The 144179-nt window shown below is 40.7% G+C and overlaps 2 protein-coding genes across 5 annotated transcripts; both read left to right on the top strand.

The window, feature by feature from the left end:
• Positions 1 to 23907: 23907 nt before the first annotated feature.
• On the top strand, positions 23908 to 37351 carry FUNDC1 (FUN14 domain containing 1). Its single transcript, XM_084506928.1, has 5 exons — positions 23908 to 24033; positions 25727 to 25883; positions 27743 to 27818; positions 33954 to 34082; positions 35452 to 37351. Exons 1-5 carry the CDS (start codon positions 24003 to 24005, stop codon positions 35527 to 35529), a joined length of 471 nt encoding a protein of 156 aa, XP_084363054.1. The 5' UTR covers positions 23908 to 24002; the 3' UTR covers positions 35530 to 37351.
• A 25276-nt stretch (positions 37352 to 62627) lies between these two features.
• EFHC2 (EF-hand domain containing 2) lies at positions 62628 to 119769 on the top strand. 4 transcript variants are annotated; one of them, XM_084537002.1, is made up of 15 exons: positions 62628 to 62700; positions 68614 to 68802; positions 72998 to 73142; positions 81289 to 81512; positions 83398 to 83649; positions 84798 to 84908; positions 85212 to 85350; positions 93564 to 93729; positions 94793 to 94935; positions 99929 to 100125; positions 104006 to 104139; positions 109021 to 109218; positions 109787 to 109879; positions 116740 to 116845; positions 119391 to 119769. In XM_084537002.1, exons 1-15 carry the CDS (start codon positions 62644 to 62646, stop codon positions 119484 to 119486), a joined length of 2250 nt encoding a protein of 749 aa, XP_084393128.1. In that variant the 5' UTR covers positions 62628 to 62643; the 3' UTR covers positions 119487 to 119769. The 4 variants fall into 4 exon arrangements, with proteins under 4 accessions (XP_084393128.1, XP_084393129.1, XP_084393130.1 ...); XM_084537003.1 differs by having other exon boundaries at positions 62660 to 63015; XM_084537004.1 differs by lacking the exon at positions 62628 to 62700 and adding an exon at positions 63073 to 63276.
• Positions 119770 to 144179: the final 24410 nt, after the last annotated feature.

Here is a 144179-nt window from a genome sequence, read left to right as displayed (position 1 = left end):
GTTTTTTTAGATACAGTCAGGGAATAATAACAGGCTGAATGAATAGCTCTTGAGGTAGTAATCTGTTCTGATCATTGTCTCTCCTCATTTTCCTCGTCTTGCTACACAACAGAGGTTCAAAAGTTTAAGCCTGTCAAACATGTTGCATTTGTGCAGGCCAACTTCTGCAAACATCGATGAAGCAAGTTATTACACCACAGAGCTGAGCCATGGGCTTTGCTCTAGCAGAAAGTTTGGGTACCACTGCTGTAGCACATCCTTAAATTCCCGAGGAAAAGATAGAAATTAGCAGTTAATGTAGGGGGTGAAAGGGCTGGCACTATACAAGAAGTTTCTGAAAGTCTTGGTATCGGCACCGTCTTTTGCTTTCATACAAAACATTTTTGTTTTTCTCTTGTGATAGCAGCCTGATAGTCCGGGGCACAATTCATACACAAAATAACAACTCTTTTTGTGGTTAAAGCCCGAATAGAATAGTTCTCCAATGGCTTACTGGGTGAGTCTTTCTTTCCCTTATGTGTGAGAAATGGGAGGAATAGAGATAATTTGCTAGCCTGTATCCCAGACTGATGCCTAAAGGTATTGTTGTTTATTTTACATATAGATACCTGCATTGAAAACCCCTTTCAGTTGAACCTATTCTCCTGCTCACAATTGGCACTCGTTCTTTTGTCCTTCCTCAGCCTTCTTCCACAGCCTTCTAATGGGAATGACTGCACAGCTCTAGTTGTCCACTCAGCCCTGGGATCTCTACATGAAATTTATCATTTATTTGGGATGGAAATGTGTGTGCTACACAAGTATGCACTAGTATGAAGTTTTTCAGGGCTTCGCACTGCAAAAGTGATGCAAAGCGTATCCTGCCATTCTTCTAAGCAGAGGGAGAAATTGCATCATCTTTCCAGAACAGATGCTTCGCTGATACTTGACCTGTCTATGGTCCACTGTTCTTCAGTCCTATCCATGGGAAGTCTTACTTTTTAGTGAAAAGGGGCTTGGTCTAGAAAAGGGCAGCTAAAATCTATGTGTTTTTCCTGGTTTTGTTGTTGTTTTTGTTTTTGCTTTATTTCAATTTAATCTTCAATGATGAAGCAAGTGAATATAATAAAAAAAATGTTCATTTTCTGAAATCAAGCAAACTTCATCCAAGCTCAAAATCCTGACAGTCAGTTCTAACATTTGCAAGTACACACTTGCAAAGAAGAAAAATATTTTGACATCTAGGCTGTCAGATAATCTGTCAGTAACAGTTATATCTTTCAGGGAGAGAAATGATAACTTCCAGAGTAATTTATTGGGAAAATAATACACTTACTGCAGTGAAATACCCTACTGGATACTAGAAAAGTTATTTGGCATTTTTGCAGAGGAAGTAGTTGGCTTCAGAACGTGGGTCATTCTTTTCTGAGAGAAACGCAGAAAAAGAAATGCCAGAAATCATCAAAGAAGAAGAAGGATTTGTACGTGCAAACAACAGCATGTTCAAATGCACTTCGGAAGCATAAGGAGCTTCACACTGAAGGATGCAATGGAAAGAGAAAAGGAAAGGAGTGCTCAGAACCAGGCTCCATACAGAAGAGCCTCCTGGGACATAAAGGGTCATACACCAGGTGCTTTTTGTTCTGTTTTGTGTTTTTGGAAGAATTGTTCAAAGCTAGACCGGCTCTGAGTACTGTTTTGCTATGCCTGGAAAAACTGCAGTGTTTTTGGGCAGAGGTGTTTCCTGGCACGGTGCAATGACTGCTCTGGAGAGCTTTCACAGCTGTTGGTTTTACATCTCCCAGTTTTGCTTCGCTGACGTTTTTTCATTTTTCTTTGTGTTAAAAAGTAGCCTGTTCCTGTAAAGAAGTGCCTGAGCATTATGTGTGATGACAATAGTAACGATTTCCAAAGTGCTCAGAGGACTAATGCCCAGGTTGTGTCAGCTTGCATATTGCTGTTAGATGGTATCAGTCTGAGGCAACATGGTGTGCCTACTTTTAATCTGACATAATTTGTGTCCCACGGTGATTTATAGGTAAAAATTAAGTAATAATTATGGCTTCCCGTAAATAATTTTTTTTGTATGCTTCTTATCATGTCATTAACAATTAGCAAATTTGTTGCTGTAATTGTTGCTACTGCTGGCAATGATGATGATAAAAGCTTTGATTTTGCAAGAATAAGCAAGACTGGGCCACACAGGAAGGCTTGCAACTTTAAAGATTATTCAGCATTTAAAGAGAGGTGCTTGTAACGTTGGCAGGCTCAGCTTTCAGGCGCTTCTTAGCTCTGCCCCTGTCCCATGAGTCAACCAAGTCTCACTGGAACTCAGCTTTCCCTTGGTGGTTAATGCCAGCAGCAATGATCCATTAATCTGCTTCTACCAAAATCTTTATTTTTTCAGTGCTCTTCCTGGTGCGTGAGATGCTTTCCCTTTTCAGATAAGCCGAGCCATTAGATTCAGTTGATGAAATTTACTCTGAGCTTCGTGTGTCCTGAGTCACTTGTTAGAAATTACAAAGCAAAATGTGTAAGGCATGAGCTTAGAGTGTTACACCTTACCACACCTACATCGACCTGTTACTCTTTTGTCATTTTTAGTGGAAAGGTAACCTGACAAATTATTATGGAACTTCCTTGTCTTATTGTTCTCATTTATCTTCAGTGGGACTAAAAAAATGAAAAACGTACCAAATTCATCCTCTTTATACATTCTTCTCTATTTCTTCTTTTTCTAAGGCAAAACAGAGGGGGGAAATCAAAGACTGATGGTCAAAGGAAGAAAGGAAAGGGTAGGAGAAATTAGGAGAAAAGGAGTAAAGAAAAAAAAAAAAGTTTTGGTATTTTTTCATGGAAACTTTTAACTTGGAAAAATACTTAAAGGGGTTTACAGTTACTCCATAAGGAATAAAAATGGTTTTGTATTTTTTAAAAAGCAAATCTACCATTTCTAATACAAATCAGCATAGCTACACCAGGGTCAGCTGAGGACAACTTATGGTCTCTAGCCCATACTAAAATGTTTTAAAATACTTCATCTGAGTTGACAAGATGTGCATATGGTATCTGAGTTACCAGACTGAAGAGCCATAGCCCTTAGCCTTCCTCTCTCTATCTCCTCATTAGTGTTTTTCACTCACAATCTTACAGCGTCAGACTTACATTATCAATCCTTTTTTGTCAATATAGCATCCAGCATATTAAAATGTTCAGTACAAATTATAATCCTAAGTAATTTGAGCCCATCTCAACTAAAAAAAATGTCATTTTTTCACAAAATCATAACCAATTTAAAAAATGCGTAGTTTAAGCTTTTTGAAATGTATTGTGGATGTACTCACGATTTATTTGCAGTCAGTTATTTTTGTATGTACTGAAGAAAACCTGACAAGTTGCAGTCTCGCATTTCATAAATCAGATTTTTGTGTCTGACGAAGCACATGCCAGAAATTAGTATCTAAACAACATGACAGTTGGCTTATCCATGTGGCAACTTGTAAACAAAAATATTTGGGGAGTGCACATTTGTGACATGATAAAATGTAATGCGATGTACAGAAACCAGTTATTTGGAAGTACTCTGTATCCATACAATGAAAATAAAATGATTAAACAAGGTTGAATTGCTATATCCCAGCTCAGCTAGATGTAGTGTCTGCACACACATGGAACTTCCCAAATTCAGATGTTACCGTTGCTTTTTTCTAAATAGGTATACTGAGAGGTTAAGTATTTTACTTGTCTTTGCACCAAAGTGATACGTTGAAGCTTATGCGGTGTTTTGTGCATTTATCTTTCATCTGTTTGCAATATTTCTCCCATATTAATTGTGTTTGGACCAGAGACGGATTGTGGTTGTATTTAAATCAGTGAAACATTTTCCATTAACTTCAGCGGATCAGGGATCAGCTGCCAGAGCACAGGGGAGCTGCTGCCTGCTGAAGCTGATCTAAAACTCTGCTGTTGCCAAAAGAGGAAGGCATGTTCTTGCTTCCACCGGTGGCACTATTTCTCGTTGCATCTTTCATGCTGGCCTAGCAATCGTGACCACGTAAGAAGGAGGATCAGCTTGCTGATCTGCCTGAAGAGGTCTGCAGAAAAAGGAAAAAAAAAAAAAAAAAAAAAAAAGGATTAATCTTGTGATAGCCACTAGGATAAACAGTGTCAGTTATTGTTCGCTTAGCATAGATTCCAAGCTGTGAGTCAACAACCACAAGATATTTAAATTCAATATGAGAAGAACTGAAAACTCAAAATGCAGTGCTGCTAAGGTGTTTTATTTCATGAAAACCAAACAAACGAGCTGAGTCTTGTGGAGAAGATGTAAAGGCACATCATCACAGTTTTCTGATATAAATGCAACTGGAAGACACTAAAAATTCTGTTTAAATTATAAAAGGCTGAGCAGGATATAGGAAGAAAACTAGAAATGAGCTAGATGTAGTTTATATCCAGATGAATGACTATTTAAGTAAGCATTGCAGTGCACAGGCTTTCAAGTAGAGTTGAAGATCATCAACAGGCCAAGCGTTCATCATAAGATACAGCGCATGGAAATAATTTAAGACCCTCAAGCATTTTTATTATTACTTTGTCAAAGATGTAGATTCTTTTTTGTTCTGTTTTTGTTTGTTTGTTTGTTTGTTTGTTTTGCTGTTGTTGTCAGGCCTGCTAATATATTAAATGCTTTTGGTATATAAAATTATTTTTTGTTCTTTTGCTACTACATCTAGTAAAATAGTCTCAGATCTCTGTTCATGCATCTTGTAATTTTTTACACCTTGTCTACTTTTGTGAAATCAATAAATACCAAATCAGAAAAAGAAAAAGGAAAAAAAAAAAAAAAAAAAAAAAAAAAGACCAAACAAAAACAAACAACAACAACAAAAAGCTCTGTAAAAGGTGAGTAGCTTCCTGGTGTGGCGACTGGGGAAAAAAAAAAAAACTGCTTTTATTTCCCTGATGTTCCTGTGAGTCAAAGTAGTCATGCAAATATCTGAACTTTACATCCTGAATTTTCTTTCTTCAGTTCCAATCTGTCTTGTTACTTTCAGCGAAACATAAACTAATAATGGCTCCAAATGTGTACAGCTTATTTAATTAAAAAAGTTCTTTCTGCTATCTCAACTAAGTGATAAAACACAGATGCTGTAGGGTGAAGGCCAGACTCCAGATTCTGATGCTCCTGGAAATTCTTTATTTCAAGAATTTTAATAACTTCTTTATTGTTCTTCCTATTGCATCGACACGCTCCTTGGTGTTTCTCCTTACAATAGATGTCCAGAACCCTCAATTACTTTTCTAAGTTCTTTTTGTAGCTGAGATTGTTTTTGCTGCTGTTTTTAAGTCTGATTGTCTTCCTAGTTTCTTCTTGTGGACTTTTTTTAGGTCATGCATATTAAGCTTAATTGATAAATAGTTTTGCATGCAGTTTTGAATCCCCAGCTCTGCATGCTTTCATTGCTAATTTAGCAATTATTTCAAAAGGAGAAAAAATGATCGAACAAACTCAGTAAACCTGTAAGCCTATCCTCAGTAAATCTCAGTACTGAACAGAGAATCACGGGATTAGTCAATGAAGCAAACATGGCAAATAAAATATAACCGGGTGGAACATTTGGCAACGCCTCAGTCAGTTCTGCATTGATCAGCTCCGGTTGCCAGCAGTGACGGCGTTGCCTGAAGCACAAGGTGATGGTGGATGCCTCAGGCTGGGAGGAGCACTGGGGGATGTGGAGCACGGGTTTGTCCTATCTGTTGTCTTGGGAAGTCGTGAAGTCATGTAGAAAAGAAGGAAGGAAGCTGATTATTATCAATGAGCATGTATTGTAATATGCAGACACCAGAGAGGAATGCAATAAAGTAAACGCAGGACTGAAAACAACAAATGACAGTAGTGTTGGCCAGGTGCGACCTCGTGCTGCTAAGGCAATGTGATGGAGAACAAAGCTGTTCCAGCGGAGAGACAAAACGCTGAATGAAACCTAGGAGCAGTGTCAAGCAAGTGTACAGAGCGAAAGACCAACACAGTTTTGAAAAGCAGAGATGCTGCCTAAGAGACCAGGTATGCATTATCTCCTTTTCACAAGACTTTTGCAAGCACATTTGAAACCCTAATTTTAGTTCCATCTCAATAGCAGAAGAAATATTAAGAGGATTTATGAAAGAGCAGAAAATTGGCATGGAGATTAAAAGTTATAATTTAAAGAGCAAGAAGTAAAACAAAACAAAACAGAATAAAAACAACAACAACAAAAAAAACCTGTTTGATTAACAGTGTCTTCAGTAGAGTACAGTTTTAAAGCTTCCTAAGGCTGGGATTCCAAGCTTTATGTGTTTACAGCTTCAGAGATGATAATTGTCACCAAAAAAAAAAAGGGGGGAATATTGGCCATGTTTATTGTTCTTCCTGGTTATGCCAGCCCCTAAATTTAACAGATGCTTGTGTGTTCTTCTAAAACAGATTTGAATATTCAGGATTGTTATGCAATCTGAACTACAGTTCAATTTATTAAATAAAACTAAAGAAAGTTGGTCAAATTTAAAAGTATAAAAACTTCTTGTTTTTATTGACACTAAAATTGAAGCTAAATATTAGCAAACACTTGGGTTCTGATACCTATCCAGCAGCGTAAGTCATTGCTTTGAATATTTAAAACAAGATAGGAAAAGGCATGGAAAAATTGGTGATTAATTCTGTATTGGTTAGATGTGGTAGGATAACTAACAAAATAGGTTTTCAACATGTAAATTCTACTGCATCCAGGAAGTTGAAACTGCATATACATGCATGCAAGGGACTCCAAAATTTAACCCTATAATAGGTAAAATCCTCTGACTTTCATTTGACAAAGCAATACCAAAGTATTCTATGCTACATGAAAATGAAGATTATAAATAAGTCATGCATTTATTTTGGAATAAATCAGAAAGAGCAAATTTTCCAAGATACTTAAATTGCCATACATTATTTTGATTTACTGTGTCAGTCTTGATTTTCAGTTCTGCCATCCATTTGAGTTGAGCTTCAAGTTTGCACATATGGAAAGGCTGCCTACAAGATTTTGAATCTCTCGAATTCCGAATCTACAGGAAAGAGTTCTCTGGAGGCTGATTTTACTCCTCTACCTACAGGAAGAAGCAGTAGCCCGCTGACTAAGGCATTGTCCCAAACAAAACTACATTCTGTTTATTAATTTGGTGTCTTTAGGATATTGATATTCCTTTGTTTAAAGATACATGTCGAGGATTCACTAGAAGGAAAGCGAATGTCAAGGGTCAAGAACAGCATTGTACATAGTTTTGATGATGTGGAAGCAGGTAGCTTAGTCTGAGTTTACCCTGTTGTAAGAAGGGACCAAGAAGCACACAAACCTTGTCATCAGTTAATATTTCTGCTGGGAGTGAACAGGGTGACTGGAGCAGAATTTCAGCTTTATAGTGTGTTTTCTATAAAAAGCTCCCTTTTGATGTCCCAGTTTCATTCTGCTCATTTTTTCATATCAAAGCTGAAACTTCCTTTCCCTGCAATTCCTTCATTTCACGTCAGTTGGCAGCACAGTGAATTAACTCTTCCAAATCAGGAGTCGATAATGTATTGCTTCTGGAGGTGCCTAATCCCTGTGATGAATTGTCCTAAAAAAAAATCACAGACCTTTCCAGATCATATTTTCATTGGCAGCAAGTTGAAGCTGGGTTTAGCAAACATCTGCTTTGTACAAAAGTCAGGATTAGTCGTCTTATTCTTACATCAAGCATAAAGTAGTTACTTTACATGGGGAGTTACGATAAAGCCGAATATCTCTGGATTATTGATCTATTTGTCTGAGGGGAGGTTGTGAGTGAAAAATGTTTTGCCTTGATGCTCTTAATTCAGTTACCATTAGCGGAGAAGTGACTCCAGGATCACTGTGAAATAAATTGTTATAATGTCCACAGTGCTGGGGTTAAAAAAAAAAAAAGTTTCTTCCCCAAATAAAAATATATGGAAGTTAACATCTTAACATCTTCAAAAACAGTGTTTGGTAACTTAGAAACCATCACGTTTTACAGTACCAAGATCAATCAAAAGCTGCTATAAAGCATGGCTTAAGACCTTGTGGAACTGTACTTTAGACATAAACAGCCTAACTATCGTGTAATCAGGAATTATTACCCCATCTTCTAAACAATTTTACACTTATTTATACTTTTATTTGGCTGCCATCATAAAAGGCAGACTAGCTCAATTTTATGTGTGGTATAAATACACTTTTTTGATTCCACAATATTTGCTTATGGTGGTTTAATTTGTCACAATGGATGAGACCTTCCCTCATTTGTGCTTCCAAAATCCTACTTACTTGATATAACAGCAAAGTAATTACAAAATTTAGCACAAGGTACGATGCATTTGCAATAAAACATAGACCATAATTTTCCTTTATTTATACTCAAGTAATTGAGAGTGCTTTGTAGTAATTCCAGTGTATGTTTTCCTGTTTTTAGGAAAACAACCACATATCTTTTATAATAATGAATAAGAAACTGCAAAAATCTTCCAGCTCAGTGCAGTTGGTTATGGCTTTTTGCCTTTCTCGTGATTTATTTTGTGCCAGTACACGTAAAGGACCAGTCATCTTTCCACGTGCACCTTTATGGTGGCCCAGCAGAAGCCCTTGAGCGATCTTGCCTTCTGGATTGCATCATGTTCCCTGTCACATTCCCTTTCTTGCTCTTCTGCTCTACGTTGCTGCCCATTTGATTTTTTTTTTTTTTTTTTTTTTCACCTGAAGAGCAGAAGCAATTCGTCTTTCTAATTTGACTGTTTTTAAAGATTGTGTGTTTCTGGGCAAATTCAGAAGTGACCCAGGGAGCAGAACTGAACCTGAAGAGGGGAAAGGTGCACCTTTATAGGCTGTGAGATGGAGAAGGGAGAGCAACCTAAGCGATAATCATGCTGGCTCCTCAAAAAGTGGTAAAGGAGAGGGTGGGTAAGAGGAGTCTGAGCAGATGCGGTAATCAGTGTTTAAGGAAAGGACCTCACAGAAATGTGCATGTGTCTGTTTGGGGTGCCTTACCCTAACTGCTTGGGATATCTGCTACAGCCAAAGGAAAAGCAGAGGATTTGGGGGCCGTGGAAGGACCTTCTGAGATGGGATGTTCACACTCTCCCATTTCCACACAGCAGACCTCTGTTGACATGACCGCAATGGACAATCTGCAGTCTGTTCAAACTGTGATTAAATCTGCCAGCTGTTTTGAGCAGACCCTTGCTTGGGAACCATTTGTGTGTTTTACCTACATCTACATAATCCCTTGCATGAAATGATGACCCTTTGCTTCTTTGTGAAGTTCACCGGTGTGCTTTCATTCCTTATTTCAATATTGTTTTTGCCTAAGCGTTTTTCACCGGTCAAGTGCTAGGTGCAGACCTCAGCACTGCACAGGAATCTCAGTATGAGTTAAGAATTAAAAGAGATTTTAAAAATACTATTCAACTTCTTGGGAAGTCATCATAATAAATTAACATACAGAAGTGAAAAAGCATGATACTGTACGTTAAGACAATGTTTGCGCAAGGCTGCCCTACAGCAAACGCAGTTAGTGGTGTGTGTGTATGGAAGGCACCAAAGGACTATTTTTCATGGACTATGTTGGAAAGAAATAAAAATTCTTATCTCATTTTTTTTTTTATACTGTGAAAGACTCCATTTATTTTGTAAACAGAAAGCAGCTGTTTGCAGCACTAGACATTAAAGTAGGAATTCTTAAAAGATTTATGTTAACTGAGAGCATTTAATAAGTTCACAATGCGAGCACTAATGAATGAGTTGATTTTAATATGTATCATATTTCACTGTAGAAACATCATTATGTTTTGTCTACCCACAGTTTAATTTTATCCTTATTTGACATTCCCGGTAGGCAAGGCCAAAACAAACTGGGATATCCAGTACTACAGATACAGATTAGAAAAAAAAAAAAAAAAAAGAAAAAAAAAAGAGAGAGAGAGAACCCTGAGATAAACCTGAGATGAAGCCCGGTATCACCCATCCCAACACAAAAGAAGGACCTTGGTGGGCGCTCAATGGGAATGAGTGAGGCACCTGAGAGAGACCTGGGAGCAAAAAGCAAGGAGGGAGAACAAGGCTCAGCTGCATATCCCGTCTTATGGCTCTTTGTGTTTGCCAGCTGGGAGCGTGTCCTTGTCCTCCTGCTCTGCTTTGTTTGCCGTCCCAGCCCACCTCTGTGCTGGGGACGTGCTCACAGGTGGGCCAAGCTGGATTCTTAGGTCGTAGCACCCTAACTTTGCATTCACCGGATAATTAAAAGCAGGCAAACATGCACACACCCGTTAAAATACAGCAGTCTACTTAAAAATGTAATTGAGTGGTGATTAATTCCTCACATTTCATTATAAGCTAATAAAAATGCATTACGGGGCAGTGACTGGATCCTGCTGATAGCAGGCCCCTGTCTCCTGCTCTGAACAATCCGCAGCCACACGCGACTTTGCAAAGCATGGGCCAGTGCTAAGATGGTGAGGTGGTGGTGCCTTGAGCCTCCCCTGCACATACTGGTGTGACACTGCAAGATGTAGGAACATTTCACATCAGAATATTAGCAGGTCTTGTAAGCCTTGTGTGCGTACTTCTGGATACGTAATGGCATTTCTGCTGTTCTTGAGCTAAAGAGAAACTTGCTTTCCTCTCCTTTCCTTAGGAGCAGATCCTACAGGGACAGATGGATATTATCTTATTGCTGGTGACACGGAGGCAAAATCTCAGATACAGATTACCCCCGAGTTATCCTTCCTGACAAGCAGCTTGTGAAGCCATCGCTTAGTCTCTCGACAGCTTCCCTAGCAAAGAATCCCTAGCGAAATCCATGTAACACGGACCATGGGCATGTATTTTCTTCAGGGTTTTTCAATCTGCTTGGTGCAAGATAAGGAACTGCACAGACTAAGCACAGTTAGAGGGCTCTATCTGTTCCCTGTTCGGTTAGCTCGGTTAAATACAGAGGCACCTGCCAACTTTTTCACCAGAGCCACATCCCATCTGCGTGCAGCCCTAGCTAGGAAGTTCTTCTGAAATACCCTGCCTATGCCAAATGTACTGACTCCCTGATGGCGTCTTGCACCATTTGCTTCTCCCCCCAAAATTCTTGCAACAGTAGCATCCTGTTTTGCTCCTCAGACATCTGGGGAGGCAGGGAAAGGCACAAAAAGGAAAAATATTAAAATGTATTTTTAGTTCCTCTTACTGCATTTCAGTACGATCGCTTTCTGGTTTCAGAGGAAATGCAACTTGAAACTCAATGTGGTTTTGGAATAAGGAAAATGTTAGATAAAAATTAACATTTTAAATCAGGGAAATGATCTGTGAATTAAAATACTTTCTTCTTGTGGCTTTGCAGAATCACCTTCCTGTTGCCTTTAGGGTAGTCAGAACAATTTTCAGGCCAAACCAACGTTTGAATTCTTGTTCTTTCCAAAGAAAACTAGTGGGTGGGTTTCTGTCTAGGAGCCAGAACGGAGATTTTCCCTAGGGTTTAGCTGCAGTTCAGCTCTGGGGAGGCCACCATCTTGTCCATCATGCTGGTTTCCATCAATTATGGCACACAGTGTCACGTAGCAGACACATGGAGAGCTTTACACCAAAAGTGTCACGATGCCTCCTTTCCTGCTGATCCTGCTAGAAACATAGTCTGGAGCAAATACAAGATCATTTTTTTACAGGAGTGATCCTGTGCTTCAAACTAACAACACTAGGCCATGTCTCCAATTGGCTGCTCTTACTAGTTCAACCCAAAAGGAAAACATTGGGAATATTCAACAAGAGAATATCTTGTAACAAGCTTAGCATCACTTTATTTTTATTTATTTATTTAGTTTTAAGTTGCTAGCATTTTTTCTATGACACAGCCAACTGAGGAAGAGCTTTCTGTCCTTTGGTCCAATTAACAAGGACAGACAACAACATTAAAGACACTTTCAGCATTTTGGGCAGCAGGAGCTGGCCATGTAAGCGTGGCATACTAAGCCAAGCAAGGAAGGGGCAGAAATAGGGAGCTTGCATAGAAAGAAGCAAGAAACAAATAAAAACCTGGTCTCTTTTTGGTCCACAGCAAAACTCCCTGGTCCTCCCCAAAACTCCCAAACCTAATCTGTGTTGGTTTTGAGTTGTTAACCAGGCAAAGTATGTGGAAGAGCCTCAGCGGTGAAGGCGTTGATTTGCTGCAGGCCCTGAGCAGGGGCAGCGTGGGTCTGGCCTTACTGGGGGTCTGCTCACACCACAGCCTGAGAGGCCTCGCCAGACACTTCCCAGGGACTGCAAATGCAATGCACACAAATGCATTTGTCTCTTCTTGATGTATCTTCTTTTCTGCTCCAATCCCTTCAGTGAGCTGCTGATGATGTGGCAACGCAAACTGCAGCACTTGTGGGGGACCAAGATGGTGGGGACCAAGCTGCTGCTCCCAAGGGCAGGCACCACGCAGGCTGGCCCCTGCCAAAAGCACAGTGGTGGGAAGTGGTATCCTGGGCTCCCTGCCTCCTCTCCCTGGTGGCACAAGGAATCCAGCCTTTGGAAACTACTGAGCCCTGGCACAGGCTGCCCAGAGAGCTGTGGGGGCTCCTCCTTGGGGATCTCCTGAAGCCGCCTGGGCACGGCCCTGGGCAGCCTGCTCTGGGTGGCCCTGCTTGGGCAGGGCTTGGAGCAGGTGGCCTCCAGAGCTCCCTGCCAGCCCCAGCTATTCTGTGATTCTGCAAATCTGTTCCTCGTTAGATGTCTGCAGTGCCCTGTGGTGCTGCTGTCAGAACATGCCAACAAGGCCCAACATATTTTTTAAGTCTATTGCATTTCACAGTTACAAACCTGGATGAAAACCAATGCAAAACCATGAATACAACTTCCTATTTCCTCAGTCAGCATCCATGACAGACCTATTGTTTCACACGGACTTCCAAACCCCATGCTAAGATCATGCAATATCCAAAATGTCAATAATCAGCAAAAGACACTTCCGAAGACCAGGAAGCATAGAGCAAGAAATCCTACAAAGGAATCCTTGAGAAAAAAAATGCCCATTATTTTTTTGCTCACCTGAGATACTTGGCTGGCCTTGCCCACTACGGATTTGAGCTTTTCATTCTTTAAATTATTTATCCTCCCAAATTCTTTGTGAGATGTGTTGCAGATGGGGCATAGAGACCCTCACCTACAAAGATGTAGGAGGCCTAAGACAAAACAAGACCTGAACCCAAATACCAGGCTGAGTCTTTCGTTGTCTTATCAACTTCCTCTATCAACTTGCTGAAGCATGTAGAAATCACCAAGAATCTAATAATATAGATTTGGTATTACACATGCACACAGACACACGAAATAGAAATTGATATGAACTTATTTTAGGTAATATTTATAACCTAATGACATTTATATAATATATGCACTGTTTATGTAAAATATATTTATATATATATATATATACACATGCTTTCAAACTGCATTTGTATGACACGTGTACAACATGTTGTCTCTCACTGAAGAATTAATATTTTCTACTTTTTTTTTTTTTAACCCCTGTTCACTTCTCATTTCAATGCACAAGAAAGAAGCTTCATTAGTAACTTATTTTGGCTGACACATACTTATGAATGTGTAGCATTTATCTGCAATATTGATCTCACAAAATGTTGCCATGATATTGCTCTCCTTTGTTTAAAGGTCTCCTCTGAGCGGTTGTTTGCAAAGGCTGTGTAGGAGGCTTTGCAACAGGGAGTTTGGAAATGTTTTCTGAAAATTATTCCGAAAAGTCTGTCCTTTTCAAGGTCTTGGCCAGGTGCAGAGCTATTTTCCTCTTTTCATTTTCTTTACCTCTGTAGCACAGAATAATAGTCCTTATCTAATATTTTTTATACAAAATACATGGCAGAATCTCTACCACATGCTACTCTTCTTTTGCAAGCTTACATTCAGTCCCTTAGGGACCAGCCATTTTAGGGACTGGTACTACCACCACTACGCTCACAGTGCTTTCCTTACATCACATCCAGACCCCAGACGTCACCGGGTCTCTCATGGCATAAATTGATGTCATCCCTGACAAAATCTGCAGCAGCTGTCTCTTGCTCAGCTGCAATGCCAAACGCCCTCACAAGGTCGGTGTTTCCAAAAATACTGACCAGCCAGCACCAGCACAGCTGCCAGTCTACCCAGGCAGAAAGCTCCCCCCAGGTTTGACTGCCATGGGGAGGACAACCAAAGGGCATGGGTTCCGACACTAGGCCCATCACAACACAGAAGATGCACTAGAAGTTGACTTATGACCAACCCTTTTCACCCCAGTATCATCACCTAGATGTGTCACTGGGCTGGCAGCTTGGTCCTAGCCCCTTACACACAAAAGCCAGAGGGCCCACCTGTGAAAACCCCGGTCTGCTTCAAAAGTTGCTGGTTCCTCTCCTGATGGACGCCACAAATATCAGCAATTTGGCCATGCTGGCTGTGGCACTTCTGCCAGGCTGTTCCCCCAGGAAGCTCTCTCTTTCACACAAATAGCAGCCTTAAGGTTTTTGCATACATTGAAAAAATGCCTACATGAAAAAGCAGATACTTTACCTAGTCTCAGGGCACTAGGAATGTAAATCCATAGAGAAGTTGAATAAACATAATTTCTTAGTGCGTTAAGGAGTTCAGACTGTGGAAAGAAGACATTTCTGAGAAACAGATTTTAGTCTTTGAAATAATTAGACTGAGCTGAACAGATTTTTGGCATTATTTGTAAGCCAGTCATTGTTCAGCCTTTGTACTTAGAAGAGCAATTATGACTCCTTTGGAAACATCCTTAGCTGAACTCTTAAAATAATAAAAACACTCCTCCATAAGACCACATTAACATATGGTTTTTGTAATGACAGCACAAACAAATCACCCACTCATCAAACACATTTAGGAAGAAGACAGGAACAAACAGAACAAACAAATTTTCTGAAGATTACTTACTGGTCCTGATCAATCAGGAAGAAAACAAAATAAAATAAAACAAACTCAATTCAGGAATTGCCCATGGGATAAAGGATACACATAAAACATGCAACATACCAATTACCAAACACATGAATACCACTGAACGTTGTAAAGCAAAGTTTGTAAATATTAAGCTGCAAAGCTGTATTTCAAAAATATTGAGCTGCTGATGCCTGGCGTAACGATCCGCTCTCTGGTTTACTTTTTAACTTTGGTGATACATCCTGAGTAAGCAAGAAAGAGACAAAGTGTGCCTGCAGTGATGATTGGTGGCTGCATGGGTGCTACCTGGGTTGAGACGCACGGACCCCTGACACCTTCCCCTGGCTCCGGGCAGCTATGAGTAGTCCCAGGAGTGGAGTGCCTCAGCACATCTGCCCAGGTCTCTGGAGCCTGTCCCCGGCCACACAAGTGCCCATGCTTACCAGCAGACCAGTCCTGAGGCAGTCCTGAAGCAGAAATAGGGCTGCTGAGGTAAGCAGGCACAGAGTGGCTTTGAACGGCATGGCACTGCTGTTCTCACCTCATGTAATGCATAGAAACATGCATGCCATACAGAACAGCTGTGCTTTTCCATAGCTTCCATTTTCTCACATTTCTGAGCACCTTGCAGGTACCAGGCACCTGGGAGCACTCCCCTTCTCCTCTGGCTAACAAAGCCTGTCCCTGTGCATACCACATCTTTTTGCGCAAAAGTTGGAGCCCCTGCCCAAAGCCACCTGCCCATAACCCCTGCCAGGTGACACGCAGACCAGCCCTGCTGCATGACCCAAGTCCTCGCAGCACACACACATCTTCCAGGGGCTGAGCACTGGCAAACACCAGTGCAGCCTCCATGCAGCTCCCCGTGATAGCTTCAGCCAGACCTTGGCATGGAGGAGAATGGGAGCAAACCAGCTCCACGTTCAAAACAGGGTGTGCACACTGACAGGCCCCCGGAGAGAGCCCTCAGTGTGAAACAATTCAAAAAAAAAAAAAAAAAAAAAGCATGAGCAGATTCCTCCAAGGAGTGTTTCTGCCTGCATGTAGGTCCATTGTTTGTGCTCGCTGCCTTCCGAGTGCATCTATGCTTTGTCAATAGAAGAACAGGCGAGAAAACTATGTGCTAATTTTGATTCCAGTTGGGAAAGGGACCGAGCAAATCTCCCACACTTGTTGTCCTCCCCTGAGTACCTCCAGACATGGCCGAAGAAGAGCATTAAAGAGTGAGCTCTTGGCACCATGTCCTCCCTCTTGCTGCGGTCTGCAGGACCGGGCAGATGGTAACAGAGCTGGGAAACGTGCAATAAAACCTGGGTAGACAGAGCCAGAGTGTCTTGAGTTAATGACATGAGGAGGAATGAGGTTTCCTCCTCTAACGACTAGCCATGCCATTTTTGGGTTCAATCAAAATCAGCATTGCTGCTGCTGCTACAAATATTTAACTCAGAATTATGTCCCAGATTGCCGGCAGCACTGCCCCTGTCCTGCCATTTGCTGAAGGCTCTGCACAGCAGCGCTTGGTCTCACTTAGGGGGCATAGCGCTCACCCCATGTGCTGCAAAAGTCACTGCTGAGGCCTTGAAGGCACCGCAAGTGCTGAAGATGATCGTTGCTGGTGAGTCATGGCGGGGGGAATATTTCCACTCAAACAAACGTTAATGAAAATCATGAGGAAAAGATGAGCATTATCTGTCTTTGAACAGTTTTATCAGAGGCAATAGCTGCTTTGAATTTTTGTCCAGCTGTGTTACCACTTTATCAGAAATAAAGATCTGAGTATTCAGAAACTGGAAAAATTAACAGAGCTCCCAGAAACAATGCTGCGATACAGTCTACTCCATTATTATTGAGCTTTGAAAGGTAACTAAGTGGCAGCCTGATCCTGTGGGGATTTTCTCAAGAATTAATCTTTGTTATAAAGAAATTAGTTAAATTTGACTTGACGTTGCCGTTGTGAAGTTAAGGAAAGTCCTGGTGACAAAGTGCCATTGCTCTGCATGAGTGCCACGAGGAATGCATCTCTCATTTGTCAGCCTGTCTCCCCAGTTGCCTGGGGCCTCAATCATTGCAAGAAAATTACCTTTGAAAAACAAATCCCTAATCGCAGGGCCGCTAAAGCAAGTTACTCCTTTGGCCTGAGAAATGGTGTTTTGATGTCTGCTTGTAGGAAGGAGACACAGCCACCAGGAGCAGGGCAGTTGGCAGCAGGCCTGTGCTCCGGGACTCCCACGTTTGGCTGTGCCGGCCGCACGCATTTTTCGGTTATCAGGAAGAAATTCAGTTCATGTTATTTCAGCCGAAAACAGGAGCCACAGAAGAAGCTTCACAAGGACTCTCCAGAAGCTGGAGGCGAGCGGAGAGCAGCCAGGTGTTTCAGTATCACCAAGGACTTGAAGGGCAGTATCTGATCAGCAGCTTTCCTTGCCCGCCGAGATGACTCACATGAATTATCTGTGTATATTGTCTAGTGTTTACTCATTACAGTTCTGCATTGCTTTTCATTTCTTGCAAGAAAATGAAAAACATTGTTACCACTTTTCCCTTCAGTTTAGGATTTTTAACTTTTCCTTGGTGCAGGGTTGCATGGACAGAAAAGCCTGAATTTGTTCAGGCTCTTTGCCACTCAGATGGCATTTCTGGAGGGTCCTCAACTTTTTCATTGTGCATTGTTTCTAAATCTGCCCTGCCCAGTTATTATCCTATTAGTGTTAGCTGTGTAAAAAGCCATTCAAATGAGTTTTATTTGTCTCTGAATTGTTTATGTGCACTTAAGCTACAGAAACTTAATGGGAACATCTGTTAACGGCGTAAGTGGTATGTGTGATTGATTCATCATCAGAGATGCTCTAATGAAGTAACTCCTTACATTTTCTTCACCAGGAAGAAAATGCCAGTAAGGTCCTCTGTCAGCCCACGTTCTTGCTCTCCCCACTGCTTTGTCTGAGCTACGTGAGCAGCAGTGGTAGGTAACTCCTTAATACTTGCCAGACATAGCAAGGGGATCAGACATCTGTCCCTGAAGGACAACTTCAAATTAAAATGTATCGCTGAACTCATGATCAGTGCTGAGAGCTGTTGAAATAATTTCTCTAAAAAAAATACAGCACTACAGTCAGCACCCTTCTCTTCTACTTCATGTTATGGATATGCAGCCAACCAAAGGTTACCTCCAGGAAGTTTAAAACCTTTTATTTTTTACTTATAAGAAAGCTACAGATTAAGAACACAAACTTTGCAGAGACCTTAAAAAAAAATAAAAAATAAAAAATAAAATTAAAAAAAAGATATTTTATATTTATTTTTGAGAAAAGTGTTTTGTTTTGTTTTTATAAACAGCATTATATATATATATATACATATATATATATATATATTTAAATTGGGAACATGACAAGAACTGCATCTCATTGAGACTTATATCACATTAAAGACAACCTTCCAGTGCCTTTTAGGGCTTTCTGGAGATGGCTCTGTTCCCCTGCACGCCCTTTATTTGCCTCGGCAGTCACAGGAAGCCTCAGATTTAGCTCAACTCTCCGATCTTTATGAAGCATTTTGACTGTGCAAGATAAACCCTCATGAGTCACCGTAATCATCTACTTCTGCAGCCTGCTCCCACCGCTTCAGTGTTAGCTGCCCTCCGGAGATATCCTAGAGCAATAACGAGTTCAGCTTCACCAGATGCATGCTCCAGTGCAGAAGCTAGCTCCCCTCTAGCCACATGTGTGTCATATCGATGGCCCAAACACCTGGACGGGATTTTTACAGTAGCATGAAGTCACGGTCAAAGCATTGTGTTTGTGAACAAGTCTGATAAGAGATCAGAGATGAGATCAAAAGCTTAATGGCTAATCAGCTTGCCTTATTAACAATGCAAATAAAATGAAAGTGGAAAGATCAATCTTCTCCCTTAACTCTCTATTTTTATTCCCTTACTTTTCTGGGCTAGGGTCATGGGAACATATCCTGCTGCAGCCCGACCTGCCACCTACCATTGGTTTTGTTTAATAATTAAATTGCAGGTGCTGTGGACTCAGCACACGTTGCTTTGGAGATGCCTTTGGTTCTTACTTGCTTAAAAGCCTCTCACCACACACTCTTTCGAAGGTTTCTGGTTTTGTGCACGTTAATTTGATCTTTCAGCAAGGGACAATTTAAACTACTGCTACCTAATTTGTACAACAGACAACCCTTTCTCCACCCTGCCCTCTTCTCCTTCTACATGGACTGTGGTGGGAATTTCTAACTGGTATTTCATTAATATCAGTATTAGTATCAATATTAGTATCGATAATCAAATTAAAATGAAAGAAACTGCTGTAGAGTTAGGGGATTACAAAATGGAAAAGCAGAACTTATATGATGATCCCAATACAGAAACAAACAAAAAAAAATCACATAAGTAACATTTTACAAAGTTAAGAAAAGTGACAAAGGAAGATTGGAAACAACTGACACAAAGAAGTGCCATCAAGAGTCTCTGATGGAGATGGCACAAGACACAAGGACAAGTATTTCTTAGCATAATACCTGCAGGGAAGAGAATTGATAGTTTAACCTCTCCCTAAGTGCATCACAGTTTGGATCCCAGCACCACTCTGCCAAGGAAGCACTGGGCTAACTCCTGAGGGAAACTTTCACTCCTGCTCCAAAACCCAGCTGGTAGCTGTTACAGAAGAGCCACCATCACCTCCTCCACTGCCTGCCCCCTGCAGCCCCTCGCAGTAACCAAGCCCCTTCCCACACTTGACAAAGCATTTCTCTGCCACGTGCTGGCCATCCAGCTTTGAATAGCAGCACGTCCAGTCATGTTTTTGGCAAGGAGTCATCCCCTCCTTCCAAGTTGTTTACTGTCAGGCAATCCAAAAGTTGTTTACCAGGTTAAATCTACAGAGAACTGAAGTTTCATTCACATCTACAGTGAAGGTAGCTCCTGGCCTGCAGCACGTGTGGCCTTTAGTTTTCGTAATTAACCAAAAAACGTGGTTAAAAATTCAAGCGTATGTGTCCCAACTCGGAAGCCTGGCCAGCACCACAAAGGAGCTGTTAGGATTGGCATCACAGGGGTGTCTGAAGGCTGGGGGGCTCTCCTCTGCTTGTGCTCTTTGGGTTGGCTGTTGTGTTTTGTTTTGATTTAATTGTTTTAATTGTCTGTAAGCCAAGCATCCCATGTATGTTCTTCTGCAAGCTGTGACAGTGAACTTGCCTGTTACAGGCACATGGTCAGATGGTGGATACACAGGCTGAACTTCTAGCCAGGAACTATAAAGCAAAGAGAGCAATTTTACTGTACAGTCCAGATGCTCCAGGATGCTCCTGATGCTCTTTTGAAACTCTTGTTTCTAAAGAGCCCTTAAGGTTGAACTGAAAATGTGGTCAGAGTGTAAATTGTTTACCCTTCCTTGAATTTTTTTTTTCCTGTGGACAGCTTGAAGAAGGCATCTATGTGCATTTAATTTGACGGGATGGGGCGTTTTATATAGCTGCAGAGCTTGAATAATATGTGATCTCCTCAGTAAGGTCCAACATGATTATGCAAACATCATGGCAGGGCTGGTCAAAAGCCCTTCAAAACACGCAGCATTGCTGGAGCCACTAGGTTTGCTGCTGTCTTTGCACAGATTGTGAAGTTTGCAGGTGGAAAGAGTAATCCTGAGGGTGTTTTCTGTGCTGGCATCAAGCTGATCCCACAGATAGTGCCAGAGACCCCGTGCAGCCATGCAGCAGGCTCAGCAGCTGCCCTGCAGCAGCTGAGGACCTGGCTGAACATGGTTGCCAGAGGCCCACCTCTCAAGCCTGCCCAGGTCCCTCTGGGTGGCATCCCTGCCCTCCAGCATGTCCACGACACCACACAGCTTGGTGTCATCAGCAAACTTGCTGAGGGTACACTTGGCTGTATCTCCACACCACAGCTGTCAATGTCTTGTGTATGGATGTGGATGCATCCTGACCCCAGAAGAGAGGATCCAGAGACCCCCAACATGCCAAAAGGTCTTTGTCTGCTTCCCCAAATCCATTTGGATTGGTGTTGTACCTGCAAACACCATGTGAAATGCAGACACAGATAAATAACAAGACAACACTTAAACTTCAGACCAAATTCAGCATGCAGAAGTTTGTCATGGCACACTGAAGTGCTCAAGACAAATTCAATTTAACAAGCAAATCACCATTTTCTAGACTAGTTTCAGTCTCCAAGTTGATGCAAACACAAGTTGCATTTAGAATATAATGCAGTCGCTAAAATTAATCAAAAAAAAAAAAAAAAAAAAGGATTGATCATATAAATCTGTCCATTCTGATGAGAAATTAATATAATTGTATGTACAAAAATGAGGAAAGTCATCTGCATGGTCATTTATAAAGAGTGACACCAAATATTAAAATATTGCACAGACTTAGGATTGTCTCTGTTAGGCACTGGTTAAGAAATGTCAAAGCATTGACTGAGACACAAAACAAGGTATAAAGCTGGCTGTGATGAGCATACTGAAAATCTTTTCTCTCATTTATCCCTTCTACAGCCTCATCTACACAATGAACAAGGGAAGTGAAAGGTTGCAGGAGCTCCACAGGGATGCACTGAGGCAGATGAGTAAATACTCGTAAAGATTTATCTTGTGGGATCTCCCTGAGAGAGAGAAATGGAGCCACGGAAGCCAGTCATACAAACTGCTGTAGGTTTTCCAACTGCACCAACTGCGAAGCTGAAAATAGCCACTGGGTCTAACTGTGTTAGTCGAAGCACCTTCTCTATTCTCATTACCAGATCATCTGCTTCAAGAACCAGCATCGTGCACGCATACACTCAGGTATAAACACAAATTGACAAGAATCAGGAAGACCTGAAATACCTAGATAAAGGAAGCCTTTTACGGAGATACAGTGGAAGAATTAGCTGGGTTGTCTTTTGTCCACTCTTGGCTTTCTGAGAGGATCTGGGAAGGCAGCCTTGTTAGTCTTGTTAATATTGCTAACTATAAGGACTGTGCAACACATTCCAAATTCTTTTCTTTCAACAACCTGCTAGTGTTAGAAAGAAATAAAATAAAATAATTAATTTAGGAACAAAAGTCAGTAAGATTTCATTATTGATTGGGAATTCAATCGAATAACAAGAACAAAAAATGTGTATGCCTAAACATGAAAGGTCCAAAGACGTTATTGTTTTGTCAAAACAAATTGTTGAAGATATCTCTGTTCTGCATGAAAATAGATTTATTGAAAATCTTAAGTGGCATAGTTCCCCCATTTATCAAATGATGTTCTGTGGGGTTTTGTTTTGAGTACCGAGCAGTTGCATCAAAAACTTTTTAATTCGGGGAACTGTGACAGTTCTTTTTTAACTTCTGTTTACCAGTTCTTAAAAAATCAAGAAAAAATATATACTACATAATTCTATCTTGGCATGCTACTGTGTGACCATCATGATGGCAAATGTTTGTAATAAAATCAGTTAATAAGCAAGCCGCTATTTTAGCCACACTAACTTCAATCCCAGAGCTAGTTTAAGAAGTATCTTTATGTAGAACATTTGTTTTTCTATTTTTTGCATGTCTGTTAAGGCTGGTATAATCAAGAGGTTAATTAGAATCTTAAATGCATAGTTCACATGTTGAGAGATTTGTCTCACTCTATGAAAAAAGCTTTATGACATCGGAGAGTGTTTTTTTTTTTTTTTTATTATAATTGCCCATTTTGAAGAAAATGTCTTGTGTATTGGCAGCAGGAGAGCCCAAATGAGAGACTATAAACATTTTAAAATAGTAAATTCCCAATTTTCTTTTATTATTTATAATACTTGAACTCTCTTGCTTTCTTGATATTCACATTGCCACAAAGTTCCTGAAGCTATACTTATTGTGCCATCTATGTTGTGAGTATAAAGACTGTACAGAACTGCACACAATAAAAAACTAATGAAGGCAGTAAAATAAAATTCTGTGGCTTTTCGCTCACCAAAGCAACACCAACAGCACCCAACTTTGCGATGAAGGAGGGAGTAAACTGAGGTCAAGTGATTCTGAATTTCACTTCTGGTAAATGTTTCTTGGCTCACATTTACTTTAATTTTTAAGGGGGTTGCGTTTTGTTTTCTTTTCTGGTTATTAATTTTTACGGGATGCCTAATACCTACGACAATACAATGAGAATTTTTGAAGTGTGAGTTGTGTACAGAAGGCTAAAGCTGCCTGTTGCCAGTTGCAATGACTATTACCACAATTTTATTTCCAAACCACAGTAAGAATTATTCAGAGACTTTCTGATGGCTACTTATATGATGACCTTAGACATATCAATCACCAAGGCAAGTAAGTCTTGTGTATTTTCATTGCATGAGGGAAAAAAAAAAAATGCCATTATCTAACTGGGCCAGAGCCACAGGAATCAACTGGAGATGCCTTAAATCTCCCTGGGCATGCTGCTCGTGGGATGTGATGGCTCGAAACCTCGTAACATGAGGCACAGACGCCAAGCTGGGGTTTTGGTCTGTCACATTAAATAACATGTCTGTTATTTATCAGACAAAGCGGCGCACGCAGGAGGGGCTCTGCCATGCTGCCACACCACGGGGACCTTGCCCAAGCAGCAGGTAACAAGGAGCAGAAGGAGGCACTGCCATGGGGGTGGCACCATTTTGGCCACACGGTGACTGGGCACAGCACCCAGGCCTCCATCTGCGCCGTGCTGCTTGATGTCTCCCGCCTTGGGGGGGGGATCATCGGGCTCTGTACCACGGCTCTGAGCCCTCTCCCGACCTTTAAAATGTGGGATGAGAGGCAGGGTGCGCATTGCCGAGAAACCAAGCCCCACATTACAGCGGGGCTACCCCCCAAAATGGCGGCCCTCCCCAGGAACTACACCCCCCACAATCCTCCGGGAGCCCGAGCCGCCTCGGCGGCCCGTGACGTCACTCCGCGGGGAGGGGGCGGGGCGGGGCGCGGCGGGCGGACCATAGAGAGGGGCGGCCGCCGGCAGCGCAGAGCGGCCCCGGCCCCGTCTCGGTGGTGACCCGCAGCCAAGATGGCGGCGCGGAGGCCCCGCCGCGCCTCAGGTCAGTCCGCGGCCGCGTGGGGCGGGCGGGCGGCAGCAGCGGGGCTCGCGCAAAAAACACCCCAAAAACGCCGCGGTGGAGGTTTGGGTAGGCACGGGTGGGTGTAAAACATAGCGTTGTCGCCCGAGGAAGGGCGTTCGTTCGCTTGTTTTATCAAAAATAAGCGCTAAAACGTTGTTATTGGCCGCGCAACGCATTGTGTGTGCGAGCTGTGATGTGCCTCTGACCCTAAAATAAATTACAATTTAACACAACTGACAGGCTGTGACTGGGAGTACTTTGTTCCCTTTTTAAACAAGATAAACTGTCTTTGATGCCTCAAAGAGAGCATTCACCTGCGACTCTTTATCATGATGGGCCTTGTTATTTACTATCACCTAAGTGATAATAAAGGGAAAGAAATCATCCTACTTAACTATTTTCTCTATTTTCTCTTCATATTCTATCTATTTTTTAGCCTTTCACTCACACTTGTAATAAGAGGTTAAAAAAAACAAACACAACATTGTGAACACGAGCAGAACATTTACATCACAACTCCTTACAATTGTAGGCAATAACGAAACTTTTCTCCTCTGCAGTGACCCCGCAGCCCTGCTGATCTTACACCTCTCCCTAAATATATTAAACAGAAGTGGACTTTAACCCTCCGTGTGTGTATACTGAAATATGGTGTGCTTATAAAATGCTCCTTTTTGAAAGTAGGCCACCTCTTCCTTTGATGTTTGAGGATAAGCGGTATTTAGGATGGTATTTAGGTATTCAGGATGCCTAATTTGGAGTTGTAGGAGAAGGCCCAGTTTGAAAGCGTTGAGAGAATTGTGCTGAAATTATGGAACTTAATTGAAGTCCCAGCTTCATCTATTTTGTCTGTGGTGGAATGGGAACAGACGTGGCTGTTCTTGCCTTATTACCTTAACCTAATGTCCTGCCCTCTGAAGAAAATACAAAGCCAGGGATTCTTAAAAGAGAAGCATCGGCTTTCTCTTAAGTCAGGTGCGTTTCACGTTGCTGAAGATCATAAAAGCAATCGCACGATGTCAGATGAAAACCCAGCATCTCGTGTCTGAAAGCCATCGGCTGCAGGGTGAGCTAGGAAAGAATAACACGGTAAGCAAGCAGCGATGCTTTCTCAGAATGTTTCTGAGGATTTTCTGCTCTGGACCTCCTGATAGCCTTTGGTGGATTTTTGTTGTTGTTCCTTTACTTTTTTTTCCCTGTTGTTATTTGGAGTCCACATCAGCTTTTGGTAGCTTCAGCATCCTGCAGCAAGCTGCTCTACAGGTTAACCAGAGCCCATCTCAGAGAGGGGCAGAGGAGACTTCCTTTTTTCTTTTTTTTCTTTTCTTTTTTATTTTTTTTTATTGTGTTAAACCAGATGCATGCTAGCTCCAAGGCCTTTTAGTTCCTCTACTTGAACAGAGAGGAGATTCCTGTTCAGCTTTTCTGTGCCACGTGTGGATTTCCTGTAGTCTTTTCTTGAAGATTGTGGCATAAAATCACAAAGTCCTTTGTTCTGTGAACCTCTGGACCATAGGTAGCCCATAAATGGCATCATAAACCATTGTATTAGCCAGATAATGCCAAATACAGTTCTGCTAATGCTTGGGGTTTTGATAGTGGATGTTTCTGATAGGTTGTTAGCTTACTGCATAACAGAAAATAACTTTCTTTCTTCTTTGCTCTTTTTAAGAACGTGAAAGCGATGATGATTCCTATGAAGTGCTGGATCTGACAGAATATGCAAGGCGTCACCATTGGTGGAATCGTGTGTTTGGCCGCAATTCGGGACCAATTGTAGAAAAATATTCTGTGGCCACACAGATTGTGATGGGCGGAGTGACTGGCTGGTGAGAGAACGTCGCTTTCATAACTGCGCTAGACCTTCTACTGTTCTTAGATCTTTTTCCAGGCTATATGAAGCAGATACGTTTATTTTCTCTAATAGGGTTTCCTTTATCGTTGATGAAAATTATACATGCGTGAGCAATTTCTTAACTCGTTGCTCTGACTCATCATCCTAAAGTCATTTTGTAATATTGGTAAAATGTACCAGTTACCTAAAGGAACCCATACCAGTTACTGCAAAAAGAAGTTGAAGAAATAAATGTCAGAACTCTGAAAGTCTAAGGAGTAAATGGAAAATTACTGCATGTCATTTTTGTTTCTATGGAAAATCAGATTAACTTACTAGTGGGGATTTGGAGGCCTAGTTATGATATTATAGCTAAGATGCCTTTTATAGGTAAAAGAAATTAAGAAATGAATGTGTGACAGAATGTATCTTTAAGAGCCCCATTTTATAGAGACGTCTTCGTTTCTCTAAATTAAACTGGAGCCATTTTGAACAATTTAACAGTCTCTCTACAGTTAACACGAGAGCAGATACCATAAATTGTTTTAGCCTAACCATGCTGTGGTGATAGGTAGAAATTGGAAAGTGTGGTCACAAACTGGGCAGCTGTGTCAAGGTATTTGACTAGTCCTTGTTTATTCCAGTGTTCTAAAAAAAAATAATAATAATTTCAGTGAAAAGCAATGTTATAGTAGTGTAGGAACTTTTAAAATGAAATTGTATAAGATTTGGAACGTGGAAGAAACTAAAAATGAAATTGTTATTTACAGGCTTAGTACAGCTTTGGGGGGTGTAGCCTTAACTTTCAATCTGATTTTTGATTTGCTTTTTTAGCTTTAAAATAGCTTTTAGACGTTAGGTGTGAATAGACCAACTCAGAAACCTGTAGGGAATAGTGAATGGGGTCTGGCATCCAAGAAGTGGCTTATGAAGGATGTAGGAACTGTATTGCAGTGTCTGTGTCTATGTACATACGTGTGTGTGTGTGTATTCGTGCATATCAATAGGAATTCACCCCCCATATGCAAGGGGAAAAAAAAAACAACACACGTGCATTGGGCTGTGAGGGGGCAGGTTAAGTTCCAGAGGAGGAGTCCAAAGAAAATTTTTGGGACCATCAGCCTGGGAAGCGTCCTGCACCCGCCCCAGCAGGGCCCTGAGCACCCCAATTGCACTCAGGTCTGATGGTGCAGTTCTGGGCATGGTTTGGGCCAGATGACCTCCTGCCACAGTTGTTCTGTGATGCTGATATCCATGTGGTTCTGTGTTTGATGTGGGAGCGTTTGGAGACTGTGACCAAGATCCTAAATCGCTGGTTGCATTGGTCCCCTAAAAACAGGCCAAGGCCGTGTCCCAGAGGAGTGCCCTTCCCTGCCTCGTCCTCCTCTCCCCTCCAGCTTTTAGCACTTGCTGTAGGGATGTAACTTGTTTTTGCCTGAGAGTTAAGTTACAGGTCATGTAGCTAATATCAATGGTAGTGTAATATATTAACCTTCCATCTGGGAATAGTTCTAATGGCACTTTTGTATCGCTCTCCTGTGCTTCGTTAAAAGTGCTGCATTGAATAGCAGTATGCAGCTTTTATGTATAGACAGAGCCCGCAGAGCTGAAGCTTGCTTAAAAGGGGCCATCAGTCATCAACTAGCAGCCGTTGCTCGTGTTGTTTTGTGTTAGACGTTATCCATTAACTGTTGTTTGTGTTAAATATTCTGATCTAAAGATTTAAGAAATGTGAAATGATACGTTTGCTTTTGTTAAATGAACAACGTAATAGTTGTAGTCAGGAATTTTGGAGTGTGGCATTGTTGAGCAGACAACTTCATTGGACTGGGTTTTTTGTTTTGTTCTCCTAAGGTGTGCGGGATTTTTGTTCCAGAAAGTCGGAAAGCTTGCAGCAACTGCAGTAGGTGGTGGCTTTCTTCTGCTTCAAGTATGTAGAATTTCATGCTTTATAAGTTGGCAAATGTTATTTACTTAAACTGTAGGCAAAATTCAGCTGCTGGGTTAAAAATTTAATTAGGAAGGCTTCTTATCTACTTCATCTTTTTAGTGTTCTCAATATAAACTTAATTTCAGGTGGAATATTGCGTGTAAAAGAGACAGCTCTAAAATAACAGTCCTAAATTGGAATCTATTCTTTATCCTGTGAAATAGTTGTGATAAGCCAAAAGAAACCTTTGTGCAGAAACTGAGATGCTGTGTGTGATACATATTGCCAGCTTAGAGGAACTACAAGTAAACTTATTAGAGAGATCAGGGTATTTAAAGCTGTGTTTATTTTAAATAGGTTTGAGAATTTTTATCAGTGCTTTGAAAAAAATGGGCTGCTTTGGCAGTTGCTTGGAAGACATGCTTTGGTCCAATTATGAAGCCACTCATTTCCCGTTTCTCCCCATGCTGTCTTTGCTAGTTACATCTGTTGAACCTCTGAAGCTCTCCTGACTTCTGATGGCTTCATTGCATTCCTCTGTTCAACCAGATTTCAAGTCTAAAAAAAAAAATGTAATGGTGTTATCTAGCATGGCTATTTAAATTTTTCATCAGGTATTGTGTTAGGGGAGGACAGATTTCCAAAACGTCTTCAAATAAATTAAAAGGCTTTAAGCAAAGGAGAATTTCACATATCCTTCTGAGATGTAAACGAATTAAAATTACTTGGCTAGTGTTTCCCATGTCTTAACATCTGTAAGCTTGTCTATTTTATTTTTTTTTCTTCAAATTACTCTAGAGGAAATAGACTGGTGGCCGTTTAGGTTTATTCAAATAATACACTGGCTGTGTTTTTTTTTTTTTTTTTTTTTTTTTCTTTTTTGAGACAGGGACGAAGATAGTTTCTTTTTATTATTGCCGACATGGCCCTGGATGGTTTCTGGGGGAGAAACCATCATCCTCTCCACTGTGTTTTTTTTTTTGTTGTTTTTTTTTTTTTAAGCCTCCAAGGCCGTTGTTAAACATAAGCACTGTAGTTCAGTTACATGTGAGAATGTAGGTTTTCCAACACTATTTGGTTTAACTTGTTTTCAACAAGTATAACACCTACTTTACTCCGAATTATTCAAAGGCAAGCAACAACAATGTAAATAGTCAAAATGAAAAATTTTTCATATGAAGCTTTATAGCATTATTATTTGTTCCACTTCACCATGGTGCATTGCTGACCTCTTCAAATCTTCTGGAAAGCACTGGTTATTGGGTTTGTAGCTAAACTTTGGGATGGATTTTACAAATGTATTGAATCTGAAAAGGTTTAGAATCATCCAGATGTAAATTTTTGGCAAAATGTGCAAAGCCACCAAATGAATCAAATTGAGAACACTGCAGTTCTTTAGCCCACTGTGTGTATTTCTGGATGATGAGGGAACACTGAAATCTTTGCATATATATATATATATATATAAAAGTATAATGTAAAGCGATATATATAGTGGATCTTTAAACTACTTGTCTTTAAGTTAACCAGACCAAAGTTAAGTTAAGCATGACCAAAATCTCTTCTCATTTAGAGTAGTGTTGGTCTTAATTCACTAAATGACAATTTTTATCCAAATTTGGCTGTTGAGCCTGCCAAACGGAGGCCTGGAATCCAGGGGCAGTAGGCAGAACGTTGCCTGCAAGTCCCCATTAGTGCTTCTTACCACAAAGCTAAAAAGTTAAAACTAAAACCTATAAATAGTGAAGAATAGAGCTTGCTTAAAAACATGTTACTTATGCAAGTATTTTTGCTTGTTGAGCTATGAAGTTTGGGGAGCTTTCCTATGTGTAAAATCAGTTTGCCATGTGATAGTGTGTCTGATTTCTTAGTTGATCTCATTTAGAGTGTATTTGAAAAGGAATATTATCTAAGAAGAAAAACAAGTTGCATATTTTGACTGAGTTGTCTATATTGTTAATTAAGAAAGATCAGATTCTCTTGGAAGGGAATAAAGTAGATGCCTTGGTCTTTCATTTTAATTCAAAATGCTTTGCATTTTTAAAGCTGAGTCATAAATTCTATAGTGTAATTACATTTCTGTAGTCTTTAATTTTTTCATTTAAAGATCACACATTATGTTTTTAATTTCCTTATGAATATATGTTCAACGCTTCCCCTGTGTGGGCAGAGGAACGTTTCAGCACGTGACTAAAAAATTCCTTTTTATCTGCAAATTTTTCTGAAATTGCAGATTTAATTCCAGCTCCTGATTGCAATATTGATGTTGTAATTACCTGCTCAAACAAGAAAAAGAACTACAGAAGGCGAGGTTCTTGGATAAAGCCCATTCACTGAAACACTTCAGTCCTGGAATTTAAAAAGTGCATTATTTCTATAGCATATGACGACTTCATCTGAAGAAATCTAGTAGGAAACAGAAAGCAATACATTTTGGAGTGTCAGTTCGTACAAGAAGTAAAAAGATCTTTCAAATTACTGTAAATGATCTATAAATATGTCAGTCTTAATGCAGATTAAATAAAAAGTAGCCTGAGAAGAATAAAAATGACATGAAGGAATCTGCATTGTTCTTCAGAATTAAGACCTGTTCTCACATCTCTGTGCTGGATATTTCAACAGCTTAACTTGATCAATTTTTTATTGAAGGAGTTGTGATTCTTCAAGTATGCTGGTATATGATCAATACCCATGCTCTATACCAAGAAAAATACAATTAATTTCTCCTATCGGGTATCAGCTTAAGGGATTTCCCTTGTCAAACTTACAGGTTACATAGCGCACAGCTTAGTGAGATCCTGAAGAGCAGGGAAGTGTGAACTTGGTGTGGTTCTGCTGTAATAAGTTACTTAAAACAATTGTTCTTAATGAGTGCTTGTTCTCGGTGTTTTTAAATTCCTGTATCCTTAGTAATGGTCTCATTACTTCTTGCTCTGCAGTCAACATATAAATTGTGGCTTTTTCCATTTTGTGTTGACTACTATTTAATCATAAAATGGTGTATTTGTGTAGTTATTTGTGCTTTCAGTAATAAATTTTGCCTCGTTCCATTAACATGCCATTGATAGATTCAATTCAACTACTCATTAAAATACCTTCTGCCTTGAGAAAGAGCTTAGAAAGCAATGTAAGAAGCAAGACAAACCCTAAGACAGCCTCAGCTGTGTGTTGTGCAGGGGTCTGGTAGTGCCACGCTGATGCTGTGGGATCTCAGCGGAGCGGTGGGAGAGCAGCACGCTTCTGGGGCAGGGACTTGTTCAGAGGGAGAGTCGCATTTGGTTTTGCGCTGGGTACCTCACTTGACAGATGATTCGTGCAGATTTAGAGGGACTATTCAGTGGAAGAGCCAAAGCAAACAGTATCTGGAAGTTTGCCTTATAAAGAAATGCCCTGCTTCTGGCAGGTGTTTACATGAAGTGGAGGGGCATCGTTCTTCTGCTTTTGTAAACTGGAGGAGTTTTATGGTCACAGGGGAGCTGTGCCAGTAGATGGTGGCTGAAGATACAGCCTCTAGAGCTCAGCTCTTACAAAAAAAAATACTGTATCATTTCTCAGTCCCTCCTTATCTCTGTATATTGAAGTCAGAGCCTTGTCAGGTCTGTCCTGGTCAGGAGCAGGGAGGGTTGCTGCCTAGGTAAATACCAGGAAACACCAAGAACTTCACATTGCTTCTGTATGCTGAGCATGGGGAGCTTGTGTGCAGTTTCTGGGCTTGGTTAGGCCTTTTTGAGTACGAGAGAAATCCTGGTTTTGAGGAAATTACAACTGCCATCTTGCATGCAGGAAGATGGGACAGCATTTTTTTTTGCTCTTGTGCATCGTTTGCTCATTACCCTTAATGATGCTTCATAATAACAAAGTGCTTGTGTGCCTATCCAACAGCACCCCCAAATGAGGCCTTCCCTTTAGGTTCCCTTCTCATTTTGGTTAGTGTAAAGAAGGAAGGAAGCATTTTTATTAATCATGCATTAATGTATTTTTTAATTGCGTTTTTAGAAAACATTTTTTTAATAGATTTGGAAGATCTTGAACAAATATCTGACATAATATTCATATTATATATAATTATATCAATATATATAATTATATTAATATATATAATATATATAATGGATATAACTGATAATGGAATATTAATGTTTTATCTCCATTATCATAGGGACTGGCTTTAAAAATGCTACTGAACTTTCAGAATTTGTATTTATATAAATTTACTATAGGAACATTGACCATAAACTAATAGTTAAGATATTTTTTTTAAGCTTAATTAGGGTTTAAAAATTGAAGTCTGTCTCACCAGCATAAGACTTCAGTGGGATTTTTTTCTGTGGTTAGACAATATATTTTGTAGGACTGCAGCCAAAGCAGATATGACACAAGCTCTGACTATCACTGCAGTGAAGTACAAGATATCTTTTTCCGCCATTATACATTTCATATTCTAAACATTGTCTATTATTTATTTCATAGCTGTATACTAAAATTTGAAAGCAGAACTTAAGAGCTCTGCTACATAGCTTCTATGGTTAGGAGCTTAATTAAAAACAGAGCTTAATTGAAAACTTCTGCCTCATGCCTGTACTGTCAGGATAACTGAGCTAATTGAACTAGTCTTAATCCTGTTTCTCTTAAAGTCCATTTTATATTTTATTAATGCGTTTGCTTCCCTAAAAGTTGTATTTCTAATCTTGTGTTGGACTTAATATATTAAATCAACACTTAGTTTTTAGGTTTGTGAGTCAGAAGGCACCAGTTCAACACTAAGGCCTCTTTGAAATTCTTGTGGTAATGTTAACTCCGTAAAATGAAAATTAGCCCAACGCCTAATGGGTTTTTCTCTTGGTGTGTCATCCAGAGACTGGATGTGCAACCAGTACAGTTTAAAAGTTGTTTTATGTCTTCACAATGTACAGGCAGTCCTTAATTACTTATCCCTGCCTAACACCAGCACCTGTCTGCATAAATGGTTTACATTAGACAGGCAAGGTCAATGGATTTATTGTATCCCAAACCTAATAAATCCTGTGTTTAAATATCTACTCCACAGAACTTTGTTATCTGTGAGTTTTATTTACAAGTTATACCATTTGTATAGAAAGCACTTACGTAAGTTATGTGAAATTGGCAAACACAACTTTAAGAAGGATCTGAGAAATCTCACTCTTCACAAACATTTTTGTTTTGGTATAAATCATTTAAAGCTAGTTGTCTATATTTGTCATAGCAGTTAAAATGAGCAGGAATCCTTAGTTTTGATTTTCTTCTTTTTATGACTGAGTTTTTTTCCCTTAATTATTATCTGGGGTATACAGTAATTACTTTTTTTTTAGTATGTTATCTTACAAACATTTAAATATGCATTTCTTTTGTGAGTTGGTGGGGCTGTCAATGTTGTTGAGTAAATGAACGTCCTTTTTCCAGGATCAAATCTGAGTTAGAGAAATAAGGGAAAGGATTGGGATGATGGTTAAATGTGCTAACAATCTCATGAATGATAATTAATTTTGTGAGTTTGAGTGGAAATTGGTAGGAACAGTCACCCAAAATATTTTGCATACGTCCCAGTACTTGTGCTGTATGTGAGCCGTGTTATTTTTCTACTTACTGGGTTTTTCTAGAAGCTGTGAGAATTCTGTTTTCATATACTTCTTGTTGGATAGTTTAAATGATATAAAATAGAATGAAAGTTTTTGGTATTTCCAAGGATGATTCTTATTAGCCCCAAATGCCCAGTCACAAATCAGAATTCCACAATTTTGAAAGAAGCTAAAATGGAACAGTTTTTTCATTGTTATTCTGTGAATGTACTTTTCTTCCCTTGCAATTAGTTACAGTCAATTCTGAAGGAAGAAAAATGTTTTAAAACTTTTATAACTAAGCAATAGAAAAGTGGTAAAATTACCAAGAGCCTACTGAACTTTGCAATTCATTGTTCTTTTTCACATCAGTGTTACTGCAGGTAAAATACAGTGTTTGACACAGAGTAAGTGTTGTAATTGGAGCAATGTCTTTTCCTCTGTCTGTAATACATAGAAACAACATTTAAACAAAAGATAATTTGTAGGCACTAGTATATTGCACTTTGACTCATAAAATGTTAACTTCAACTGTACTAAATTTACTTTATTTTCCTAGATTGCTAGTCATAGTGGATACGTACAAGTTGATTGGAAGAGAGTTGAAAAAGATGTAAACAAAGCAAAAAAACAGTTAAAAAAGCGTGCAAATAAGGCAGCACCTGAAATCAATACTCTAATCGAAGAGGTAAGTCTAAGCAGATAAACTTCTCTACCAGCCACCTTTTCTTGCTTTCCACCTTACGTAGTGCTTAGTTGGAAACGTCGTGCAAAGCTGAACCGTGAGTCTGATTAGAATGGGTAGGCATCAGAAATAGCCTGGCTGTATGCTTTATTAAAAGTTATCAGTTATTAAGTTATTTAACTTGGTGTTTTGCTCACTCTTGCAGGATCACACATGGGCTTTTGTTGTTGGAAAACCATCAACTTTGATGTGGCCTAGGGACTGCCATGGGCTTTGCTAGTTGGTCTGTGCACCCTCTTGGCTAGCAAGAGAGCTGATGTGCTGATGGCTTGGTTAAAAAAAAAAAAAAAAAAAAAAAAGAGGGGGGTGTGTGGTTAAAACACGGTAGCTCAAAGACCCAAAAAGGTTAGTCTGCTGATCACAATATTACTTGATTAGGAAAGATAAACCTCTCTTTCTGGAGAAAAGCAATAACCACTTTGTAACTAGATATGTGTATTTTTTAAATCTAATTTTTACACATGAAAAATATGTCTACAGCCGCTGTTACGTGCTGTGTTAAAAAGACTCATACTGATCAGAGTGTCAGAGGCCATTTTGTTCTGACATTTGAAGACCTTGTTTATCATTTTATCTTTTGAAAAAAGGCATGTTTGGCATGTTTTAACACACTTTTAAAATGTTATGTAGGCCCTATAAGTTTCTGTGCAACTGTGAATCCTGACTGGGAATGTACTGCAGACTAACAGTGTTACAGCAGCCACACTGGTGCTTTGTAATAAAGAGTTCTGACATCTTATACTTAACCTGATGGAATTATAGTTAAGTTGCTAAAAATCGCCTTACCTTTTAATGTGAGTTTAAAGTGGAAAGCCAAGAGAGAGGGTTTTCTTCCATTCTGCTGCAGAAATGGATGGGACAGGAAGTTTTTTGTTTTCCTTATTTCCAATTACCTTTTACTAATTGTGTCCCAATAGCTAATTTCAAGTTTTCAAAGTAAAGGATTTATGAAATAGCATGTTAGATACGTATTATACTCAGTGATAATATTTCATGAAATATTATATACAAAAGTTGTACATTGGTTTTAATCCAAGAAAGTGGTATTGGCATGGAATTACTATGACAGTTCCTCTGAATTTTGACTCAAAATGCTGACTGTTTTGCAAACCCATTATTAAAGACAGTAGAGAGATGGGTTTCACTCCGTTGGTGCCAGCAGTTGGCACCCAACTTCGTTGGTTTTCAGATGGATTACTACCACCTCCCCAATTCCAGTGTGCTTGTTTCCAGGCAATTGTGATAAGAGTATTAAATGTTATAGTCAGGCACGATTGACTCAGTTCTTTACACATCTTCTTTTTCTTCTCAGTCAACAGAATTTATCAAACAGAACATCGTGGTCTCCAGTGGATTTGTTGGAGGCTTTTTGTTGGGCCTTGCATCGTAAGGACCTGAATCATCTCTTCCTGATGGCATTCATGTCAAAGAACAGTTGTGGTGACACACTGTCAGAAAGCAGTGTGGGTCACTGTGCCCTCCAGAGCAAGACGAGTGGAATAGATAGAAAATTTGGAAGCTTTCACATTTTAGGCTTTTGCCTCTTGAAGCTTGGCAAAACTAGAATTTGCTGAAAAAACGCAGTGTGCTCATTATAGCATTTCTGGGCAAAACTGGTTCATCTTCATCATGACTCTTTTTATCTATGACCTTTCAAGATCTAGCATTTTTAAAATGTTATTCTTGGAATATAGATATGTAAGCATACTGTAAGAAAGGAAGCTCCATTTCTATGTTTTCAAGTAAATACTGTTAATTTTAAAAGTATTTTTCTTCATGCAGTAGTAGATAGTATTAATGACTATGTACTGTACATGATACTGTAGTTTCAGCCTCGTGGCTGCCTGTGTTCTTTAGAAGTCACTGCAATAATCTATAAATCTGTAATACCTTTTTACAGAGTATTAAATAACAAAGAATCATCAGCTCATTAAAAGTGAAAATTGACTTTGACTCCGGCCTCGTATACATAGAGAAGAAGTCTCACTTTCATGTCCTGCAGGCATCTGGTACAAATATTTGTGCACACAAGTCTGTGCGCTAAGTGAATGTATATGCTACTTTTCCCAGATGTGTAGACATGCATAAATTCATTGATAAAACTGTACTACGCAGATAATTGTGGCAAGGATTACTGTTTTATACTCAATGAGCCATGGAGCCCCTCTCAGGCTTCAGTAGGTGGTGAAATGAAGCACTGAGACTTCTCCCTGAGCACTTTGCAAGGGCTCATGCTTTGCACGGCTTGATGCCATGATAGTATGATGTACCTTGGATCGACCGAAGGCTTCTCTTGTAGTCCATTTTAGCTGGAAATCATGAGGTAATGCTCACTTCCATGCTCTATTGCCACTATGTTCTGCTCGACTTAGACTTCAAAAAAGAAAAAAAGTTGTCACTTAATTTGACTTTCACTGTTAATTTGGCTTTCTGTATCTAGGGCGTCAGCTATGGGAAATCTAGGGTACAGTTTGGCTTCAGTAGGCTCATTGGAAGAGTGCCTATTGCCTCTGATGTCTGGGAAAGCAAATGAGGCTTCATCTGTGGGATGTGGTTGCTGCCTCTGTCTTTGACAAATCAAAGCAGGAGGCAGATCCTAAAGGAGAGTGGAGGTATAATTTTCCAGTCTATCTACAGCTGATTCTGAAGCTGTATTCTGAAGCTGATTCTGAAGGCGGTTTTGGTCATTTCTTACGAAATTATTCTCAAGAAGCTGGGAATCCAAATGCATGTTTTGTACATTTTTCTGTTTTTCAAACTTGTGAACCTTTTACCTAAGAAAATGGGATGTTTGCTCTGTCCTCCTTTCCCTGCTTTAATTCTGTACCCGTAAGTTAATGTGAAACCGAGCCTGCCTCATACAGGTTCTGTTGGGTTCTCGTTCCCACGCCTGAACAGCAGGAATGATGCATCAGCATCCCATGGCTGAATGTGAACTCCTGGTGAGCAGGACACATGATGAACCTCCGTCAGATGGACTGTACGTGAGAGGCCTTTGACATCATAACCCAGTATATAGTTAGATCAGGGCATGTGTGAACTTCAGGGGCCCTAACATGTTGTTGGTGAACTTCATCTGGCTGGGGTAAGTCATGAAGCACATCATGCATGCCTGCCAGGTTTAAGTAAAGGTTTAGTCAAGCTAAAACCCATTTAGAACTTTGGATATCAAAGCTTGAATTAAAAAAAAAAAAAAAAGGCAACAAGGAAAACATACTGCATGTTATCATCCTGAGGTTTTGGGTTTTTCTAAAAAGGTGAATTTGTAAAGCTATGTAAGAACAATTGTTGCAGTTCATTGGAAATGGGAAGCCAAGGAAGAGGTTGGGTCATCTGGAATTAAAAACATTGAATGAAACTTTGTATGAAAGCTTTTTTTTCCTTAGTATTCATCTAAAGGATATTGGGAAGGTGACCACTATGTTCTTTTCTGCTGGGGAAGCTAATGGATTTTTGGCATGTCATAAGATTTACTGAAGCCAGCTGCTACCAGTCACCCATGCACACGGGTGAACTCAGATGTTCTGAAGGTCTCCAGGAGTGAAGTGAGCACCTCGATAACGTGAACCCATAAAGTTGCATCTAAAAAGGAGCCTACTCTCTGAAAGGGCTTCAAGGGAACATCATGTAGTGCCGTTTCTAAAAGGGCTGCTGTGAGCAAGAAATATGCTTCATAGTTAAAAGTAGAATTTAAAATAACTTTTATAGCAGTCTGCAAGCCCAATTTCTGCAGGGGAAAGTTGTTCTGCTGTCCTGTTACTGTTATCTGGGATACTCAGTACGATGATGATGAATAAAGAACTGATCGAACTAAAAATATATTTTACTAGTGTTTTTTTTTTTTTTTTCAAAGGCTTTGGAACAAGAAGCATAATGTGGTGTGAGAGAAAAATAAGGAGCAGTGGTATAACTGAGAAGGTGAGCACAGGTTGGTTGTGTGAAGATTGGCTTTAATTCATGCCTTAATGACTTGAGGAACGGCTGCTGGCATAGGGGTGGGGGTTTGCAGAGTGCTTTGAAGCTGTTCCTTGGATCCTGGTTAGCTCTGGGGGGTGCTGCAGCTGCAGGCAGAACTGGCAGGGTGAGGAGATGATGGAGCAGCAGACTTGGATAAACACAAAGTTTATGCAACTGAATAAAGATGTGTAACTTTTTTTTTCTTGTAAATACCTGAGTATCTATTTGTGTGAGCTCAGAGTGGGGACTTGTGTATCCCTGCACCCAACAAAATGCTCTGTAACATTACAGTCAAAAAAAAAATAAAAAATGACAGCATCAGAAACGGAGTGGAGCATAAGAGGAGCATGATGTTTCTGGTGGTAAGGTGTCTTCTGGAATGACTCCAAAGTTACTGTCATCCCCTCTGCCAAAAAATAATGGAGGCTAAGAAGATCCAGAAGAAGGTGAAATGAAGACTGAAGAAAATTTTATTCTGAAGACCGTTTGGGGGGAAAAACAGTGTCCATTTTAGGAGGCAGATGATTAAGAAGCAGAGCGTTAGAAATGTGTGGAGTACTGAAAGGCTGGACTGGCATTTCTGAGCTTTTCATTGTGTCACGGAAGAACTTCAAGAAAACAAAAGTGGTCATCTTGAACCTAGCAGAGTGCTCAGTTACATTTAAAGATGCAAGAAAAGCAACTTTATCATCCCTGGCCATAGCTAATACTGCTTGGTGAAGCTCATGATAAAACCATCCTAGTGGTAAGTTTGTCTACCTTTGCTTTCTACAGGCTTGTGTATTTATTTTTTTTTCCCCTCAAGCAGTTGTTATCAGTCACTTCAAAATTGAATGCGAAGCAAAATGATTCACTAAGGCATGCCATGTAACCCTCTGTAATGCAGGGAACATCTGTTGAAAGTTTACCGAATAATGAGTTCTGGAAGAGCCTGCTGATAAATCATCTATTCATTTTGCATTATCTCAATGGGATAATCCAATTTTAAAAAATCACTTAGTTAAAGCAGCATCAGGTTTTAATTTAAAGTGAGATGGCTGGTTGGCCAAAATCAGTGTGATTTTATTGCAGAACTTTAAGGGGCCAGAATTTGGTTTAATCCTTGAAGGCTGTTTCTGTTGTAGCAGCCAAAGTGAAAATGAAAATACTGCAGTTAATAATAGAGCTGTGTTCTAGGTTCAAGGCATTTGTCGGGAGGTCTTAAAAGGCAGGATGCATGCAGAACAAAGGGCAGAATTCAAACCTATAATTCACAATTAGTGCCTCAATGATTGTTCAGGCGAATGTTTCATAATAGCATGCAGGAATGCAGAGAAGCACTGATAACACCTCCTCCTAACCTTTTGAAAACTGTTCCAAATCTGAAAGAAGGACTTTAGCATCAAACTTCTGTAGTTTGCAACTGCCTGTGTGAGGTCGTATGGGCTGGTGGAAAAAGATACAGCTTGCCCAAACTCAGCACGATGAGATCCAGATGACATTTTGGAAAGATCATAAGAAAACGTGGGGTTTTGGTCACCCTAAGACTGGGTGGACAGGTGGTAGGGGAGAAGGATTGAAGTCCTAAATCGGTCAGGAGTAGTAGATGCCATCCTGCTTTGTCTTTTGTGTTACAGTTCAAAAATGAGACAGGAACGATCAGCTTTGGTCTTTGTCCTACCAGGAAGCAGGGCTGATGCAGGGTGGGGAGCTCCTGGTACTGAAAGCTGACCTTCACCAGGACCTGGGAGGCCTGAAGCCAATTTTACCAGATTATTGTGGGGAGGGTCTGTGAAGGATTATCAGGTCTGTCAGAGCACCGCCTGAATGCTCTATCAGGTTTTCTTATCCTGGTGTGCTGAGGAACGTGGTGCAGGGATGTGATACAGGCATTTGTGCTCACATACCAGGCTGGGAACAGCAGAGCAAATCCTATAACAAGTGGTGCCATGCTTGAAACCTTGCTGGACCCAAGCTGGCTCCATCTTACAGCTGGCTAAACCAATGCATTTTAACGCTTGTGATTAGTTCACAGGTTCAGGAGCTGGAGCTGCTCTGCCTCCATCACCTCTTGCCTTGTCCCCTCACTGCTGTGACCCCAGGATCTCTGTTCACTGCTTGTTCTGATCTCCCTGCTTTTGTTTTTCCCATCTTCTTTCTTTTTTCACAGCTGTACAGAACAGTGCATAGTGGCATAGTGTTGTTGATCTCTGAGAAAGAGGGAATGCACTGCCTGAAATTGCTGTGAAGTTGGGGAATAAACCCCACAAGCCAATTCTGCTGTTGGACTGCCTGCCAGCTAACAGCTCAGGGTCAGAGAGCTCAAGGAAACCAGAGACCACATTCAGTTACCTCTTCCAGAGAAACTTCGCCAGCTTCCCAGAGTAGTACCCGACCCACCGAACCAGAAGGTATTTTGGCGTGAGCTGTTCCTGGTCTCTCCATTCTCCATTCTGTTCCATGGACATACCTCAGCATTCGTGGGAGTGGGGACGGAAACTGCAGTCTTGTTTCCTCGAAGTTTACCATAAATCATTGTTAAATACACTTCTTGCAGTGGAAATGCTCTAGTAGGAAGGAAGGCAGGAGTTACTCTCAGGGTATTTTGCTGCCTCTTTGGTAGAAGAAGGCTTACCTGCGAGCTGTAACACATCTAATCCTTGACAGAAGGCTTTTGGCTTCACTATCAAAACCCCATAAAATCAATTGCTCATATAACCTAAAAAAACAAAACAAAACAAACAAAACCAATAAAAATCCACCTTTCTGCATATCTGCACTGCATATTTAGAAAATACTTAATAGAATATGTTAGCATCCACTAAGGAAATTAATGAGTATTGAGCCATACAATTCCTATTTAACACTTTGAAATTTCATCTCTCCAAGAGGTTATCTACATACACGTCCAAATGTGCTCTCATGGGACTTAGAGAATGAACAACCCATATATCTAGTATGATTTTTAATTAAACATCTTACTTCTTGAAGTATAAATTGTGAAGTTAAGGTTAGATTGGTTGTTTTTTTGTTTTGTTTTTTTTTTTTTTTTTTTTTTTTTTATGTGTTTAACAGGCAACAAACTCATACTGCAGCCAAATAGACAATTTTTATCTTCAGGTTTCAAATTCTCTCCAGTGAACCAGTTTTGATAGTTAGATGCTGCTCAGATAGAAACAAAAGCCAGAATACATCTGAACAAAGCTGTTGATGTAAGAAAAACCTACAGATGCATGAAAGAGATGTATGAAAATCAAGCGTTGCCAACTATTGTTTCAGAAACCACTTGGGAAAATAAAGAGAAGTGAATCTTAACAGCAGCAAGGAACTCCATATTCTTAATGCTCCTATAACAATGTATGATTAAGGTCAAAAAATACTGAGAAATGTTGTTTCTAAAATATTAATAATATAACTTTTAATATTTCTATAGCATTAAATATGATACTTCTTTTCCAAACTTAAAAGCTTCTTGTGCCAGATGGGCAAATTGTGTGCTGGCTCCTGTAGGAGCTTTGTTTTGAGGCTGCTTGTGCTTGTGCAAGCTACACGTATGCTTGACTGCTTAATTGGTTTGTATATGAATGAAAGCAAAGGCAGAGCAAATGCTGGAACTGATAATACCACAGCTACACGTTTTCTTTTCTTTTCATGATGTTACAGCAATCTCTGGCTAGGCTTTCAGAGCTACAGATACCAGAAAACCAGAAAACCATGCGCTGCACAATATATAGGAGCTAAAAGTAGGGACATGAAGTGGAATTTGTCTGAGTATGATTGTCAGGCTAGATACTCCAGTCTGCCTATGTTAATGAAAGGAAATGGGCATTTCTGCAGCAATTTTACCTTGGTCTAAAAGTGACATCTAGGGTGGCTCAGATGAATCTGACCTAAAAGCGCCCACTTTTTCCCATGGTTTTTCAGGAAGTGCAGAAGATGACCTGCTCACCTGTAGGTACTGAAGGCTGGGTGAGATGAAGCCCAGGAAGTAGTCTGAACTTCCAAGCTCATGAAGGATGAGTAAATAACTTACCAAGGGCACATCTTGCTTGACCAGCCTGCCTGCCTTCTCTGATGAAGTGCCTGGCTATAGGGAGGAGGGGAGAAAGGATGATGCCATGATTTCTGTAAGTCTTATTGCCCCACAGAATGCCCACCAGTGGGTGTGGGACCTGCAGCGTGGTGGAGTGGGCTCACAGGGAGGCTGAAAACTGCCCGAACTGCCAGGCTCTGAGAGTAGTGGTCAATGCCTCCTTGATGTCTGTCTGGCACGGTGGTAACAGGCAGGGCATTTCAGGCACTGCTGCTGCATGGATATTGTTCAATGTCTGCAGCGCAGCCCTGTAACAAATCTGTGGATGACACCTAATTAGGAGAGGTGTTTGGCACACGCTAAATTGTAGAGCTTAAATTCAAAGGCAACCTTGGGGAAGTTGAGCATTGCACCAAGAGAAATCTCACACAGTTTAAGAAGCAAGTTCTGTGTCTGTGGCAGATTAACCCCATACATAGCCAGCAGCTCCGCTGGAAAGGGCGTGGAGGTTATGGTGGACCCCAGACTGAATTTAAGCCCTCCATTTTCACTGCAAATAAAGGAAATCATATGCTGAAGTAGCTGACGAGGAGCATGGGCATCAGTTACGGATAGCTACGAACCATCTTGTCTGTACTCGGCACTGGTGAGACCACACGTGGAATACTGTGTTCATTTTTGGGCCCTCCACTTCAAGGGGGATGTGGAGAGGCCCAAAGCTTACTTCCTGCAAGGGAAGCTGAAGTTGTTTAGACTGAAGAAGAGGAGGCCAAATGGCACTCTGAGGCTGCCTACAACTACTTGAAGGGGAACAACAAAGATGATGAAGCCAAATCACCCCTCAAAAAGAAGCTACAAGTGATGGCTTGGAAGGTTCACACTGGACATTAGGAAAAACACTTTCAACAGGAGGTTGGTGCAGCACTGGATGGGTCACCCAGGGAGGACGTGGGTGCTTTGTCCTCAGGCGTTTTCAGGGTTGGTCTGAGCAGAGTCACAGGTGACCTGATCCAGTGTTGGAGAACATCCTGCTGTGAGCAGAAGGCTCCAGTGGTCCCATCCAAGCAGCACATCAATAGGATTGTGAAATTTAAGTTTCAACCCACTTATCTCCTCTGTCTTTTTCCTGGGTTTAGCCTTGTGTTCCAGTACTTCTGAACACACGTAGTAAATGTTCTTCTTTGTTCTTCTTTGGCTGGTCTTTTCTTGCTATTCGTATCGAGCAGGAAAAATAATTGCAGTACCACATCTCCTTAGCATCTAATTCCAGCTTTCGTCTTTAAAACAAAACAAAAAAGCATATTTCTTTATTGATTGGCTTGGAGTTCATATATGGAACAGTGAGAAAAATGTATCATAATTTTTTTTTTCTTTCTTTAATAGGCACTCCTACACTAATATAAAAATAGTAAAAACTGAAGCAAGGTATCACAGAGCCTGATGTGAAAAAGCACATTGATAGAAAAAAAGGAATGGAATATGTGATGAACATTGACATGACAAATAAAAAAGAAAAGGAAAAAAAATATGGAAATACATGAAATAATGTAGAATGCAAAGCACTGAGGGAGCACTGAGAGCAGGGACTGGGAAGTTGGTGACAGATGAGGCTGATAAGGCAAATGGCCTAGAGAAATTCTTCGCCCCAGTAATCACAGAGGCAGCAGAAGGTAATGTCCCAGGAAGCGGGATTTGTTTTCCTCAGGGAAGGAAGTAAAATGTCAAAAGGTTTTACTCTTGCACCGGAGTGGATAATAAGGCAATTAGTACTCTTAAAAGTTGTCGGATCACCTGGACTGCAATGATAAATCACATCCTACGATAGTAAAGGGAGTGGGAGATGTTGGAAAGCTTGTGTCAAATGGTTGTGATAACTTACCAGGGACAGAATTACCGAGAGCTGGTGGGTACTTCCTGAAATCTACACTGAATACCAAGGAGGAGCACTGGTGACTGGCATTAATAAGTTTCTAAGTTTCACATCACCTCTACAAGAAAAACTAAACACTGGTGGATCCTGACCACGTACACCTGTAAGTGGCAACAGAAACATATTATTAAAAATTTATTGTTCTAACACACATGCTGCAGAAGTATCTATAATACAAATGGTTTGGAGTCTGTTGCATGGAAGATTTATGCAAATAATCTCCATTAATAGGATTTATCAGTGCAAATCCTTTGTTGTCAATGTAAGAAGAGGTCTTGGCAATGTTACAGTCATGGTTTACCTTCCCAGAGGGTTTCAGATGTTTCTGCAGTTTCAAATGCTTTTTTCCCCCTACATTACTGTATATTATAGAGGAGGTAACTGTTAATCTTTCACAAAGCTCTGTAAATATGTGAACTATGCACAATTTATCGTCTGCAGGTTTAATGAATGTTCTATGTCCACACAACTTCCAGGTCTGGCCTCCACACCTCTTCATTATTTGATCTATTTTAGACAGGCATGTAATTCTTTAATGAAATAGTTTAACTGATACTGATCCCCATGTGGTTACAGCTACAGCAGCACAAAGGAATAGTATAGCAGCATGCAGTATTTTTCTTTTCACATAACAAAAATACCTTGCAAGGATATGCTGGAGTAAGTTTCCCTGCACAGTCATGTCCACATCATTCATTAAGGAGACAGATGTGATTTAAAGCAACACAGCATTAGGGAATTTAAGAACTACCTCTAGAGCATTTCTATGCAAATAGAAATGCAAATCTGCATTTTCAGACATGGGGGGCTCTGGGTTTTTCAGATGCACTGCACAAGGTTTCCACAGCACCCCGCACCAGCTCTCACTGGGCTGGCAGAGCAAAACCAGAGAGGTGGGAGCCGTGGGAGCAACACGTGGTGTTAGAGTAGCCCACACCACCAGGAAAATCACAAAATCATAGCATAGCATGGTTTGGGCTGGAAGGGGCGTTAAAGACCATCCAGTTCTGCACCCCCTGCCACAGGCAGGGACACCTCCCACCGGATCAGGTTGCCCAGGGCCCAATCCAGCCTGGCCTTGAGCACCTCCAGGGATGGGGCAATGAGGGGAGAGTTCAGGGATACAATGGCATCCTTCAGGTCTTCCCCATCTACAGCAGCTGCCATGCCCAGCACCCTTTTGTAGTATCCACCATGAGGGCTTCCTGCTCCAGGACTCGCGCAGGCCCAAATCCTAAACTGCACTCAGTTCCCGGGACATGGCCACCACCATGGGGTGGCCGACAGACCCTCATTAGCCACTTGCTGTTCTTGCATGATTCAGGCAGATGCAGGAGGCCAAGCAACTTCACAGGGCCACCACGCAGCCACGCTGCTGAGGCCAAGGAGCTGCGGAGGCCAGCCATGCTGGGACACCTGGGGCATGGCCCATCCTCCATCCACTGAGCAGGGCCAGGACCTCAGGTGGTCCCCATTGCCTGCTCCTCACTGAAGGCCCTCCCCAGGGTTTATGTCAGCCCTGGTCCACCACTAACAATTGCCATTTTCTTGCATTTAGGGTGACCTCCCTGGGTGATGCCACCCTGGGATATTGTGTATGGGATTGTTGTATTTCCAACCTCTCTTTGGGGCAGTCTGTTTGCACATCTTCAGCCGGGTACAAAAAGACTGTAAGAAGGCCATACGCAGCCTAAAAGCTTTAAGAAATTGTTGGTTGCCTATCACATACAAAAGACAGACAGGATTTAACAAGCTTACAGGCATTAGCATCCCCTTGCCCATGACAGGCACCTGAAGGGCCTTTGCTGGGCCCTGGGTTCTCCATGCAGGGGCAGCCGAGCTTCACAGGGGAGGCCACTGCTGGCATTATGGTGTGGGTATCTGGGGAATGATGACCAAGCCTACAAAAGCATGCCTTACTCCTCAGGTCATGTAACGGATGGGCATTGCCCCCAGTCCTATGGACTATGGGGTTACAAGGCAGCCCCTGACACTGCCACCCCTCACTTTCATTCCTCCCTACTGTGTCACACCACCCAGGAACTATGCAACATGGAAAACTGGCATTTCTGAGTGAAACTTGAACACAAGTACTTCTACCAATTGCTAAAGGTGATGCCCTGCCCGTATAACACCAATTATTCTTCATTCTGTGTTTGAGTTTCTTCCAGACCACTGCACCCTGGAGAGCAAGTGAGGGGGCTGCTTCCAACCATGCTTCGGTTTCTGCTGGAAATGCCCCACCAGCCACAGCGATGGAGCTGCAGCTCTTGCTCACCAGCTGTGCTACTGGAGAGGCTCAGCTCTTTTCCCACAGAACTTAGAAAAAGATGAAGGTGGCCCCCTCAGCATCAGAAGACACACAGCCTCGCATGCTGCTTTCTTCTTCCTCAAATAGACCCTCTTCAGGACAACTGGCAGGGATGGCCTTGGTTTCCCCAGCTCAACAACCTCAGTGAGAATGGGGGTGTTGGAAACCCACGGGTTTGGTGTTCCCTTCTCAAGGCTGTCAGTGCTTCTCATGGGTGCATGGTGGCAGTGCCAACATCTTCTAGATTTCAGGTATGTCCTCTGTTCTTTGAAAAAGAGGTTTCATCTTTTCAGAAGAGGCAAATCAAGTTTTGTGCAAGGTTTCTTTCTGAGATGAGGAGGACAGACACCCTTCCTTGCACATGTGTATACATAGCTCAGGCTTCATACCAGGAGCCAAACAGGCAGAGTTGAAGTGGCAGCATCAGCGAGAAAATACTCCTGAGTGACTTCTCAGATCAGCGTATTTTGATTGTGCTGATTATCTGTGCTGCCTTTCCTAATCTTCAGCTTTGTAAGAAGTGGGAAGTCTATTGTGTTAATATCCAGATTACCTAATATAGCTTCCCTTGGCTCAGCAACCAGTCACATAGGCCACCACAAGTTCAATAAGGGATCAGAGGCACCAGTCAGTTAAATTCTCCAAACATTTTTGTTGGAGCAAAATTGCAAACATTTATCTCACTAGAAGGATTTACAGATTACACATGGCACTGATAAATAGAGTATCAGTTTAATGTCTGACAGGTCACCTCTCAGAGGACTAAAACTTGCGTTTGCAGAGGGATAGAGATGGTTATCAAATGATCTTGCCTGTCTCTTTCCTTTATGAAAGCTGCCTATTTTGTGGTGAAGTGGAACAAAAGCAAAATAATTTGTAAGAGTTATTTTGAAGCCAAAAACAAGTTCTCAGAAAATCTGTCTCCTAGCCTTCTAGTACATATGAGGTTGTTATAAAGAGGATTATGATCAACCACTCATCATGTCCACCAAAGGAAGGACAAGAAGGAATCAGCTTAAACTGAAGTAAAGAAGATTTAGGCTAGGCAATAGAGAAAACTTTGTAATGACAGGAGCCACGTGGCACTGGGAGACATAACCAAAGGAAGGTTGTTTTTTTTTTTTTTTTTTTTTTTCTTTCCCAACTTTTCAAAGAGAAGATTAAGCAAACACCTAGCATGGATGGTTCAGCAATGCTCAACCCTGTCTCAGTGCATGAGGCAGTGCAGGTTGAGAGGGTTGGGATTCACCTCCCAGTGAATTCCTCTGACTCTCGTGCTAATCTAACACAGCCAGAGGTTTTGCTGGTAGCCTAGTGCTGCTCTTCGTAGAAGAGTAAATAAGTCCCTCAGACATTTTGCCCTCTTAAGCATCCTAAGTTGCATCTTGTTGGACCTCTTTTGTAACAAGTGCTTCCCTGCATGCATGTAATTATTTGTCCAGGCTATTGTAGATCTGGCTGCCATATAATCTCTGGTGGGTGCCATATAACCTCTGGTGGGGCAACAGAGGGAGCAAACTCAGGTGCCTGAAAGCATGCTACAAATGCCCGAACTATCTCCTTCCCTAAACACAAAACTGCTGATCTGGAAATGATTTTTAAAAAGTGGGTTGGGTTGTTTTTCCAAATATTGTCATAGTTACTCAAACCTCCTGTAAATAATCTGCAGCAAAATAGCACAAATGTTGCACCCCAAAGGATTCTCTCAGCTGGGAGAAGAATCCTGGCCAGAACAACTGTGCTCCAGATGAAATGATGCCACTTCCCCTTCCCAGGACCTTGAGTTGATCTGATCTGATTTGAAGGGCAGGGCTTTCTGTGCCCAGATCTTGCTGGCTGCTTGGCCCTACAGACATCTTCTTGCATTAAATTACCGGTGCCACCATAGCAATCTTTGCCATGGCTGACCAAGTACTGAAAATGTAGAAAACTGCAGTCAGTGACAGCAGAGGACTGAACATGACGTGTTTTTTTGGTAATGGGCTGACACCAGGCTTTGCGTGACTTGTCACTTGATGTGCAGGCTGCAAAGTTGCAATTAATGTTATATAAAAACCACCTCCCCTCACCTTCATGTTCTCACATAAGAGAGAAACTTGACAAAAATTGGAAAATGTGATTGTACAGCTCTATAAATTAGCAGAGGGATCCCAGGATCTGTTAGTTCCTGAATTTATTTAGAATTATTTTTTTAACTGCCTAATTTCAGCTTGATGGGCCCCGTTGAGAACTAAGCAGGTCATGTAGCTAAACTAAGCAAGAGCTTGTCTTCTTTATGAACTGCTTGTGAGTCATGTTTATACTCAAAGGGAATAGTGTCATGCATTAATTGAGTCTCACTGGTTTAATTTTCGATTGACAACTAAATAGGTCTGGTTCTTAAAAAAATATGCAACAGAAAAATCTCTCAGTAATACTCTGATGACAAATCTTCCCAGGTACATTTTTTGTTTTGTTTTCAGATCAGTACAAATTGCAAATGCAGTTGAGGTTACGTCATTCTGTTTCAATAGATGTTATTATAGTTCACTGTATTAATCTGATTATACTGAATTTTGGCTCTTAGTTAGAGTTAAATTATTTTTACTTATTTAATACAGCTGCATGTTTAACACTTAATAAATTACTAATCATTTTAGTGAATCTGATTTTGTCCCAAAGCAAGCTCAGAACAGAATAGAATAGCTTCAGTTGGAAGGGACCTACAAAGATCATGGAGTCCAAAACCATGGAAATCTTCCAAACTGCTGGATCCAGAAAAAGGCAACAGGGACATAGCTTAAGGCTCAGTCTTTCCCAGCTGTTTACAGATGTAAAAGAGACTTTAAGGCTCTTGATCTATAACCAGGGAACAAGAAAGCAGGAGTACACATTATCTATGTATAGATGTCAACCCATTGCCCAAGCCGTCTGATGCCCATGACACTTCTGCCTCAAATACTTACTTGCATTCAATTAGGAGACTTCCCAGCAGAGAAGAAATGTGTGAGATGGCAATAGCCTGAAAACAGAACTTTGTTAGAAGCCTGGTAGGAAGGAAACTTAAGGAACAAGGATATGTGCAGAGGGAAGGGTACCTCTGTTGGGGTGTTAGCTTTGGAGGTCTGCGTGCTGAGGGAGGAAGACTCCTTCCATCTCTACTGCCCCATCCTCTGCCCACCACAGCTGGAAAAAGACCAATGGACAGTGGTGGACATATCCGCAGCTGGAACACTGAAGGCTCTGCACAAATAAACCCCTTGCGAGCAAGCACAGGGTCCTATCTGTGCATATACCCAACTGGCTGTTACTTGATTTCTATATGACATGGCATTGAGGAAAAGGACTGCTTAATTAATTCTGAATTGATATGTGAGCATGGGAGTCTCACTGACCCTTATCAATCCCTTGTTTGAATAAAATGGGAAGTGGCAGTGGTTACAGTGCACAGATTACTGCTTCTTGACATTTGACTGTCCAGCTGCAGACTGCTTATGCAGAGGGAAGCTTTGTAGGGATTTAGCAGTCACTTTTGCACAACTACGGAGAGGTCACTGAGATGAAAGATCCAGGCTCTTCACAGGGGTGCACAGCATGATGGCAAGAGACAGCCGATACGTTGGGACAAGAGAGGTTCAGGGTAGACATAGGGAGGAACTTCTTCCCCACAAGGACAAGCCACAGGCAGAGCAGGTTGCACAGAAATGTTGGGCAGTCTCTGTTACTGGATGTTTTCCAAGTCCTGACTGTCTACAGCCATGAGCAACTTGGGTTGGTCTCAGAGCTGATCCTGCATGGAGCACGAGACTACAGACCTCCCAAGGCCCTTTCCACCTAGAGTTATCCTGTGGTCCTATGGTTACTTTAACACCCTCTGTTAGCAAAGGATCTCCCACAGGTGGGATCAGCTTGGCTCAATCTCTGCCCCTGAGCCCCCCTCTGCTGCCTGTTCTCCTCTGGCTAGGTCACTTCTAAGGGTCCCTGGTGTTGTGTCTTTGTGGGTTGCTGTCGAAAGGTTGCAAGAACAAGATAGGGTTCTCAAACAAGATAAGGGACAAGATATGAAAGGGGAGAAATCCACGACAGGCTAAATGTGAGCCTTTCAAATTCAACACTGTAATTTCCCCCTTCAGTAAAACACACAAATCTGCTTCTTCTTGTGTGCCCCGCATTATGGGGCACATTTTGCAGGCCATCTGTGGAGGTAATTCCCTTGTGTCAGTCACACTACTGAATATATAGTGGAACAGCTTCTGCAGAAATAGGAGAACTGATTATTAACAAAAATAGCCTTTTATTAGGATTAGTAATTTATTTCAGAGTAGCAATGGAAGTCTTGATACCACTTAGGAGTACATAACATTTATCTCCAATTGACTGTGTTTTCACACCTCGTTTTCCTTGAAGAGCAGATGATCGAAAAATAAGAAACCTCTCCTAAGAAACTACACTTTTATAAAATATTTTGCTTTACATAGAGCATACATTTTTACCATTTTAATTTACTAAACTCTATGGATTGTCTTCTTGAAATTATTCAAGACTGTCCAGTATCTGGGATGATGACAGTAGTTTAGCTGTGATGGGTACCAAGAACTCCAAATGTTTACATTTTCCAATTACGGCTATGATGAGGCAGGCACAGAACATAATTAATATGTTCTTTATTAAAGAAGTCAGCTTCAGCCATCTAAACATGTCCTAAATGAAAATGTCTTCAAAAGATGGCCTCTGTCCCCTTTTCTTCAAAACAAATAGACATAAAAGTAAGAGACAATCTTATACTGCATCTCAAGTCTGTTTCATGTAGTCTGTTCAGCTAGCATCAGTCAGAAATGGTGCTGCATTTCCTCTGCCCATGTAGTGACAGTACATTTACCCAGAGACTGCATCCTTGGTCAGAAAAAAAATACTCCATCTTGTCCAGAATCTATATAGCCTCTTGAATAAGAAGGGGCCCTCTAAATAATAGACTGTATACCCATGGCTAAAGCCTGCTTTGCTGAGCGGAGGGAGTTGAGTCACAACTACAGAAGTCTTAATTCTGGCTTTCCATATCTTAACTCTGATATATATATATATATATATTAATCCTTTTTTCACATTAATATGCCAATGAATTGTATAACATGATGAGTGGATTTGTGTCGCTTTTTTGTGACCTAAAAAAGAGGTGGGGGTAGTGAGATCTGAAGGTGACACAAAGTTATTTAGGTTAGGTGGAACCAGTGAAGAGAAAACGCCCAAGTGCTCTCTCCTGCCCAAGTGTGTGGGCAGTGGGGTGATAAAGCTACATTGGTGCTCACAAAAGCAAATTATGTCCAGCAGATGAAAAAGCCTGAAGCACTCGGCACAGTGCTTGGTCCTAAATTGCCACCACCAAAGTCAAGGCAAGACTGGGATGCTCACTTGGAAGCTCAGTGTCAACCAAGTCACATCACCAACAAGGTGCTGGGGTACATAAGGAATGGGGTGGAAAATATACATAAAATGATGATATCACAGTGCCATTGCAATGCAGTGATACATCTGGAATATTGCATTTGTTTCTGGTCAGCATAACACAGCAAAGACGTATTCAGAAAGGATGATTTAGTTTAAGGAGCTTACCCTTCCTAAGATCCCTCTGCAGAAAAGAGAGAGCTTGGGGCTCTCCTCAGAGGCACTTCAAGCATCTAGCAAGTGGCTATCATCCTCCATACTTCAGAATAATCTGGTTTTCTCCATTAAATCTGAGGTCAACGTTAGCTCTTTCTCTATCAAGACACACAGAAATGCAAAGCACAGTTAATGAAAATCATTAGGGAAGTTGAGAAAAAAAAAAAAAGTAAGTTTGAGGAAGTTGTTTGATTTACATAGGGAACAATCAGAAGAGTACAAGTTAAGGAAGTCAAGAGCAGGTAGATCTGGCACTTCTGACTTTTTGATAATATGAGGGCAAAACCCATTGGTGACATTGGGAGGCAAGTTGAGGAATGCTGCTCCACCCAGCGTGGGGATGAAGCTTCATTGCCTGAGAGCTTTTCAAGATTAAAGCAATGTCACACACTCTGCAGGGGATGAGAACACGAGCAATTATGCTAGAAAGGGTTAAAATACAATCCCTCGTGTAGCTGTGCTTCAGATTACAACTTTGTGGAAAGCTGGATTCTCATATTTGCACTTCTTCCAGTGATGAGCAGTTTGTTCACCGTTTGCCTGCTCATAATGGTTTGGCTTTTCTCCGTGAGGTGTCTGGCACAGCTGTCCTGGAGACAAAGCGTCCCACCAGCCAAATTAGCCTTGTGATCCCAAGCCATTTCTAACTACACCGTGGCTGGCTGTGCAGGAGGAAACAGAGCATGGGGACGCGCCTGAGCGTGCACCTTGGAGCAAGCCAACAGCCAGAATGCTGCGAGTGAAAGCTCACCCACCCCCCTCACCTTTCCAGTGGGGCTCCTAGCAGGCAGATTGCAGAGAAGCACCATAATATCCTGAAAAACAGTGGTGAAAAGAGACTGCTCAAATGCATTTACAACATCCCACCAAGCCAGAGGTGGATCAGCGAGACCCAAGCCATACCTAGCAGAAATCTGTCTAACCTGTTGTTACAAGCTCTGGAATAAGAGGATGCTCTGCTCAGCAGGGGTGTGCCACCCTTCTCCCTCACCATCCTAGCCACTAGAACATTTTTCTACTGTAACTGGATTGCTTCTTGCATTGTCTTATCTGCTATGTTTGTTTTATGGCTATAGCCATAAAACAAACAAACAAACAAAAAAACCATAGCTCCAAAGAGGTGCTCTGAGCCTTGGGCTTTTTTATGTGTAGCCCTTTTCCCCACATTTGGTGATCTCCTTCTGGCATTGCCACAAGCATGGACGATGCAATCTTGTGGCTAGGTGGCTGTATAAGCATCAGTAGCAGGAACCAGAGGGGATCTCACATTTTGCTTCCAAGTGCATTTGTGGTAGGTCTTTCCAGCCCCCCGCTCACCCCTAGCACATACACACACACCACTGCCCATGTATGGCCCATATTGTTTCTCTTATATCTACAACACTGATTTCCTTGTCATGAAAGGAAATTTGGTGGATTTGGTAAATGGCAAATCACACCAAGCCACATCTCACTTTATGGAGTTATAAATCACCCGACTATTTGTTTTAGTCTTTTCTCAGGAATTAAGTTGATGGTGATTATTTCTAAATCCCTGTCTCCACAACTGGAGATTTGTCCCTAGTTTTAACAGTGTGTTTGTTCTAGTCTTCTTCAAAAAAGGCACTGGGCTCTCTGAGCTTCTCAGCATCATCTGCAAATTTCCCTATCCATGGGTTAATTCTTCCCTCAGTTTCCCTTTCATTACTATCAGAAATACACTTAAAATGCCATATTAGTATAAACAAAGAATAGGCAAAGTATTTTATTTTGTGCCTTAGACTTCCTGATTCTGTCTCTGTATGCTCATGCTGAGTTTTTTTTTGTTGTTGTTTGTTTGTTTTCACCATTCATTTTCAGATATTTGACCTAGTTTCTGTGTTCTGCACACTCCCCTCTTGCACTTGAGATCATTGAAGAGCTTGTGATTTCACAGAAATTTCTTACTGCGTTTTCTACCCTTTCTATAGGCTGGGATATTTTGTAATTTTGCTCCTAGTGACTTTATTTATTTTATTTTTTTTTTTAACCAAACATCAATTCTTTCTGGAGCTCTTTTCTTCCACAGGATCGATTCCCAGAGAGTTTATCTGCTAGTATCCTTTGTTCATGAAAGCCTGCTGTCTTCAAGTCCTTCGCCTTCAGGTGTATGTTTTCCTTCCTGAGGCTTACAAACCCTGTATCTCTCTCCTCGGCACTGCCCTCCACCTCCACACTCCCCAGCAGTTCCTTTCTCTTGGTTGGAGCTGACAGTGGAAATGCCACCTGGGAAACTGCTTTCTTTACTGCTGCATGAGAAAACACCAGTGCCACACTCACAGAGCACGCTGTGCCCTGGTTAATCACTTTCTTCAAAACTGCTGGAGTAGCTAAAGACCCCCAAAACCAATCGGCCCTGTTTTTTAAAATCATTCTGCTAGCTGCTCACAAAAGAGCATCGTCTGAGTTTCTTAGTTAAGGGAAAGGAGATGAGTGTAATGGATGTAATTTTTTACTGTATTATTTCCTGGTGCTATTTAGAGATCAGGTCTATCTTGTTCTACGTTCTGTGTCTGAAAGAAATGCATGTATCTGTTTTTCCCTTGCTAGTTCATATTTCTCCAGCTCACTGCTTCCCATTTCTTCCTCCTGTGTGTAGTCTCGTGTAGGCAATGCAGGGCATCCTAATGGGAGGGGAGGGAGAGAGAAGCACCTCTTTGCAGGCAAGACCTCTAAGGGACACTCTTTCACCCTTTAAAAAACTCAAGATGCATAAATTAGGCAGTAAGATTTTGCCCAACCCCGCAGCCAAAACCAAGACTGCTTTATTCCTGATGTCTTTAATAGGCAGCTCTTCTTCTTAATCTAGGCAACTTAAAATTTGGTACCGAGACCGTACTGGATCACTAAGTTTAGTCTGATGGTTTGATCTTGTCGTCTTCATCACGAACTGACTCAATAACCTGAAACAGAAACATTATAGCTACATCAAATATCAATAAAATTACACGCAGATACAAAGATTAACTCATTCCAACTTGACTTTTCACTGCATGATCCTGTCCTCGTCATCGAAATAAAAATTATTCAGCCGCAAAAGGCCCTTGAGCATAACATGACATTTACAGCATCTATGAGTATTTCTTGTTTATTTCTCATAAATTTCCTTTGGTAATAACTTAGTCACTCGGCAATGCTCTACAGTATACACATATATTACATGATTACCTCATATTTTATACAACACATGTTAAAGTAATTAATTTTCCCAGGCAAATGTCATACCATTTAGTTCATCGTTACGAGCCAAATATTTGTGCAACCATTTGTTACAAATATATGCATAACCACAGAACACTTCGGCTTCATCATATTTAATAAGCGTAATTTAAGGGGACACTGTCAAGGCTGTTAGCCTCAACTTTCACATTCATTTTTGTTCCACTTGCAATTCCTTCGAGGATCCAACCTCAACCCACTTGTTTACTTGCAAGTATCCTTGTTCAAATATTTAACACACCAAAATAACTACGATCTTGCTGTGGTGTGGAACGTGCTAGTGATCAGATAATTTCATGTCTGAGGATGATGGAAAGGTTTCATCTTTATTTGCACATTCTTCATCCTTTTTATCAACAAGATCTGGAGTTTGACCCATCTTCAAGGTAGAAACACAGCAAATATTTCCTTCATAAAATTTCCTTCATCATAAAATGAACTGAGCTGAATCAGAAATTCAACCAAACTTCAAGTTAGGGCAATACATTTATTTCTCTGCAAACACAGGTTACCTCCAAACAAACAAACAAATGAAGCCCCCTTTGGACAGCAGCTTTAATTTCAGCACACGGAAGACAAGTTAGCTGTGCAACATCAGCACCAGTTGCCTTGAAAACTACATTTGAAGGGCATGAAACCACTTCTGACAGACAGTAAAGTCTGCTTCTCCCATGCCCTAAATTAGGCCTTCCCCATACTCCGCACACACTGATACAGAAGTCCGAACAGCAGCAATGGAGCTGGGCAGTAAGAAATTGTGCTCAGGGACTAGACAGGCTGAACCAGACGGCTCCATTCAAGCTAACAACCCAGTAAATCCAATTCCCTGCAGACTGCTTGTTCTTCAGCACCTTCGATCAACAAGTGCGGAAAGGGGGCCCTGACACTTTTCTCACTTATTTTGGCCTTCAATGAGAAAAGCAGCCGTGAAGAAAAGAAGCAGAACCAAAAGCAGTAAAAGTGGAAATGAGAAGTTGTAGGAGGAAGCGAAAAAACAAGAAAACAGAAAGAGAGAAGAAGGAAATACAGAGAAGATACAGCAGAGATACAGCAGAGTTAAGAGTGAATAGAGCTGTACTGCACCTTGGTGAGACTTCTTTTATATCGCTGTGAATAGTCACCTTTATTCAAGCCAGATGCACTCAGACTGGAACAGGCAGAGAGAAAAGCATACCAGGTTGTGCAGAAGAAAGAGGAACTATCATGCAAACAGCGTGCCAAAAAGTCTGGTTTGCTAAACTTAGCAAAAGGCTGAAAGGAAATGTGATTGCTATCTATAATTGCATAAGGATCAGGCATCAAATGGCAGAAAAAAGAGACACAGTATTTAAAGGACAATGTCAAAACAAGGATGAAAAGGATAAGTTTCCCAGGAATACATTTAGACTCCTAACTTTAGGAGCCTAAATGTATTCCTGGCTGGAATGTACTTAGGCTGTGCTGGAAGTTAGAATAGAGTCTTAATCAGTGAAGGAATTAAATCTGGGGCAAAGCTCAACTCCTAACTCATTCATAATTGACAAATTTCAGTCAGTTTTGAGAAGCTGGTATTGACCAAGACTTTTGATCCATACGGATGACCTCAGGATCATTAAGACAGAGCTTGATTAGTTTAAGAAACAATTTCTGGTATGATTCCAGTAACTGCCAATGTATTGGGCTCTGGGACTGAGGGGATTCCTGTCACTCCTGTTCTGTCGTTATTCTGGCAGACTTCACCAGTTTTGAGACCACTGCTTGGAAACCCAAAATGTCCTTCTGCCTTTGGTATCTTGCGCTGCCTTAATATTTCTATGGACAATGTGCTATTATATTTGAAGCAGAATGGATGAGTCCTCAAAGCAGCTTTGATCTGTACTAGCTCCTCAAAGCAGCCTGAGAGGATAGCTTGAAAGCTTTTTATTTAAAATAAGTGGCATTTCCTCCCTCTCTTTTTAATTGAGATAGATGCTGAATGTAGGGCAAATTGTATCATAAGCTTGATAGCAGAAAGAAAGTATACTTCTGAAACAACCTGGATCAATAGCAGTTCCTTGTAGTTGTCTGTAAAATATCTATTTATTGCCATGAGAATTAAAAAAAATAAATAAATGTTGTTTATTTTTTATTTTATCCATCAGTTGAAAAGATTAAGCTGGAACACGGAGAACGGGAGGAGAGGGAGGAATTGATCAGTCATGCAGCCTCAACTGATGGCGTATCCTCAAGGCAACTTGCAAGACTTGGAGAAATGCCGGCACAATTTTCCTAGGCAGAAGGAAGCAGACTGGCAAGTCTTGCTGAACAGCGCCAGTGCTGCTGCCTGTGAGTGTCTTGCAGTGCCTCCTTGGGTAGATGTGAGAGCTTTTACAATAGATACTGATATTCAGGCCACAGGCAAGTTAGGCCACTGGTACAAGTACGAAAGATGTGTATTGATGCTCCTACTGAGCCAAACCCCTCATTTTTGTCAGCAAGACAGTGTGAACACAAAAAGAGGAAAGCCAGGAAACGTTTGTGCTGCAAACAGCTCCAGTCCCACTCGCATCACAAACTGGTCAGGAATTAAAGGAAGGAAACCCAACAAAAGTCAGGAGGGAAGTAGCTGCATATCTTCCTTATCGTGGCCACAAGTGTGACCCGCTGTTCTGCCGCGTCTGATACCATCGTTAGGTTTCTGGATGCTGCATGTGAGCATTTCCCTGACTCTTGTGGGACCGCCTAGGGATGGCTGCCACTTCAGGCTGCTGGTGTTAGAGCCATGGTGCCTCCCTGCCACGGGGCCTTTGCATTTCCAGAGGATTTGTCCTCGCTCTGAGATAGCTGTTATCTAGACGGAGGAACGTGTGCTTTGCTCTTTGTGCAGGTGACAACGTAACTTGGAGGCCTTGGCTGCATTTTGATGAGGGGCTGTGTGGCTGCCGAGTGCTGCGTTCATACTTTCCTCCCGCCGCTTTGGTCGGTCTCTCACATAACATCGCGCTTGCCTACGCGCCCCAGCGACGGCTGCGTGCCGCACTAAACGTGTGCCCGTGGTTTAATTGCCCAAATCTGCATTCCACCCCTGAATTCAATTAGAGGCTTTTCTGTCGGGTTCGTTTTACTAGCATGGCTGCATCTCAAATCAGCCCACATCATGCGGGTGCAGAGGAACCGAAGAGCTGCTCTCCATGGCAGGTCTCACTGAATATATGCAGCAGGGGCAACTCAAGACTTGTAATGCAAAGGCTCAGAGTGCCTCTTCTGCTGCTGCTTTCCGAAGTGTGGGGTACCCAGAAAGGTCTCCCCGACTTTGATGAGAGGGAAGTCAGGCTGATAGCAAACATCCCAGAAAAGCTCACACCTTATGTAAAGGAGCTGGGTATCAGATGACTAGGAACTTCAAAATGCTTTCAACAGGCATGACAAAGAGAAACACGCCTTACAGGCTTATTCTGTGAGGCGGTAAACTATTTCCATCAAGTTTTCAGAGGTGGAAGAATTTGCAAGATCCTGTGATGGGGAGGAAAGGCAGCCGGATGCACAGCCTCTAGCAGGGGGCCAGACTGCACAGGGAGTACCAAGGGGGTCCTGCAGTTCCCACTCTTCTTCTCTGCCCTATACTTTGCTTCCCCAAAGGGCATTACAGATCTGAACAAAGTCACTCGTGCAGATGTACCTTATTAGAGAATGCTGAATTGGAGCAATTAGGCATGGAAAGGTCATTCCAGATAATGAGACCTTCCACTGGATATAACCATTTCTATTCTTGTATTCCCCACAACATGGCCAGGAGAAGGAGGTTATGGGCCACGAGCTGTGGAAATTCATGCTTAATACCTTGCCTTGTTGGGGCTGTGGGCAGCTGCAGCAATATTGTGCTAAGTGACCAGGTGGTACATGGTCAGCACAGGTACACATGGCCACAGAAATGCCAGATTTTTTCCTCTGTGGGTTGTCTGGAGCACTCCACAGCTGCAGCCAAAGATTACAATCAGAACATTGTTTTCTGGCCACTGAAGAGGTATTGTCAAGTGCTACATGTTCATTGACTGGTGAAAACAAAATGAATGAGGGCATAAAAGACATGAGAAAACATAAGGAATCAATATTTCTAAGGATCTGTCACTGATTGTGATGGTGCTGTTGAAGGAAGGATGATATCATTTGACACATATTGCACTACAATGCACAGCCACTTCAGAATTTGCCCCTTTTTTTCCCCAAAGTTAACCAGCTACAGGTAAGGCTGCAGTTCTCTGTGAGTATGTGTGCTTAATTCCTCTGTTTGTATCCTCTCTGTGATTTCTGTAGTGGCTGTAACAGCGTTTCATATTTTTCTTAGACAGACCTAAGGAAGTAGGTACTAGCAGGCAGTAATTTTCTGCTGTTAATTTCTGTGCATGAGTTTTAGTTATGTTCAGGTCTTAGCGTGCTTGCATGATGATCCACATAGTGCCATAATTCACTTTAAACTAGGCAATCTGGGAACAATCTAATTTTGGACGACCCAATCCTAACATGGCCTGTAAAACCACTCCCAGAAACAGGATGGAGAAATATGTATGACTGAAGCACGGACTTGTATTTACAGTGAAGTGGCATTAAGTTATGCCAATTTCAGTCACATTTTCCTGGTGAATTCTGAACTGACATAACTTCGGCTAAGGCAAGGCTTCCCCCTCACACCGCCGAATGATGTCTGACTGCTTCCTCTTGTGAGTGCAGGCAGCTTTTTGTTCTGATCTGAAGACAGAACAAACCAGGAGTCAGGTTCTGAACTATGATGTGATCCCAGCTGGAAAACAAAGTGCTCAAAACATGACTGGAAGAGAAGTTTCAGTTCTCCAAAGATTTTGCAAAAGAGAGACAGGGAGAGGGATGAAGTGCATAGGTTGGACGTGGTCTTCCACTCAGACAAATGGACCCTGGAGCCAATGCCATTTGGTCAGATTCAAAGCAATATAAAAAAAAAAAAAACAAGGCTGTTTCTGGAAAGTTTGCTGAGATTACAGTTTGAATATCCTTACTGATTTCAAGTTTGCTAGTAAAACTCAATCCCAATAAAAAGAGATTAGCATGTATGTCTTTTTAACTCCAAAATATTTTCTGTGCTTTCCCCAGCTTTAGCTTCCCTCGCTTTCTTCCTCCTTTGAACTGTACAACTAATGCAGTCCTATGTACATTCACCACGATTATCCTTGGAGTACTGTCAGAATATAGTTAATTTACTACTGCCTACCGATTGCCTTTGTTGTCATTAGCAATCTTCATTTAATAAAAAGCTTTTATCAAAAATGGTTTTCCTGTAGTACTTTTATTTTTCCCAGAAAAGGCATTAAAATTAATTTGTTTTCACTTGGTCTGTATTCTTGAGTGAATACAGCAAGGAACAAAAAAAGATAAACATGTGAGAGAAACCCCAAAGAGAAGGTAATGTAGAAAGAAGAAACTCTGCTCTAAGTAGAACATACTCTTTTTATATTTCCACATTTGGAAAAAAAAAAAAAAAAAAAAAAAAAAAGACTGGCAGAACACATCATATTGCAACTGTGCTTCTAGTGTACTGGGCAGATGCTTCCTTTCCTTCTCCACAGCTCCCTGCGGCTTCTTTATGGGATGAGGCAGAAGGTAATAATCCTAAGCAGAAAGACTTGACCCAAAGGTCAGGAAGGATTCACAGGATTTTCTGTTGGAAATGGATTGTAGTCTCCATCCACTTCACTAACCTTCCTAAGTAAGTGTTGCTGCTGTTTCCCTCGCACGTTTTTCACCTGTGTAGCCTCTGCCTGTACTGCCCGAAACTGTGGAGCACCAGCTTATTATCGACACTGAGAGGGTACTAAAACATTTCAACTGCCCCGCTCTGTAATGAGCCACAAAAAACGAAGAGGAGATACCAGAGGATAAACGCAGTGAAAAGAGACCCTAATTTTTCACTGCTGTGCTTTCACGACGGCTGCTATTCCAAATGAGAAGTTGTGCCACCAGCTGCATGGGGCTCGCGGGAATTGGGTACAAAGCACCAGCAGCTACACTGGCTCAGTGATTTTGGAGAGGCATATTGGCATGTAGAAACGCTTTGGAGCCTCTTCCTGAAGATCCTCACTAATGAAAGCTGTGAAAACCTAAAGGTATGTTTTATGAGTACACTGCTGTCTCCTGTGCAATGCTTGTCAGATACACAAAGATGTATTAAAAGGATCACATGGATGTAAAAAAAACAGGTGATGCTGAGGAGCTGAAGAACAGCAAAGTCTTGCATGCCTGGCAATAGCCTTCCAGAATTTGCACAGCTTTCTTTCCCTTCTTCCCTTCCCCATTTCAAATTTCTGGAAACAATTAAAAATGAAGGTTTTTTTTTTGTTGAAATTAAAGAGTTTTTGAAACCAGAACGTTTTGACAAAATAAAACTGACAGCAAGCGCCACAAGAGCGTTCCACGGGAGCTGCGCGGGGAATGCCTCCTGGTCTCATTTAGACCGAAAACATCGCCTGTGCTGCTCCCCGAGCCTGTTTCAGGGAGAAGAGATGATGTGCTGTGGGAATTTCATGGTCTGATGCATCACAGAGTGCGAAATACGGCAGGGGAGATCCACTCCATCCACGAGAAGGAGGACGTCGAGCAGCTGAAGTACAGCTCCTCTGAGACACCACGAGAGCCATGACAGAATTTAAAAATTTGGGTTTCGGCTAACTACTTGATCCATTTATTTATTTTATTAGAAACAGTTCCAATTAAAAAAAAAAAAAAAAACAAAAACAAAAAACAAAAAACAACAACAACCAAAAAAAAAAAAAAAAAACGCTCGTGAAGAGCCCTGTACAAAATGGAGGAGCACCACTTAGGGTGCTGGGCTCTGGAGGCGACCTGGGAGGCGTCCTGCCTTGTTAACCAGGAAAATGTGAGCTTTAATGAAGGGAATAAGCTTTCCTCTCCCAAGCCACCCGTGAGAAACTCTCACTGCGCCTCCTGTTTGCAATTTAAATGGCGGCGTTAACACCACCCACTACATGAAACCAGTGCGAGTGGAACGAGGGCTGCTTTCATTTTGGATTAAAACACCTTTTAAACGTTCACCTCGCCGCAGCGAGGTGCGTAACCCAATGCTAGGTCACTAGTTTCACGATTTCGTTGGGGTAACATGAAAAAAAAAAGACACAAAAAGACGTGAAACCTCCCCAAACACGCTTCCCCCAAGCCCACCAGGGCTCCCAAGTCAGACATGATGTGGAAGAAGTCCCCCCCCACACCCCCGAGGCACTGCTGCACTCGGCTCTTTCCGTCAGCGCTCGGCTCTTTCCGTCACCTCTCGGCCCCTCGCCGGCGCCGCTCGGCTCTTTCCGGAGCCCCTCGCCAGCGCCGCTCGGCTCTTTCCGGAACCTCTCGGCTGTTTTCGGCGCCGCTCGGCCCGTCTCCGGGCAACGGCAGCCGCCGCGGAGAGGCCGGGCCGGGCCGGGCCATGGCGCCGCCGCCGCCGCCGCAGCCGCTGCCGCCGGGGCTGTCCCTCGGCCGCACCGTGAGTGAGGGGGGAGCCCCGCCGTAATTAGCAAATTAACAGCGGGGATGCCTCGCCGGCAAGGCCGGGAGGAGGGACCTGGCAGCCGCCCTCGGGCGGGTTGGGTCTCTGGCAGGGGAGAGGCGAGCGGGTGAGCCGCAACGGTTTTGTAGGGCGAGGGCTGTTAGGTACCCGGGGCAGGCCGGGAATGTACCAAAAAAAGCATTTTTATCGTCAACTACCGTAGCTTACAAAAGCCAAGCCTCTTCAAGCTCGTTCAGCAGTGATAATTTTCTGTCTATGACCCCAATACCGTGTGGTGGCGTGGGGCAGAAGGTAAGGAAGGGTTTGGGAAGCCTTCAGGAGGCAGGGAAAGCTGTGGGATTTCATTAATAACCCCACAGTGCCCGCAAGGGGCTCCTGTATCGTGCTGGGGACAAGTCGTGGCCGTCAGAGCCCTGGTTGCTGCCGCCTGGCTGCTCCCGAGTCTGGTCCAGGAGGTGAGGTGATACCATAGCTCGGGCAGGGTTTCCACATCATTTGTCAAGCTGCCTGCGTTGATGCCAGCGATACCACAAGCATCGGAAGCCCTTCAAGGTGAGGCTGCTCCCCGCTGTCTCCTGGGAGCCCGCTCCGAGCAGTAAGTCAGCCTGCGTGAGGTGCAGTCTGGTGGAAAGCCTCCGGGAAGCTCTCTCCAAAGAACAAGGGCTGGGGGAGGCAGGTGCAGCTGCCCAGGTGGCCCTACAGGGAGCAAAATTGTGCAGAAATACCTGGACTCCCCAGCCTCATTTGGTGTGTGGGCTTGTGCCAACACAGGACCTCTTGCACGAGGAGCCCAGCTTACAGCACTGAGGATATTTCAGGCAATTTCTTCCCTGTGAACAACAGGCTGGGTGCCATTGTTTTAGAAGGGCAGAAAGGAAAGATGGGATGCTGAACACTCAGTCTGTCTTGCTACATTCAAATTTGTCCTATAAAGAGTTGGTTGTGTACATAACACCCCACAGTGAGCACATCAGCAGCATTGAAATAGGGGTGCGCCATTCCTGTCTGCGAGATGGAAATAGAATAGCTCAGCTTGGGGTTATGCAGGACTTTATTGTTCTCCAGATTTCATTTACCTTAATTGATGGAGATTATTGTGTTTGGAGTATGATGGAGCTGTCTCCAGAGCCCCACAGCAGCAGTGAAGAGGCTTTGTGATAGAGACATGATGTCTCCTCTCTCAGAGATAAGGCACAGTGCTTGGCTACACAAGTTTGCACAAGCTACGTGTAGACAGCATTGAACACCCCATGCTGAAGTACATACAGCGTGTAATTAGGTGTAATTTAATTTTCATACAAATGAGAGGCCAAGGAGAATATGTTAAAGGGAGAAAAAAAAAGGGTTTGACGACTGTACACGGAAAAGAAAGCAGGTATTTTCACGCTAGTGCTCTGAGCGTTGCCATCAGGGCATCTTATCGCACAGAAACAACAGGAGCAAAGCGTTCCCTGAAGAGGGACGAGCAGGGGATGGGGGACTGCTGTTCCTGTCAGTCCTTCAGTTATAGTTACGGGTATTGATCCCGCTCCTTCTCTTAGCACTGTTTAAGTTACTGCTGCAATCCTCTCTTCTTAGCCCCTAATGCTACCTGCTGAATATAAAGGCCCACGGAAGGCAATGGCAGAGGTGTGCTTACCCATTTCATCTGGCTTGCATGTGTCTAACAAGGAGGCTGAGCTGACTCCAGCAAATCAGGGCTTTGAGGTGGTCCGGAACACAGCCAAACTCCCTGGATTGATTGCCCTTGGCAAGTGGGAATTAAGACATCCCTTCACAGCGCTTAGAGCCTCCTATCTAAGAGTCAGTGGCCCTTGCATTACGCTCCGTTATGATTATTATTACATATCGACAGCTCTACCAAGACTGTTTGCTTCCTCTCCAGCCTACAAATGGCAAAGCTTCACCTCAAGCTGAGCACGTCTTCCCCTTGCTGCTGAAGACAACGAATTGTGAGGCCAGGCAGCTTGCAGCTGGCGCTGCAAAGGGCAGCAACCCTTGTCTGGTTTCCACTTGTTGTTTTTCCCCATAAACGTAAGTGACTGGCGCCTCTTTCCAATTCAGCAGCTTCCCCAAGACCGCTGCTGCTGCTGCGGCTCTGTTTAGCTGTGACAAAGTCTAACTGCTCGGGCATCAGCTAATTGGAGTCGAGGGTAATACAGCAAGGTGACAGACGCTTTCAGAATAGCTGGAGTGGTTCCTACGGTAACGTAACACCGTGTTTTCCTCGGTGCTGAACGAAGAGCATGGATGAAAGCGACAGGCCTAGCCCAGCAATGCCATGTTTGATGGTTGGCTTGATGGGGGGGGAGAAGGGCGATTGCTAGCAGAAGGCATCAGAAGCATAAAATATTGACAGTCCACAAAAAGAGGAAAAGGAACTCTGTCTCTTCACAGCCCCCATCCCAAACCTTCCTGCAGCTTCCCATCAGGGTTTCGTCTTGGCCTCTCTCCTTTATATCCTCCTGTCATCTCCAGGCTGTACCAGCTCCAGCAGTAAGAGCAAGCTCTTCGTTCTTCTCCAGGCGGCTGATGTTGGTGCATCTTGTCCTGGGGTGTGTTAGAGGGGCACCACGGCTGCTGGGGACAATACTGAAACCTCTGCAGCCAGCTGGGGATGAAACACGCCTGGAAAATCAGTGACTAAATGTGGCTTTCCTCTAGGAACTGAGTGCTAGCTTTGTGAGAGATGCTACTCATAAATATTGTGGGAACTTCTGCTACCTGTCTCGGCTCTGTTTGCTGGTGACCTGTGCTTTCCATGGGGAAGGAGGTCGCATGCATTTCACTGGCAGAGTTTGCAGCATTTGCACACATTTCCATAGTGTAGCTGAAGCAACCAGGACGCTGTCAGCAGTCCTGGGTAGTTCAAGAAGTGTCACAGTTCATCCCGACACAGGATTTGAGCCGGACCTCCACGGTGCAGCTGCTGTTCTCAAGACGGTCGTGAAAAATGGGTATGGGGAAGAGCAGCAGAGTGCTGCCAGTGGCTTCAGCCCTAACTCCTTGTGGGACTCGGTTAACAAGCTGTGGCCCTCGAGACAGCGGCTGTGGTAAGAGATTTCCAGTTGTTTGGTTCAGCAGAGATGTGCAGCTCCCTGGTGAGCTCGCTGTGACTCTGGACCGGAGCAAGATGCAGAGAGCACGAGGCAGTGCTCCCCAGGGACTGCAGTGGCTGAGCTCACAAAGCCAAAAGCTGAAGAGAATCCTGACCTTTGCATTCGTCACTGCTCGGTGTATCCCCAATATTTATTTCAGGCTCACCTCGCAGAAGATGGCCAGCTTTGCTCAGCAGATCTACAGCCTGTGTTCGCACGGCAGACACAGTAAAGCTCCTTCCCTGCGCTGCCACAGATTCCTTTTAGAAGTCATTTGGTATTTCTGTGGATGTAATGTGATGTTCTGTCACTGTTTAGGGCCGAATGAGGTCTGAACTCATTAGCTGAGGTTTCCAAAATGTCATTTTTCTCTTTTGTGATCTTCAAGTATAATTACGTTTTTGCTTAAAAGAAATAACACGTTCAGATTTTTGGAAGAGATTGTTTTGCATATAGATTTAGGTGATGTTCCCAGAGAAGGGGTTTTTATAAGTAGTTCAGAGATTAATGATCTAAAATTATCTTTCTGTCAAACCCTAAAAAGTTACAGGAACTCCACAAAAGAATCTTAATAGACTTGCGGCTGTTGGACCACTTAATTTTCATATGAGATCATGAACTGTGTTGTGATCACTAAGTTCTGGAAAATTTCCAGCAGGATCAAACCTGGGTTTCTTTGACAAACACTTTGCCACGCTGTAACTTGCCAAAACCCAGTAATGGATGAACAGAAAATGCCTCTAGAAGATGCTTCGAGGACATGAAGAGCTTTCCTCAGGATAACTGCCACCCTCGCTCACTGTGCTTTGATAACTGTGCCTTTCTCCCTAACTCATGCTTTGGTAGTAGGGGGAAAATAATTAAATACTTGTGGTGCCAAAAGGTGGATCTGCTGGATAGAGCCTTCAGTGTAAACCAGATGTTTCTGCCTACAAATTTCCCTTTTAAAACCCAGCCTGACATTAGCTGTTCCACATTTGGCCTAATACATGCAGAAAGCTCCCTCCCATTCTGACTTCTCCCCAGCTCTTTATCAAATTACCGAGGAATTAAATTAATAACAATAATAATAAAGGAACAGAACAAGAAAGGGCAGCTCAGTAGTGTCCAAAAGAAAGGGAGAAACCCATCCCAGTTGCAGATGTTTTGCAGAGCTGGTGCCAGACCCAGCCAGTGCCTGTCTGGGCCAGTGGGCACCCGTGGTGGGGTCTTCAAGGATGGGTAGGATGACCACTTCCTAATGCCCAAAGTTCAGTGCTTACGCTGTGCACAGAAGCATGAAATTTTATATCCCAGCTCAAAAAATATGCTGACATTACGTATTTTGTTTTGGGAATTACTCCTGCAAATCTACAGCTCTTCTTTTAATCTTGTTAAATTCTTGGCTTGAGCGGTGCTGCGTGGCAGGGGGGCCCACGAGCTGACTGTTTGCTACACAAACAAGTCTTTCCTTGCATCAATTTTCTCTTTTATTCGGTTACCCTTATTCTTGGCTTATAAAAATGATGTGGTTCAGGGCTTCTTGTTTTGAAGGGTGCTGGGTAGCTCAGCCTTCGTCAGCGTAAGCAAGGTATGGCAATTTATTATTATGGTATTAAAAACAAGCAGTTGTAAAAATACTAAGTCATGTATTCTTTTGCATACCACTCCCCTTGCATTTTAAGCAGAAATTAGACTAAGGTAGGGGCTGAGCTGTCGGTGTAAAGGGCAGCTCTCCTACCCATGGCATTGGATTTAGAGCTCTGCAGGGTGTGCAAACAGCTGCGGTTGTAACCTGCAGCGTGCAGCAGTTTGTATATCCGAGCGGTGAGTGCTACGAGCCATGAGGCTGGGGAGCTGCCTTTCAACTTCCTCACTCTTTTTCGTATCGGCAGAATAAAATAAATACTTTGGGCCCTTTCGGATTTTGCTGCTTCACTGCTTGCACCTTTCCCACAGCGCTGCCGTACCGAGTGTGCGTCGTGTTATCTTGGAGCACTTCGATGTTGCCACGATGACAAGTGGTGATTTGTCCCTTTGCTGTTACTCTTGGCCAATTTTTCATTCACTTTGTATTTTCTAAGTGAAAAGCGGCGCTGAATTTTTGATTTGACTTCATGCTGTCTACGCCTTTTTTGGGAGGACCAGTTTAAATACTTTTGCTCTAATTAGCATTGCTCAGTCTTCCAAATTCAGCAGGAGAGGCAGTTGTGTCCCTCTGCAGCATTACCCACACCCTTGCTGCTCTCAAAGTCCTGCTGTCCAGCCTTTGCACCTCCTCATGGCCTGCTCTGTGCTCACCCGTGGCATCAGTTCTAATATTCACTAGCATTTATTTAGCACTCTGCTTTGTGAATGTAAATAAGATATTTGATGTAGGTAATGAGAGCAAGCTGCTCTCGGGGTACTCCTGAACCTTTCAGGTTGTCCTCTGGAGGTTTTTCCCCTCTGCCTTTTGCAGAAGATCTTGCGGGTGACTTGCTTCCTTCTACCATGCGCCTCAGTCCTTATTACTGGGAACAGGTCGGGTAAAACAGCCAATATCATCCTGTTTCTTAGTGTGGATGCATTACTGGAATCTTTCTGATCTGGTTTTTAAGATGGGCCAGCACATTGACCACTGAAATGTATCACTTCACTTGCTGCATTCCAGTTGCTTCAGGGTTTTAGACTCTATTAAAAGTAATTATAGAGAAACTTTTACGTGATTAACCCCCATTGTGTAGCTAGATAACTCTTTATTTAACTCTTACGGATTTAAAAACAAACACCCAGATGTTGTTTCCTCTCTTTTCTTCCAAACTTTTAACAGTTAGGGAAAGAAAAGTTCCACAAATCACAGCACTGGGGTTTCTGCAATAATGTTGCTATGCTGGTCGGAGAAGATAAACCTGGAATAGGAGGTGAACCGTTACCAGGACAGAAGCTGAAACCTAAATACAGCGTGTTTCCTGCAGGGATGGGGAGTGATGCTCCTGCTTGGGTAGCATTTGACAAACAGGTATGTATGTACAAATCTGTATCTGCACTTAGGAAAGTGAAATTCAGTCAGTCTTGGGAAGGTTACTTGAGAAGATTACTTTATGCATCCAAAAAAGCTCCTGGTTAAAGAGGGATAACTACTATTTTTTGGTAATGTTGATATATTGTGCAATTAATGTAAACATACATCATGCGATATAGCAACAAAACATTTCTGTATTGGGGTACATCTCCTACAGGAGATAATAAAAGTAAGAGGGTGGTTATTTTGTGTGTGGGTGTGTGTGTGTAAATGGTGACAGCAAGTAATTAATTGGCAACCTGTTAAGAACAAATGTGCTCCTTTGCCAGTTTTTTTCATTGCTTTTCAAATGGCCAAACAAGGAAATGTGTAGCTACAAGAATGTAAGGTGGGCCCCAATCCAGGAGAAAATTTGCATGGGCACACGGGAACCACTAACCGCAGTGCAGTGCTCGAGGCTCGGAACGCACTTATCCAGTCATGTTTGCTTGCTCAAAGTCCTGTTGACTTTTATGTGAACTGTTCACGTGTAGGGATATAGGTAGATTGTGCCTGTTACAAGCACAGGAATTTAAAATTAATATTATATATATATTTATTTTGTAGGTGTGTAGTGACACCTTTGAAGTTAGAGAGTTATCAAATAACTGTGATCTAGGATGATATGAATTTTGTAGCATGCTGTCATTACTTTCCATTTTTAAATTTATGTTAAGTGCTACTTGGCGATGGTTTATTTCTAAAGCAAAAAGCCTACAATCAGAGAAGGAAAAAGATACAGAAAAAGAAATCATTCAGCAGACTGCAGAACTATTGCATGACAAAATGATTAAGGTATTTAAATATTGGGAGAAATGACTAATCATAATTTTTGTTTTAAAATGAAAGTCATGCAGGTAATTTCAGTACAGTTATTGCCTCCTTGGCAGACCAGAACTACTACAAGAAAATGTAAGACTTGATACAGATGCACGTGATTTTGGTTAGCATTGTCTCTGAAGGGCCTAGTATTGCTCACCAATTTTTCAGCAATGTGCTGGAATATAAATTTATATAATGTGCCAAAGCGTGAAGGCCTCAGCCAGTCCTGCACATGCTTTATCTGCACCCTTCTTTCAATGGGGAGGTGTGCACTGGCATCCTGGGGACATACACAGTACGAGTCTGTAGGGTTTGGACCCAGGTTTATGACATAAAGGGGTCGCACAGGAGGCAGTGGGGACCTGCCTCTGAACATCAGGCACTGAACTTGGCTGGTGAGATGATCTAGCTGGCCTTCCTACTCTCCTCGTCTAGTCACTGTATTCCTTCCTCCACAGGGCAATCAATATAGGGCAGGAGTTCACAGGTTTGGAATTGGCTCCTGGAGGGCTCATGCCTTTGTATTAATTGCAGACAATTAAAGGATACTGCCCAGCTAATTTAGCCTCCCCTGGTAAGAGCCTTGAATGCAGCTGTGCCTGCCAGTGCTGCAGTTTGTGAGTCAGCAAAGTGGACCCTATGAAACATAGCTTGAAGAGATGTTTATCTTCTTAAATGTAGTCTATTTTCTTACCCATTTTTCTTTGGTTTCTAGCTTTCAGCAATGCCAGTTTGTTGGAGGAAGGACAGGCTTAATACATCTTATTAAGTGGGTTACGAAATAGTTTTTGCAACTTCATATGCCTAATAGGAAGAAGGTGTAAATTTAATTTCTTCCGTGATTAAGTACACACACAAGGCCTCCTGGGCTTGAAAAGATGTTTATAATTTGACTACCACAGGTGCTAGGGAAACCTTGTGCCAACTTTACAATATGCCACTGAGTTTATTCAATATTTGTTACTTTTTATTTTCATGCCTAACTTCAAGTTTTTTTAAAAAGTGGGCACTTTGTACACAGCAATATACTACAGATGACACACGAGTTAGGAAGTGCTGAACTTTGACTATTTCTAAAATTAACTTTGCTTTAACATGAAAAATAAGTTGTCATCTTTTATGTTCCTTCCTTCCACCTCTTCACCCTTCCTGAATTATCTGTTTCGATCTACAACATTGCGGTTGGCTGCTGAATGTAGTGTAGTTATTAGAGAATAAAGTTTAAGTGCAAAATAGTTTGTACAAACTCATCCAATGAAGTAAACCACGACAAAAGTAAACGGTCAGTGAAAGGAATAAATATGGTGTATTTAGGACCTGATTATGCTGGGAGGTGTGTGCAGCAGACCCTTTCACCTGGCTGGTGGCATGAGACAGAAAAGAGCAGTAACAGAACTAAAAAGAATTAATAATCAAATAGTTGAACAATGTTTGTCAACCAATTATAGTGGGACTGTCAGAATGGGGAGAAGAGGGTACGTGCATCCTGTGGTTGCATGGCTTAGCAACAGCTGGGCAAGGGGTGAAACTCAGCTTCCCTGTTAGTCGAGCCCCAGGTTGCTCAGACTAGGTGGGAAACAGTGGTTCCACCAGATATATTTCATACCTTCTAAGTCCCCTGGAGTATTCAAGAGATTTACACAGGCCTCCTGGTCCTTCTAGGGTGCCAGACACCAGGTAAGACAGCTTGGTCACCATCAATGGCATTATACAGCTATGTTTAGACAAGCAGAAGGACAAAGAGATGTTGAAAGATGATGAAGTTGTTTGTGTTGCCTTCGTTGTATGTCAGTTTTTCAATTTGACATACATCGTTTTATCCAGAATTTTCATCTTTGATCCATGAAATGGTGAAATCCACAGTTAAAAATTACATGTGGCTAGAATGCATTTTATTTATTTTAAACTATTTTGTCTGTAGGTTGTTCAGAAACATGCATGTGTTACTACTTAAACAAAAAATAATCAGTAGTGTCTAGATTCTTTTGTATGATCACAGTCAATCAGATGTAAAAGTTAACAGTTATGTAATTTGATTTTAATTTAATTTCCCTAATGGTGGAGAGGGAGACTGCCCCATTGAGAAGTCTGGCTGGAACACAGGGTGGCTGCCGTTCTTGTGTGCTCTTGAGCGACTCACTAGCTCTGTCTCCCTAGATGTAGAAAACGAGGTTGTATTTCTCTAGTAGGGTATTCTGAAATCTCTGCCATCAGTATTTATGGAAGTACTTTGAGATTCTCAAAAACATGTGTTAAAGAAATACAGACTGATCTTTTCTGTGTCATGTAGGGATCGTGGATGGCTCACTAGGTTTCTGATGTTTTCAAGCCCAGGTCTGCCAGATGCTCATTGAAACAGGGAGCAGCTAAGCTGTCTTTTTTTCTAGTGCTTCATTTTGTCTAATGAATCAAGAATAAAGGTCGTTGAATTTATTAATCATTACAAAAATGAAGTATGAATTAGCACTGATTTGACCCAAATGTTCTGCTAGTGGAAACCTAGTTTTCATTAGTACTGTCTTGTGTATCCTTACCACATCAAGCATCCTGGTAGATAATGCACAAGTAAATATATACTTCTTACGCCTTCCCTTAAGCTTGGTCTTGGTGATTGAAGTCCATAAATGACACCAAGAAGTACAAAACTTGCGTAGTGGTTTGTGTGGTTTGATCTAGGCTCTCCAGATATTAAGGCAACTTGAACAAACCTCTGAGCACCTCACCTATGGAGGTTTTTTTCTTGCATTATTGTCATTACAAGAGACCATGAAGGCTGAATTGCAGAACCAGGTAAATTTTGAAATGCCGGTATTGCACAGCTCTAAGTGACTCCTGAAAAAATATCATTTCTTTCTCATAGTCTTCCATAGCATTCATTAGACAGCTTGCATGATCTCCTTAAAAAGAACTCTCATTTCCACTTACCTCAATGTTAAAGCCATTACTGTCAGAATGTGCTTTATTTTCCAGCAATTCATTGAATAGAAGTCTAAAATTCTCTTCATGACCTAGGTAGCTCATTGTACTATCAAAAGTGCTTTGTTCAGAAGATTTTCCAAGCAGCCTGCTGGTAGTTTTATATTTGATTTATTTCTTTACTGTAGGGTTCTATCTCTGCTTAGATGTTGTGATAATAAAAATGCCAAGCAAAGAATTTTAAATTTATGTGATTTAATGTCGATTTCCATTCTTACATTTCTGAGAAATAAATCTACCTCCCGAAATCCATACATTTAGTTAGCTTATAATCTATATAAGTTTATTTTATTGATGCATTTTGCAAAAGCATTGAAGATTTTGCTGCTTTATGTGTATTTATTGTTTTTAATAGGTATTGTCTTTTGATGCCTATGTAGAAGTGCCTGACAAAAATGAAGAGCTATATAGAATAAGACACTGTAAAATATACTTCTACCTTGAAGATGATACAATTCAAGTGATTGAACCCCGAGTGAAAAACAGTGGCATAGTGCAAGGTATGTATTTTTAATATCACCTTTTTTTTTTTCCCCTTTATATATCTTCAGCACGTTCTCGGTCCCTTTTAAGGATACATACCGTGAGTTCTTATACTTAAAATGGGCAGTAACGTGAATGGCTATAATTATCTTTTCTTGTTACGGATCACAATGTGAACTTTTTTATTGCCTTAGATTTTGAAGAAGTAGGTTTTATAAGGCAGAATCCCCTCCTACACACGCATACATTTTTTTTCTCTAATGTAGCAGTTAGAAGTCAAATGATAGTTGGTCTTTTGTTGATATACTGTCACTTCTGCAAAAGCGATTTGTGTTCTAGATTTCCATTCCTGAGCCTGGATCCTCCTGTCCTGGCACTGATAATTTCTCTAGCTGCATCTTTGTAATTGTTCCTTAGATGCTTCAGGTTTCTCTGCAATTATTACAAAAAAGCACCTTTTGTGCCTCTGGCTGTTGGTTATGATTAAATGCCCTTGGTCAGTAATTTTTTCTTGACACCTTTAAGTTAAGATTCTGCCTTGCTTCAGAGTTGTATTACTGTGCTTGAGCCAGCCTGAGGACCTTTTGGAGAAAGGTTTAGTAAACTGCTTTACTGGAGTATTAATGAAGTTGGTTTACATAAAGAAAATGTGAGCTGGCGGTCAACATCCTGTTGCAGAAGAGGAGCACAGCTGCTGCTGCTTGGTGTTTATGGGTCACTGCCAGAATTAAAAAGTTTTGCAAGGGATGTAGTCCAGATAAGCAGGATGTCTTTGGGATGAGTATCTTGGGATGACCACGCCTCCCAATCCCAGAAGATATTCTGTACATTCTGGTGGATCGCTGCAAAGCAATTAAAAAAATATTAACCTTTTAACTGCCCTATTCTTTTCCAAGGTGATCAGGTGTGATCCATAAATATACCTAGCTACAGTGTAGGACAATATTTGAAAGTGTTATGCTCATCATCACAGGTATATCTGGGATAAAATTGCCTGGGAATCTTATCGTCTTAAACTAGTATTTCAAACCTGGCTTTTCCTCTATTGATTAGTTCTTCTTGCCAGAAATCTTGCCGGCTGTTCAGTAGGAACTGATTTTGAATTCAGAGGAACCTCGTCTCCTACTCATACCCCTGCCTGGGCGAGTGTTCTTTCACGACCCGAAGAAAAGCACATTTGGATCTCTTCACCTGGGAATTTACAAGACACTTACCCCCCCTGCAGCCATCTGCGTGAGGCTGGAGGTGCCCTCAGATGTAGGTTTTCCTTGACTTGTGTGTCATGGGAGTGGCAGTTTCTGGATTATGTGGCTTTGAACAGATGATCATCAGCAAAGGAAGCACAGTTAGCCTAAGAGGCAGAGGTGACGCCTCTGAAAGGGAAGGTGGAAGCCAGGTTTATTACAGCAGGAAAGCAAATTCAAAGCTGATTGCTTTGAAACTGGCTACAGGAATGAGTCATTGTCATTGCAGTATGGGTTGTGCAAGCTGCTTCTTTGGCTTGATGTTCCTGGCAGTCTAGTCGTGTTCCTGTGGTGACAGGAAGGCTACAATTTCCCCCCGTTTCCTTGGTTGTATCTTGTGTTAATGGCTGTTGAAGTCATCTTTGGTACTGGATCTAAAATGAACTGGATTGTATTAGAGAGAAACAGGAATTTTCTGTATTCCATGCATGGATGTTTTGAAGGCCTCTACGGCTTTGCATGAGCACTTTTTGTGGGATAAATGAGTGTGTAGAAAACACTAACTAGATGGATTAAAAAGAAGTATTCTGGGATCTTAACAGAGCATTTAATTTATTTGTTGCTGGTAGCTGGGCTGGTAAGGAAGCTTGGTGTATTGAATGTATGTAGGAAGGAAGAGATACTGTAGATTGAAAGGCCCCCAAACTGTTCTTCATGTGTTTAGGCTTCACAGCCAATGAGAAGATCTTGGGCCTATGCTTTGTCATAAGCATCCACATTAATACTCTGCTTATGCTGGAGATAAATGTGTGATGTAGGGGAGAAAAAAAGATGAGATGCCAATTCTCATGCTAATTTGCCAATGCCAATTTCCCAATGTCAGCAAATTCTTTACTCCTAAGCACTTGGGTAGTGACTATATGCTTCATAAATGAAGAACAGCCACAAAATTGGTATCTTAAGGGTGATAAATAATTGTTCTTAAATATATATAGAAGCAGTCTTATAGTGCTTATTTAAATAAGCACATATATATAATGCTTAATCTATAAAGTGCTTGATATGTGTATATATATACATATAGGAAGTGCTTAAACCCTTAACTGCTAGTTTAACTCAGTTTTCAATTAAAAATTGGCCCATTGCCTCTTATATCTCCTATATTATTCAAATTCCGTGTCCTGACTAGGAATACTTTAAGCCTGAAAGGAACAGAAGCCCAACTGTCTGCATTGTGAGGCTGTTAGGCTGAATCACAAAGGAATGAGTCTTGCCCGTGATCATATTAAAAAAAAAAGTTGTAACAGGAAGAGGAACTGAACTGAGCTGAAGTTCAGGGTCTTAACCATAATGCTGTCCTCCGCACCTCTGCTGAAATCAAACATTTCAGTTAATTAAAATGCCCGGGTTTTGTAGAGGAGAGTTCAACTGTAGCAGAACTTGGCTTGTTGAAGGAAGTGCAAACTGTGCTGAAGAAAAGAGCACAGATGTGGGGATGTGGATGATGGAAAACGTGTGGGAATTTGAAGAGCAGGACAGGCTCGGTCTGCGTGGACACTTGGAGCATTGCAGTGGCAGGAAAGGGGTTGCGTAAAGGAGGAAAAGCAAAAAAAAAAAAAAAAACGTGATGGAAAAAGTGCTGAAGTTTTGGAATTAATCTGCAGAAGATGGTGAGGACCCTGACTTGGACATATACCCAGGTGGGAAAGCTGTAAAAGAGACAGCTGTTCTCAGGAGTCATCTTGAAGAGTAGATACAGCAGTGGTGGGGTAGATCAAAGGTAGGTCTTCACTTGGCTGCTTAATGCCTCAAAGCCACTGGTTTACCAGCTCTTGTGCTTTATCCCACACATGAGAGCTTGATGGTCTGTACAGGTCTCCGTGGGCACGGCTGGATTAGGGAAATGTAGTAGTTTCCTACTGTAATCTCCCCCGTGGGTAGTACTTGCTGCTTTGCAGGGAAAAACTTGGAGAGGCTTATGGACTGCGGGAAGATTTGGTGAAGAAACACCTGGCAAAGAAGTTAGAATTTCTAAATTCAATTAGGATTTTACAAAGCTGAAACAAATTGGCTTTAAAAAAAAAAAAAAAAAAAAAAGCCAGAAAATGTACTTTTACCAGGGATCAAAATCTCAGAGTGACAAAGTAAATGATGTGTGGGAAACATATTTCAGTGAGTTGAAAAAAGAAAAATGCTTTATGGAATTGGCTGCTGTACTTGGACACCGTTTTGGACAGTTAAGGTTGCTACTAAATAACCAAAATTTAAAGTACACTTAATTTTGGAAACTGCCTTGCTATAGTTTGACAAATATTGTGGAAATTATGAGAAGCATTAGAAGAAAACTGTAGAAATTTCAAAATGCAAAACACAAAGGAATGCAGAGGCCAACCTGAACTTGAGAAACCAGAATCAAAGCAAAAAATACCAGGACAGTCACAGTGCATGAGAACTAAGTAAAGATAAGGGAGTACAGAGTGGGGGGAGGACAGTAAACTCGACCACATAACAAACTGCACAGTGTTTTTCTGAAGCCAAGATGATAATTATTCTCTCAGTATAAAAAGAAATCCTCCCCATAGAGAGCCAAGCTAGATAGGGTGGTGCAAGTGGTTTGTAGCTCTAACCCCCAGTTAAAAGGACTGTATCTGGCTGATACTGTCTTATCTAAAGGTCATTTTTGTCCCATGAGGTTAACTGAAGCTTCCAGTGCAACCCAGGCCTTGAGAGCTGGAGCAGAGCAGAGCAGCTGGCTGGTTTCCCCAAGGTCAGCCAGCTGAAAAAGAGAGTGGGGCTGCCTGCTGGCGGGGCTCCCAAGGCTGGCTGGCTGAAGAGGAAAGCACAATCAGGAAAGCGAAGCTGCAGTCAGCTTCTCCAATATAACTGATTATCTAAGAGTTTGAGGCCTCCCCCGAGACCTTGAAATAATTGTGATTTTGCCATGTTTGATGGTGGCCAAAGCTTGACCTTGCTACGTTCTGAGGCGGGCGAATAAGTGAATGAAGAAGCCCCCCTTCTTTCTTGGGGTGAACTCTTTGTGTTGCAGGAATGGTGGTGGCTGTTTCTCCTTTCTGTGCAAGCACAGAGTGTACAAAATCCAGGTGTTACCCATTCCTCTCCTCTCTGATGCACTCCTAAGTAGTGCAGAGGGAGTCAGTAAACTGCGCTGAGGAAATTCTTGATACCGCTTTATTTCTTCCGCAGAGCAGCGTAGCAGCAGAAGCCAAAACCATGTGGTGCCCAGCTGCACGAGCTACCCCATAGGCAGAAGTCCTCCACTACAATTAAGGTCTCTTTAAGCTGCTACTGTAGTTGTCAAATAACCAGAAACCCTGAGAAAAGAGAAGATAAAAATTGTGACGTAGAAACTTGCTGGCACCACCATTGTCAGAGAGAAGCAATACACTAACTCCCTTTACAAGAACACAGCGTAGAAAAGCTTTGCCCTTACTTTCCAGATGCAAATATTTAAAATCCTGGTTGGTAGTGCAGTAGGATAGCCTGTTCAAGACACTGACAGAAGACAAATGAAACATCAAGAATATCCATCCCTTCTCAGCAACAGGATTGTTGCAGGTGCACAGATCCTCCTCTAATGATTTCTAGCACAGTTCTATAAGTAGAAAAGTAATTATTTTCCAGAAGAAGGGACAACTTGAAAAATGCTGAGACCTAACCTGAGCTGATCACATTTTATTAAATTTCAAGTTCAACAATATAAAATACCTTCTCCACATGTGTAGATCAGGCACAGTGATACCTAGTAAAAATAAAGGAGTGCTAGGATTGATATTATCTGTACAAGACATTTTACATTAGGAAAGAAATTCTTATCCCCTCTGAACAAAATGGGCACGTGTATTGTACTTTGAAAAGTGATAGGAAATGCTAGCTGAAGGCTTATTTACCACTTCTGAGGTGGATATAACCTCAGAAAGCACCTCCTATCAGAAAATTGTTAACCGTTATATTGTAATTAAAAGGATGATTCAACAACATTTGTATTAATGTGAAGGGCTGTTCCAATTCAGCACATTGTCTGTTGAGTTTTGTGGGAGCAACCCAAGGATTAGACAAAATTAGGTAATATATTTTCAAAATACATGGTTTTGTTAATGGTAGCGTTATGCAGTGTTGCATCATGTGAAAATGTGCCATGTTTTCTAACTAATATTTCCGTGAAGATGTATCTTAAATATATGTATGTTTAGGCAGATACAAGCTCACATTTATTTTACAGTCAAAGGTCAGTAACAAGAACGTTGGATTTGGTATATGTGAAACATCAAGATAATGAACAGCTCTTAAATAAGTATTTTAACAGGATATAAAGTAAATTTTCTTTGTTGCCCTCTCCTCTTCCCCACACTTGCAAAAAAAAAAAAAGTAAAAGAAAAGAAAAGGTAGTTAGACTAATTATAAGAGTTATATTATAGGAGACTACTCATTATAGGAGTTAGAATGTAACAAACAACTCTGATAATACTTCATACAGATTAGTCCCTAGGGAAATAAAATGAACAATAAAGCATTTCCATGGGCTAACTCAGAAACGAAGCCACGCAAACACCAAACAAAAATACACAGCAATATATTTCTCCCTCCTCCTCTGCCTCTCTTCATCCCCCCTCCACTCCCATTTACCCCCAAAACAAAAAAAGCAGCCCTGGAGAATCATCAAAAGGGACTCAGTGGGAAACACTACCAGATGCACAGCTGAAGGGCACTGGAAAGAGATCCAGTTCTGTAATGGGAGCTAATGAGATAGACCTTTCAGATAATTGTGTCTAATAAACTATTGTCGTGGTAGGTTAGTACGGGAACTATTTTTAGTTTTGGAATTTTTGTGTGTTTACTGCACTTGTTTTAAAGTTGCACTTTTTATAATTACTGTAATTTTAAAGTTGTTAGGAACCTATGGTGGCAAGGGATTATTCTAATAGCATGGCTTGGTGGTTTCTGCATGGTTTTAGCCAGAGGGTATCTGTGTTATAAAGCTGTTGGTACAGGGACATCTAAGTTGGTAAGCACAGCAAAGATGCTGAGTTTGAAGACTGGACCATCTTTTTATTCTCTGTGGGATATTTTCACACAACTATACTAATGTATTGATGTGGCAAAGCTTTCACTGTTGTCCTCTTCATTCTCTCATAGTGAAAAAAACAGTGGTCCCAGCTTTGAGAGTCTGCAGTTCTTTGTGAACTCTAACTTTGCTCAGAATAAATCATAGCTTGTTGTATGTGCAGCTGCATAGCTTTCCTTTAATGTGTGTGTTACATATTTGTTTGAGCTACTGAGGCTGTAGCTTACGGGTTATTTTTGGAATAATTGTGGTGTCTCAGAATCACAGAATGGTTGAGGTTGGAAGGGACCTCTTAAGATTATGTGGTCCAACCTCCCTGCTTGAAGCAGGATCAGCTTGGGAAGGTTGTCCAGAGCCATGTTCAGGTGTTTTTCAATATGTCCAAGGATGGAGACTCCACAACCTCTTTGGGAAGCCTATTGCAGTATCTGTCCACCCTCACAATAAAAAAGCATTTCTTTGTGCTTGGATGAAATGTCAGATCTTTTAATTTGTGCATACCGCTTTTTGTCCTGTCTCCAGGCACCACTGAGAAGAACTTGGCACTGTCTTCTTCATTCCCTCCCATCACATATTTCACAGAATCACAGAATCATCTAGGTTGGAAGAGACCTCCAAGATCATTGAGTCCAACCTCTGACCTAACACTAACAAGCCCTCCACTAAACCATACCTCTAAGCTCTACATCTAAATGTTTTTTAAAGACCTCCAGGGATGGTGACTCAACCACTTCCCTGGGCAGCCTATTCCAATGCCTAACAACCCTTTCGGTAAAGAAGTTCTTCCTAATATCCAACCTAAACCTCCCCTGGCTGATACTGCTGAGCTTCTTGCAACCAGAGGTATCTAGCACTTCAATAAAGGATCACAGAATCATCTAGGTTAATTTATAGGTGTTGCCGAGATCCCCCCTGAGCTTTCACTGCTCCAGGGTAAACAGTCCCAGCTCTCTCAGCCTTTCCTCATAGGAAGGATGCTCCAGTCCCTGCATCATCAGCAATGAGTAATTTTGAAGCATTAACCAATTCATCGATGTGAGTTTTCAGCTCATAGACATAGCAGTTTCCTTCTCTTTTAATATGGTGAATATAAACAAATGCAATGTGCACAGAACAACAGCACTTCCTTTCATTTAAATATTCTAAAGAAGAAAACTTAAATGTATGCTGACTTTAATGAAGTTAAAATCTTTCTCTCTCTTTTTTATTCTACTTTTTTTTTTTCTCCACTTTTTAAGGAAGCTTGGTTGAATGCCCCGTCTCCAAGCTTGATAGTTCAGACCTTTTCCCTTAGTCGGGCATGCTTTTTCTCTACCCTTAATTATGTATGACTCTTCTCACCCTGCAGGGTGTACAGACAAACCTTGGCTGTCCCATATGCTCCTGCCACATTTGTTTTGCACAACCTTTTGTGTTCTTTTTTTTTTTTAAAAAAGAAAAATAATTTTACTAATGAGTGCTGGAGACTGCTTTTCAGTAAAAGTGGAAAACATCCCTTTTCTTAACGAAAGCAAAGGTTTTTGCTGTTCTTGTTGGAAAAAGTACTGACCTGTTTCATTTGTTCCAACAAATAGTTTTTTTTGTGTTTTTTTTTTTTTTTTTTCTTCTTTTTTTTTTCCCCTGTAATTTTATGTTGGTTTCAGAAGGTGGTAACTTCCAGTATAAACTTGAGTGCTAGAACTTGATGTTCTAGAAAGTGATCAATGTGATGTAGTGCAGTTATCAAAGCAGGATCATCCTACCTCGTAGTTCCTTTGCTGAATGAAGGATAATTTTGCTTGTTCCATATGGCTTCATCTGCCTTGGTCATACCAGCATAGGAAATTAGCAAGTGTGTGAAACGATCATCAGAGCAAAGGATATTCACTCTATGAATGTATTGTAACTGTTGCACAGGAACTATTGTTCGACGTCACCGGATTCCTCTTCCACCTCCTAACGAAGATGAGTACTACACTATACATCATTTCAACATCAACACAGAAGTAATTTTTTATGCCCAAAGATATAAGATTACCGATTGTGACCAGTTCACAAAAAATTTCCTGAGGAAGATGGGAGTTAGATTGAATCCTCCAGCAAGTCGTCCAGATGACCCATATACCAAAGAGCGGCAAAAGGTCAGATGAGGCTGTAATGGTGAATACGTAGTTTTAATAAGAGTGCTGTTGCTATTAGTAATATAAAATATTTCTCTAATGGCAAACAGAAAGAATGTAGAGGTAGCTATTTCAACGTAATGAATCACAAGAAAATACTTGCTTTTTAAATTCCATTATATGGCTCATTGTACAAACATAGTGAAGGCTCAAATATAACTGATTTTCGCCTGATGTGTTCACACGCCTTTTCAAATAAATAAATAAGGTAAAAATAAAATAATCTTTGCCTTGTGTGTGTGTCTGTACATCAATTTGATAAAACTGATGGAGCTTCTTGTCTCTCATAGCAAAAAGAACACACAAAAAAAACCCACAGAATTAAAATTGTCCCTAAATTTTGTGTCTAGTATAGCTGTACAATATTAAATTTACGATCTATATAGGATGAGATACTTTCAGTCTTAGATACATGAATCAGGTTTGTTATAATCAATGTTGATCTGTGTTTTCTCATGTCACCTCAGACTTTAACCAGCAGTATTGACTGGGCATAGCACTGTCATGGATTTTTATATATTACTTGATGTCTACTATAGACAAATGACTTTCATCTGTAAACATTAGTTGGTGGATCAGTGAAAATAAATGCTACACAATAGAGAAAATGCATCAAATAAATGATCTTTGAGCTAGAATGGCAATCTTTATTCTCACAGGAAATCTACTGAAAACAAAAATTGTATTGCTACAGATTCTGTGACTACAATTATATCATTTCCTTAAGCACATCAGACTCTGTGATCTCTTTTGGACAAAACTCCCCAAGAGTCAACACTCATCACATAATTAAAAAAAAATAAAAATAGGGTGGAAATGGCATTCTCTAGCCACTTGAAAACAGGGAGGTTTAGGGATATTCCTGACCTAGTTTGGTTAAGATGCTAAACTAACTTAAATGAGCACTTGAGCTGCTCTCCTTTATGGCTGAATTTGTCAGTGCCAGCTGCTGGGGATACACACAGTATTAAAAGAAAAAATCAAACTCTTACATGTTCTACTTACAATTTTGCTCGAGCTGAATGAATGACAACAAACAAGCGTTTAAAGGGAGATACAATTGGAGTTGTGGTTCAAACACGTCTCTGGCTTCCTGCAGACTTCTTTACTTGGTTTCTTCATATGTCATCTTGCATCTCTACCCCATGTCATCAACAGTGTTTTGCATGTGTAAAGCAAATTCTTCTGCCACACAGAACCCAATACTCTGCAGCTTTTATTTTATACGTGTGAGTTTTTATTTGAATAAAAACTCCTCCCACTTTTATGAGTATGCATAATACAAAATGCATACCTCCTCCCCAAATCCCCATTGTTCAGCTGCTGGATGCTATAAGGATTCCTCTTTGCAGGGTTTGGGGTTTTTTCTCCATGAGTAGTAGGGAGAGTATAATTTTATTTTATACAGGGGATAATGACAGCGCCTTTTGCTTCTGTTTTTCTTGATTAATCTGAGGGCGGATGGCACTGAATTTTTCTCCTGACTTTTTAGGACTGTTGGTGAATGTATCCAGTTGGGATAGATCTAGCCTGGTACACTGAAAGCAACAAATACTCTATACCAAAAATAATTTAACAATTCCCTGATCCAAGGGACCTTACTGCAAGAAAAATAAGGGTCAAAACCAATCCAAAATTGTTCTCATTTATTTTCTGAGGGCACAACAACCCTGTGAATAGTTCTTTGCTAATGGCATAAATAATTTCGTATATTGTAATTGTGTAGTTTTATTTGAAAATCCAAAAACGCTGTTCTAAGATCAGATAGTACCATGCAGTTTGGTATCTTCTCTTTAAGAGCAAGTCATTAAAAAGGTGATTTTCTTGATTTCTCCTTCATCTACAGATTCTTGATAATATGAACCCTTTGCGCCCTTATGAGCGCGTTGACACTTTGAAACAATTCCTGGAGCATGATGGACATGTTTTACGTTTTTTCTGTGTGTGGGATGACCCAGAATCCATGTTTCATGACCCGCGGGAACTGGTTCTGCACTATTACTTGTCTGATGATACAATTGATATGAAAGAAATTACACCAGTAAATTCAGGTCGGGATGCAGTTCCACTTTTTCTCAGAAGAGATAAACTTCCAAAGGTAAGGAATGAAAAATTCATCTTACTTCCATTTTTTTTCCTAATAAAGAGATATTAAATGCCTTTTTCTTGAAAATCCTCCGCTAGGATTGTAATTATATTTAGAAAGTATTATCAGAACATAAATAATAATTGCATGATTTAGTTTTTATGCAATATTCATATAACTTTAAGGAATGGAAAAAATTAAGTTTAGGCTTGTTGTGCTTAAATTAAAAGGAGATAGTATTTAGGTAGAAAGATATCCTAAAATTTCCCTTCTCCCATATTAGTGTCTTAATGTAAATGCACAAATGAAGCTATGCAGTAGAGTAAGTTCAGAAAATTAATTAATATTGGTAGATAAACTAAAATAAAACTAAGATCAATTCAGGTTTGATTCATAGGACTTATATTTGGAACTTTTGGAAAAGTCCAGTTTAAGTATTCAGTAATATTACTTCTTTGTAGCAAATCTAGGGTGATTTCTTAAATTTGAATTCCTAAATTTGGGACCATATGGAAAGCTAGTTAAAGTCAATAAGAATTCATGAAAAGGCTTTGTCAGGCATTAATCAAGTGCTGATCAGTGAAGGCTCATCTTAGGGAAATTTAGCAATGACTCTGTGCTGACAGACCCCTTCTACTAGAGAAGTGCACGTTTCAATGTACAGTAACTTGATATTATTGGTAGAAATTTCTATTGTAATTTTGAAGCTTACAATAGAAACAAACAAAAAATAACTTTTCTCCCAATAGAATCATGCTGACTTGAATCCCCTGTATTTGCACAGTGTTCAGCCCAGGAGGACCAGCCCTGAGTGTTTTCTTGGCATGCTTTTGTTATTATTACCAGTCAAAATGGTAGCCTTGAGAGTGGATATTGACAAGGATGTGCTACTTTGGGTGTGCTAATCTTTGCTTTCTGTTTGCTTCAAAGAAAAAAGAAAACTTTACTCTTGGATGTGCAGTGAGATCCTGAATGCTTCTTTTTACCTACACGCAGGGTTTTAGGTTCAGTGGCATAAAGTTACCTCAGAATTTACTAAAAATTCTCCCAAGAAAACACTGTAATAACAGTCTGTAAAAAAAATGTTAGTTCCAAGGTAACCGTGTTCTCTTTCTTCACTGTTAACTGCATTTCTTAACAGCCTGTCTCCTTCCTTGCAGTATGCTCCAACCGGGTTGTATCAGCCGGGCACAATCACCGCTCGCACTGTTCTCAACGTGTTTGGAAATTTAGTGGGAAACAGAGGCCGTTACATTCTGGATAATCGTAAGGTCAGATATTATTGAACACCTCAAGCAGCTGAATGTCCTTGTAGTAGTTTTTGTAACTTCTGTTGTTGTTATCCTCTACAACAAGGAGAGTTTATAAAATAGTGTTGACACTGGAGAGTAGCTCAAATCAAAACTACTGAGGTTTAATGTGAAGGTGAGGTACCTTAGCATGGAGTGCAAATGAAGTATGAAGATTATATTTTTATATTTTAAAGCACACACACTAAATGACCTGGATTTTAAGAAAAGTTGTATGATTCTGGATTTATAGAGTTGCTATATAAATGTTCCCAATTTTATTAGACAGGAGCAGTGCATCAGGAATTTTACAAAGACAGTGACCTGAAAATAGGGGAAGTAATTAATGTTTGGGGAAGGAAGATATTACTCTGTGGTTGTGATGAATTCACTAAAGATTATTACAGAACAAAGTATGGAATCGGTAAGTAGTGATACTTATCCTTTCCTTACAAGCATTTTTATACCTCTGAGTTTGACAGAACTGTCGTTGAATTTTATTACTGACAAAACTTGTTCATTAAAACCTTTAGCAATAATAATCTGTTGTAGGCTGTGAACAGCAAAGCGGTAATTGTTCAGGTGATCCAGAAGTGCTTTCTTGTATGTTGCTCTGCTGAAAAACAATATATAATGTACATGTTCTGTTCGTAACTGCCTCTATTTTAAAACTAGAATGACAAAATAGTCATATGAATAGACTACCATTTCTTCTCCTCTACTTCCCCCTCCCATTCCAATGGCCATGTTTGCAGTCAGAAGATAATAAAGAGCAAGCGGTGAGTGGGTGAGTAGGCTCAATTATTCCCCATTATACTATGTTTCATTTTATATGGATGTCACAATTGTCACATAATAAGATTTCCTGACACAACAGTAGTAGTCTGTTACATTATTGGTTTTTACAGTGTTGTTTTATGTATTCTGAACCATCAGAGTATTTATTCTGTGAGGTTTCAGTGCTGAATTCTGGAAGCATTTAGCAACTATGTCCATAATGAAAAATCATTTTGGAAATGTATAACAATAGGGTCTTTCGCTTATCTATATCTGAATTCCCTCAGTCGGACTTGCTAACGGTTCTATTGTAGACATCTTTCTGCAAAAATAACTTAATTTCTGGCAGTTTATTCATTCAATAAATATAGCTAAGTGTCTGACTTTTCAGGGATGATTGAAAGAATCCTACTGTGGTCTTTCTCTGACATTGAGAAACAAAATACATGGGTAGACTATTTCTTTTAGCTTGACTTATGATCTGATAGGATGCAGTGTTTAGATCAGGGCCTCTTTGCTGCATTGAGGGAATTAGATAATGTAGTGCTGCCATTGCAATGCTAAATTTCATAATTGGCAAAAGATGTTTCATAACTTTTTAAATAATAGCTTCGAATGTCTGTGCCAAAATAAATCTCTTCGTACACCTAGCCAGTGTGTGAAGAAGCCACGTTCAATAACCATAGTATTATCTATAATAACAATGAGTCTAACACTGGAGATGCAAAACAGGGGCTTCTTGCCTCATAATTTTTTCAGCCAAGACCGCTGCCTCTGTTTGGCAGCCGTATCAGCTGTCTGAGTGAAATATCCTGGAACAGTGAATGGGGATTTCTTGTTCACAGCAGAGTGATAAATGAAATGCAGCTGACCATTCTGTATCAACCAAGCAGCGCTACCAAGTGTTACACAAACCCAAAGGCCCTTCCTCTGCTGTAATGCTGGCTCATGAGTTACTGGTTATGGCTCTGGATATTACAGTTAGGTGCTTTGCAAGTTAGGAGAAGTCAGAAGTTGCTGATATGAAGAGTTATTGAAAATTGGGACTGTAGGTGATCTAGTCCTTTCCCTTTGTTTTGAGGCAGGACAGTGTATATTAGACAGTCACTGACTGATATTTGTATAGCCTTTCATCAACATCCTCCAGCGGGGGAGATTTATCTGCCTCCTGAGGTATCTTGTCTTAAATTCATAGTTAGAAAAGATGCTTAATAACTACTCTGAAGCTGGTTTGTGTAAACCTAGAGAGTAACATTTTTTGCCTTATCTTTGCTGGACATGGAGAACAACTGATCAATATCCTCTCTTATAAAAACCTTGTACTTATTTTATCTATTCCAATACACCATCCCATGCTGTTTGGGGAAACCCAATTCTTTCAGTGTCTCCATAGTCCATTCATCTTTTTCTGTGATCTTTTTTTTTTTTTTTTCAGTGCTCCCTCTAGATTTTCTGTCTCCTCAATATGTGACATAAAAAGACATGCACTAGCTGAGACTTTCACAACACTGCGTAGTGTTTTGCACATAACTTTAAAGATATATGGTGGCAGAGAGTGTGGCTAACAAAAAATAAAAATAAAAAAATCAGTCTTGATGATGCCTGTCGTGTTCACAGAAAATACACACTTTCTAAGAGCTAAGAGATTCTCATGATTTGCTGTGAAATTATTTCTTGTTTTCCCCATCAGGGTTAAAGAAAATGTTGGCACGATTTTTTAGTTAGTAGGATCTTAGCTTAGGGATAGTAGGATCCCTTAGCTTAGGGATATGGTTTAGTGGGGACTGCTAGCGTTAGGTCAGAGGTTGGACTCGATGATCTTGAGGTCTCTTCCAGCCTAGAAATTCTGTGTGATTCTGTGTGTGTGATCTGGGAGTGGAATCAGGGTAGTTTTTTGTCTTAGAAGCAGTTAGATTTCAAGGGTAGAAGAGATGGCCCTTTATTCTTAGTGTGTTACCGATTTTGTTTGCTTCTGGTGGACATACAAGGTACTCAGTGGGCTTGATCCCACAAAGTGCCCAACATTCTGTCCCAGTCCAATTAAACACTGAAACATACTTAATTGCAGTTTGAACCCGGAGAGACCATTTACTTGGGTAAGAGTAAGCAAAGGATAAATGAGTTCTTACATCAAGGCGCACTTCTCAGCACCTTGCAGCATCAATCCAGCTGTTTGTTATTGTGTTTTCACGTTACTCCCCTTTCAATTTATACTCTTCTGCCAAAGTCATTAAAGAGGCCAACATTTATTTTTGACTCTGCAGTTTCAGCATCAGTTGCTTGCCAATGGAATTTGCCCTTTAGGAGAATTAAGGGCAGTTTGGATTTCCCTTGAAGTGCATGATTATGGTATCTGATGTATTTCCAATGTTGTTTCTGCCTGTTTTGCTCTTCGTACTGTTTGTGAAAAGTGAAGGAGAGCTTTTCCATGGGTAAACATGGCTAATGCCCTTCAGTAGGAAGCTAATGCCATTACTGTCATGTAACAGTGCTGTGAATTCAAGGAAAAAATAGCTTAATGCATGATACTATCTGTCTAGATCTGTTAGTGAAGCTGAAGAGAAGGAGGAAAATATTCTATAGCCATGTGTTGTGGCCAACATATAGATGTTGTGGTCACTCAGCTGAAACGTGAAATACACTGAAGTGCAATGGTGGGAAGCTGATACTCGCTCTTCTAACCAAATACAGTATCTCAGCACTGAGTTGAGTATAAATCGTCCTTTCTTAAACAACAGATTGTTCCTTCAGGAACAAAACCAGTGAAATCTGGTTTCCTGCTGATTTTTATTCAACGTCCCAGCACCTCCCAGGCCTGCCTGTTACGCCTTCTCGTGGCACCCTGTGATCCCTCTCATGTCCCGGTTCTCCTCGCCCTCCCACCCCCTCATTTCTCAGGCTCCCTCTCTGACCTGCTGCCTGGGCAGAGCAGCGTGAGCGGCTGGCCAGTACTTGTGTGCTTTTGGCCAGGCAGCTGCTGCTGGATAACAGCTGACTTCTTGCTTTTCCCTCAGTGGGGGCATTAAAGCCTGCTGCCAATTTTCAGTGAACTCGTTGGAGATCAGAATCTCTCCGGCGTCTAACCTCTCCATTAAGTGTGGTTGAGGCTGAGCTGCGGGATCTAAATATACACAGGGAGTGCTACAGGCATTTGCAGATGCCTTTTTTTTTTCCCTCAGGTAACCGGAATAATCTTGAAGTAGAACTCTCTAAGAGGAGATTTTCTTTGAAGCAAAACAAACACTCTCATGTTTTAGCTGCACACATGATTTTGCAAAGACTGGATTTGCTTTCATTGCTGCATGTAAACGTTGTGAAGATGTTGGTTCTGCTTTCTTATTTTACCTAAATCGTGAAACATTCATGAAAACCAAGTGTCGGCTGTTTCTTATACCTCTTATGTATAGGGAACATCATGTTAGCAATGTCAGCTCCCCAGGTTAACTCCACCTCCTCTGTTGTCCAAGGCTAGTGGGATTTCTCTCTCCTGTCCCTGGCTGTAATGCTTAGATGTGACTGTCCTGTTCCTCTGAAGGTAGAATTTCTTGCCTGCCAGTTATATGCTGATATTCAATATGGTTATCACTGTGATCCAAAATATATATCACTTTACTCTTCCTTGAAATGTGTTTTTATCTAACATGTGAGGGTTTTCCTACGGTTCATCAGCTGAGGGCAGAAGGTAATCTTACAGCGTGTATTATGATCTCACAATGTCTATTGAAACTGAAAGCAGACAAAATCTCATTCAAGCCAGCTTAATGCTGCCTCTGTGGCAACAAATCATTTTTGAGGAATTTAGTTTTTCTTACTGAGAAGGCTGTGTCATCCTCAAATTGTATGCCAAAGAGCCTGGATTTGGTTTTGGTTCTTGGTGTTTCCTGTGCTTGTTCAACTCACTCAGGTTTTGATGCCATGAGAAAAAGTTAGTAGTGTGTGATAAATATTTGATATACTAGGTGAAATAAACACCACAGTGGCAGCACCTCTCCTGCTGGGTATCAACTGAGGCAGTGATAAGGGGTGAAACAGTCCATGGGGAAAATATCTCTACTATTCTTTCTGGAACTAGAAATTTGTAACCCAAGACTTTCAATTTACCCGCTACCCGCTGTAAATTCACATTGAAAATGTTACAGCCTAGAAGAAAAGAGCATTGATTTCTTTTCCAGAATGGATGTAAGTCATTTTCTTAAGAAACAGTGATAACCTTGAGAGGGGTGCATTTTGTGTGTAAGTGCAAGTTGTCTGTCTGATACTACGCTCATGGTGCATGGCAGGGCAAAGATGAAAACAGTCTGGAACGTGTTCATAGCTCTTAGTCTAATGCACCTTCCTGGCTGTTCAAGAGTTGCAGAAACAAGTTTTTAACTAGTCTGCTAAACTGTGTTTCTCTATGTAAAATTCTTTCTGAATTTCCTCGTTCACAGGAGAGAATCTGCATACATAAGCCTTTAAAATCATGGAAGCTGTAGGTGGCACAAGACTAGATGTTTGCATTATTTTCTTTAGTGAACCTGAATGAAGCAAGATTGTTTTACGCTGGGGAAAGGATGAGAAACAAAGCACTGAATTTCTCTCTGGATTTAGTTTACCCCATGCTTGGGTTGGGATTGTTTAACATACTCTCTGGGACTAACACAATATTCCTCTTAATTTGTAGTTTCCTTTCAGTTTATCCGTCTAATTTTCATCAATACATCCTCAAATACATGTAAAGGGAAATGCTTTAGCGTTTCTTAACAAATGCCTTATGCATGAGTGTTAATGTGCATATACTGTGACCTGCATGTAAATGCATTTGCTTGTCTTTAAAGTTTACAGTTTCAACTGGACGTCCTGCCTTTCCAAACAGTGTTGGCAGGCAGCGTGTTATTTAGAGCTGCACGAAGTGGAGTTTCTGTTTTCTGCTAAAAACATGGTGTTCCCAGCATCTAGCCCTCGAGGGGGGAAATATTAATGCAGCTTAACATAGCGCGTAATAAAAAATACTGTTTAGATTTCTAAATAACATGAGGTTATGAGCCAATCAGGAGAGCTGGCTTACCGACGTCCTGCAACTGCCTGAAGAGACTTGGGAGGTGGTAAAGGAGCCGGCTGCAGTCTGACACAGCTGAAAGCCATTGCATTTCTTTGCATCACGCCTTATTAGTACGGCTGCATTGCCTACGGATAACGGCTTTTATTGCCGCCCTCATGCCACCCGAGCAAGAGAAGCGAGTGACGCTGCGTGGCTCTCCCTGTCCCATCTGCCGCACACGCACTAGGTGGCACTGTTGGAGTGCAAGAGTGATCTTCGTCGAGGTTTCGGGTTTGTGCATGTGCCACATCCCAGAAGAAAACCTGTGTTATGAAACCAACATGTATATATTTTATATATGTTTCTGTTGGTAACTACATGGGTAGTTTTGGAGTAACTCAACATGCGCCAACTTGGCATGCGGAATCAATATCAGTGGGTATTGCTTTTATTTTCTGTCTCAATATGTTGATTTACATACATAACGTTTATCGTACCAAGAGCTGCATGTATAGGTTACATAACCCGGCACACTGAGAATGTCTTGAGAAGCAGTTTTGTCACAACCAGTATTGAGAAAATCGTATTTTGCTGCATGTTTACACATACGTTTATTGTTTGCCTCTGAAGCTTTGAAAATTTCTGAGTGGAATTTTGCATATGGGCTTGGCCTTTGTACTTCAGAGTGACAGAAAGGGCACACATAGTTTTCATGGAAAAAAAAAAAGTTGATGTTTTTGCAACCCCCTTGTCTCCTGATTCAGGGAAAGATATTGGAATTTCCATTAGACCATATTGTAACAGGTAAAGGCCAAAGAAAATCACATTGTGTTTCAAGTTCAAGAAAAACTCTGGCATCTGAATTCTTTTTGTATTTTTCAGATTCATACTGCTGCTAGGCAAGTCAGAGTTTAAAAGAGTAGGTTGCTTTGATCTGCTGATATATTTCTGTTTAAAACATTTTAATAACAAACCACTTCAGAAAACATTTAAAGCAACACCAGTTTTATCATTCCCCTTGATTGTACTGAAATCCAAGCTACAAGTGTAAGTTTTTAATCTCTCTTGAGTTCTCTGTTGCAAATTTAAGTTTTAGAGAAAAAACAACTTTATTTTGTGGGTTGAAGTTTAATACGCTGGTCAGTTAACATCACTCTTTGCCTGCTGGGCTGCAAATTGTGATCCGGCTTCCTCTCCAGTTTACCCCACGTGTTTATCCTACACTTGGGAGCCTGGGTAGCTCTTGGTTCCTTGGGGCAGCGCCTCTGGCCAGCCCAGGCGTGGAGGTGGCACTGCTCCACCTGGGCAGCACTACACTGGCTGGACCACAGCAAGCTCTCCAACCTTCTCATTGCACCCGTGCTGGGGCAGAAAAGGCCCTGCAGGTTGTGGTGGGCACCAGAGCTGTGGTAGCATGGACAGCAACTGTCTGAAAATCAAGGAAGGTGACTATCCCTCTCTGCTCTGCTCTTGTTGCACCTCATCAAGATAATGTGTTCTCTTTTGTGTTGGCCAGTACAGGAAAGGCATGGAGCAGCCAAGGTGAGTTTGGGGGAAGCCTTACGATGGTCAGGGTGGAGCAGCAGCCAAGGGATAATGGTTCCTCAGCCTGGGGAACAGACACAGGGCACAAACAGCCACCTGTACCCAACCATGGAGACATTGCTGGCAGGAGGGCATGAGACAATGGGCATAAATGGTAAACCAGGGAGGGTCAGAGTGAGTATTAAAAAAATTCCCCTTCAAGGTCAGCTGGGCCCAGGGCAGGCTGCACAGGCTCCATCTGGGGATGTTTCGTGCCCCACCTGTACATAGCCCTGAGCAGCCTGGGGCTGACCCTGTCCTGAGTAGGAGACCACGCTCCTGAGGTCTCATCCAGCCTGATTTATACTGAGGTCCTTCGATTTATGGCTTCATTTGCTTCAAGTCTGCCCATCTGTTTTCCTCCATCTATCAGTTACTTTTCTCTTCTCACCTTTTCCATTTTCCATTCACTATATTTAACCAGAAGACTCTGTATTTACTCTGTTGAATTTTTATGGAGACCTCACTGGAAGCTGGAAGTTGTGTTGTGAAGCAGCTCAGGGAAGGAATAAGGGGCCAAATGGAGCAGCAAGGTTTTCACCAATACAGGATTAAGGAGGGTCCTTATTGCAGCAGGGCTTTTGGGGGCAACACATATGGGAAGTGAACGCAGGCTGTGTGTCTGGGGTAGGTCAGGACTGTTCATCACTGTGAAAAAAGTTTTGAGAGTGGGGAAAATGAGTGAAAACGAACCTTCCCCAACTCTGGATGAAGTTGAGATGTGGACTGAAGCTATTGGCATCAGCGTACCAAGATGTACATAAACTTTAAAAATTCTTCTCATATATGCATGATCTGAGCAATGAATAAAATTTTATTTATTTATGTATTTATTTTCCTCCTGGGATAAGCAGAGGGCAAGAAACTCATAAGCCAAGTATTTACTCATTAATCTGGTCTCAAAGGATAAAACTAAAAAAAGAAATTTAGAATTGCTAATTTATTGTTCTATCCCATTTTGAAGCTACATCTGTCATTTCTTTTGCCTGTGTATGTTAACGGTTTTTGTAAAACATTTTAAGATTATAGGTAAAATTCTGCAACCCATGAAGAAACAATAATTTCGCTGTTGGTTTCTGTGGTCTTTTTCTGCTCTGTAGCAGTAGGAGGGATCCTGGTTTGACTTTGATTAGTGCTCTGTTACAGAAATAGGCAGAAGTAAATACAGAAATAAGTATTCATGCTGGAAGTTTAAATCCTTAGTAGAATGGCTTCATAAGCACAATAATAAATAACTCTTGCTGTCTTTGTTGCAGAGGATTTCACACCAGTTCCATATAAAACTCTACCACCACCAAAACCAGAAAAAACGTTTCCACCATATACTGGATTTGGTTCTGAAGAAGATTCGTTATGCTCCTGTAAGGGTCTGCTTCCCAAGCCTCCTCAAAAAGATTTCAAGAAATTCCTGGAGAAAGATAGGTATTTTGAAGAAAAACAATTATTTTTTTTGTTGTTATTTATTTTTGTGAAGGCAACGGATGTTAAATGCAGATTTTTTTTTTTTTTTTTTTTTGGCAAAATATGGAGTTCATATGAGTTTTAAGGGACAGGTGCATGAGGACTAGTTTACTGACATGGAACTCCAATTTTTTCGGACCTCAGCAAAAGTCTTCAGTGGCAGTTTCATGGAAGTAGTAGTCCAGGAATTAGTCAGGAATTTTGAATGCTACAGCAGTCCAACACTGGTTTGTTTTTTTCTGTCTTTCTTGCGTTTGCTTTGTTCTCTGCTACAACAATATTTTAAAGCATTAACCCTTTACTTTCCGTAATGAAATGCCTTGTCAGGCAATGGTTGTTAGGGCCAAAGTGGAAACGTGGCTATGTGGCACAGCACTGGGAAGGATGGCAGGAAGTCATTCTGTAACTCAGAGAGGTAGGGGAGCCTTGGCTAAGTGTATTCCTGTGGGGGAGATTAGCATATTTCTGTGAAGACCACAAAACAGCAAATTGATGTGCTAGAGAAACAGTAACCACATGTAAAACCTCCATAAAAAAAAGAAAGCTATTAGGAAAAGACTTGGTAGTGCATACAATGGTACTGTACATCATGTAAAACATAACGAATATCCAACTAGTAAGATCATCTGATAGGCCTGATTTCATGGAGGTAGGTCCTCATATGTATTGCCATTCAGAGTTTTATTCGAAAATATACACGTTAAATACATTTTTCCTCTATAAATGCTCTGGAAAGAAACTTGAAGCTTCATTTGCAACTGAATTTGAATACAAATTCATTTCAGAGCTTTGGCAGAGAAGCAATTTTCCCTGAAAATAATTCCTTTCTATCTGGCTGAGTCTTGTTGGTTCAGTTAATTTAAGCTGAAAATTATTTTTTAGAAAAATAGGGAACCTTATGCCATTTCCCTCCTTGGTCCAGGAAAAACACAATTAATATATTTTTAAAATCTCAGGGGAATGCATCTCTAAGTGTTGAAAACTTTTCTCACACTCTGTTTTTAATTTCTTACATCTTTTTTAGAAATGGTCTGGAAAGTAACATACTGCGCTTTCTTGCGAAACTTGTTACGGATAGTCCTGTCGACAAGGATCGGAAATTCATTATTTGCTACTTCCTGAGTGATGACACCATTTCAGTCTATGAATATACACAGCGAAACTCAGGTAAGCTTGCAGTCAGTCTCAGTTGCCCTGCTCATTTGATTACAGTTTACAGTAAACATTGTGGCTGGAGTCAGCACTAGCAGAAGCAGGGATGTGGCTTTTTAAATGCACTGGGAATTACATCAGCAGCTCTTCTGCATTATCTTGCATAGCTGTATGTCATAATAATTTATAATCTTCATCGCTCAGAATAATGCTGTTCATGGTATGACAGCACTTCACAATGTCCTTTGGGAACTGGAAGTTTAATGTATTAGGACTTTTATTACATTTTAATTTGCAAATTTGGCCTTTAAGCATTTGCTTTTGTTGTAGATAACATACAGGAATTGTATTGTAATTGATGTGAAAAAGGAACAGGAAATTTAAGACATAAAGAATGAAAGAGTAAATCGTTTGTTTTGCAAGGCAGTGTTATGGTGTTATGACACCTATATAACATCCTTCATATAGAATCAGCTCACGAAAGCAAAGCTGCTGTGACAACTTTTAATATGCATTATCATTAATCATGCAGTGTTGAGCATCTAAAGAGTGAATGTTGCCCTGTGGTACAAGAGTGTGTGTGTGTTTGTGTGTATGTTTTTGGCACAGCACTGGGAAGGATGGCAGGAAGTCATGCTGTAACTCAGAGAGATGGGGGAGCCTTGGCTACGTGGATTTCTGTTGGAGAGATGAGCCTATTTCTGTGAAGACCACAAAACATCTGTAGCAACAGTTTCACATTAGTTAACATCCAGAAGAGCTCTGGCTGCTCTCAAGATGTGCAGTTGAAGGGCTGATTGCTGTCAGCCTCTGATAAAATCCTTGGGAGAAAAAAGTCAGGAAGTCGTATTCTCTCAAAGATGAGACAAAAACAGTAATAGAAGTTTTCCTTAGTTACCTTGTAAAGCTCTTGTGGAACCTCCTGACTGGCTCTTCTGATACTGTCTGAATTGTTCTCTACCACCTTCTTGGCACAGAGAGCCTTAGTTTGTTATTTCAGGTACACTCTGCGATGGTGACCAGCTCACTGCACTTAGTGGTACCTGCTTTGTGCCCTGAGAGGGGGTACAGCTCACTGTCCACAGCAAAGACTGTCTCAGGGAAGGCTCTTCATTCTCCTTAGCTCCAGCCTCTGGTGGCAGCAGTTGACTTTGCTAAGGTTCAGTTATCCAGCTTGTAGTTAAGGGCTGAGTGTCCTTGCATCCTTACTTCTAAGCCTTTACTGAAAATGTTTTTTTTTTTTTTTTAATATTAATCCATGTCAGACCTGTGATGAACATCACATTAGTGAAAAGTGAAGGTGTGGTGAATATGTAGATCCTTCTGTATTCCTAGACAACTTTTTCTATGCCAGTGGTGCTACTAAGTCATTTAGGGTGCCCTCTCTCAGGCAAGACCTGAGCCTTTTCAATGCAAGGAACTTCTGAAGGCATATTTGCTTGTATCAAACTATATTATGAATGCATAAACAGAGACCCCACCCACCATCTGAATACAAGCAGTACTCTGAGGAGTGTTTTGAAAATGTGCAGAGCCCTTGAATAGGCTTCACTGACCTTTCACAGGTAGCCCTGCTCAAGAGTAGCTTAAAGATCTAACACTGCTTTATGGCAACAGTGTCCTGTCATTGTTATTTAACTACTTTTCTTCCATGCAGTAGCTTTTAATCTATACAACTTCTTTTATACAGCTAAAGATATACACACATGTATGTGTATTTGTTAAGTGATGCTGCCGAGAGGCTCAAGAGCAGCTCAGTTCTGCACTAGAGCATGACATGTTTGATTGGCTTGCTTTATGTCTGGAGACACAAAGGATGCTAAGGGTACAGCTGCACTGTTAAATTGAGGCCAGGGAAGAGTTTGAACCTTGGATCCCTGTCATCTGTATTGCCTGTCAGTCACTCTGGATTCTCCTTTGCACCATTCCAACTAGACAAGGCCCCACAGAGCCCAGGGCCCCTCTTGGAGGATGCTTAGCTCCAGAAAACCGACCTGCAAGGCAGTGAGGACAAGGCTGCATCAGGTTTGGCTCGCTCCACCCTTATCGGTTATCTAATACTGTCCCAGGAGGTTTTGCACACTCAAAAACCCTTCCCAGGCTCTTCTGCCACACCCAGGTGCTGCAAGACATGCCCTTGGTTTTCTGCTGTAAAACACTGCTCCTTTAGACCACAGCACAGCCCTTGCATACCTCCAAGCAGTTTGAACACACAAAAGTGCTATCTGTGTCTTAAGACCCCAAGTTTATCACATAGGACCCGGAGCAGACCCACGCACTGTGCAGTGCAGCTGTGGTGAGTCACTCGGGTTGGCAGCAGCGTGGTTGCAAGGTCAGAGATTACTCCCTGGCTTCCTTTTATTTTGGAGTAAGAATATATGCTAGGTTTGCAGCTGGGGCCCCATTAGTTATTGCTAGTTGAACAGAGCATGAAACTGTAAATGAGCAAGTTTGCACACCAGGAGTAAGAAATGCCTTCAGACACGTATGAAAGGCAAGTGCCAGCAAATTGGTTTTCAACTTTCCTGGGTTGTTAAGGAGGATGGAGAAGCTGCCTGTTTCAGAGAGGGCAGAAAGATGAACTATGTGGAAGGATATGACTAAGAAGTGCCCTCTGGAGCATTTAGTGATAGCAGCCGTGAAGGGGCAGGATAAGAAATAGAGATGAAGGGATAGAGCAGAAAGAGGTCTGGGACTGCAGAAGTTTCTTTGTTCCCATTTCCTTCCTTTATTCCTTCTGCTTTTCTCTTCCCTCATTTTAGTCACATCTGAAGGAGGAGAGACCAAGTTTCTTTGAGGTTAAGGATGAGAAGGCTTTGCAGAGGTCAGGTATGAGAGGCTAGGAAAAAGGGTAAGGCGTGCAAAATGGGAGTGAGAGGAACATTCTTGTGAGGAGCAGAAGTGCTGTTGAATTGAACAGGGTGTGAGAAGAGTAAGGCTGGACACTGCTTAGAAAGTGAATGAGTTAAAATGGTAAATGGCTCCCAGAATAACATTTTGGCCAGTGCACAGGTTCAAATGGCTATCTCTTCCTGTTTTATTTGCGTGAGTTGGTACACACTGGCAAATAAAAATGTTTCAGACCTCAGTTGCTCTTGCTTTTCTAAGTTCAGGGACCAGAAGGTTGCTGAGAAGTACTTCATACTATTAGTAATAGTGTGAAACTCTAATTGAAATACACAGGGTTGGACATCTTGAAGCACTTGTTGAGGTAGGGGTCAAAGCAAGAAAACTTTGGCTCCCCATGTAGGAGATCACAACCCCTTTTTTACCCCAGACCAAACTAGCAGCTGTACAAACACCTGCAAAGTCTGATCTGATCTTAATGGAAGAGGGTCTTTGGTTGTGGTGTTTATTTTGTGCTTTGAGCCCGACTCTTGTAGATTTCCATCAAAACTTCTCATCAGGTTTCAATGTAAAATCTCTAACCTAATGAGTTTTTTTGGGGGGTTGTTTTTCTTTATACCACTTGAAATGTACTCACCCGTAATATTTAAAAAACAATTATCAGACAGAGGTATTAAGGTAAGTTTACAATCCAAATGCGCAGTTGCAGGGAAATCAGAGACAGGAGTGAAATTTCAGTCTTACAGTGATCGATTTTGTTTAAATATTGCAAACAGTTGCCAGGATTTTACAATGTAAAATTTCATATTTGTTTTAATAGCTAGGTAAAAAGGAATGTGTTAAGATTAGAGTTACATTAGTGATTGGAATCGTTTTTTGATTTAAGCTAGACCTGACCATTACCCTAGAGTATTTTTTTGTCTTTTGCCTTTATGGTACAAGTAAAGCAATTAAGTAAGACATCTGATCCAAACTCTGGTTTAATAAGTAGTTTGGGTTTCACATTCATTTATAATTTTGACTATAAATGACATTTTATTACACTGTTCATCAGCCTTTTATTGGACTTGCATCACTACCTAATATGTAAAACATCATTAAATGTGACTGAAGTATGCTTTTTGGCTTTTGGCTTGGAAGCTCAAATATAAACAGGAAACAAACCCTAGGCACTCCAGAGTTGTTGTAGGACACATACCCTGATGAAACTAAACATGTGACAGACTGTTTTCTAGAAAGCTTGGTAAATGTGATGTAATCTTGTGGTGCACCAGAAGATATTAATGGAAAGAAAAATGTTCCTTTTAGTATCTTACATACCCTTGAGCACAATGTACAGTTTCCAGTGGCATGAATAAAATCATTATAATGTGAGAAGAAATAATGTGACATACTGTGCTCAGAAAGGAAATAACAGATCACAGGTAAGTTGCGTTGGCAGAAGAGTATGTAGAAGATAGTGTCGTGTCACTCCTGCCTTTTTCATATTCAAAAGCCCTTAAAAGCAAGTTAGAATTACAGTGTACCAGAATTCGTGATCTTAGTAGGACTGTATTATACTAAGTTGTGGATTTTTAAAAAAATTTTTTTTTTTTTACTTTAACAGTTCAAGGATAATTGCCTGGATCTTGCATTTTGCATCTTACTTTTCTCACGGGTCAGTCCCAAGGCTGGCAGCAGGGTTATGGGAACCATTTGAAGAGGCAAATTTCTCTCACACTTTAGAGAAAAGAAAAAAGGGAAGGTGTTTGGCAGGCATTCAGATGAGACATGTCACAGAATATGCACAGTGTAACTGTTGCTGTGGACACTGGTAGAGGCTGTTCTTTTAGCAATGAGAAGGAGGGAGGCACACATTTTGAAACAAGAAACTCAAGGATGAAAACTAATACATAAATATAAACTGACTGGTTTGGAGTCGTTTTTTTGGTTTCCTTTATTTTATTTTATTTTATTTTATTTTATTTTATTTTATTTTATTTTATTTTATTTTATTTTATTTTATTTTATTTTATTTTATTTTATTTTATTTTATTTTATTTTATTTTATTTTATTTTATTTTATTTTATTTTATTTTATTTTATTTTATTTTATTTTATTTTATTTTATTTTTTCCCTGAGCAAAGCCACTATTAATTATTTACAATTCTATTCCCATAGGGATACTCGGTGGGAAGTTTTTGGAAAGAGGTCGCATTAAGAAGCCTGGGCAGGAGCTCTTTAAGAGTGAGCCATCTGAATACTTCAAGGCTCAGGATCTGTTTGTTGGAGCCAGAGTTTGTTTCCATGGCCACAACTTTCTTTTGGTAGATGCTGATGAGTACACTATCAACTATATGGAGAAGCATGCAAATGAGGTGAAGCAGACTCTTGTTATTTTCTGTTGGCTTTAAGAACTATATCTTATCTATATTATATTTGTCAGAATTGGTTATACCTAATTTCTTCACCCAAAGTTCATGGCCCAGTGCTCTGTCTCTAGCAGTGGATGTAGGAGATGCTAGCTAGGGAGAGCTTTAGAATCTTACTGATGAGAATTTCCTAATTTGATTTATTTGTGTTCATACATATTTATTTTACTGAACATTTCCATTTTAATATTAGAAATTCAAATCACAGTCAGGAATTCAGGCTTACAGTTTGTACCAAGTTTCACTGTCTTTTAGAGTTGCCTGCAGAGGGGAGAGCAGTAATAAAGAAAGAGCTGGACTGCTTCTGTTTATGTGTACATTTTGCTACCAGTCATTACACAGGTGTTTGGTAAAAAGCCCTCATTCACAAAAACCTGAAATATATCCAGTAGGAAGAAATGGATTGTCTTCCAGCAATTGCCACAAAAGTCAAAAAACAAACAGATACAGGGATGGAAAATCAAAAGAAAGAAGAGTGCCAGAGCATTTTGTGGGATTTTATGTTCATTTGGTAAAAAATGCAGATTTTTTTTTTAAATGATGAACTTCGTGCTGAAATATTTGAAAAAAATTACCCCAGTTTACTTGGGAATTCCTATTGTGTGCAGTCCCGAACCAGTTGGTTTGAGATGCATCTTAACAATGCAGCAGCTCAGGAGCTAAGGCATTTCAGCATCCCAATCCCTCTTCTGATAGTTGTTTCAGCACCATATGATCTCGAACATCGCCCTTTGGACTAGAAAGTGTTTTGAAGCCTTTGGAGCACTGTATATGCTTCATAGCTCGTGGTGGGGTCACAGCCTGAATTGTGCCTTCAACAGATCTTCTGCAGAGCTGCCCATTACTCAGGCTTGTTAGAATATCCAGGAGGCTTTATCGAGCTATGAGATGATGTTCTCTGCCTTTTAATCCAGACCCTTTGTGGGTGGGGAAGGGAGAAGGTTTAGTGCAGGTTTTAGCTGTTCCCTAACTGCTGGCTCACCGCAGTGAGTGAACCTGCAGGATTCCCCACATGCCAGTAGACCTAGCGCAGTCTTGGGGACTGAGATTGTCATCTTGCCATCACTGTGCTGCCAAGGTAGAGGTAAATTCAGTCTGACTCTACATTATTGCCTTTTGGCCACACGTGCTGTGCTGAAAATAGCAGAACGCAGCACAGTTCCTTTGCAGCGTGGAGTCAGCACCACCCTGCCTTCCCTGAAGTAATGAGGAAGGTCTGCAAATGCTTGTTGATGTAAAATGTTACGACTGCTAAATGCTTTAAGCAATAAAATACAAAGCTATATACATTATGTTTTCTTACTGCTGGACAGTTTTTACTCCTGGTAGAATAAAAATCAAAGCTATTCTCCAAAATGCAGTCTGCATCATTAGGTTGTAAATGGTCTTTGGAACTGCTGTTTGCATTGATTGTCTTCAAGCAAATAAATGCAATCGTAGTTTTCCAGACTGAATGATTGTATATTACCAAAATAAAATCTGCAAAATGGGAAGAAACAGCACTAAAAACACTTATCTGAAGTGAATTTTGAAATGTTCTTTGCATAGTGAAGAGTTCAAAACAGCTGGTAGAAAAAAACATTTTATTCTCTCAAGGACAGACGTTTTATTCAGATCCTTTGGCAACAGTTCCAGAAGTAAGGATACACCTTGTTTACCTCAGTTCATTGGCTATGCATACTCAACCCACAACAACTTCAGCAATTATCAGAGAAAAGCAGAGACAGAAGATGGTTAGAAGAGGGGAAAAATATTATTTTTCAGTTATTTCTAGCATTAGAAATCTTTTTCCTTCTGAATCAACAGAGGTTTCCTTTTGGCACAATACATCAGTACCTTTTCTGAACACTGGTGAAAGAAACGTAGACGGAATATTTTTCTTTTGGAAAATGAGATACATTTTCTGTTTCAAAGATGTATTTGTTGTATTGCACTTGAATTAAGGGGCAAAAAGAAATCAATGAATCTTTTTGTTTTGATCACAGCCTGCAATGAAAGTAACTTGAAGAATCTAATTTTCAAAACATTTCAACCCTTAGTTTCTTTTCCAATTTGATGAAAAAAGATGTATCTGGAAACCTTGAATTTGCTTCTGAACAGAACATTTGCATTGTGCACAGCTCTAATGGTATTATCAAGGTCTGAAGAGGGTTCTTTCAAACAAGGCATTGCTGTGCCTCCTTGGAAATGGATTCATCAACTCTGAAGCAGTTTCAGTTGCTTAAACTTCGTAGTCTTCTGTGGCACAGGCACGAAGGTTGATTTTACTTGCGTTGAATCCAACATAATGAAGTCTGACTCAGGCATAAGCAAGACAACCAAACAAAACTAGATTGTGACTACTGAAATGTCAACAGCTACAAGAGAAGTGGGGAAATTGAGTGAGGAGTTATCACCAAGCTACTCGGATACTAGATGTTTACATAGCTGTTTGCAATATATAGTTCAGAAAAAAAGATGTAAAAGCAACTGCTTTGACAATGTAAAGGGCAGTTTTTTAAGTAGCCAGGACACTTTACCCATCTGTAAATACTCTGCAGATCTATTCCAACTGCCCAACCTTTTCATAATCTCTGTTCCTTTCTTTTTCAGTAAAAGGCTGTGGCCTTATGGCCCAGACAATAAAGTCTTGGCAAGAGGACTGAAAAAGTTGCTGTCTCTAAGTCTTTTTGATTGCTGGGCAAGCTGCTCCACACTACTGGCTTGTGTGGCATTGCATGCCAGTGTTGTACTTGGAGCAGTTTTTGCATATGCAGCGGCAGTCTTCTCTAAATTTGAGCGCGTTACCCACAACCACTGATTTATTAATTAAATGTGGATCAGTTTATACTGCTTTGGCAGTGCCAAAAGGACTTCCAATACTTCAAATACTTTTCTAGATCTCTTTGAACAGATACAATTCTGTGAACGGACTTTAGCATGATAGGGAATGAGGCCTCATCTCTTCTGTGATGAAGTCCTCAATACGAGTCATACCAAATTTTAAGTGATTGCTTGTTAAAAGTACACTTCTTACTGGAAGAAATGAGAGAAAACTATTTTCAGACCATTCATTGTGCTTTATAACGGAGGTAGAGCATGATAGATGTAAGGGCATATCTGATATTAATATCTGGACTCAGCTGCAGTTTAATGACTAAATACATAGATTTTAATGGTAAAGGTGAACATAGCAAATAAATCTTTGGTAGAGCTCTTACACAGCAATCTGACTATAAGGTGAAAGCCTAAGTGCTCCATTTCTATTTATCTGAATTCAATTTTATTTTAATGGTCTATTTAGGAAGAAATAAGCATTCTTGTTACATGACAGGGAAAATTGTTTCCTAACTGATTTCCAATCTGCTAATTCTGAGTATGTTTTACATAATATGAATGAGCTTATCTGTTGGAACAGTTGATCAGAGCAATGATGAAAAGATTAGTTTTAACCTGGTAAAATTTATTAATTGAGAATTCAGTCACATGCACCAACACAAAATGAGGGCAAAGTTATTAGATCTAGAATTCAAATGTTATTGCTTCAGTTTTAACAATACAATGCTTGAAGCAAAAGTGAATGCCCTTTCATGTGTCTGCAATAAGCTCTCTGAGAGTGCATGATCTGATGATTTTTGTTTTCTTATTTAATTCTCAGTAGAAAGTAAGTTTTTTTCAGTAGGAAGCTTCCCTCCAGACTTAACATGTTGCAGATTTATGCATTTGAAATGAAACAGTGAAGAAACTAACAGTTCAGCGTTGCCCTGCATCCTGATAACTCTTGCTGTTACATAAGTTGCATAGTGCTTTTCTCTTTTGTCTCTGTGTTCTGTTTTCGTTTGTTAAGTTCTCTGTGGCTGATACTGGTTTCATCCTCAAGAAACTGAAAGACATAGCTGAATCTCGTTCACGAGAAATCAGACAGGTGTTTGCAGCCACAGACCCGGAGCATACCAAGGTGATCGCGTATGAGCCTTTCAGGTAAGACAGTGGGTTTTGATTTTTAATAATTAGTGGAGGCACGTTCCCCCAGAAAGTATAGGGTGTAAATTACTATTGACACCTTTTGCACATGTTATCTGACAAATGGTATATGCTTCTTTACATTTACTTGGAGACTTTGTGGGAAAGAAGGCGAACCCATGCCCGGGAAAAACAGAAATGAGAGAGCTTTTCAAGTAATCTGGAAAACACAACTAAAATCTGTCTACTTTTTATGGAGCTGGCACAGGGTATTATGAAGACGGGCAAGTAAGTAGTAATATATTAACCAAAGGATAAAGAAAAGCCCATCCTGAGAGAGTGAAACAAATTAATTGTAGTTTTGAAATTCAAGAAAGAAGGTTTGAGTTGCCTTCTGAAATGGTGTTATTTGGGTTTTGAATCATTGATAAATGAATGATTGGTAAATGAATGAATCATTGATAAATAAACCAAGGTATACTGAAATTACAGGATACAGTGATAAGCATCTTGAAAACATACTGGAAAGCAGTAGTGAGAGCAATGCTTATTAATGATGTGGAACAGAGGAGGAGATTTTACCTAGAAACATCTTGTTCTTCACGGTGGTAATAAACTATATATTTAGGAACTGTCATAATAACTAAAGTGCGTAAGTAGATGTATATTGCATGGAATGTCATCCCTATAGAAATGTTAACCAATGCAGAAAAATCCTTGTGAAATATCTCAGAGGAAATATAGATCTGAAGAAGGTTTTTCCAGTGATTCAAAGTGAAAGTAGTGACAGATGAAAACAAGATGGTATTCAAAAACCAAAAAAGCGTGTTTAAAAAGTAGGATTCAATCTAAGAGAAGCCAGAGCTAGTGGAAGTTTTTGGTCAAAACATTCCTAAACTCCTTGATGTTTTACTCAACAAAAGCAAGATTTTGAATTGTTAACTGCATTAAGAGGGAAAATGTTATTTCTAGAGTAAGAAGAGTAGAAAATTGAAAGTTCATGTGTATGTGAAGAAGCTTTATGGCACTTGTAAAAGGGTTTTAATTTACATGTCAAGTAACTGTTTAAAATCGAACAATTATGGTTTTAATTAAAATTATGAAATAATTTGCAAAATTGTCTTCTTACATGTACTAAGAGCAGATCAAGGCTTCAGAACATTTGCATGACAAAACTGGTGGAGCACACTTTTAGAAGGGTCGATTGTGCTTTCCATGTTTACAGCAGGTTTTTTTTTTTTAATTTATTTTATCAAGCAGAGGTTCGGTTGCACGTAATTTAATTACAGCCCAGCTGTATAATTTAGGTTGGTGCTATTTCTTGGCATGTATGGAGGCACTTGGTTTCAGCTATAAAAATACAATAGCTCTCTCCATGAGCAAGACAAAAAACAGGGGAATCCACATAATGATGTTTTTTAGCCTCAGTGCTCACATAGGCCAGTCTGAGCACCTACTAATGGTCCACATCCCTCCTCTGGTGGGACCTAAGGTGGTTTAACAGGAATCATTCACACACTGCCACAGGAAGGATTTGCCTCTAAGGCAAATTTGACTTCCTTGCTTTATAGTGAAGAGTAGATTTTGTTTCTGTTCATATTTAATGGTTTCTTTTTTTTTATTATTATCTTTTACTTTCTTTTTTTAAAATCCACATATTTTAGGAAAGAAACATTTTTAATGACAAAGGCAAGAGAGCCCTTCTTTGCATCTATGATAAATCACAGATATTTTTCTACAAAAAGAATATGTATTTCTCCTTCAATTTTATATTTTTCATGTTTACATCACTGCTTATTTTAAATCTGTCATGGCATTTCATGACTAAAACTCACTACAAATGATTATTTTTAATACAGGCAATTATCTGTGTGACAGCTTCAACCAGCGTAATAATCCTCTTATCTTAAATACAGCTAAAGCTTTGCTGTGCTCTAAATTTTGCAGTTCAGGTTTCTTCCTTTCTACCTGTATAATTTCATACAAGTTAAATTTAAAAATACACCTGTAAGTATGATGTAGTGAAGCAGAATTATAATTATACAATTTACTTGAAGTATTCTCAAAACCCACATCAATGGGACATCATCCAGGAAATAAATATATGGTGCGTACAGAAGCAATCCCCAATGCTGTCGTTAGAACTATTGAAAGCTTTGTTAAAGAGAGAGGAAGAGAAAATAACTATAACTTAGAAGTCTGTATATCACATGGTTCTATCCAGACTGCTTTTTCTCAGAAGCTGCTGGCAAGACCATTTGCTGTTAGAAACAAAGAACCATGTGAGTTTAGCAAAGATGCCTATCTTTAATTTAGCTTGAGAAATAGCTCTCTTAAGCAGTTAATTATTATTTGTTCTTTCTCTACCAAATTCAGATTGCAATCTCTATTATTCTTCTGGAACAACAACAACAAAAAAAAAGATAACTAACTTGTGGGAACAATAGTTGCAGCTTGTTTATTTTTGTCGGGAAGAGTTTAGTTGTATTCAATGTGTGAATCTTGGGTCTCACTTGTTAGTCCCTAGAAATCACAAGAAAATTCCTTAATTCCCAAATGAGACAATTTTCTGTAGAGTTTTGATGACTTAATTGTCACCAACTGGCTTGAAAAAAGGAAAGACTTAAAAAATCCTGACAGTGGAAAATTTCATGCCATGTGTGGAAATCCAGCCTGTGGATTTCGTGTTCACATGGGTAAAGCTAGCTATATGCTTTCAGCTTTGCCAACCCAAGCATTTAGTGTCAGTCTTACAAGACAATACTATTTCATGTTTGCAGTAATACCGAAAAAAGAGGATCTGATTTTGACTGGATCTCTGAATGCTGCTACAACATAAATAATAATATTCAGTGCGTGTGGTAAGATAATATTACTAAATGGACCAAGTTTTGGTCATTGAGCTTGCATAAACTCAAAATAAGGTTTGATACTGTCATCAGCTCAACTTTTCCTTATATTTATCTCCTGTCTTTGCAAATATCTTGCTTATTTATTTAATGCAAAAGAAATTTAATACAAAAGAATACAAGAAATCTTGCTTATTTATTTAATACAAAAACAACAAACAAACAAACAAACAAAACAAACAACGAAAAAACAGCGGTTTAGTCATTGTAGACACCGTATGGTGTTTAGTATCCTTTTTTGAATAGCTGTGTGAGTGCAATCCTATTCTCTGTAGCAATATCTTCATTTGAGCAGGGCCACACAAGCTTCTGAGACAAAGAGAGTGAAAATTTATATTTGTTAATAAAGTTTTCTAATTTGAAGGGGTACTAAATTTCTGTGCTTTCAGTTCAGATGCGGATGCTAAAAGATCCACTGTCAGAATTGTTCAGGAATTTAACTGCTCTTCAGCCAGCCATTTGAGTCTCGCGTCTGATCTTTTTCTATCACTAACAATTTCTTCCATTTCTTTGCAAGGATTAGTGATCCTTGAAATTGCATCACAGTGATGCAGTACCCTCAAGTGTGCCATAAGGTACAGGTCTAGCTGCAGAAGCCATTATGGTGAAGTTTATTCCTAGTGCAGTTTATCCAGTTGCATCATAAATAGGTAATCTAATTTTGATTGAGACACACAGGCCGATGTTCGTGCTTGTTGTTAAAAGATCCTGCTGATTATGTATTCACCTGAAACAGATTTGGAATCATAATGCCAAGGTATAGTTACACTAATCCAGGTTTGTCTGCCAAGTGCTCTTGTAGCTATTGAGGTAAACTACAGTTCAGTTTTCACAGGAAAGCTGGAAGCCTCCTACATTTGCTTGCTACTGGCATTTTTCTTCCTTCCTGTTGTGTCAACACACAGGACATAGTAGGAGGAACTCTGTAATCACTGGAGGTGGCGCAATCCCTAATGCAAAGCTTGTACCATCTTCTCACTCAGTCCTTTTCTTCCCTCTCCCAAAAATATAAACCAAAGTTTTACGTATAACAAAACTATAATTTAGTCTCAGTGCTTGTTTCCATTTGCTGGTATACAATAAGTGTCTTCAGGAGCTTACCCTAAAATTACTCCAGTACTATTACCAGCAACAAATCCTTGATATTAACAGGAATGATTAGTCATTCAATGCCAGTACTGGCCCATCAGATGGATCTTAGGAACATTTCTTCTTCCTTGGGTTGGGCTGGTTCGTCTGAGCAGCACAGGCAACCTTGGGAGAGCGCATCTCAGACTTTTCCCTGTGGGATCTGATTCCCCACTGACAGTACCCAAGCATCAGCTGGTCTTGCTGCTGTGTCCTTTATTTCTTTGTTGTCAGGAGGGCTTGTGATTACAAGTTGGGTATAATTTTCTGCCCTTTCTGTGTGGCTGATTTGTGTTTCCCTTCCCCCAGCTTTTCCATGAAAGCTGCCCAACAGGGCCAGTTTTCACAGTGATTTGTGGAGTGTGGCTTGACGCTTGATTAATACCATCATTCTCTGTTGGTATCTTCTGCCCCACTTCTCTTCCGATGATGTTTTATGCAACTGCTGTATGTGCTTTGTGCTTATAGATAATTAATCATATATTGCAGAATACAAAATACAATTAGGAACAAAACAGGATAATAGCCTGTATGATTCACTGTATTGTTGGACAAAGCTAATCTCTACTAATGTTCCATGCTAGTACAGCATTTCCAGGTAAAAGGTTTCTATAATGATTATGTGTTTTGTTATGAGTAGTCAACTACAGAGGAAACATGGACATCTTCCAAAAGTTAAGAGTTCAGGTACTTCCCGTTAAACCTCCTTGAACAGACCTGGATTTCAAATTTAACTGAATGCTTTCTTTAAAGATTGTAAATAAATACAGCATTTTAATACTCGTTTTCACAGAAATTTAGCAATTATTAACTTTTTAACTATTTTACTTGAACTAATGTAGTCTGTTGTTTTTGTAAACAGAAATTTGATAGTCAGTATCACTGATGGAGCATTTTCAGAACATGAAATTATGACTATTGGGCGCTACTACGGTGTGAAAGAAGAATATGAAACAGACCTCCACCTCCTCCTTGCAGTGGCTCAAGAACAACTGAAGAAAAATAGCTTTGAGAATTTTGGACAACTGTCTGCAGTATTTGTATACAATGATCGTGAAAAGTAAGTTTCCTCTATTTATCCTAGGCTGCTTTCTGGTAAACTCTACTTGCAAACCTACCTAGTTTCTGTTTGTTGCTGAGCAAATGATATATTGCAGTCAAAGAATACTTTTTTGAATCTTAAGCCTCTCTCAGAACTTGACAGTGGATAAGAAAAGGATAGTCTTTTTGTGTCCTTTTCATTTTGTTCATGTACTTTTTGTTAATAGCTGCCATACTGAGTATTCACTGACATAATCAGATGTCTGTTCACAGGCAAAACAGTATATTAAATGAAAGACTAAAAATAGTTATTTAACAAAAAATGGATTTGTTGTTGATCCTTTATGTTAATCATTTTCCCTTTTTGTTCGGTGATGTCACAGAATAACAGAATCACTAAGGACCTCATAATGGTGGAGACAGGCTAATACATGCATTTTGAGTTTCTAAGCTGTGTAACAGTGAAATTTCATAAAATATATTTCCATTGCCTCTGACACATTTTCCTGTACACATTAACATTAACTTGAAATAAACCTGGCTAATACCTAATGTACACTTCTCCCTCTCTCTTTCTGTTTGTGTAGATGTGGGGTGCTGCCCTATCAGATGTGCAGGACTATTTGCAAGTCTTTTAAGTTGCCACTGGCTGATGACCTTCTGGAAGCTGTACTGACCATGTAAGTTAAAGGCAGATGGTATGACCTGCATGAATGGGTGCAAATCAGTGTTAAATATTTACTACAGATGCATTTCTTAAGAATTTGTCATCTTTGTAATTTCAGTCATCACATTGTGCTGATTTTGTCCATGTACAGGTGCAGATTTTCCTATTTATAGAATATTTATAATCAACCATGGTGCATCCATCTTAGCAATGTATCTTCTTTTTTGTCTGGCATGATAGATCATCTGGGGTTTGCCAGAATTCTATGGATTTAGTCTCATGGTAATCAGCTAATGATACCTACCATTATCAATGAGAATCACTGTATTTGCATTAGTTGTTCCAGTTCATATAAGGTATATAAGGTAAAAACACTAATCTCATAGCAGCACATGATGAATACAATATCAAGATGAATACAATGAAGTATCTTTGAATCAAGTCGACAGCATTAAGACTCTACTACAAAAAGTGATTTCCTACTCTTATGAACCTCATCTGCAACATTTATTCTATTGTAATTATTAAAAAGAAAAAGGAGTATTGCATGATTTTGGTATTTTCCCATAGCACATTTAACTTTTTTGAGACGAAATGTTTGGCTAGTTGTATTTAAGGAAACAGGAGTGAAAAGAACTGGTATTCAATGCACTTGTATAAAAGGCTAACGTTCAGAGTAACCCGAGGTGTTTTGAATGCTCATATCATCATGAGTTTGGTTTTCATGACCAGCTTTCCTGGTAACAGGTAAAGTACATGCTTATTGGTCTTTTCTTTCTCTTGGGGGAAATCATTAAATATTTTGTCTGTGCCTTCACACTGTGTAAAATGCAGAAGCAGGTCTTGTCATGCTTGGGTGTTTTCATGTAGATATGCTTCTTGATTTCAAGAGGAAATTCAAACTAAACATTTGGATTTATCAAATAATGAAAAGATTCTTGTCAAGCAGAAAGGTGGAATCCATTTTATTAAAACATTTATATACAGCAAGCAAGTCTTCCTACTTCAACCAGTATCAACAAGACTGCTGTTAGAAGTCTAAAGAGATATTTTCTACAAAGCCCTGTTCCCCCCCAAACCAAAATCTTTCAGAATAGTTCCCTGTAGTAGCCAGATAGATGTCTTTGATAATTGGTTGGCTATTAATCACTTCTGACAATTAGGTTACAAGTGTTAGTCATCAGAAACATGTCTGAATTTTAGCATTAATGTAAAACTCATTTTTAGAACTCCTGCTAAGCTGCCCAACACAAAAAGTGTTGGAGGACAGTTGGCATCCTGGACTAAACAAGGAGTTCTTATGGTTTCCATTTCATAAAGGCTGAAATTGAATAGATGCACAGACAAGGGACTGAAGGTTTTCCTAACTCAATGCTGATGAAAAACAGACAGTCCCGACAAATCATAGGCTCCAGAGACATGTTTATTGTTTGTGAATTTATACTAGCTTTTGCAAGATGAACATCTTCTCTTAAAGGGTCTAATTCTAAAGAATTAGATATGAGCTTAGAAGACAAAGAAGAAGCTAAGGCCTGGATTTCACCCAGCAGGTACTCATGACAGCCAGTTTAGGATTCAGCCTCTGTAGGTTCTTTCTGTAGGCGATGGAGAAGGAGAGGCACTCATCTCAACGCGTGAAAGGGCTGGGTTTCAGAACTACCTTCCATTTTCCTGTAAAAGGGTTTGTGGCCAACTTTTATTCCAGATTTCTGTATGAGAAAGTTAAATGGTGTGAAGCTGTGCCTCAGAAATCAGTGGGAGAAGTACTGTGTATGACAGAGCATTATGCATAATGCTGGTTCGAAGTTACAGTAGCAGCTGCTTTGAAAGATGGTGTTTTTTGTGGTGAGTCACTGTGCTGCAGATAAGAAAGAACGTTGCTTTCTTAATGATGTGTGCAGTTGGCACTGCCTTGGAAGAGTATCGTTGCACAAAGGTGCAGAGTCAAGGATTTTGTGAAGTGTATTTTAGAAGAGTTAATTTACAGTAATCTGGAAATGGAAAAATAGAGTTGGCTGAATGAGATTTAGACTTTTCCATTCATCCTGCTTTTCTGGTTTGTAATTCTGTGCCCTTTGTGTCCAGTGATGCCTTCCGAAGGAAGCAGTGGTAGCATTCCTAATGTATGTATCCAAATTTATGATGGAAGAAAGCAGTACAATAAAAGTTGTTGGACTGATTCCCACAGAATCAGTATATATAGCTAATGCACTAGCTGGACCCTATTCAGCTATAAAATGATCGTAGACGATGTGGATCAGATAATGGTTGAAGACTGGACCTATATGTTTATTCAGCTTTGCTATGTGAGATTAGGTGGCAAAGACTTTCAGTAGGAGTTAATGGTTCTATTTTTCCATTTCAAAAGGTAATGCCCTTAAAATATTTACTATTTACATTTGCAAATTACACCACAACGATCTGTCACTTATTAAAAGCACAGGACAGAACTAGAAGTTACTGTCTAAATTTGTGGTCACCTCCAGATGATCCAGGACTTTGTCTACTCTATCAGAGGAGCATTCAGTTTCCATAAAGAGCAGGGAGAATTAGCACAAAGACTGTGAGATTTTGCAAGACCCTTTTAAATTGTCTGTCTAGAGTAAATTAATACTTTCAATTGTGGGATGGTGAAATAGTAGGATTTGGGTACCTAACAAGGTGTCCACTATTGCAGTTCACTGAGCTGTCTTATTAAAAGGTATTTCCTCTCTCCATCAGCATTATTTCACATAGTTTTTCAATTACAGGACAATACAGATTTTTAATCACAATGTATTAAGCAATACATATGGTATACACTTGCTTCTGCCAGTAAACTGGGGTAGCTTATTATAAGCATTTCTTTTAATTTATGCAGGTATAATTAACAATTATGCTTTGTTTAATAAATAAATGTTGTAAAAATGCTGAAATAATGAATTTAGATCCCCCCCCCCGATATTTTTATTTACTACAATGCTAAATGTACGCTAACAAGAACTTAAAAAGATACAGCCTTTCCCCAGAGGGTATATGTAAACAGCTGGCAGATAACAAAAGAAAAAATGGTGTGTAGAAGGCATGGATGACAAGTTTACAAGTATTGCATGTGGATGATCCTGCATTAGTTTAGTTGTTAAGCATATGTCCCTACTTTTAAAAAAGTCTTTTAATTTCTATTGAAACTGGCTCTGTAGTTCTCCTCTTGACAGGAGCAGGGTCAGTCTATTAGACCGTGGAGTCTTGGAGTCTGGCATTTATGGTTTTTAAGCTGTAGAAGCACAGCCAGTGGGGAAGAAGTATTATTTTTATATATATATATAAATAATATATATATATATATATAATATATATATATTATTTTTTTTAAAGGTAATTCCTAGTGCTTCAGGTAGCCTTTTCTCCCTGCCCAGCTTTTCCCTGACTTGTGGCACTGTAATATACGTATTTTTTTACCTACTTGCCAACCTTTAACATTTTTTTTTAGGGTTGACCTGTTTCTTTCAGGAAGGTAACCCTCTTTTCCTACTCTGGCAAGTGCCCTTGTTGCAGCAGCAATTGGAAATGGCCATGAGATCGTTCTCCTACACTCTCTATTCTGCTTGTTGCCTTTGATGTCTGAGACTCACTTTGCCATTTATGATTAAAAGACTCCAGCATGAACATACAGATCTCTTAAAAGACATTATTTCTGTTATTCAGTATCTTGAGGAAGTGATGGTTCAATTTATAGTTGTTCAAGACAAGAATAAATGGATGCACAAGAAGGTAGCCATTACTTAACTGATAATGATCAGCTGCATAAACTGGTCTGTGTTTGCTATTTTAAATCTTTTCATAAGAACAGTTTATGAAAATTTAGGTGTTTATATATACCAGTGTTACACAGGGACTGTCAAACAGCTGAAGAATTGCAGCATTTTCTCTAAGCTTAAAGCAGCATAGTGCCTCTCCTCTACTGTTATCAGATTAACTACTTAGCAAATGCTATTGAAAACTAAGGAAGTAAAAATCTGCATATGTACATTATCTTTTTACATGAATGTTTGGGTTGCAGATTTCTTGATGGGAAAGAAAATATATTTATAAGTAGCCTTTACTCAGTGAAGCATCCTCAGGAACAATCTTAATGTGAATTAAATAGATTTTTCATGTATCTGGAGTAAATACTCCATTATGAATATATTTTTACAAGCAAAACTGTGTGATTATCTCTGTAACGTCAAAAAGGAAAAGAAGCTCTGCAAACAATGGTAAGAATGAGGGAGTGATTTCCACAGTCTAAAATTGTATGCAATGGTGAAGTCATAGGGCAAAACTGAAGAGAAACATAGTTTCAAGAGATCTTTGTTGCATCTTCTTGATAAGGCAAATCTAATTTCCTTTGCTGAAGAGCACTGTCAGTTCCAGTCATATTAATTCCAGCCTCTGAAATGTATGACATCTCTGTCCTAATAATGCAGAACTTGATAACATCTCTTCATTCCATCTGGATACTCTGTACCGAATTATAAGTATGTGCATTTAGTAGATTAGCACAATAAGACACAGTAGGAAAAATATCTAAAGAGTGGATTTTTCTCCTCTGGATTATTTTGGTGTAATACATTAAGCTGCTTTCTGTAGCTATTTAAATATGGGATTTAGGCGTCCCATTTCCCATGCCCACCGTAAAATCTTTGGTTATAGTTAACTTCATGTCCATGTTGTTGCCTTGGTCTGCTAGTGCTGTCAGTTCAAAGGACTTTTCTCCTTGTTAATGCTTGTCAAATGCAGAAGCAATGTTTTTCCACGACTTCATTGCCTCAACATAAAATTGATGCTGAAGTAATTACATGCCTTCACTTGTTCTTTATTTAAAACTCCTACTTGTGCAGTTCTGCATCTTGACAGTAGACCTTATCTTTTGACTTCTCACAACCAGCAAAAGCTAAATACATATACACTAGTGCATATAACAATAATAATAAATAGTCATGATTGTACTGAAATTCAAAATCTGTGCACCAGTTGTTCTTATTAGAGCTTTTTTTTGTCTTCTTACTTCCAATGCAAAACTCCTGGTTCCCCAATTGCCACCTGAAAAAAAAAAAGCAAAAAAAAAAAAACAAAAAAAACTGAGGCTTTGTGAAAATGTTAACTCGCATGTGAGGTATTAAAAAGAAGAAAACCACAATAGGTTTTCTCATGGCAATGTTTGTTTCAGGCTCCTCTTTAATTCTAGTAACAGTAGCATTCTTCTCTGACTGTGCTTTCATCTTCAGCATAACTCATTGTACTTAACATTTCAGTTTATCACTAGCATCTCTGTTTATGGCTCTCAGTATATTTTATTATTATCTCTCCTGCTGACTGTTAAATGAAAGGTGTGGGGGGAGGAGAGGGAGAGGATGAGCTGCAGTTTATTGCATTTTATTTTTGTCACTAGATTTATTTCTCCTCTTTCCCAGTGTTGTTTTCCCAGTTTGTGTTATAAAGTCTTCCTTCAAGTACCTTCATGCTTAATTTTCACCAGAACCCTCTCCAGTAATTTGGAGAACCGAAGGAATTTGAGGCCTGTGTTTTGTGCAGTTCTATTTCTCCAAGAACAGAATAAAATGATTTTCTAAAAAACATGTTTCTCCAGAGATGACAGTGTGTAATTGATCTGGCTCCTACATGTGCAATAGTATTTGTGTCACCGGCTTACACGGTAGAATTATTTAACCTGATGTTTGCCACCAAAAAATACTTACTGAATCTAGCTAGTCATATATGTCTCTCCATGGACAGCAGTGAAGCACAGATGCTTCCAGTGTGTGCTTAGATGCCTAAACCAGATCCCTTTTCCATGTGGGTAGTGCTAAGTGAGACAGATGTCATTCACAGAAGCTGCTAAGGCAGTATGTATGTATAGCAGAGCAGTTAAGATGTTCATTTCAAGAACAATCTGCGTGGTAGTGTCAATTCTGCAAGGTGCATCAGCTTGCAGAATTCAAGTGTCTTTCAAGCATTTGACAAGACCCACTCAAATAACAGCACATTTCTGTATGCCTTAATCAAGTAAGTGTTTTGCTGAACTGAGGACTTTTTTTTTTTTTTTCTTTTCTGAAGCTCCTTCATTCAAAAAAATGGCAGAAGGATGGCGTGGCTTACAGAGCTGCTTCCAATGGATTTATTAGGGCAGGGTAATGATTTTAGAAATCTGAGGGAGGAAGGTAGCATGTTCCGTGTGTAATAGTAGCTGTAGAACCTAACTGGCAGGATATATCTCTTCATTCAGTTAGGGAACCTTTCTAACAGACACAAACATATATATTTATTCCATGGAAATGAAGAATAATACCATAAAACAACTACCAAATGACAAGGATTGATATTGTTAAATCTAGCTATTAAATTATAGGTTAGAGACCTGCACGTTTGTCAATTGTAAATTGATCCCAAGGTGTGTACAAACAGCATATTTGAGAGATGGCTTATTTTCAGGAAATGATTATAGAAACTGTATAAAGCAGGTCAATTGTGTTAAAGCACATCTCTCTTCTATCATACTACCAGTTTCTTTTCTACACAAAGGAATTATACAGCGACCATCCTAGCTCCATGGTTGTCACCAACTGAGGGATCCTAGTTCTGGAAAAAGTTGGACAATGGTTAAAAACTAAACCTTAAAGGAATTGAGTACTAGTATGAGATACAATACTGAGCAGTAAGTATATGGAATGTAACATACAATATCAAGGCCTGGCAGTTTGGAAGTGTTTCTCCATACTCTTACCAGGCTTTGGTTCTAAAGGAATGAAAAATGATTATCCAAAAAGTAATGTATTAGTGTGTTGTAGATAACATGATATAACTGTGTTAAGATTTTCATTTAACCATGAGTCATCTTGTGGATGTTCTGCTTAGGTTTGAAGATGACAATAAGCAAGTGGAGTATAAAAAATTTCTGGATGGGCTGAACTGGAGAGAGAATCATATACCTGCATTCCAGACAATAAGGCTTCCTCTCAAGGTAAAACCACTATATTTGAGCAAAGGAACAGCACAGCCAAGCACCTGAGATACTCCTGCATTTTGGCCAAGTGTAACATGAGTGCTTCATCCAACAAAGCCAATAACAGCTTTCATCTTAGTATATTTGTGACTATTTTCTTTACGTAATTATCTTTTTCTGGGAGGTTTAGAATGAACCAGAGAAGTCACACAGGGAATAGAAGATCTACTACCCACCTGTGCCTATTAGGTGTTACATCTCTGTGACATTTTTCTGAAAGGAAAAAAAAAAGAAGAGGGGAAAACAGGTGTATTAGTCCTTGAACAATAGGTGTGAATACCGTGCCACCCACAAATATTTCTGCCACATGTCAAATGATCTGTTTGGTTGCTGGGATAGTCAAGAAATTCTTAAAACTCCACTGGCACCACAGAAAATAGCTATATATATTTTATAACTCTGTGGAAACTTGTGTTTAATACAGCACATCACTGGTAGGCGTAAATCAGGAGCAGTATTGAGGGATCAACTTTGTATATCTCCACCAGCCTGCTACTTAGGGTAAATAAAAATGTGGTGTCAACAAACTGCAGAGATTAATCTGATCTCGCCATCTTGTGCTGAACGGAACATTTTAAAATAGATGGTACATAAGGCAATTACGCTGATTTTTAAAAATCTTGTAACAGATAAATATGAAGCCCTTCTGCCAACGTGTAGTTTCGCTGTTCTGGCCTAGTCCATGTGTTGCTGAGCTTGTACAGGATGTGTTTGATTGCGTTCAGACCACTTAGAAACATGGCATTCCCTTGAATTTGAGTTCAACAGTGACATATCTTAAATCAATATTCCTCAAGTAGTGTGCTATTAACCTGACTGCTCTCTCTTATTGGCTTATGAGCTCTTTCTTCTGAAGCATCTCAAACTGTCTGGGATGTCTAACCGGGGCCCTGTCCTGCTGCTTCACTCTGCTTTCTCTGGTGGTTTCTTTTTCACTCTGTGATTGAGACAATTTTTTCTTCCTTGCACAAATCAGATCAAATCAAAGCCCTTTCACGTGTTTTATGCAGCAGTCCTGTGGTTCTTATGGAGTAGGTTGTGTTCAGTGGCTATTCTTTGTTTTTACAGAGTAATTCCATCTTTAAGCTACATGTATAACTTGGTATTTAACTAGTGCCTTCTCTCAGGATAGTCTGCCAGGATGAGGACCCTCATGGGCCTCAGTACTATGCAAGCAAAAAAAGGGTCAGAGCCTGTGCCCTGAGGATTTTTGCCTTGAAGATGGTGCTAAGCTCCGCACCAAAAAATCAAGGCTGAAAGAAGCAGATATCTGCACAGATATGGTTGCTGTTTAATCTGTTTGACCGTTTTTCTCCTCACAGCTGCATGGCTTATCTAGCCATTGAGCATGAGCTGCTTTCTGGCAGGTGAGGGAAGGAGATGGTTCCTATGCAGGGAAGGTGGGGTGCAAGTGGTGGTGGCACAAAAAGCGGTCTTCACAAGTTGAAGGCACAGAGGACAAGGTGCTTGTGAAACAAGCTGGAGGTTGAGTGGACATCTGTGGTGAAATGTATGTTCTGATCAGTGTAAGAGACATGGTTTTCTTTGGGTATGAAGGAGATGTTATCTTTCCTTGGTAGATTGTCAGTGGATGGGCTTTCAGGGAGTGGCTGATGCTTAAGAGCCCCAGTTGAGAGCAGAACATGGGAGTTAGGGGAGGAAGGTTACAGCTGAGGCCAGAAAGGAAAAAGGTGCATCAAGAGGAATTATAATCATTCATCAGCATGCTGGGATAATCAGTTCCTCGTTGGCTCCAGAGCCTTGCTCTGACTGTCACAGTGACATGTAGTGCTGTTTTTAATGAACTGCATCCAAATTGGTTTCGGTATTGTTTATTCATTTTTATCGACTTTATTATTCTGTTAGTTAGCTGCAATACCTAGACTGTCTTTGGTACAATACACGAGTATTTTAATGAAGAAATACTAAGACTTGGAAAAGATCAGTGAAAGGAAAGGATTTAAATCTTGTTGAATCTTCCAGCTTTAGAACCCAATTGTCATTCTGTTCCTAATTTACTTTGAATTAATGGTGATATTTTAAGGCTATAGTATCTGTATTTCATCAATAGATTCCAGTAGCAGAATTGTGCTTGCTTAGCTGACTTTTCTTTTTCTCTCTATCATTGTTTTGTATGGTTTTGGTGTTGAAGCATAGATGACTTATAAGGTTTTCAAGTATAAATGTCTTAATGAATAAAACACAGTGTTCTTTAATTTGAAAATATCTGCAGAAGTGCTCAATATGTTCAATAAAATATTCTGCAAGATTGATAAAAACGTGCATGTAGTAATGTTTTAGGAGGATGCACTATATTATATAGTGCACTATATTATATTATTATTATTATTATATAGATGCACTATATTATATAGGTCCACATGTTCACAGAATGATTGTAATTGCAAGTTAAGCAGCACATTCAATCTTATGTTGACCGGCTTTTATTTGTTGCTGTTTTCAATATTATATTCTAAGATATTCTCTGTATTACTGATTTCAGAATGAAGATGACTGGAACGGACAGCCACCATCCCTTCCTTTTAAAAAAATCAAATACTTGCCTCTTCTGGATGATCTGTTTGGCAAGGAAGAATGACCTGATTTGCAGAAGTTACAGCTTTTGGATTAGTGTTTCAGCTCCAAATCTTATTAGCTGCTGAAGATATTTCTTGTAAAACAAAAATAGATCGGCTGTAGGTTTTATTACACTTAGTTTCTTATTCTAACATATATGTATCTTTGTGTATTTTTTAACTCCTAAATCAACGGTACTCTTTTGTACTCATACAAGCGTGGTTAAAACTATCCTGTGAACTTTGTGCTTGGTCATATGGAGAACATGCAAATACCAAGGAATATATGAGTCAAACACAGCAAAATACGACTGACCCTATTTTGTTCTGCAAACAAAACAGGTTGTTGGGTGACCTCATATAATATTAGGCCAATTAGCCTAAAATTAGCACAATTATATAATTCTGTTCAAATTTCCTCTCTTGCTTTTTAGCTTATACCAATCTGTTTTCCTGTATCTCTATGGTGATGTTTAAGTGCTGTTTGTGTCAAAGTTTATTATTTTATGGTGGACATAGTTGTGTAGTTTTAGCATGGTATGAAGTTGCTCTGTTATCAGAGATAATTATAACCTACCAATGTGGAAGTAAATATCTGGCAGGCAAGAAGCTATCAGCTCTTGCTTTTTGTCTTAAATATGACTCAGATTAGCAACCATCCAATTTTACTCAGGTGAAATGAGTGAGGAGAAGGTACATGTATTTTGGTATCATCAGCATCTTTCCTCTGGTAGCACTGGACTTGCCCTTTGAATATTGATAGCTTTCTCTTTGCTCAAAATTGTGAAGACTAAATGGAGCTCCTGTTAGCATTTTTGTATCTTTTTTAAGCTTGTGCCAGCTCAAAGCTGTGGTTTACTGCAATTTACTGTATGTGCTTGCAAGAGAAGTAATTACCTCCGTTTAAAGAATGCAAGAGCTGCGGTGAAGGGGGGAACTGATTCATCCATGGTGATTCCATAGGTGAAGGGGAAGAGGCGTGAGGTAGTGTACCTCTGCCTGCTGCTGGGAAGCTCACAGCCTCACTAGACTGAGAAGCCTGTGGTTTCTGTAATCTGAAATAGCAATTTGGTGATAAAGTGTTTGATTTAAGAAGATGAGAACTGAGTGTATTTAAATCCCCAAACCAAGGGCAAGACACTAGTTCAAATAATAATTTAATTCAGTCAGTCTGTATGTTTTTTTGAAACTTGAGATCCTTTTTAGATTTATGATTCCATTTTAGAAACATCTTACTGCACTTTTGTGTGGCTGTGTAAATGAAGTTTCTAATTGTATGTCTTCTCTCTAGCCCTTCAGTTCCTGAGGAGAAATTCTTTTCACGCCATATGGCAACACAAGAAGCTTTTGGCAGCTTCTTACCTTTTTTGTTAGCAAAAAAGGACTTGAGACAAGGCCTAATTATGTGTGTTGTTGCTACTTAGGAAGGTGTTTGCAATAAAATGAATGTGGTGGTGTGCGTCCAGAGGGTCAAAAAGAAAACTGTGAAATTTTGTTCCAAGCTGTAGACAAGCTTTTGTAGACAACTGTGTACTGCTTTTGATTCAAAAGAGGAAAAGAGTTGCTTACATGACAAGAAAATCATCTGACCATGGAGATAGTATCAGGAGCCAAAATAATAACAACTTGTGTTTGAAGCCAGTTTGATGAAAGCTGAAGGTTTTTTAAACATGCCACCACAACTGAGCTTGACACTTTAAATGAATGCTGTTGCCCTTGTAAATTTGTAATGTTCACCAGACTTCAGAAGGATATCTTTCAGTTGTAGAAAATTTGTTCAGCTGATGGTTTCCAAGGAAGAATGACCCTGAACATTTAGAACTTCCCAAGTAGCTTTTAGAAGCAGCAAATTTACTTTACTTTGTTTTTCTTAATATGCATAGTATGAAGAGGAGACCTTTTGGATTAAAAAAAAAAAAATAGCATAAGAAATATAATTTCATATCATTTTGTTTGGAACCCTGTGTATAGGTTTTGTCAGTCATGGTCTAGTCTGATCTGGTCATGGCCAAGAAAGGCAACTGCAAACTGGAACCAGTGCAGAGAAGAACTAGACAGGTGACCAGTAAAATGGAAATAAGAAAGAAGGCTGAAGGAGTATGGATTATTTAGGTAAATGAAATGAAGGCTCAAAAAGAATATGGCTGTTCTTTGTGTATTCATTATGGGTATGTATGCCAGGCAAGGAAAATAATCTTTCAGTTACGGACTTGGATTGCCTAAGAAAAACCTAGTTATGGTTTGCCACAATAATTTTAAACTGGACAACAAAAGAAGGTTTCTACCTTCTAATATAATAAGAGTCTCAAACAATCTTCCAGGAGCAAAATACCCAGTTAGTTTTAACATTGAGGTGGATAATCTGATAAGACTAATTATACGGTGTGTTACCTGTAAGAGTGAGGACTGTATCTGGTATCGAAAAATTCCTCCTGGTCTGAGCCTGTGGAATGAGGCAAAGCATTTTATTTTTTTTAAAGAACAGAGGATTATCTGATTTCTGTTGTTTCAGTATTTCCTGTTGATACTCAGTTTTATTCATACCCTTCTGAATTCTTCTTCCTACTTCTCATCTCCTCTTTTCTCATAACCCTGATGAGTACAAAAGGATCTCAAGTGGAGCAGACGGGACCTGAAAAATATTTTCAGTGCTTGTCACTGTGCTCACAAAGTGTCATATGCTTTCATCTGATGTGTTATAAACACATTTCACCAGGGTTTCTTTTTTACAAGCAGCAGTGCTTCCAGAAGGAAAAGCCCCATCCAATGATCAGTCCAATAATACTCTTTGTATAATGTGACTTGCAGCATGTGCTGCCCAGAATATTTCAGCCTCTCTTCTAATCCTGCCACCAGCTTCTTCTCTCTTTTCACATTGCTGATGAGGGGCCTGAATGAAGACAATACCGCAAGATTATGTTTCAAGATGGCAGGAGGCCACAGCTTTAAAGCATGCATCGCATAAAGGGGAAGGCAGCCCTCACAGTTGCCATTAATCTCAGCTCTCGATCTCTGTAGGGGAGCCAAAGATATCTTCTTTCCACAAGTATCTGTGCTGTCCATGGCAGGAGCGAAGAGATTCACGTTACGGTACTGGCTCTCCATCTAACTACTGGGATGTGTTTGATGTTAATTTTTATTTCCTCAACTTGGCGTTTGAGAATAAAAAGCTTAAACTTCTCTGGAATAGCTGCTGCAACAAGCAAGTGACCGGCTGTGAACAGCAAAGAGGACCTGTCCTTGTGTGCAGGTGGTGCAGTTAGCTTGCAGCCTTGCACCAGCTTCTGCTCGTGTCCAAGTACGAGAGCCTGCTCGGCTCACCAGCAGGTGGGTCCCTCAAGACATGGTAGATCCAAGCAGCCAACAGACAATCATACAGGCAACAGACAACAGAACCTACTGCAGACAGAAATAAAGTTCCTCAGCAAGCAATATTTGTCTGTGTCCTGCCCCTAGTATATTCTCCTAGATGGAGTCATTCATACTGGCATCAGACAGATCAGGTCTTTTTCATGTGCATGAGTGAAAAGATGCTGAAAGCCTACTTCTGCATTTGTACCTCGTGTGTTGATGGGATTTGATCCTACTTCGCAGCAGGAAAGCTCTTCAGAAAAAATAAATTAAAAAAAAAAAAAAAAAAGGCTCTGCTGAATACTAAGCCTGCTCTCACTGTCGTAGCCCAGGAAATGCTTCTGCTCCCTCCCAAAAGGCTGATTTTCCGTGTGCAAACTGCAGGGATCCTAATTCCACAATAACCAAAATAATGGGAGTTTTCAATCACTTGGCAGTATTCAGAGAACAGCAGTCCATATACCACTCATAAAAATTCACTAGCCTCTTGACTTCTGGAGTCTTCTATATGGTTTGAGACGAGAAAAAATTACCAGTGCTTGAATATCTCGTAGTCCAGTATAAGTTATTCAGTGGTGTGGAGAGACACATTAGTTCTTTAAGTAGTAATGTCCTGTTCCCTCAGCAATGTATCCACTGCATGCTTACAGGATGTTTCTGCCTCTTGAGGTGGCTTAGCCCTCCTCTTCTGGCTCAGCCAAGGGTGCAGCAAGCCCAAATACAATGAGAACAACAACATGGTAGCATGTTTGGGAAGAAAGAAGTGACAATATCAGGAGGAAGAAAATGCTGTGATCTGAGCTCAATCTTATTTTGATATTTATTTATTTATTTATTTATTAGATTTTAGAGGACAGAATAGATAATGCTTGAGAAAGAATGTCTTGAAAAACAAAAAGAAAAACAAAAACAAAAACTTTTGCAAGTTACTATTTTCTCTTAATTAATTTCTTGATGTTGTTTAATTTGGTTGGTTTAATTTAACCCAGACAGAAGCAGTACTCTAGTTTTAGGCAATGGCCAAACAAGTCAGCCAGAGTTTTGGGCACAAGTCCATATCCCTGCCTATTTCCAAAGTAAAGTTTAAAGCCAATGACCAAGCAATAACCAAGAAGATGAAGTTAGTATGTATAATGTGTTATAGATTGATCATATAAACTCTTTCTCTGCACAGTTGGGCATTTCTGAATCACCTGGAGTTTTCTTCTGGTATGTATCACACATACATAAACTAGCTATCCTCATCTGGCCTTCAGCCTAGCCATCCATCCTCTTTGCTCTCCTCTTCCATCAGACTAGATTCATAATATGTCCTACGAACAAAGAGAAGCGAAGGAGCTGATTCATGAACTCTGAAACCTGATGCTGATCTCAGACAAGGAACAGGGTAGGATGCAAGGAACAGGGTAACAGCATAAATGAATTGTATTGCTTAACCCCGCTTCAGAGAGCTCCCACTTTCAAAGACAAATCTTTTAGAAGACTGTAATCTTCTTGAGAGACACAAGGAAGGCCTTTTACAGAACTGCTACAACAATTGGGATGCAGCCTCCCCTGTATTAGTATGAGGTTTAAGTGGGGTTTAAGCTGACCCCACTGTCCTCAGTGACCTTGGCTCTGGCCAGTGGGCCTTGGTCGGATTTCGCTCCAGTTACGTAAGCAGGAAAACTTGGGTTGATTTCAATGAAAATGGGATTTCTCTTGTTAGAGCTCTCCAAGAATCTAATTTAGTGAGATGTTTCAGTGTATGCATAAGTCTGCCCCTTTTGTGTAAAGCCAGTCAAGGGCGTGCAGGAGGCTTGCCGGAATTGGTCTAACGAAGCACGGGTGGGAATGCTTCCTGACAAAGAGGGATTCCGAATTTGAGGCAGTTCGGAATTAAATCACGGTAATAACCCCCCCACACACACACCATATGAGAAGGTAGCAGCGAAAGGAGGTAATATGGAATTGTCTGGACATGTTTATGCAGGCTATATATTGTGTGTTGTTACTGTAGTTCTTTTGCAATATAAGCTAGCAATTAGCAATTAAATTCCCATTATGGGATCATGTTGGTAATTGAGATAAACTCTAAGTATGTAACTGTTTTAAACCTTTCTTTTAACTAACCAAAATACTGTAGCACTTATATAATTTAGAGATAATATCCCCATTAGTAGAGTTTATGGCTCAATAAACAGCTCCCACAAGTTAATAAAAGCCCAAACTGTAAACACCGAGACTATTAATGCAATGGGATTTCTGTGCCTCCCTCATTTCTTGGTGGTCTAGATAGAGCAAAGGAAAAGCTATCTCAGAAAAAAAAAAAAAAAAAAAAAAAAAAAAAAAAAAAAAAAAAAAAAACATTTATTCTGGCTGTATAAATATAACTGAATTGTCTTAAAACCCATCTGGAAATTTCCTATCCTCCCCATGTCCCAGGTGGTCTGGCAGCAGTGATGCATTCTGCTTTTGTCTGCAGGCAAGAGAAAGAGCTCCCATTGGAAATAATTTACATGAAAGGATTGCATATAAAAGTGCTGGTGGGATCCTCACCCCGCCTTTCCGTTCTGGAGCAATCTTCTCTAGAGTTAGGTTTCAGTGTAGTTTTCTATCAGTGTTATTATTTTATTTTTATTTTAAGGAAAAAACAAAAACAAAAACAAAAACCACCATCAAAGTGCCTGGACTTCACAATTTTTGAACCTCTCTGCTGCTGGCATTATTTTTCCCCATTTTGACAGCTAAATGAATTCTGGGAAAGGACGTCTCTGTGCCTGGAGGTTAATGCAAGCAGAGCGTTTGTAGCTGTAGCTCAAGTCTCTTTCCTTCTGGAGCTGATGAAAATGATTAATTAAGCCGTTTGCAACAAAAATCGACCCTTTTCTTTGTCTAAAAGCTTTGTTTTGCAGTGTGGTAGGGCGCCGTTCTGTTCAGCAGATAGTTGCACAATAAACCACCTCTGTCTGCTCACTGATTTTTCTGCTGAAGGACGTTTCTTCCTGTGTTGCTAAAATCATATTTTTTTGAGTGCACCACAACGCTTGAAGCTTTTGTCCTTGCTAGCCAGCTGTGTTCCCGTGGACATGAAGAGCCAGAGGTGTGCAGCAGGGCAGCTGCTCTCACCCTCCCTCTCGCATTCGGTAACGCATCCCGAGGACAAAGCACATTGTGTGCGTTTGTTTCACCATTGCATCACGTCTTCTGTTCTGCCACTTCTGTGTGAGAGCTTGTTTCCAGAGGAAGCACCTCAAGGGCCTGTTGAGATCCACGTCTTTCACCTCTCTGCTGTCGGATCTGTGACCCTTACGCCCACAAGGAGGCTTGGCCTTCAGGAAGCACGTAGTGAGCAAATACGGTCTCCGCTGGGCTTTGGGCCATTTGCATTTCACTAGCCTTCCTGGTTCATCCTCAAGTTTGGAGTTTCAATAACAACAGCACCGCACAGGAGGCATCCCTCCGGGAACATGCCTGTATATCTGCTGCCTCCCTGCATGTGATGTTTCATGGTCTCTCAGCAGGTTCCCTTTCGCTTCCCTGTTGGCAACTACATTGTAAAGACAACCCAATATATGGAGCAAATGAAATATTCAAATTAGAAAGCCTCGGCACGTTAATGAAGCAAAACTTTTAAGAGGCAACAATCACGAAGTGCCTGAACTGGCACTGCTGTAGTCACGGCAGTTTTACCACTGATTTGTGTGGGAGCAGGGTTTGGTTTTATTTTAGGGGAAAGAGAAAGTGCTCTACTGCTTTCCTACCCCTGCATGCAAAATCCTCAGCTAAGTCCATGTGTTTCAGTAAGTCCATGTGTTTCAGCAGCCAGGCCCTGGGACTGGACCAGCTCCTCACAACGCAGCCCTGTGGGTACGTGTGTAGGGGCCTCGTGCCGCCGCCTCTGGGGCCGCAGCGTTAGCGGCTCTGGCCCCCAGCCCCTGCTGGGATGGAGCAGCCGTGCCCTGGCTCCCAGCAAGGAAAGAGGCTGGATCAAGGCCATGTACAGGCAGAAAGGACGGATCCCGATTCTAGTGCTGGCTCCAGGGAGGTTTTGCAAATGCTGCTAGCAAGACACCTGAGGGAGCTGAAGAATTCCTGGGTGTGAGGTAATGTCCCTAATGGCTTGTATGTATGGTGATGAGTAGGACAGGGGCTGAGATCCTGCAGCAAGGAGAAGTATCTGCAATACTGCCTGCCTGATCTATTACATCTATATCACCCTGGATGCGTGAGGGGACTGATGGAGTAGCAGAGAAACCTCTGTATGAGATACTCACAAGAACAGAATCTGTGACTGATCCTAAAGTACAGCTTAATCCAAGTATGCCGGTGGGCTGTTACTTGAATTATGGAGGAGCCAACTGGGCTTCCCAGGCTTTGACCCCCATTGTATACAGTAAGGAAATGCTCCAAAACCTCCTGACAGATCGCTGGGGATTCAGGGTGAGCAGTTTCAGGCCCTTCTCTCAGGTTAGAGATGTTATTTGAAGTCTGCTGGTGACTGCAAGCCTTGTGGGCTGCCCAACTCCCCATGTGTAGCTGGGGAGGCAATGGGAAGGCCGCTTTCCCTAAGCAGGGCCAGGGACTGCAGGATTGCCTCCTCACTAAGGAGAAGTTTCAGCTTTTGGAGAGCTGTTTTCCTTGCTGGATTGCTCAGCTCAGTCACACAAACCTTCGGCCTTCCCTCAGTAAGAAGCAGTGCTCCCTTTCTCCTGGCTCAGGGCAGCTACAGCCTTCCTCCTGCTTGGCCAGAAGAGGCTCTCAGGTCAGAAGGTGGGGGTCAGAGAAGGGTCAGGAAGGTGGGGACAAAAGGGCGGTCAACACCCATTTTCTTTTAACAATAGTGCAATTAAGCTTTTTTATATTTCAGGGCCATCTCTTGAGGTTGATATTCTCCCTGAGCCTCTGTTCCTTTTCCTCACCTCGAGTGGCCACAGTGGTTTTCCCCCCAAGGTGAGTGCTCTCGTTAGCTAGGCACAGGTTGCTGTCTCTGCCAGGCAGTGCTCCCCATTCAGGTGTTAAGGATTTCAGTGTGTATTTTTTTTTTTATTTTATTTGAAGCATGATGCTGTAATGTTGGGCTGATGGGAACACTGTTCTGTTGCATGTAGTTGCTAGGGAAACATCTTCAGGTTCATTTTCCTTTGAGTTTTGTCATTCAACTCGTGGCATGGCTGCAATTGTTCTTTTAAAAGTGGGACAAGTGAGCCATGAAGGGGTGCCAATCACTGATGTAAGAGCTGGCATTGACCAAGTGCTCTGGCTTGAATCTTACCAAGGCCTTTAAGGCCAGCAGAGACGTTTCTGCAGGTGCTGGTGCTGCAAAATCAAAACAGCATTGATACGAATTTGAATAATGTTCCGAGAAACTTATTTGGTTATGCCTCCAGCAGTGATTCAATATCCTTTTCTGCTGGCAGTGGTGTCCCTTGTTTTGTTAGTGAGTCTGCTAGCAGTGTATTGGTAGGCTCTGTAATGAAAGAAAACAGGAGTATTGACACAATACTCAAAAACTGACAAAAACAAAAACAAACAAACAACAACAACAAAAAACTCCTCTAAAAAGGAAATGAAATTACAAGTATTTCAGTATCCTTCAACCTTGAACATCATTAAAATCATCATCATCTCTTATCAATGTACTGCAGAGGCAAGGATGGGAGTTGTATGCATGAACCTTTGTGGAAGAAGAGGCATCTCAGAATAGGTGCATCTCCCAGGCATTTGTATGCCCAAATGCTCCCCTGAAGAAACAATCAGGCACAAAATCTCTCACCCTATCTGGGGACTGAGCTGAGGACTGATTTTCTAATGGACAATTCCAAGAATTACTCTGTGAGCAGAGGCAAAACAGATATTTTGGAAAAACAATTGCAGTTCTGTCATTATCTCTCCGTAATGCCTGCATTTCAGCAAAGTTGAAGCCCCATTGTCTCATTGCAGAAACACAGCAGGAGTCAGGTCATGACCCAGAGATATCTCCCGTGATGTGGATAAGACAAATTTGGGAAGGGGTCCCAAAATGTGAAGCAAAATGACACATCCAAAATCAGCACAGCAGACTCGAGTCAAAATCCTGCCGTCCTGAATCCCCAGGTAGGTTGGGGTTCTTCTCTCCAGCAGGCTCAATCTTTTTCTCTTTTAATTTTTAAGTCTACAGCCCATGTAACTTCTTCAGAATGGCTGCTCTTGCCCAGAACTTGTGAGCTCAATCAGGGGTGGTGTCTTCTGTGGGCTTTGCCTTTGCTGGGGGCCCAGCGTGCTGTGCTGGGTGATGGTTTTTGGGTCATGCGAGGGAGGCCCCCATGGACCCCAGGGCTGCACAGGAGGGTGACCAGCTCTGGGCTGTGGGATGCCCCAGACATGCTTCACTGCTTCTCCTACTTGTGTCCTTGGGCTCCTTCAAAGGCAGAACTTGCCAAGCATAGGGAGGCCTTTTTATTTTTATTTTTTATTTTTATTTTTTGAATGTTGATGGTTTTGGGATAGAAGAAGAATGGTCCCTCACTGGCTCCCTTGATAGCCCCCCACCCCTGACAGAAAGCTGGGTTAGTGTTGTTTTTGTTTCTGTTTCTTTCCCCCCTTGCCAAAGAAATCACTGTGACTAACTCCTCGTCATATGTGTTTGACAGTGTTTCTGGGATCAGGGCCTTCTCATGAAAACAAAAATAATCCCTGTTGCCTCCCCTCCCAGCTATCCCTTAACATACGTAAGTGTTCTAGGAAGCCAGGAATGTATTTTAATTCAGATCATTATTAATAAGTTCAGGAGCTATGAGTTTTCCCCTCTTCATTCAAAATGAATTATGTTTTGGAGAGAAATATATCCATCTTACAAAGTTTTAGGTCCAAAGGGACACCTCTTAATTAAATTAACCAGTGGAAAGGAAATACTTGTAATAAGGGTGCAAGATAAATATTTGTACCGTGCACATTCTAATTTATCACAGCCTTAAAAGAGTCCATAAGGTTTGTTTTTCTTCAGTGAAATGTGACGTACTCAGATATCATTCTCATTTATAAATTAGTGTGTGCCACGAGGGATACCCCCCTGTGTGCTAAGGATATTGGCCTGCGAGTGATATACTGCAGCTGAGAAGGCTGTGAAGTGAAGAAGAGTAGTCCTGAAATGCAGGCCCAAAATTAAGATTACCCAGAGGCAAACACAACCCTGATCTGACTCGGGGGTGGAGGCAGGGCTGCACAGCCCCAGTGTATTACCATGTGGGACTGCACGGGGCAGCAGTGCTGCTAATTTTGAGGGAGAGAGGTGAGAGTACCCCTACTCCCTCCACAAATCTGCATTTGTGTGCCTAGGTGGTACCACGATGATACCCATTGAAATTCTAGGTGGGCAAAAGATTTAGGTGAGCCTATTTATAAAGCACCTGATGGGTTGCATTGATTTCACAGGCGGTGCTTTCATGCTTGTAATTATGTTCATGATTAAATACATGATGGGTTGCTTTCACTGCTATAGGTAACTTCTACCTCTCTGGTTCTTGTTTATTTTGTTTGTTTGTTTTTGAAATAAGGCACAATTCCCATACATGTGCCTCTGTTGATGCATTTACCTTCACTGTTGTATTACGTCTGACTCACATGAGACTATAGGAGCAAAACTGTGGATGCAAAAGAAAATGAGTTTCTGAGGGAAGAACCTGCCATTGCATTTTGTAGTGCAAAAACTGTATCAACCCCTTATGGGCATACTTTGGACCAGTTTGTGGGAGAAAATAATGCTTTTAGAAGGAAAAACAATAGGGATAATTGAATGTACCTATAGGGGATATTTGTTGTCCTTCTAATTATTAATTAAACCTCAAGTTTGAACCTTTAATTCCAGATATATTAACTGTAGGTAGAAATAATTCAAGAATGAGCCCTAGAACTACGAACTAGTATGCTGGCCTTCCATACCAGGCAAAGTGTTGAAAATTGTCTCACAGGGTAGAACTAATAGATACGGATGGATCCCATAAGCATGGGGTAGTAGAAGAAGATAAATGTTGCTTCTGTAAGGGAAAGCCATGCTTTGCAAATTTGTTGGCAGCCTTTGCAGAAGTCATTAGGTATGTGACTAATCAAGGCGTCACCAATAAAGTGGATCCAGATTCCCAAAAGTGGTTTTCACACCCAGCTCGTTGGAAAGCCAAGCTGCAGAGAGAAAAAGGCCCAAGACCTTTCTCAGAGCTTCTCTAGTCTAGAAAATAGTGTAGATGTAAGTGGTATAATCCAATGCATTCATCAAAAATCTGGCAAGGGGGGATAAACAGTGGGTTAATCGAGTTTGCAGATGATACAGAATTATTCAGAAGAGCCAATATGAAACAGTCACAGGAACATCTCACACAACTGAGTGACTGGGAGAAAAAAAAAAAAAAAAAAAAAAAAAAAAAGAGAAATTCGGCACTGGTAATGAAGCAAGGTAATCAAACAAAGAGAAATTAACAAAGCTATCAGTGTTTACCCAACAGTTGGCTTTTGGCAAGCTATTGCCTTTTAGAAAGAGGTTTGGAATAATGATGGAAAATTCTCTTAAAATATTGTCCTGGTACTCAGCAGTGGAGGAAAAAATAAATAAAAAAGTAGATCGAGTACTAGATCCTACCTGGAAAGGAAGTCATCATAAATCCCAAGACCAAGATATTGCATGCTCTAACCCTCCTAAAATGGATCCAGGAGAGGCAGAGGTACAGACAAGAAAAATAAGAACGGCGAGAGCTATGAGCAAGCTTGTACAAAAGGAGTGCTGAAATAAATAGCCTATGTGAAAAGGCAGGAACACCAACAGTGATCTGGGACAAGTCTATTCAGTGTTTCTCATAACACAAGAACTATGAGCCTTCCAAGGACATTACCAGGTTTAAAATGAGGGCAAGGAAGTATTGATTTCATGCACAGCATAGCTGCCTCGTGGAAGTCTTTACCACAGGGAGCTGTGAAGGCCAGAGGGATAGAAGGGTTGAAAAGGGGATTAGACAAATTCAGAGAGGATAGGGCCATTGGTGACCGTCAACCGCTTTGTTCCAGCTGTAGCTCCCAGCTCAGGAAGTCCCCGAACCGCAGATCTTGGGGAACACAGGAGGCACGCCAGGGAGGGCTCCTGGCACTGGTCCTGTTCCCTCGGCTCCTTGCTCTGAGCATCTGCTACTGGCCGCTGCTGGAGGCAGGATACGAGGTTGGATGAACCTTTGGTCTGACCTGGTAGAGCTGCTCTAATGTTCCTTTTTCTCACTGAGAACTACAGATGTGCCGTGCTGACATCTAAATAACATAAAATAATCTAACTCTAAATAAACCAAATGTTCTCCTTGAACTAAAGAAAAAAGAAAAAAAAAAAAAAAAGAAAAAGAAAACAACAGAAAAGAAACAAAAATAAAACCAAGATAATGTTTATGCTGGGAAACGTGCATTTTTTTCCTCCTGGCTAATTCAAAAACAGCTGTAGAGGTTTTATTCAGACTCCCACTCCTCCAAAGTTCACTTTTAGGTTGAGACAAATGTTATCAGTGCCAAAGAAGACATTTGAAGATGGCTGTAAATGAGAGAAAACAGGGTTAAGATGCAAATTATGTTTTGCTGCAACCTTACCCAGTAATCCCATGATTTACAGTAATTTTGCTAGCATTTGCTTATCTTTAAGGAGAGAATGGCTCTGGTTTAGTGGAAGCTGTGTTCCACCAGAAGGATAAACAACAGTCTTACTGACTAATCAGGGTTTCCCATAGTGGTCTCCTGAAGATTTTAGGATACAGTCTCCTCAGAATATTGCTCATGAGAGATTTGCAAGAGGGCATTAGACCTGACGGCACTTAGCAGCCCCTCACACAGGCTCTCGGCACGTCACAGGACCCAGGGAAATCTGGAACTAATCTTGGTGGCAGCACAGCGGGGATTTTTGCCTTCAGTGAAGATGGGATTGCCCAACACTTCCCATTATAAGCTGTTGCTTATGCTTTCTCATAACATTGGCAAACATTAGCTGTTTGGGCTAGAATTATGCACATAGGATATCTTTCCCTAGCTTACAAATTTGGGAAAATGTCAAAACAAATGGAAACTTATGACCAGGAGAAGAGAGTGGAGACAGAAATGGGGACTTGAACCCACCTGCCAACTCACTCTGTTGAAAGTTGCTAAATCCCCTTGGAGGTGTGGCAAAACTCTGGAGCCTGGCAGAGGAACGGGTGTCAGGAAAGCACATTTTATTGCTGTCACCACGGGCTGTCAGTTAGCTAAGATATATGATGCTCTGAAGTCCCATTTTTACATGCTTGGAGATTAGCAGAGAGGTTGCTAATGTGTCAGCAGAGCTGGAAATCCTACTGCCCTGTGATGTAGTTCCTGCACGGGGGGCACAGACATAGAGAAGGAATTACCCTGAAGAGTGTTTGGGGAGGTGGGAAGAGTGATACAATCTAGGTGTTTTCTTCCCCTTGCAGGTGATGAGAAACTGAATTTAGAAGATCACCAGTAGTGTGACTTCAGGCATGGGTGAATTAGGAAGTGTTGGAACTGAGTGACTTCAGGGACAAGGCCCCAGAAGTTCAAGGAGAAGTTCCAGAAGCTTCCCGTCCTCCCCGCGGGGTCAGCCTGGTGCTCCAGCAGTAACATCAGAGGTAAAATTTTGCCTGAGCAGCAATGGTTCAAAGGCTCTGACATGGGGAAGAGAAACAACGAAGGGTGGTAAGTACCAAAAAGCTGTTGACATGCATTCAGGACTCTGGGAAGGAACATAAGAAATTTGAGTTTCCTGTTCTGCCAGAGGCACATTTGATGAAACTACCACAATATACATGTGCAGAAGGTTTGAATGAAGGGTCATTATATGTTCAATTAACTGTATTGCAAGACCATTAAAGAAAACAAGAACAGGAGAAATCCTTCAATCCATGAGAGGATTTGTACCATGCCTCAGAAAAATAGATCTTCGTGTTAGCAGGAGGCCTATCATTCTTGCGCGGTCATTGGAAGAAGCCCAAGGCCTTTTGCACTCTGTGCATGTGCAGTGTAAAACAGCTTTGCGTTTGCTTGATCTTTTTCATTATGTTATACAACCTTGAAGAAAGAAAAGCAAGCATCACATCTGTGATTTATGGCTTGATATTTACTTGCCATATCCGGGTGCGAGACCTAGTCCAAGAAACAAAAAAGAGACTGTGAGCCCAGAACAAAAGCTACATGCTTAAGGACTAAATGTATTTTTCTTGGACCGCTGTCACCACTAGCTCTACTTGGAAAGCCGACCGCCTGCTCACCCTGTGAGGGTTTCCAGGCTCGTGTGCTTCCACACTAAAGTCTTTCTCTCTCTCAGTGCTCTTCACACTTGGCTCAGGGCAAAACCCCGATCCTCAGTGCTCCTTGCGGAGGAGATTCCTGCACCCCATGGCTGTGCCGAGAAAACCCCTCTTTAATAAATTAACTTAGTACGATGGGACCCAGGAGCATCTGGCGGTCCCAGTTCTGATTTATTTCTGCAGCAACACATGAAACATCGGGTGATAAATTATTCAGAATCAATGGGTCCTTGGAGAATAGGGCCGTGATGAATAGTGAGCAGTTGGCATCCCACATAACAGTGTGTCTCGGAGGGCTACCTAGGGAGATGGTAAGGGGAAAGAAAAGGCCGAAGCTTTTGAAGGATACAGCTGTTTGGAATGTCTTCCTTTCAACGAAAGAGTACACTGATTTTAACGCCTTATTTCAGCAGTGGGAAATGGGATTAGTATTCGGCTGGGAATAAATAGTAACCACCAAACTGACTTTCACCTGTAGCCCGATCTGACACAGGATGACAGGGAGGCAGAAAATTGATTTCCCTTAAATGATTTTTTTTTTTTTTTTCACTAATGACGCCGGCAACTCCCTTAAAAGATGTTGCTAATACCAGAGCTGTATTTCCCAACTTCCAAGGCAGGAAAATTCACAATCTGTGCCTTACCAGTAAAGAATCTACAATGTGCCTGTATGGTATGGAAACAGGAATGATTTTGAGACAGTGTTTACAGATACTGGAACAAAGGCCGGGTAATGCAAACACCTCTTGATTGCCCTGATGGTGTAGGATTTTTGCTGTACATAGAGCAGTGGAGAAAACATTGTTAAATACCTTTTTGTAATGATTCCAGAGCCCATGGCCAGAGTGGAAATTCTCTGAATGTGGGGGTGTGACGAGAGGGGTCACGGCAGTGGGCTCTTGGCTGGGGTTGCAGGGTGGCCCTACATCAGGTAACCACCCCTGTTCTGCTGGAGCAGAACATCATGAAAGACCAGTTGGCAAGGAAAAAAATCTGCTGCAAATTGGATAGCTATGGCACCCTTTTCCAAGCATGGTGATCTTCACTATATCCTCTGAAGCAAAACGTGCCTGTATCCTCCATGCATGAGTGTGAGAGTTAAAATGTCCCCAAAGGTGAAAAACTGGAGCCAGAATGAGAGCAAGTGAGGACAGTGCCCTGGGTCTTGCCTGCCCCTGCCTGCCTCCAGCTCTTCCCAATGTATTTCCTTGCAGGAGGGCTGAGCCACCAATGCCAGTACCTATGCACGGACATCTAGAACAATGCAAGCACTTTTGAAATCCTGAAGTAGTGCTTCAGTCTGCTGTGCTTTCTGAATGATTTTTTTTTTTTTTTTTTTGTACTATTTATCTGTATTGCAGCTGGCAGCCAGCATATAACCCACAGTCTTATTTGGGAGCACAGTCATTTGCATAGATTGTATCTGACAGCTAGTAATAACTTCACTTTGGCTCCAGATTTTCATTTCACTTGCCACAGAAGCCATCAAATGCTGTCTTCCTGGCTACTTCTGTTTCAGTCAGCTCTGCTTTCAGATACATGAGTTTGAGGGAGGTATTCACATGGGTATTTACCTCAATGAGAAAAAAAATCAGTACAACATTTTCACATTTGCTTTCTCGTGTTTGCATCTGCCTCCATTTTCTGCTCTAACAGGTATTTGCGTTTATTTGTTATAATTCAGTAACTGGGGAATTCCTTACTGGTGGTGTTTTTTTCTTCTGTTTTGCTCTTGGCTGAACTACATGTTTTGGAAGTCCCTAAAAATTGCTGGGTAGATGATTCTCTTAAACCGCTACGAGCTAGTCTAAACAGAAAGGCAGAAACACCAGTGTAATTTATAATAGCTCGTTGGAAACCTTCGCAACCTTCATATGTTGTTTTTTTTTTTTTTTTTTTTTTTTTTTCAGCCGTGAATTGCTCAATGGGCCATTTGAGCTGTTTGTTTAAAAACGGCGCGGAGGGTTGCAAAACTGCAGGTGTGGAAGGGGCCCGGTGCCTGCAGGGATGGGGTGGCCACATTCACCCGCCTGGCACAGGTTTTCCTCACTGAGCCCTGGCTGTGGCCCTGTGAGGACGGGAGGAAGGCAGCTTTGAGCCTAGAAACGTTAGAGCCAGTAGGTATGGCATGGGGTTGGGAGTGCACGGGTTTCTGATACCTCTCTGTAAGGCTTCACAGCCCAGGCTGAGCCGTGGGTGGACAGAGGCATGTCCAGGCTGCGTCTGGTGTTTCGGACTTTATCCACTTCTGCTATTTCATTGCAGGCATCACGAGTCAATGGCAACTCACTTGCACATATGAAGGCCTTTAAACACAGCCCTTGGGGATATTTTGGTGCTCATTAAAAACATTCCTCCTTCCCTCTTACTCAACCCTCTCAATTTCCAGCCTCTATTTCTTCTGTGGTGACGTTGGCACTGACTGTCCATACAAGTTTTCCTCACCTCCATTCCCCTCCATCCTTGCTGCCAGCCTGTGTTTAAAGTTCGAGCAAAGAGATCAAGGTCTAAAGGGATATTAGAGACCAAATTACTTCCAATAACCTGTTCCCTTCTCCAGCTCTCCACATCCAACCAGCAGAGCTGGAGATACCACTGGAGTGTTTCTGGTACTTACTCTGCTCACACAGGACCACAGGACTTTGGTTCCTCTGTTGCTAAACCACTGGTTTTCGTTACTGAAAGAAAAGTATAGCACATAGATGTCATTTAAAATACCTTAGTTGGAATAAATTTGCCACTGATGGTATAAATGACAGCTTAATTATATCTTGAGAAAAAAAAAAAAGAAAAAAAGCATTCACTCTTTTTAATGGAGTTCCCTCCCCTCACCCCCCCCCCCCCCCCCGCTTCTCATGTTAGCAAGGACTTATTATCTTCATTTCCACTCCTATGTTCCGTATGTGACTCCAAATCAAACCCTGAGTTATTTCATCTCTTGCCTGTCAGGGTCAGTGTAACGTATCAAAATCAGCTTGACTTACATCTGCTTCACAGATCATCACTGGCTTCCTTCAAAAATTGTGATACGTCTATGATGACGCCTTCCTCCCCTCCCCCAGTGCCCCAGTAATGTCAAGATTTATTGAATCTGAAGGTCCAGTTGTGACCTTGGCTCTCGCTCGCTAAATCCGAATCTCTGGGGTCTATAAATCTTTGTGCACTGCTCAATTTATAGGAGCGAACATCTGCTTATCATACAATATTTAAGTTGCAGGTGTATTCTACTAGAAAAATAAACACATGAGTTCACAGTTGCCTGTGCTATAGGACGATAGACAGATGCTGAAGAGATCGTGATGATTTCATCTGTTGGGAGAGCCCTCACAATGAGCACACACCGCTGGCCAGGCTGCCAGATGGCAGGGTGGCTCTCAGGGCTCTGTGTCACCAAGAAGTGAAGGTGACATTGGGCATACCCCAAAACCTCAGCCAAATCACCTTGCCACACTGAGAATGGTGTATGGCTGAGATGCACACAGATGATATCAGGAAAAAAATCCCATCCTCCTGCCTCTGTTGTCTGGTTGGGAAAGCACCAGCATGTGTAAGGGTTGTTAGCTTTCTGCACAGCCTGGGGAATGAGAGACAGTGATGACTCTATGTCTTTACTGACATGATAAAAACCATGGTGCATAAGAAAACTCCATCTCAGAGCATGCATGGAGAGGGAAAGACCTATGAACACCTGAATATGATGAAAAAAGTAAGAAGAGTCCTGCTTCACAGTGCAACAAAAGCGTTACTGGCCAAAAATCATGGGAAAGAGAAAACAAACAAGTACCCAGTGTGAGTGCAAAGAAGGAAGGAAGAGGTGACCAAGAAAACATAATCAGAGCCAGTGATGACTAATCTGGGAAATGGAAGGGCAGCACAAGACCCAGATAACTTAGTATGACCCAGAGGAGATGATCAGGACAGAGGAATTTTGAGAACATCAATTGAGACAGCCAAGGGAGACAGCAGTTTCATAACAAAGGGAGGAGGAGATAACACGGATGACTAAAATTACTGAAAATCTCTACTACTTCGGAAGGAAAAAGTTGAGCTTTAGATACTGCTTGTATTTAAAGCCTGTGCCTATCTCAAACTAAAGCTCCTGGGACCAACTGAACATCTCTGCTAGGCCCTAACTCCCTGTTGGGAACTTAGCCTCCTCCTTGTCTCCTTGCCCGCTGGGAAGGAAATGTGGCCACGGGGGCCAGCAGGGAGCCGTGGTGAGCCCAAGATGTAAAGCAGACCTTAGGCATGCAGCCTGATGCCCTGCAGAGATGAAGGAGGCTGATAAAGCCATACAGGACAGTGGGATCGCTTCATCCTGGCTCCTCTGCTGTCTGCAGGGCTTGGGGCCAGTCTCATCATGCATAGTACACAAAGCCATGCCTAGAATAACTGAGCTCAGAGCTGTAGTGAGCACCCAGACAGCCTGGGGCAGCGTTTCTGGTTGCCCTCAATCCCCACATCTAGCAGAGGTCAAGCCTTTCTCTCTGCTTTGCCCAGGAGATTCCTAGTAAACGCCTTTGGTCCAGCAACATCTGAAGAGTCAATTGCAAGCAGAAGTGCCTTTGACACCATGCATTTTAACAAGTACCCATACTCCCTTCTGGGGATAAAGAGCCTCTCTGCAAGAAGCCCAGCTTTTTCACTTTCCAGCAGATGGCTGGCTGGAGGGGGAACCAGCTGCAATGGATGCAGCTACACATCATGGCATGGTGCTGGGCTGAGAAACCAGCTGGGGTCTCACAAGCCACATAGCCACGTCAGCAATGGGCTGGCCACAGGCTAGGCAGCCTTGCTTTGTGGGAGGAGACAGGAGGACCTGGAAGAAGCCTGGACCCTATTTTGCCATGGCACATGGCTGGCCACTCTGCTTCTCTGTAGTCACTGCTCCCTCGATGCTCCAGGGCGTGCTGATGGCCCTGGTGCTGCCCATGACACCACCCCACCGGAGCTTCTTTGCACCACACTGCGCTGAACAAGTGAATTCACCAAGTGGAAGGGTTGGACAGGACATGAGGGGTTTCAGTGGCACAAATTGAATTTCACTTTCCTTTTATTCCCACATTTCTATGTAGAAGACAGAGCCCTGCAGCTAGACATGGCCTCATCAACCTGTTGCATGCATTTTGGAGGATGACCAGATCGGTTCAGTAAGTGGCCCATGAAGGAGAGCACCTAGACACTTATCAAAGCACCTGGAGAAAAAAAGATCATGAAATATTTTAGCTCTACTCCTATCAAAACATCTAGTAATATATTTTGAGACCTTCCATACTTGTTTTCTCCTCCCTCCAGGCAAATCTAAGCCCAGCTATAATTTAGCATGAGGCATGAATATCTTCACTTATTTTAACCATAAAAGAAGAAAATTGGGAATTTGTTCAGACTGCCAGGAATCTGGAATTTGTTGATGAATGGACATTTGGCTGAACATAGTGAATTCCCAGCTAATTGAAAGCAGATAACAAAAGTAATGCATTTACCTTGAAAAACATAATTTTCTTAATAAATAATTGAAATGGCAATCCTCTGACAGATGAAATAAGAAAAAAATCTAAATAAATTCAGGATTAATTCCTGTCCTATATATTATAACATACTTAGCAGTCATACCTCATGAGGAGATTAAAAACTATAAATCTATTTTTCAGCATGGTCCCAGAGAGTGCTTTGGTCTAGAAAGTGCAAGGGCCATCCTGTTCAAGGGAGTGTGGTTTCAGTCACCATCAGCCCATGTTTCTGTCTCCAAATATCGTACCTATGGAAAGGAATGCAGAAGCCAAGGGAAGAAACCAACCTCTGGAAATCATAGAGGATAGTTAATGTGATTACAAACAATTGAGTTAGCATCTTCATAGGTGTTCACCCTTCTCATCTCCTTCCTCATGAAGGTGGGTCAGCAAACCTGTTTCGCTGTGCATTGGTGGGGAACTATGGCTACTTGTTACACTTCAGTCAAGGGGTGATGATTTTCAGTTAAAGGGAGGTGATGTCTGAAAACATGTTAGCTCGAAACAGTTGCAGATGATCTGAGCACGTCCTCCATTTTAAGCAAAAAATAGCGATCAATCCAAACAAAAGCATATGGCTCCAACTATCCCAATCTGGGTAGGGCTATGACTTGGAAACTGTTCTGGATCTAGAAGCTGGTTCCTCCCATCTTTATACAACAGGACAAAATTAAACTGCAAATCTGAACTCCAACAAAATATAGAGTTTTCAAAATGCAAAGGTAGGTTTTTTTTTAATGGCTTTAACTTGGCAGCAATAATCTGTTGTGGGATCATGATTTGAGTGGAACAAAATGTTCACAAAAAGACACGAAACTTGACAATTTTTAATCTGTTGAACTTAAAAACTTGGCCATATTAATTGGAAGTGTTATTAATCTGGGTTAAGTTTGGAATTGCTTTTGAATGAATTTGTAGCAGGTTGTGGTTTTTGGCAAAAGACATGGAAAACTTGGTAGTTTCACAAATTTTTAATGGGAAAAGGGGGAAAACCATGGTGATTTTGCTGAAGTCTTAATTTAAAACTTTAGAAGTGGTCAAACTGATGGGGTGCTGGACTAAAGGAACAAGTCCTGCAAATAGAAACTTTCCCACTGAATATACCAAGACTGCAGAGAGAGGTACTTCCCATTGTATCAGCTCTTCAGCTGATAAACAGCAAGAGATGCATTCAGCTTCTTTGTAAACTCAGTCTGCAAGAAGTTCTGCAGTGCTACAAAAGGAATGGAGGAGTATGAAGAAAAGAGATAAATGGTTTTGAATCTCTAGTTTTCTTGCTATTAAATGTTCAGTAATTTGCAGATCTGAAAGTCCTTTTAGGATGGAGAAATTGCTACACTCTCAAGATTTTGTTAAAAGAACTACTGTGGGAAAGCTTGACAGTGACTAAAATTGGTGGCTGGATTAGCCAAGATGTCTTTTTTTGTGTATCTGTAAGAACATCTAGTTGGTAAAAATAAACAGTAACTCTGGGAATGTTTGAATGCTCTATTGTGTAAAGGGAGGTCTTCCTGGGTGTCTCAGTGCTAAAATGTTCACCAAAAATACATGATATCACTGACAATATCTTTTCTCATATTTTTAAGCTTAGAATAGACCTGAGGGTCCTCTAAACAGTTCTTCATGGTTACACAGCCCATGGGACTACCTGGGTATCACCTGCTTGAAATTTCCAGCTTTCAATGTTTTATAGAACTAAATTTCCTTCTTCCTTCCTTCCTTCCTTCCTTCCTTCCTTCCTTCCTTCCTTCCTTCCTTCCTTCCTTCCTTCCTTCCTTCCTTCCTTCCTTCCTTCCTTCCTTCCTTCCTTTCTTTCTCTTTCTTTCTTTCTTTCTTTCTTTCTTTCTTTCTTTCTTTCTTTCTTTCTTTCTTTCTTTCTTTCTTTCTTTCTTTCTTTCTTTCTTTCTTTCTTTCTTTCTTTCTTTCTTTCTCTTCTTTCTTTCTCTTTCTTTCTTTCTTTCTTTCTTTCTTTCTTTCTTTCTTTCTTTCTTTCTTTCTTTCTTTCTTTCTTTCTTTCTTTCTTTCTTTCTTTCTTTCCTTCCTTCCTTCCTTCCTTCCTTCCTTCCTTCCTTCCTTCCTTCCTTCCTTCCTTCCTTCCTTCCTTCCTTCCTTCCTTCCTTCCTTCCTTCCTTCCTTCCTTCCTTCCTTCCTTCCTTCCTTCCTTCCTTCCTTCCTTCCTTCCTTCCTTCCTTCCTTTCTTTCTTTCTTTCTTTCTTTCTTTCTTTCTTTCTTTCTTTCTTTCTTTCTTTCTTTCTTTCTTTCTTTCTCTCCCTTTCTCCCTTTCTCCCTTTCTCCCTTTCTCTCTCTCTCTCTGGAAACCTCCAATCTTTATGAGAAACTGATCAATAGCAAGGAGCCTTTTGGTTAGTAGCTCTGGCAGCTAATCTTTCTCCTCTGCTCTCTGGCTGTAATGCATTAGTATCAAATCATCCTCAAATCCTCCTTTGGACATGCCACATAAATTGAACTTCGGAGTCTCTCAGAATAAGGCATGCTTTCCTGTCCTTTAATCAAGTTCATGTATTTTTTTCCTGAATCCTGTCCAATTATTTTTTTTTAAGATCCTTCTTCTGAACACCAAAACAATTGTAGGAGCCACCACACCATTGTGAAACACAGAGGGTACCTCACCCCTTATTGGACCCTACTTTGCACAGCCAAAGACTCATGGTCTCTTTAGCTATTGAGATGCATGAGGAGCTCATGTTTGGCTGACTTTCTACAAGGACTTGGAAGTCTCTTCAAAATCACTGATCTCCTCAGTTGGTATATCTTGCCTCCTTTGCTGTCCCTTACTTGTGCTGTGTCACAGTTATGGAGCAAATGAGAATGGTCTCCCAGATTAGCTGTTATGTCTTCACCATTCACCAGACCTCCCTGAATATTTGTGTTATCTTCCAATTCCATCTGCAGGGAATGGTTGATACAGAGTGAAGAGCCAAGAACACAACACATGAGATTGGCTGACACTCCAAAGACAGTCTTATTTAAGGACATTTTTGTTGGTAAAATAGACCATTTTAAGTCTGAATATTTTTTTAAAATTATTATTATTATTATTTTATTTTTTATTTTTTTAATGGATTTGGGATGACTCAAAGTCATGGACTTTAGATCAACAATAGTGTTTAGACCAGTGCTGTTACGTTTACCAACTGAACTTGTAAATGCTCCAGCATTATAAATTTTTTTTGGATAGGATCTATTTTTAAAAAGTTCATGATAATTTCAAAATTTATTTATTTATTTATTTATTTTCCCAGTAGTTCTTAATAGAGTCCCCAAATAACAATTCTATTATTTTGTTCAGATTGATGTCAGACTGACAGGCTATATTTATTCATGTTATCCTAGTTACTCTCTTTAAGTGTTGGCACAACATTATCTTTCCTTCACATCTCTAACTTCTCTAGTGTTCCAAGACTTATTCAAAATCAGCAGCAGGGGTCCAGTGAACATCTTTCCCTCTTGGATACAAGTTATCCAGGAACCGCTAATTAAAATTTTCTAACTTTAGAAATTATTGTTAGAAAAAAAATGGTTGTTTTTCTTCAATAAGTTGCAATACATTATCTGGCCTTTTTTCCTAAACATAGGTGGGAAATATTTACTTGACATTTTTTACTTCCTTTGGGTTTATTATTGGCAGGCTTATCATGTCCATTTAGTAGCAATGCAATACCTTTGTGACAATCTTATTTGTAGCTAACATATCTTTTACACTCCTACTGACCCTAGATTTCTACTTGTGTCCTTTCCTTACCATACGGCTACAATTTACAGCCTGTAATTCTTTTTCATTGCTATCAATTTACCCTTTTTCAGTTAGTGACTTCTCTGGATGAAAGTCTTTAGTACAGGTTTGCTACTTACTAGACATCAGAGGACCCATTCCAGGAAGAGCCCACATGAGTAGCTGGCAATGAGCAAAGTTCTGGCTAAACTCGAGCCTTATTTGACACAAAGAGTCACCTGGTGGTGGAAGAGTCCTCACAAACAAGGGTTCATTAATCCTACTGATTACTGATCTGCTACCATTAAGCTGTTTTCAATCCTTCACATTTCTGTTTTTAAATTCTTCATCCTGACATATTCAGCTCTCTGAAACTAGGCTCTTCAAAACGCCCAGTCCTGGGGTATATAGTGATGATCCCAATAAACGTTATCCAGCCATGATGGCTATTATCTACACAGTCGCCACTTTAAAAAGATATGACCAGCTGATAACCTGTAAAGAAAAAATCTAGTAGATATTATGTTACACACCAGATTTTACACACTGCATGTTATACATCACATTTATTGAAGCTTTGTTGTGTCTTCTGTGTGTCTGGGTATTCCATGGATGGGTTGGTAGGTGCAATGGGAGACCTCTCAGTTGTACTGCACAGGCTGCAGCATCCACAAAACGCAATTTCTTGTCCCTACACATCATAATTCAGTGAATGAAACTCAGTCTTCCTGTTGGCTTTAGAGTTGATGTTGCTTGTACCCATCTCAGACCCCATTTCTAACAATACAAGAACAGTTGTTGTGGAGTTACTTGGAAGAAGGACAAAGCCTTTTTCACAAACAG

This window comes from Aythya ferina, assembly GCF_964211825.1.
Source record: "Aythya ferina genome assembly, chromosome: 1".
Taxonomy (NCBI): Eukaryota; Metazoa; Chordata; class Aves; order Anseriformes; family Anatidae; genus Aythya; species Aythya ferina.
This window is presented reverse-complemented; position numbering and strand designations above follow the sequence as displayed.

Excerpts from the sequence above, each read along its gene's own strand:
- EFHC2 (XM_084537002.1), top strand. The coding sequence starts at position 62,644 with ATGGCGCCGCCGCCGCCGCCGCAGCCGCTGCCGCCGGGGCTGTCCCTC. Across the intron at positions 93,730-94,792 it reads AAATTCCTGGAGAAAGATAG|AAATGGTCTGGAAAGTAACA; the intron begins GTATTTTGAAGA and ends CATCTTTTTTAG. Across the intron at positions 116,846-119,390 it reads CAATAAGGCTTCCTCTCAAG|AATGAAGATGACTGGAACGG; the intron begins GTAAAACCACTA and ends TACTGATTTCAG.
- FUNDC1 (XM_084506928.1), top strand. The coding sequence starts at position 24,003 with ATGGCGGCGCGGAGGCCCCGCCGCGCCTCAG. Across the intron at positions 25,884-27,742 it reads ATGGGCGGAGTGACTGGCTG|GTGTGCGGGATTTTTGTTCC; the intron begins GTGAGAGAACGT and ends TGTTCTCCTAAG. Across the intron at positions 34,083-35,451 it reads TCAATACTCTAATCGAAGAG|TCAACAGAATTTATCAAACA; the intron begins GTAAGTCTAAGC and ends TTTTCTTCTCAG.